Here is a 144179-nt window from a genome sequence, read left to right as displayed (position 1 = left end):
ATTTTGCCAAATGGACACCGCCCAAGTCATGCGTACGTCCTTTATAAGAAGAGGGTTAAATAATAAATGATGAGGAGTCGGGGGGTTGCCCTCCAACCTCCCAACATGATGCTTCACAATTAAGGTAATGTAATAAAGGTTTACTATGAGGATAGAGGGGCTGGTGAGTCAAAGGTCATCAGTGGGTGTAAGGTGAGAACATTGGAAAGCCTAAGGCGTTTAGGGAGATAATGAGGCTTTGCGCATCTCCCAAGTGCCCAACATTAAGAGTCATTACTTCCTCTCCTGCAAGCACCTTGTTTCATTCACATGCGTGGCACGACTGCTCTATACACAAATACACGTGTGTACATTCAAACGTACACATGTATAGGCAACCTGCGGTTCACACCTTAATACTTATGACAAATATGACAGTGTAGTAAAACCCCTAACTTAAAGTGCTCATATTATGCTTTTTGGCCTTTTCCCTTTCCTTTATTGTGTTATATATCTTTTTTGTGAACGTTATAGGTTTACAAAGTGAAAAAGTCCAAAAAGTCAAAGTCCACCCCAAAGGGACTTACCATCTTCCCAACACATTCTCACTCCCATCTCGTAAAATACGGACACTTGGTCAGGTGTCTTTGTCGTTGTTATTGACACTAAAAGTCTCCGTTAGCGTCATATAACGTGCTTTAACTAAACACGTTTGGTCGGGACTATTGGAGTCCCTTTTGACGCAGTTAGGTTAAGGAAAAGCTTGTGGGTGGGCTTACGTTTCCGTGACTCACGGGAACGGGACGGTTGAGTTTAGGGAAAGGTCGTGGGTGGCCTCACGCTTCCGCGGGAATAACAGGCCGGTTAAAGAAGAAAGCGGCTTCCGTTGCACGCGGAAATAACGGGACGGTTAAAGACAAACGCGGGACACGAACCCCGGTAGTCCAGTAACCGAGAAACGGTGACTTTCACTGGGTATGGAGGTTGCCATTTTCTCGTCAGACTGTGTGGAGCTCCTAAAGTCCGACACATCTTACCAAATTTGCAATTAGCCATCAATTTTCGTAAAACGGCCCATATTTGAGCTTTATATAGTTGATTTCTCGCTTAAAAAAGTCTCAGAAGTGAATTTAATAACGAAATAGCCCGACAAACAATGTATAACTTTGCAGTGTCTGAAATATGAGACCTGCTGTCTCGTCTCCAATGTGTTTCTATGGGGTTCGCTCAAACCAATCAGCACGCAGCTCATCTAAATATTCATGAGCATACCATACACGGTAGTTAAGGGCCTAATAAAATAGCATTCGGGCAATTTTCAGCCCAACCAATGTTACATACCCTATTAGGAGACCTTAAGGAACAGTGTGAAATACCCTATATAATCATTCTATCACCCCTTTAAAGGTGTCAGTGCACCCACTATTGCTCTGTTTCTGCAGCTGCTCATATTATATTTCATAAATCCCACCTTCATTTATTAGTTTAATTTCATTCAGAAAACTGTGTGATTGTTAGTCATCATTACACAGCCTCCTAAAAAGTATTGTTTTAAATTTCTCTTTTAAATGTTAACAGTGATTTTAATGTTTGTAACCTTGTGAATCATTTTTTTGTATAAAGAAAGAAAATGTAAAGATTAGCTTAATTGTAGGATTATAGAACATAAACAAATGTGGATTAGCATCACACATTTATAAATCATTTCTTGACTGCTTGTTTGTGCACCTTTGCTGTCAGCTTTGTTCAACATGGACACACAGTATGGATTTTCATAAAGCTGCTAATGTAAATGTAAAGTGCACCTATTGTATACTGGCTTTACTGCAGAAAATTAGGAATAGCTGAAAAAAAAACAGCACAGAAGCAATACGAGCAGCATTCACAAAGGACTTATGGTAATGAGTAATGAGTAATCTGAGCAGGAAATAATTCTCCAGGTCTTACAGGTCTGAAATTGTTGAGAGTACACCAGGATGTTTTGAAGTTCTAGGACAAGCATACAGTAAGAGGAGGGGTGTGCACATATCTGCTATTCATTCCGGCTTGCTTGTGAAAGAAGTTATCGGAAAAAGTTAACAAGACTTACTGAACCTACTGCTTTATTGAAGTCGGTTAAATACTCTAGTGATGATGCTGTTGTGAGATATTTATGTGAGACTCATTCAGAAACATGTTGCTCACAGCTAAAATATGTAAACTGCCATTTGCTAGCTGGCTTTGACTCCTGCTCCCACAGCAGTTCCTGACAAGTTTCAATATTTACATTTTTCTGTGGCATCAAAATCCAGCAGACTTAACCAAAGAGGGATTAAAAAGGAGCAGAGCTATTGCTTTGTTCTTCAAAACAAAACAGTTCCTCAACCTCAAAATATCTGAAGTGCTGTCACTTGGACTCCCTCCATGGAATTTGAAGCATTTACAGGCTTTGTCTTGTAACTGTCAAAACGCTAAGTGTTGAGGGTCATTGTCGTTTTACAGTTTTAGAATACCTGTTCTCAGCAGGAGATTTGAGGGGGATGAGGTAGGATGCTATTACCCTTGTTAACAAAATGACCAAAAAGCACCCCCCATTGTTAACCTGCAATCACCACTATTCATTGCCTTTTAGAGAGTGCAAGGGCAGAGGGGTTGTTTAGCTGAATGTGTTAGTCTAGTCTCCCTGACTTATTGATCCTTTATCTGACTAAGATTTGTGCAAGTTAGAATATATGGCCCTGACCATTTCTCTGTAATATCAGTAGCCTAAGTATGCTGTGTGTTGATAAATCCATTGCGCTGTCCATGGTGCTAGCAGTAGCAGACGGATTTGTAATTGCCCGCCCTTCTGTCAGTTTTGTCTTGGATCTATAATATTCTCTAAACTATATATCTGGGGGCAGGGGTGTCAGACTAGGGGTGGAAAGGGGACTGAGTACCCAGGGCCCTCATGTGAGGAGGGCCCAAAAAGATGCTAGAATGAATAGCTGTGGATGTGGGGAGGGGCCCATGGAGAATGCCTTTCTACGGGGCCCAAAATGTTGTGCTACAGCCCTGGCTTGGGGGGAGGGTAGAAACAAAATAGACCAAAATAGTTGTTCATGGGGTAGTTCACTAGTCAGGGGTGAACTAAAGGTACCGAGTCTGTTCAACCTGTTAAAAATTAAATAAACAAATCAAATGAAACCTACTGCCTGTTCTTTTTATTGTGTACTGTAGATGTATTCTATGTTAGGGTAGCAATGAAGGATTATTTTCCTGATCATTTAGTCTGTGAAATGTCTGTAATTTTTTTTTAATTTCCTAGATTCCAAGGTGACAACATCAACTTGTTTTGTCCAACCAACAGCACAAACCCAAATTCATTCCATTTACAGTGATATAAAACTAAAGATACTACTACTACTAAAAGATACTCACCTTTACGAAGCTAAATAACTCAAAGTGATTGAAAATGATTCATTGATTCAGATTCAGATTCCTTTTATTGTCATTGTAAGAGAATACAACGAAATTCCTTTGCACCAAGTGAGGACAGATCTCAAGCAATAAATAAGTAAACAAAAATAAAACAATAAAATTATATAAATAACATTACTACATTCCACTTCCACGCACACACCAACACTCACACTATCAGCAGGTACATGGCCAACATATTCTGTAAACATAAATAGATACAATTTATTGGACAATCCCAGTTTGCTCGATGATTTCATGGTAGTGTTCAGTGTACTGATGGCCTTTGGGTAAAAACTGTTCAACAATCTAGTGGTGCGTGTTTTAAGTTTTTCTTTACTGTCTGCCTGAGGGCAGAAGGTAGGCAGCGGAAGGTGAAGATGTCTTCCAAAGCAGGTAGGTGTGGAATATTTAAAATATATATAAATATAAAATAAAATATTCATTAAATTATAAAATATTTGCAGATAAATTTGATCTTAATTGATTAAAGGAATACTTCACCCTCAAAATGACAATTGTTATACCAATTACTCATCCAGTACTTTTTCTTGAAGAAATATGTGTTGTTTTTGGATTCTTCATTTACTGTGAAGGCATGCGAGAGAAACACATTTTCCTTCAAGAATTCAAGGTAATACAGATTGAGTAACTGATATACAAATTATTATCTTGAGGGTGAAGTATTCCTTTCATTGATTAAATGCTAAAATAGAAGATTGGCACTAGTGAAAATGTTATTAGAGTTCTTTCTAAAATTCAAAAAACGATAGAAGAGATGGCATCATTGATTTAACGCACTGGAATTTGAAAGGTTTTTTCAAATTTTGTAGTGTTCCTCTTAGATAATTCTGATGCAAGTTAGACAGTTTCCCAAAAATTAAGATGGCCTTTTTGTTTCAAGTCTAAAAAGTTAGCCTCCCGACCCCCAGGCTAACTTAGAGCTCAAAGCCATGTTTTCATGGTAACAACCAGTAAAATCTGCTGACCTGTGGAACCAAATGACAGAGAAGACCAAAATGTGGCTTATAATTTATAGTTTCTTAACTGTGTTGTGTGGTCACTGTGGTATAGTTGTCTGACTAGTCTGCATTATTCCATCACACCAAATCACAACTCGTGTTTAATAGTAACATTTCTGTATAAAGTAAGTGACACCTGTATTTGAAGTCATTTCGTCTGTGGTCATTTAAGTAATAAAACATTAACATTTGTATGAGCATCCTCCATCAATACTCAAGTTGAAAGTGACAGAAATTAAAGAGAGTTAAAATATTCAAGGTTTACTGCTTCCACCTTAAAGTCCTCATGATCACACTGGATGTTGCTTACAAGATTGAAGGTGTGACAGAAAATTGAGCAGCAGATCAAGAGTGGCATCAGGTCCAAAGGCTGAGGATCACCTCCTCAGTCTTCAGGGAGATTTTTTATTTTTTTTATTTTAGATCAATTTTTATTGTGTTTTTTTATATTTAGAACATACAGAACATACAAATACAATTGAACAAGAACAAAAACCCTCTCCCATCCCCCACCCTCTGCGGTCTTGAGGAAAACAAACAAAAACAAACAAAAAAACAAAAACAGAAATCACACCTTGGCTAGTCACTCTCCTCTAATTCTTGTGATGCTGAGGTCATTAGGACTGATACTTGTGCTGCTGCGTTTTTCCATAGGTCTATAGTTGATGATTTGGCTTTCTTAATCCTTGCTGTAGAGAGCTCAAGCATAACTATGTCTATACTGTAAAAAAAAGTTATTTCACTGGAATTCACTGTATAATTTTTCCGTTTTTTCTACATTAAGTGTTAATGCCATAAAAATACAGAAAAATACTTTTATTTAAAAAAAAAAACATTAAATAAAGGTTTTAGTCTGTAAGTTGATATAATGAGATAATATAGTTGTTTAACAAGATAATTCCATTGCTTTATGGTCTTGAAAGTTAAATTACATTGAATTTTATGTAAAAAGACAAAAAATAACCAATTTATTTTTAAAATACAGATATCTACTGTACATTTTCTGTATTTTCACAGTCCAACTACTGTAGAATTAAAAAGAATTGTAATCAAAAAACATATTTAGAATGTTAAACAAATGTATAAATCTGTACAAACACTGAAAGATATTGCAAAATACCTTAAAATTACATAATTTAAATGACAACTGCTGTTTTCATACGGTTTTCTTTGGTAAAGTCACAAGATTATTCAATCCATCCACAAGAACTCCCTGTTAAAGTACAGATTTCTGGATGTAAAACACACAAAAATCATGTCAAATTAATGTAAAATTACCCTATTTGACAGCCCATTAATAGTATCTTAAAAGCTTTAGGCATTTATTTTACATGATTATCCAATCAATTTACAGTAAATTCCTGTTTTCTACTGTACAAAAAACAATGTGATAACAACTTGCAGAACCATTATGTTACAGTCATTACTTTATATAAACATTATTTATCAGTAATTACAAGCAACTCTTCAATATGCCTAGGCTTTTCCCTGTAAATGTATAAGGGTTTACTTTATATAAACAATATTGCATAGTGTTAAAAAGCAACCATCTAATATACTGTATATACATACTTTAATCATTAATATATCAGGTTTACTTTATATAAACGATATTTTATAGTGATTAAAAGCAACTATTCAATATATCTACAAACTTCTCCCATTACTGTGCTGTATGTTTACTTTGTAAAAACATTTGACATTATTTACAATTAACTATCCAATATATGGATCAGAGACTCTTCAGAGGGTAAATATTGGTATAATGTAGGGTCCATTTTAGCTTATTCAATGTGGTCTCATACATACTGTGTGTTAGTGTATTAATCGTTGTCAAACTTCATCCTGGCCAGTATCTCTTAATGCAAGTCTACTAAATTCTAGCCATAGAGTAGGACTTGTATTTAGCTTTGCAGTTATTTGAAGAGGGCTTAACAGAGTTAGTGAGACAGGTAGGACCAGCCATACCCGTTTAATGCATTGAATGAGGCTGACATGAACCCTCACTGCATGGCCTCAACAACTCCACAGCCCAACCCCACAAGCAATTGTTCTCAATTATAGTTGGATCAATGTAATTATTTTTAGAAACTACACTACTGTAATACAAACAGTAATACAAACAACTTGGCAGCACACAAGCTTAAAAAAACTGCTGAAGCTGTAGTGCACCAAATCACCACTGGGGCCTATGCGGACAAAGATGCTGTATTTAGATCTGTCTTTGTAAAAATAAACATTCTTTCACCTAACTATTTGTGGAAACAAAGCCATAGCTTCAGTTAAGGGAATGCATAAGCTTCAGTTAAGGGAATGCATAAGAGACAAGATTTAACCTAAACTACAAGCCTTGAATGTACATGCTGTCTATTTTAGTCTAAGTCTGTGATATGCTCATCACTATATAATCATGTTTTGGTCGAATTAGTTGACAAAAGAATAGTGCAGCCACAGTTCACATCACATAGGCCCACAACCCTATAGGCCTACAGGATGAAGATACAGTAGCCTACACAGAGAGCCAGGCAGCCTACAGCCTGGGTAAGCCTACATCTTCACCATCCTAATATTTTAGGGGGCATCTGATGTTCTTGCCTCATTTCACTTCCGTGGAGGCCATGGGCCTATTTCAGATTCATGGCCCAACATCTTTTTCCATCGACTGCTTACTTTGCTGATGTCTACGGTGATGTCTTATACTGTGTCCACTCTGGCTTTTGATGTTTGTTCCTGTCTATGTCATGCAAACAGCTCAGAGCATGAGCTTCCCTCTTATGTGGGGTAGAATGAATATTCATGCATGTCCAGTACCTCAAATGCCTCATCAAGACCTCAGTGATCTGACCATCCCTACCTCTGAAATTACACTACAATTTCCATATACTTGCAATGGTTACACAGGCATTGATGCACATATGGCCTGGGCAATGTGTGTTTCATTTAGGTGTAACATTAATATGTTAAATGGATTAAATGTGCCACAGCTATGCTACACTTTTATAAGGGGTGGAAAACCAATCTTAATGCACACCAGTACCTCAAATACGTACCTGCTTGCCTAACTTGCACACCACCTAACCTAACTTGTTCCGCTAGTTCCAACCCTCATACAGTTTAATTCAACCCTGCGTTGATACGCAACAGACACAACAGAGCCATACGTGTAATGTCAGATGTTGCTTGATAGTGTCCTATACCTGTAAATTAATGTAACAATAAAGGAATCTTGAATTGTGTGCGGCTGCCCATTTAAAGTGTGTCCCCTCCTATGAAAGTTATGCCTACCGACAAACAGTATGGACATCTGCAACATTATGCTTATTTGAGAAATTATCTGTGATTTAATTTCAAAACTGAAGGAGTAGGCCTTTAATAAAAGGTTGTTAATCCACTTTAAAAAACGTTGAAGTCTTCCAATACAAGCTCCAAACTGTTTTAGGCAAGACTCAGTGAATGCCATGAAAATTAGCAATTCATAAATTTGGGGAAGTTTTTACTGTTTTTCCCAATTCCCCACAGTCAGAAACTAATAAATGCATAGGGACAGACCTCTTTTTTTATGTATTTGGTGTACTTCAAATAGAATATGTAGCATACATGTTCTTTTCCTTATGAAGGTGCATGATACATTTGTTAAAAACAGTTTTCTCTTAATATTAAGACCCAAAGTGAGTCACAGTGTTCAACAAAATGCAAGGTCATTGTGCAGTCTACTGCTCCCTCAAATCATTTTGCCTCTCTCCAATTTCTACAGGTCAAAGGGAACAAAGAGTTTTTCATGGGCTGAGATAATATAAGGTGAATAAAGACAGGGAGGACACAGTATGAATAAAGCTTTACATTGGTGTGCTATATATTTTTTTTTAATTTAGCAATAAATGCAATGTGTGAAAGACTGGGAAGTGATGCTAGGGCTCAACAGTTCAACCAAGGCTTCTAGCATCAACGTGAACATTGATAATCTGGGAGTGAAGCGATGTAAGAACTTAAAATGGTTGAAAAAACAGAAATGTAAACAGAAATTGTCTCTTTAGTCTCTGTGCTTCAGATATCAAGAAAGTGCGCGCAGATTCAAATAATTGAATGTTGCACAATCATTGGATGAATTATGCCGGGCAGAGACGATCTTGACCAATGATATTGTTTGACTTCATGGGGGGCTGTGCTAACGTCAAACTCATCTCGGTGCAGAGACAGTGTGGATAATAATGTAACGCAGGAGTCAGGACTTTTCCACAATGATTCACATTCAGCTTTCACTTAAGGTAAAGTAATAATTTTCTTTTATTTACATGCAGTTTCCTCACGAGATATCAACTACAATTTTAAAATGTCAGCAGGGATAACGTTAGCATTTGCCGTTTATGTGCCTTATCAAAGTGTGTCTGGCGTTAGCTAGCTAACGTTACATTAAGACTGTCCTTAGCGTAATGTTAGCCTTGAATGTGAACCATGCACCAATCGTAAAGTTAGCTAGCTAAATATATAACAGTTAACTACATTATATTTGTCAGTTGACTAACGCTGACGTTAATTTAGTAACGTCAACGTTCCATGTTTACTATGTTTAGCTAGCTACTTGTTCCTATTTCCTCGTGCAAACACGGACCTGACAAAGACAGGTGGCAGTTAGCTTAGTAACGTTAACTTGCTAAGTAAGGTAATGTTAGTAGCTAGTAGACAGTTTAGCAGGTTAGCTTAATTAGCTGGGTACTAATACTAGTAATTAAAGAAACGTTATAACGCTCCGTTGCTCCTAACGCTAGGTAGTTAACATTACTGTTAACTAACCGGTAACCCTCTGTTTAACGTTACCACCTAGGTTATGACTCAAGTTTACATAAGCTATCTCAGCTGACTAACTTTAAGTTGGTTCTACTTTATGAACAGTGAACCACACGTTGTAATTAACATTTTACATTTAAGATTTACAAGTGTAACAAGTTACAACATGACATTAAACGGAGCGTCGGCTTTGTGGACCACAACATCTTAATTTGAACTCATGATTCAGTGTGTCCAATTTAACATTACCATTCTGTCTTTCCAGAGAGAATATTTCCATTCTTGCTTTCCACATAAAAATAAATGGACAGGGAATTGAACAAATTCAGAAATAAGATATAGGCTACCTGCTCTATTTATAAGTGTTTCTCCCTCCAGACAATTGCACTCAGTCTGTAATTAATTATGTATTTTAAGTTAAATTTTTGCTGTAAATCTAAATAAATAAATACCTGGGGGTCAATGCTGGCAAGCCTCCACAAATAAATCTATGTATAGTACTGTTACAGTAATTTTCAAATCTCACCCTAATTCTTTAATCCCTGTTTAGGCAAGATGGAAGAAAGGAAGATACCAAGATAAGAAGACAATTAAAGTAAAGAGATGTTCACCATACAGTATCACACGTTATTAGCTGTACCTTACCACATCTTTCTCACCCATGTTATGGCTCTCATTCTGTGTTCAGTTTGACAAGGATCAACAGACCAGACAGTTCTCCCACAGCCAGCCTGAGAACCTGCTTTACGGTCTGAATAGCCTGGGTGAAGTTGAAGACTCGTGCATCAGATGGCTGAGAAAAGGATAGCCCAGAGCAAAAGGGAGCCCAGCAGAGGCTAAGAAGGAGGCAGCAAAGGAGTTCACAAACCCACATACAGCTGAAGGAGGTACCGAATGACATCTGGGGTCCATTTCAGAAAGCAGGTTTAGTGAAAACTCTGAGTTTGTTAACCCTGAGATGAGGGTAACCCTGGGTTTTCCGTTTCAGAAAGAGAGGTAACTTAACCTCGGTCGGCAGCAGGTTTTCTTCTTTCAGTCTCCTCCCTCTGACACAGCGCTCTTTCATTTCATCATTCATAATTGCAGTCTGTATCAGGTGAATATGAATAAAAAAACAGGGTTGGTTTATTTAACCATGTTAGGCAGACTATAAAATTTTGTTTTCTTTCTCAAAACATGCAATGTCTTTTGTCGACGATCCCGTTGATGAAGAAGCTGTATTACTTCGCAGGGTCTTAAACATACGTAGCCTACATAACCTTATCCGTCCTCATATCACTAACGTCACCCATCGTGGACATGCTCTACCTCCCAGTAGATTATTTGTGTCACATTACATTATTTTGCAAACAGCAGTTTTTTTCTTTACAACATTGGTGATGCGGAGCATATTAGTAAAACCACTGTATAGCAAAGCGCCGTCAGAAGAATGTGACTCGCTCTGAAACGTTTTTTAAATGTTTTTGTCGTGTTCCCTGGACACAAACCAGTAAGAGACATTAAAAAGGAGTTCCACAGTATTGCAGGTGAATGATGTAAACTCTTTGAAATAAAAGATTATGAATTATAATTCTGTTAATGATAGTGCTGCAGCCTCAGAATGGGATTAGTAGGCCTAGGACGTTTATAGATTATAGGTTCAATACCATTTCATGAGTAATATTATACTTATGATTAAATATGATATACACTATACCTATAAAACACTAACGCATTTACTCTAGCAGCAATTTTTCTCCCACGCAAATTCTCTCTTTTACAGCAGCCGCTGTGTTGCTTTTTTAACTAAATACATGTTCAAACTCGCTGTATGTGCAGTATTTCCGCCCACCAGTTTGTTTGTGGTTGTTACCATGGTGAATCGTAGTATCATGGCTCCATTCAGGCTGCCTGAAACCGAAAACTCAGAGTTTTCCATCTCAGGGTAAAGCAACTCAGATATCAGGGTTAGACTCAGAGTTTGTTAAACCTCCTTCCTGAAACAGGCCCCTGCAGTGTTAACGGTTGCTTTACCTGGTCTGTGCTTGTAAACAAAAATAAACCGGATGTGGATTTGTGACATTGTTACACCCCTTTTTGTTGGTACAGCCTTACTTGAGTCTAAACACAGTGACTTGGGACTTGTTCAAGATGGTGAAGGTTAAGACTTGTGACTTGCACATGTGTGACTTAAGACCGTTACACACTGGGGGCGTGACGAATAAGCGACGCCAATATGCAAAATAATCGCCTGTGAATATTTCACATCAAAACAAATTCACGACAGTTTTCAATAAAAGTTTTGGATATTCGCGCCAGCTCATCTACCATGTTGGTAGGACAGATGCTGAAGAGAGCGAGAAAGTGACGGAAGATGTGGTGTGAGCGGACGAGAAAGAGAGAGCAGTCGGAGCAGAGGAGAGTTAACATTTAGTGGTGAAGATATGAAGTGATTGTACAGCAGCTAGATTCTGCAGTTTGAGAACAAATAAATGCTGCAGCTCCTCAAAAGCACCAAAAGGTGTCCTGTCTGGTTTCCAGGCTGCTGAGTGGAGGGACAGGGGTTAGCTCTGGTTACGTCCCAGGAAAAACTGTAACACTAAGCTACTGTAAGCTATTTATTGAGTTTCCTCCAACTCTAACTGAGTATACAGTTAATACTCAATTGAATTCCCTCTGCAAAACAGTGTAGCATATGTCTAGGGCTTATTGTGAAAGGTAAAAACGGAAAGAATGTTTCTGGCATACGCTGCCTTTGTAAAGGTTGAAAGGAGTAATAAAGTAAGTTCTGTAAAATAATGTAAGGTTTTTTACTGTCATTTGACGGTAAGTGTTTGGCAACTTTGCTGCCAGACTTTTTACCGTTTTGTGACTTACAGTGTAGAAAATACGCCAACCACTGTTTTATACAAAGTGTGTGTGTGTGTGTGGGGGGCAAGCACTGAGCTATCATTTTCTTGGTTGCGGTTGAGCTGGCTAGCCAAACTTTCCTCTGTCTCCCAAGCAGGTGTAATTTAGAGTCGTCATTAAGTAACAAAACAATCGGGTCAGTAGGACGTCGTCATCCTATCACATCAGATATTATTGATGTTTTATTCCAGAACTCATGCACCTGTTCACACTCCCAGATCATATGCAGGAAAGTTCCAGTTTGTTCAGGTTGGCAGAACGTGCAATAGGGAGTGGGAATGACTTTAGAGACGTATCTCTCCTGAGGAGTCCAATATGTCCTATGACATATGTTGAAGTGAATCTGCTGGTGATTTGGGTTCTTGGAGCAATTGAAAATGTTGTCCCAAACTGTCTCCCAATTAATTGCATTCCCCTCAGGGCTTAGCTCTCACTCCCATTTCCTTGCTATTGGGAGTTCTCCTATAGATACTTGCAACAGTTTAGCATAGATCTTGGACGCTAATCCTCTCACAGGAAAATCAACAAACCATTTAATGACTGGGTGAGCCTCAAGACTGTTTCCCCATGGCACTCCATAACATTTTAGGGCTAATCTTAAGCACAGATACAAGAAGAAGGATGTCCTGGGGGAACTAGCTCTTAGGGCTTCAAAACTCAACATACCTCATTGAATAACTGGTTTACAGTATAAATGCCTATGTCACTCCACTGATTACAAGCAAAGGATTTGTTACCAGACATTAAGTGTGTATTGTGCCAAATTGGGTGTTCAAATGCCACTTGTTGATGTAACATAGTTGCTCCTCCACCTGTTTAAAGTTAGTCAATGTGTTGGTGATAATAGGTCATAGGCTAGCATACACTTTTTTGGACACCTGCAAAGGCAAGGTCTTGCAGTCTTAGACTTCCAGTGAGGTTTTGCTCTATTTCTCTCCATGTGACTGTAAATGAGAGTCTATCCACACTCTGAGGGCCTGTAGCTGAAAGGCTCTTTATACACTTAAAGTTATACACTTTAAGGTTGGGGAGGGCCAGGCCTCCCGTGTTTGAGGTACATTGCAGGTTAGAGTATTTTAGCCTAGGTTGTTTATTATTCCAAATATATTGCGGAATTAAGGTATCAAGTGTCTTCCAGAAATTTATCGGTGGGGGTAAGGGGATCATTGTACTTAAGAAATTCACACGAGGAACTATGTTCATTTTAACAACAGCAATCCTGGAGCGTAGTGATGTTGGCAGCGCAGACCAATTGGCCAGATCCCTTTGAACACTACTTAATATAGTTTCATAGTTGTCCTGGACAACTTGCTGTAGGGATGCATGTATGGTGATTTGCTTTGTTTTAATTTCAGAGCAAGCAATTTGCTTGGTTTACAGCCGTTAAAATAGTAATTTTGCCTCACTCTGTGCATTATGAACTCAGCTCTTCTTAGCAGATCATTCAGCTCTGTTTGAGTTGTGACTAGAAGAGTTTGTGTAGATTTAGTCTTAAGAGATTGCTCTAACAATTTACAGCGTTCTTCCAACTCTGCTATCCTTGCCTCTCTTTTCCTCTTCAAATTGACCGCAAAGGAGGATGTAAAATTTCTAATAAATCCTTTAGTTGCTTGCCATGTATATGCAGGGTCAGAAACTGAGTTGGTATTAATTGATATAAATTCAGCCAGTTTGGTTCTAAATTCTGTATCAAAAGCTGTGTTCTGGAGAAGGGAATTATTAAATTGCCATCTCCTAGATCTTTCTCCTAACATATCACAACGGAATGTGGTTATCAGTGCATTGTGATCAGACAGAATTACTGGTTCTATTGCTATCGTGTGAAACATTGTCTTAAGCTCACTGGAGCACAACATATAATCAATGCGGGAGTGGGTGAGGTGGTGTGTGGAGAAGAAGGTGTAATCCTTGCTAGTAGGATTGTGCATCCTCCATATATCTGTAAGATGGTGGGATTCCACAACTGCTTTAAACATGTCCGATATGCGTTTTTGGGCTTTCGTGTGATTGACCCCTGATCTATCCTGATTTAAATCAAGTACTGCATTCATGTCTCCCCCTATGATTAGTGAATATTCGTTGAGCAAGAGCAATTCATTGGTTAGGCGTGGGGAAAAAACTTTCATCATATGTAACCAGCGCATATACCGAAACAAAGGCTATTTTCCTACTCCTTATCGTTGTACATATATAAGATATCCTGCCTGATAAGTTTTTACTGCTTTTGTCTATGGTGAGTGTGTATTTCCGCGACAGCAACACGATGGAGCCCTTGGTTTTGGTGTCGTCACTAGATGAGGCAGCAACCTTAAAGTATTTATTTTGTAGACGATTTATATCTTTTTTACGTAAATGTGACTCCTGTATAAGCGCCACGTCTATGTTTTTTCTTCTTAAATAGTCCAGGAATTTAACTCGTTTGATCGGCCCGTTTAGCCCCCTGATGTTAACTGAAAGGATTAAAAGCTCAGCCATCTTCAAAATTTACACGCATACGTGTCTCGAGTACCCTACCCGATTTTGCTGACAAATCTGTAGCAGAGGGTGAACTGTTAGTTCTGAGCAAGCTGTGACAAAAACATAAAAAGTAAAATAATTCCCCTAACCCTCTGAGACGCAGACCCTCTCCCCTATTTGTAAGATGCGTGACCACATCAAATGCAGTTTGCGCAAAACTTCAGCTCAAAACTACACCTCCTGTCTGAAGTCATAGGTTAATTGAAACAGGTCTAGTGAATTCTTATGTTAAACATGAACAATATTATAAACACCTTCGAACAATTTCTGGACTAAGCTATGTGAAAAACAGACCAATCTAGTTGAAACAATAAGCAGACTATGAGCTGAACAGACCGTAACCCTCATGTTCTTTCAGTCTAGCTTAAATGTTAACAAACAGACTGTAAACTGACCAGCCAGCATTTATCATGTATTTTCAGTCTGGTTAAGTGTCCCTTTAAAGCTTAGTTACTCAGGATTCATCATGTTCCCTTTTTTTCAGCCCGATTAAGTGTCCTTAAAAGTATAGATTGTAGACTGAGTAGCCAGCATTCATCATTTCTTACAGTCTGGTTAGATGTCCCCTCAACGGTTGGTTCCAAAACTTACACACAGCATCCTCCAGTCAAACTCGGTACAGTGGCCCAAATACCGTTAGTTCACAGGTGCTGAGTCCTCCAGTTGCGACCCCGGAATCAAACACAAAGTCCCACCGCCGCCCTCCTGGTTCCTCGTGGCGCGGGGTGATCCATGCATATAGCGCATCCTCCTCCTCTTCTAATTCCAGCCACAAAACACCCGGCTCCGCGACTGCAGCAAAGGCGAACTCTCTCCCTCCGTGAGCCGCTCCCAGGGCAGCGCGGCAGATGAACACGTCCGAGTTGCGTTCAGCATGCAACTCGTGTTGTATCCCTTCAGGCATCCGATGTGTTGCTGCGAGGCATTAATTTCGGCCAGCACTCCCTTCACTGTGCTGTAGATCACTGATTTAAGCACATTTAGCTGCTTCTCCAAGACCCGGTCGATTAATTCCTCCATATTAAAGAACGTGTTCACATCAGTTGCTCCGTTAGCCACCACTCCATTAGCCGCCGACATGCTAGCAAATTTCTCTGAATGAGTAAATAGTTTAGGCGACAACGAGACCTGCTTTTTCGTGCGTGCAGGAGTTTCACCGAGTCACCGTGATAACAGACAAAACGATTTGGCGTCAAAGAAAAAGTAATAGACCTGGTTATTTAGTGAAATATGGAGGTGGGTGCCGGAGCTCAGTCTCTTGCAACCATAGCGGGTGCTGGTCACATGCTTCTCAGGGAGATTTGAGGTAATCAAAGACAATCCTCAGAGGAACTGGACAGCAGAGCTGAGATGAGGTGTAGACACACGTTTGAGTCAGTGAAGAAGTAATAGATGGAAAGTTGGATGAGAAATGTTGAATAAACTTCCTGTGGCCTTTCCAAACATTTTCATATCACTGCGATTGTTGTTTGCTGCTTCCTACACATGACAATGTGTTATGATATGTCTGTCAACGAAGACACGTTGTGCAGTTACCTTTCTACCTATATATAGTTAAAAAGCAGTCCTCGATTATTCCTCTCAAACTTATCTTTACCATGTCATGTGATGTGCTACTACAGTACACAACAAACAAATATTACTGGGACCACTACAGATGAACATTTAATATCTATATTCACATTATACAGTAGACACCACCGCTTACTATCCCTGTGACAATTTGGACAAAATTAAGCACATTGACCATACATGGTCCAGACATATACTGCAACCATATACTTTATGAAAAAAAACATAATCTGTGCAGTATAATGTTTAATTCAACATTTTATAGTATGTACTTTATGTGTATAAGCACCCTAATATTTCTTTAATTAGTCAGTTCCTAATTATTGTTCCACAGTAATTCTTTCAGTCATTGAAGATATTTGTTTTCGAGTGGTAATAAAAAGTCTGTCTGTTAATGTGCCCTCCTTCTATTCTAGACTATGACTCATATCTAAGCCTCACTGAGAGTTATATGTGATGTGAATACTTATCAAGACAACAATCCTAAACTTGTTTCTACACTTCAGCCTCGTACTAACATATCCATCTATGGGACATAATGTTTGCTTTTAATATGTACATCAACAACTTATCACAATGACCACAGAAAGGATGCAGATATGCTATTCGAAAAAGACTAAAAAAGGAAATATTTGAAATATTTTCTGGAATTGATCTTGCTTTTATTGGTTTAGGAAGAGAACAGTAATTGGTTGCCTTATAGGATCATTAATAAAAGATACATTGTCACATATTTATCCTGTGTGTTGCTTGTTTACCGTACCAAGAAACATTCTTTGTAAGGCTGAAAGTTGTTGTTTGTTATTGAGTGCATTTTGAGAAGGGGAGGGAGGAATGCTAGCTGACCAACTGAAATAACTGTTGTTTGACGTCATGACTTTATTTTTAGAAGGTAATATATGGGTGTGGAAGTGCCTTTTCATGTTAGAATCAAAATACAAACACATAACATACACACACTGATGCACCCATGTGCACATGGGCAGACAATCATGTGTGTGTGTGTGTGTGTGTAGTCAGATGAGCACTTTTCTTCTAATACCAGAAAAAATGCATATTCACACCTGCTGATGAGCTAAAATGTTTGCACATGTAATAATATGCAGTGATTGAAAGGATGTGCGTAAACTTTATAGAAACACTTCAAATCTGGATATATTTTGAGTTGCATTAGACATGGAAGGATTTCAGATATATTTTTGTCTGTAACCTGTAATATCCTCACACTAGGTGAAAGTAGTTACTGGGATTATCCTGTTGTCTCCTGGTTTTTCACTCACATCCAAATCTCTGAGCTCTCATGGAGCTGTGCAATTCTACATGCCTAAAAAACGTATTCACTTTCAAATATGTGTGAAACACTAAAAAATATATTTGGGAAAAGGTGTGGTTGGAAAGAAACATCTTTAGCACTTTTCAAAAGAACTGTTACAAATTGCATCACAGAAAATACATTCATGTAAAATTAGGGCAAGACAAAGTCAATAGATAAAAGACACTATTACAGATAGATAGGGCTGCATATTAAACAACTCTACTTTTTGGGTGCCATCTGAAATGTGTCTGTTGCACAAAGTATTGAAAACTTTCAAATACTGAAAGCATCAAGTATTTACCTCAGATTCACTCAATGTGTGATCAGTTAGTTATAGGGCTGTCAATCGATTAAAAAATGTAATCGAATTAATTACATACTCTGTGATTAATTAATCGAAATTAATCGCATACATAATTAACGGTGCCTAAACCGATACTTTTTAAGAAAGTAAAAAAAGAAAAGAAAAAAAAGGGTACTAAACAACAGTTGGTGACATTAAAGAAGGGCTTGTTTATTGCTATGGCCATATGGTCAAAATTAAATGATTTAATAATAATGTATAACAATGACTTATTTCACTAGTAAATTTCTGTTGAACGACAAAAACAACAACCAGATAGGAAAAGGACATTTACAATAACTTCAAATGCACCACGAGACTGTAGTTTACCAGTTTCATTGAACGCACCGGCTGTGTTGTTTCTCCGACTGCAGCTGCAGATTGTTACATACCGGTGTTGAATCCTCTACAGTAAAAGTCAACCTTTACACCGTTTAGCGTTAGCTGTCAGCATTTTAACCGTGTTTAATCCAGCTACTAGCTAGCGGTAGGCTAACGTTAGCTGCTGTTGAGTATAGTGTTAACTAGCCTCACATGCAGCGGGGTTTGTGTTTCCTGTAACGTCTGTTTCAGAGCATCAGAGAGAAGCGCAGACATATCAGTGGCACCAGATTTTCGTCTGTATGCAAACGTCAATATGGAATGGATTAATCTGCGTTAATTTTTTTTAACGCGTTATTTTTTCTCAGATTAATTAATCGAAATTAACGCGTTATTTTGACAGCCCTAGTTAGTTAACTTAGTTTAAATCATAATTTTGACCAAATATTTATTATATTATTTTATATTTATTGGCTTTTATGGCTGTTTGTGCAAAACCTTTATCATTTGATAAGTTTGGCCTTTTTTTTAGTAAATTATGTAACAAAAATGATTTGTAGAAAAACAATAATATTCCTGCCCCAGTATTAAACAATAAAATGATACCCATTGCCACAGACAGAAGGTATAAGCAAGCCGGAGGTTGTATTAACCATAAAATGAACATTAGTATAATTATCACTATTATAAAAGTGATGATAAATCAGTGAGGTTCTTCATACATGCTTCATTGTGCAGTTTTATAGTTAAAATTAAATTAAATGTGATAAACTCTTGTGACCCATTGGGAATTTCTCCTTTGTTTTCATGTTTTTATTGCTCAATTAAGCTGTAAAATTATATTTTGATACATTAAAGTCCTGCCTCCTAAAGGGACCACCTCCATTTTTTATTTGTCTTTAAAGCACTTCATGTACTTAATTTAAATTTTCTGAAGTCAGACACACAAAAACTCTGGAATAAAGAAATAAAAAATGGAAATGTTTTGTGTTTTTTATGTAGTAGTAGAATGCAGTATTTTGATTTATAGTGTGTGAGATTTCAACTGATCATTTAATACAATTTCAGATTTCAAAGCAATAACTATGAATCATTGTTCACTCTTCATGTTTTCTGAAACCATTTATTTCAACCCAGTCTCACGGCAGTTCGTGTAAATGTCACGTTATTTTAAAAAAGGAGAATTTCATAAAAAATACATTTTAATAAATATATTGAAACTATATTGAAACCACATTTTGGTGATCAGTATGGAAGTCTAGGACTGCCAATATTAAAATTAAATCAAATTTAAATTGAATTTGCCATTTGTGTTTTGAATGATGTACAATACATTTTACATTCAAAAGCTACACCTGTTAAAACTTTTCTACTCACAAATGTTTAAAGCCAGATCTAAATAGATTCATTGAATGATTTGAAATTATTCAAATTAAATACTGGGTTCAGGTCAGATAAGACTCCTGGAAAATTTATAAATATTTGAAAACAACCCATCTTTTATTCAAGGGCCAGATTACAAGTACAATGGTAAACTTATCTGCCAGGGACGGCAGATGAAAATTAGCCTGTATGGCTAAATCTGGCACATTTACATGTTGGACTCAAGCGCTTATGTTAATTAATGTGCATTGTCTCTTCTTAAATAAATAAACAAACAATACAGTAGTCCTGATTTAGTCAGTTTATAATACTTTATACTCTGCTGCTATACAGTAATATAATGGCACAGCAAGTTGTGCATTATTGCCAAGATATTCTCAAAATAACAAAATAATATAACATTAAAAAACTGAACTGTATTACTGAATTTAAAGTATATATATATTGTCAAGGTTCTATTGTCTGATAAAATTACAGAACACAAAAATCTTCCTTTGACCTTTGAGGTTTAAAGAAATCATAAAACAAACCTTCAATAAAATAATGGTAAATATCAATGAATGGTTGAATGAATGAATGAATGGATAAATGGATGAATTAATGAATGTGGGTCTGTGTTTACATGTGCATCTAGTGTAAAACTTCCACTGAAAATACCAGACAGCTTTTCAGTCAGTAGGGGGAGAAAACACTTCATCCCACTCTCAGTATCAGAGCTCTTGGTCTCTCTCTGTCTCCTCAGTTTCCCTCCCTCACTGAAGGCAACACCATGAGTCAGAGAATGGCACATTGACATGACCAGCCTTATACAGAGTCATAGATAAAGCCTGGACTTTATTTCACTGTCCAGATTTTGTGAATATACGTTGTTCTTGAGGAAGTCTTAGATTGAACAAACTTTTAGAACACACCGTAGCTCAAAAACATGATTGATTGTTTGCGAACACAACATGGAAGCTGCCACATTCTACAATCAGAGCTTTGAGGAACTGGTCAAGAGCGCAAAATTGAAAGATTTGAAGGACAGGAGAGTGATTTAGTTGTGATTCTTTCAGTCTTCTAGTAATTACATTCATATACTGTATTACTAATTTGAAATACATGTTGTTGAGAGAAACATGATGCCACCTAAACTATGTTTTTTATCTTCATAATTAGGAAACATTTTTAATGAACATATCTAAATGTTGACAGTGAACATATCAGTATGTTTTACAAATGAAACAATCTGCTCAGAGGACACGCATTTCCGCAACATCCCATTTAATGACCTGATAGAGTCGACATGGTGGTTGAGTACATTTAGTACCTTTCACTCAGCTCTTGCTATCCTAAGGTGCTAAGGATTTGGAGAAGCATAACTTCAATGGCATGTTTTTGTATTAGTGTTTTTACCTCTGCAGGCATCTGTTTGAGTCTTGTTCTGTCTTTGACTCAGCTTGGAGGTGACAGTGATATTGTCCTCTTTAAAATAAAGCTTACTACCAGATTCTAACCATAATAAAAACATGCTCTTAAAGCATCCAAAAGTATCTTGGGATGTACAAAGGGCAAAGACCGGGATTCAGCAACTGGCAATAACAGAGCGTAGGTCAGGTTAGGTCATAGGCAGGCCAGCGTGCAGGTCAAAGAGGGAAAACAGAGGACATGCTTGGCAAGTTAATGAAGTCAACATTCATATTGGTTTGATGGTTCAGGTTTTACACTTGTTAGAAAAGTTTAATAAGACATCACTGAAACTTATTTGTCCATTTAGTGTCTGTTTTTTGTGCGTCGTGTGTGTTGTTTTTCCACTTTGGTTTTTGTATGGAATAAGCAATCAAAAAGGTATGTTCACACTGCCCAAGTTTCAAGCGAATTGCTTGTCAATGCAAATACACAGATAGACGCAAATTTGTGTGCAGTGGGTTATTTGAGCTTTTTTGCTGAAAACATGATTGGTTAAACGGGCAAAGTGAACCAAAACAGTAAGACGGTGGGCCGTAAGACCAAAACAATAAGCTGAAAGATGCTATTGCTAGTCAAACCTGTAAAGCTTGCTACAACTCTCCCTGTAACAAGTTGTCCATCTGAGATTAAGACGTTTTGTTCAGGACTAAAGTGTCTTAAGACTTATTTACACTCTACAATGATACAAGGAATAATAAATCATGAAGCATTTAGTAGAACACCTCAAATGGATTACAAAGAATGCCACAAGGAGAAACATGTTCCTCATGAAGAGCTGATTTTAATACCGTTTACCCAAAAATAAGGATTTGTTAAGTGTGTGTATAGCATATTTTTAATATGTATGGTTATTCTTTGCTCCAATTGATGGTTTAGTTGCTAAAAGTTATTGATATGTTATTAATTTGAGCCTTACAATACGAGTTAATTTAAGAGTGATTTCAGAAAGTTGTTTGTTTTATGAATACCTGTATACAAGTGCAATTCTTTACAAAACACAGCTATCTAAAGCTGAACAGTTAAGCTGCAGTACATGTCAGTGAGCCACATACGCAAAACCCACACCAACACCCAAGCACAGCAATACATGAAATACAAATGAGGAAGTTGCCATGTCAAAGCATGATAGATGGGATAAATATGATGGCTGAATGCATCTTAAAACCAATCAGAAGGCAAGGGCAGACTAGTAGGGAAAAAAGTGAGTCACGATTTCTATGTCTGCCTTTGCCATATGTTGTGGAGTGCATCCTAAATAACATGGAAGCTATAAATAGAAAAATGTGAAAATGGCATCACACACACATACACACGTATGGACGCACGCACGCATGCACGCACGCACACACACACAAACACACGCACACGCACACACACACAACACAGACATGTTGTGCATTTTAATTGTCTCACCGTTTGAAGTAACTCAAAGTGAATATGTGATTTGTCAATTGATTCTTTTTCTCCCAGGCTATGAATAAAATGCTTTAATTATTGATGCTCTGACGTCAGATGTCCGCTTGAATGTTGTATGTGGTGCAGACCTCTTTCTCCGGGCAAGCTACTCCCCCACCTCGCTCTCAACCCAACAGCACCCCCCACCACCAGCGTCGCCGCCACCACCCCTCCCCCAGCAGACACCCTCATGCTCCCCATAGCTGAGCATATTCTACCTGGCATGAATGGAACTTGAACACGTTGCATTCAGCTTGCAGACAGGCGTCAACCAATTGGAAGGAAGTTAATATCAAAAATTAAGTCTGTTTCTCCATAACTGCCACCCCTCCCCTCAATCTACTGCAATCCTCCCCACACGAGGCTTGTCTGTGCCATGCCATCGTAGCACTGCTACCCTGTAGAACAACTGATATCTCTTGTTAAATTGCATATCAAAAGAGCTGGCTGTGTGTAGAAACTGGTAAGTCAGATTCTGACAGTTGTTGATTTTGCCAAGATTAAAATCTCTGTGTTCTCCTCTAGCAAAGCGAACATGTCTATTTTTTCTCATAGAAAAAAACAGAGTTGTAGTATTGATATTCTTTTCAGTTCAGCTCTGTACAATTAGATGTAAAGAAAGTGTCCCAACTAGGGTGGACATGAGATTGGTCTTATTGAATGAGTTTCTTCCCTTACTACCACTACTAATAAAAAAGTGTTTTTTTTGTTGGTTTGGTTATTGTGAACATTTACAATACATTATCAATTAGTCTGCTGATTATTTTACTCAATAATCATTTGGTCGATAAAATGTCAGAACATGGTGAGAAATGACCATAACAAGTTCCCAGAGGCCAAGATGGCATCTTCAAATCTGTTGTTTTGTCTGACGAACAGTTCAAAACCCAAATATGTTTAATTTTGAAGAATATATGACAATAACTGTACAGTCAAGGCAGCATATCCACAAATTAAAAAATGCTGGAGTATGTTAGAGATTTCTGCTAAAAAAATAAGCTTATTTAAAGCGATTAAGCGATTAAATAGTTTCTAATTAATTTTCTGCCAATCAACTAATTGTTTCAGCTTTACTACGACCTGAGACCTGTTCTATGTTCAAGTTTGATAGTCACTGAAATACAATAAAAGTAACCATTTGAAGATGGCATGTCTAAGACTAATGTACCACTATTTGAAAACAAAATAACAAAAAACAGAACACATTTTATTTGCTCTCATTTTGATGTCAGAGTGGCAAGAGCTTAAATATGGTCTTTGGTTAGTCTTAGATACGTTAATGATTGTGATAATAAAAGTCAGTAATTCTTGTTTGGAAGACCCAATTATCCTCTTTATTTTTCTTTCCCAATAAGTTCTGGTTGTTAGGAGAGGCCCTGAGTGGGTTAAGCGCTGAAGGTTTTCGGGGTATTTTGTGTCTGAGCGGTTCTGCAAAAAATATGTAAAGTGTTGTTCTGCTAGTGATGGGTGAATCATCACAGCTCAGATGGGCCAGCTCCGGCCCATCACTAACAGTATATTCTGCATTATGAATACCTTATCAGCATAAACCTCCACTGCTGAGATAAAGAGGCATTTGCTCTCTTAACCTGTACATGGTTAGGTCTGGAGGATATTAGAGGATGTTGGTCTGTTGTGCTGTTCTTTGTCTAATTACCAGTGTCGATGAAAGGTGTGACTCACTGCGCTTGCACCACCAAACTGTGCTGTTGTTTGTACAATATCAATACTAAACTATCGTTTTCACAATGTCAAGGTCTCTGAAAAAGCTTTTTCACCTAATGACAAACCTTCAGACCTATCTTGTATGTTACCTCTTTTTAGTATCCTTCTCCGACTACATAATAAACAAACAGAAAGCTTTCACCATCATGAGATATAAAACATTTCATGCTTGATGAGTACCCACCACACAGTGTGGAGAGACAAAATCAGACAGGCATAGCTAGGACTGGCGTATGCCATGGATGTGAAGAGATCCTCTTGAGGAGGCGGAGGGATGGAGGGAGGCAGAGGCACATTGAAGCAGATGCAGAGAAATGTGAGAGGGTGTCAGTGAGACTGGCGATGACGCGCTCATGGCTGCGGAGAGCTGGCGAGGCCGCGGCCCTGGCTCTGACTCACCTCATCCCCACGGGGCCTCCTGGTTGACGTCACTCAGCGTGCGCTGTGGCATTTCACTGCTTCAACTTCTTTGTGAGCAGCAGCCACACTTGAGCCTTTCTCACATCTGAGAGACAGTGCATTTGTATATCTATCTATCTATCTATCTATCTATCTATCTATCTATCTGTCTATATGTCTGTCTGTCTGTCTATCGATCTATCTATCTATCTATCTATCTATCTATCCATCTATATATCTATCTATCTATCTAGCTATCCATCTATATATCTATCTATCTATCTATCTATCTAGCTATCCATCTATATATCTATCTTTCTTCCTAACTATGAATCTCCCTCTGAATACACTACCAGAGCTTTGTCTATTGTGCAGTTCTCTGTCTAACTATCAGTGTCGAGCAAAGGTGTGACTCATTGCGCTTAAACCAGAAACAGAGTACACTCTGTACATTGCCAATACTAAACTATATTTCTCAAAATGTTAAGGTATCTGACAAATGTGTTTTGTCTAACATCTAATGAGCAACCTGAGGCAGGTGAATTTAATTGTGCAGATAACTCTATGTACTGCACAGTACATATTTAGCCATTATGGTATGAAACATGGAGCAGTTGCTGCTCAGAACCTTTACTTTTTTGCCATCACCGCAGCAGGGCAGTACATATTTTACTAATACAAATATGCATGCAAAACAATAAACCTTCAACTTACAGATTTCTGCCGTGACCTACAAATTGTAATTCAATCACAGACAGGGTATTTTATGCTTTAATTCCATGAGAAAAACCACAAGGATTTCAACATGATGGGTGAATGCAGCAAGTAGCATACCTTGTTCTGTTCTGCTCTTACCTTGTGGATGTACATGAAGTCCTGTTGGCAGGTAAATCACTAAGGTGCAGTCGAGAGCAGTAGGTGGAATGTTGCACTGCTCCAGCAAGTCATTAAAGTGGTCTTTACTTTATTTCTGGTCATAGTGAGAGGAAAAACATATAGAAAATGTACATTAACAGATTACCCCTACCAAAGAAAAAAAGATAAAGAAAGTTGTTTCTGGTTGCCTGGGAACCAGACAACTCTGCGATCTCATGTTTATTTGATAATGTTACCCGATGACTGTGTACAGAGGTGCACCGCTGTGGAATTTTAGAAAACAACCAAGACGACTGCAGCTGATGTGAAACTTTCTGTTGAAGTTGAAGTCGCTGTCACGTCAGTATGTAATGGAACTGGACCATGTATTTTCTATAAAAGAAGAAAAATAACATGCACTTAAATCTTTTCTTGAGAAGAAGTATGTGTTTGCTGTACTTCCGACATGATTTGTTTAAAGTTTAATATACCAACTCCTAAAATACTAGCTCATTTCTGCACGCTGTAGTCTGTTTAAATTTTTCCGTCACTCAGGTGTTATTTCTTTCACACCTGCTTTGCACCAAGTCCTTATGTGCTATGATCAACTGGTACTACTGTGCTACACCGGGCAGACCTGATCACTGGCGATGTCAGGCTATGTTTCTGGGTACAAGGCATAAAAGTATGATAAGACTAAGCCGATATCTCATTAATTAGAATAGTGCAATGAGCTGTTCTTATCTGTTGCTGCCCAGAAGCTATAGCCCTGAGCACATTGACCAAGAGGAGGATGCACCACTTCCCACCCATCCTTGCTGCTGAGGAGAAAGCGAAGGTGGGGGTGAGGGGGGAGGAGAGCAACTAATACTGGCTTCAGTGTAAAGCATTGGAAGACACACACCCACAGGTTTATTCCTAGTGTCAGGCAACCATCTAAAGGAGTCCAAAAGTTTGTCACCTGTCAAGAATTAGCCACCACACCCCAACTGCTTGTCTTTAAAGTGCACACAGCACAGACAAAAGCCAAACACCTCTTACACCCACACATTGTTTCTTAGTGCTAAGCAAAGATCCGGAGAGACCTGGTCACAAACAGACCACACACTCTAACCCATCCTTTCTGTCTGTAGGCCTATGTTAATGTTGCTGAAGCAGGATTAGAATCCTACAGGTCCCAGGGGACCCAACACAAATGTTGCAGGGACAGGATGTATTTACCCTAATGCAAGCAGAAGTGGCCGGTCAGTGTCATAATCACAGGATAAACGCAGGATGTATCAGAAAAGCAGTGAAGCAATCTATAATGTTTTTATTAAGTTTAAGTTCCTACTGCCTTGTTTTCCTTATTACATTTTGAAAAGCATTTATCAAACCTTGTCATTTCATGTTTTTAAAGATGGCTTATTATTGCATTTCTTTTGATTCAAAAATTTCTTTAGTATGAGATGGGGCAGACAGAATTTAAGTTGTAAATCATTTTCAGGGAGGAGTGAATCTTTGCAAAAGTAGTTGCGGGAGCACACTCGGCTTGCTACAGTGTACAAACTGTAGTATTTAACATTTGTGGCTAGCATTACTGTTAGCTTAGCTGCTACTGCCGATACACAGGTCACCCCTTTACATTTAGAAGGCAATAATAATATTTCAAAAGGGTTTAGGATGCTAGGATGTCATTTTGATAATACATATGCATTAGGTTTGTTGTTAGGGTTGGCATATCATTTACTTGATCACTTGAATTAAATATGTTTCATGAAAAGAACTTTCAAGCTCAATTTGATTAGTGACTTACTGTAATATTTGACATTGTCCTTTAGAGGAGCTGCTGACGCTCAAATGGCCTGCAACAGGGAGTGGAGCTAAAAGCAATACTACAGAATATATCTACACAACATGAGATTTGCTCTGCCAGAAAATCATAGAATAGACCACAGTCTCAGTCCTGTGTTTACATTGTCACGGCAAAATCCACAAGCCAACAGGGCTCACACTGATAAGATAACTATAAAAACAAGATTTAGAAGGTATCCATTTAAGACTGTAGTGAAGGTGTCCTGAGTTATAGAGTAATTTACACTCGCACAAACTCTATAATTTTAACCCCAGGGTGACTGTTCAGTGTGTGACCTTCGTTTCACTATAATTCAAGAGAGTGGTGCTTCTGTAAGAGCCAAATGGACGACTGCTGGGAATATTGCAGGCTTGAACCCAGACAGGCAATTTTCCCTACGGTTGGATAATGGCAGTAAGTGTGGGGGGGTTGGTAAGATTTAGTCATATACTGTACACCTACATGGAGGTTGGTGATTTTATTCTGCTTCCACCATCCAATATATCGCCTCATTGGTGTTGATTACAGACAGCTCCTGGTTTCAAGGTTTTGCCATTTCACCCCCTACAACCTAATTTGAAGGCAGTTGTGTGTTTGTTTTTCTTCCAGTGTAATTTTATCTCTCTGTAATTTTTTCTCTTTTTACCACCGTATAGGGAAAATGCCAGTTATTTTCCTTGGTGGAGCATTCTCCGAACTGCTATGAAATAAAAAACATATTTTGGTGACACGGCTTGAACGAAATTTCACAGAGCGCAAAGTAAACCACAAATCATCAACTTCCATTTCCAATGGAGCAGGTTCAGAGAGAATATCATGATGACATCATTGATACATTCAAGTCTTTAATCCCATTCTCTATCTTTTGGTGACAGTTAATTATATTCAAACACATTGATGATATATTTTATTTTTGTCCCTGCACATTTTCCCTGCAAATATCTTGGTATATGCTTAAATAAAAGCATTTTCAGTATTCAAAACAAAATCCTTCTATTTCGTCTATATATGTATAACTATAATATTTTTTAATGACTTATCCTGCCTTCAGGGATATAGACATCATAACATGCAGCTTGCATTCAGCTGCAGCTGAATATATATTCTAGATAACTAAATATGATATTTGTATTTACACCTGGTATGCAATAAGCATTCAGATTATCTACATTTTTTCTGCATTGTGATCAAATCACATTATGCAAATAAGCTAGGCAGAACTGACGGTCTCACGAAGGTCAAGTTGAGTGATGTAGGTTACTCTCGAGGGGCCGCTGTGACCTGCAAGGTGAGGGATATGTAACAGGAGGATAAAGTTACTTATCCTGAAAGAAGGTAACTTAAAAAATAATCTGAAATATTGCAAAACAAAGTTGGTGTATCAATGAAAACAAAATGAACAAAGTGCAAATCGTTACTTACGTGAACATTCTTTGAAACTTCTGCTCAACTGGAGAGATGAAAAATAGTGGCAGATGAAAACATCAGCTCTCAAAATAATACATGAAAGAAACATAAATGCCATATTTCCATCTGGTTGTATATTGTTTGAGGTTTGACTGGTGCTCTTTTATTTACGTCATGTTGATGCGCCCAACTCCTAATAGTCGCGCAACAGTAGTGGATGGAAACGCGCATTAGTTAGCATTATCTTTTCCTGATTTTCTGGACATTTTGTCAAAATCTGTGCTACATTTGCATGGAAATTTGCATTCTATCATTAGTGCTCGCTTGGAGACCCCTGTTGGTCACACGACCCTTGTCTTGCACTCTGTGACATGCAATATAAAGAGCTCCCAAAGCATTGCTGCTGTATGAGGAAAGCTTTTGGATGGGTTAGACAAGACAGCTTGAGATAACAGAAAGAGGTTTAAGTAAGAGTTAGGTAAGATTTTGGCCAAACTGTGCATGTTGTATTCACACTTTGCTGAGATTCACGCACAATGCAAGTCAGACCACATCTGAATGTGAATACAACTACATCCAGATGTGGTCTAGCAAATCTGATTGCAATGTTTTCTGTTTTCATGAATTTACAATAATTCAGATACTGATCACGTGTTAATGCCAGTTGTAAATGGGGTCATACGTGTATCCAATTACACTTACCCCTATCATATAAAACTATGCTAGACTATATTACACTACGTTCAGTTGGTAAAATTGAGAACATTTTCAAAAGCGTGTGTTTGCAGTATTATTTATTTATTTCCCCCTCATTCTCAGCTTCCTGAACTAACAGCATGCTTTTTACAATTTAGATGTGAGGAGTAAAAAAGATTATGATTTTCTTTTATGGGACTCCCTCTTGGCTGTGGCAGGGTTTGTTATACAGCCAGGCAGAAATAATCAGCTGCAAACATGCAATTGGGTGTTATAGAAGGCAAGGAAGCCGCTGTTGTGTTTCCTTCAGCTCGAGACTCTTGAGTAAGTGAGCTGACATCAGGTCACCCTGTCCACCAGCGGACACAGCAAGTCCTGCTCCGATGATGGGTCAGATATAACGAAGAGGCTGTGATCAGCTTAAGCTCCAGGATACACTGAACACTTTATTTTTTTGGCAGCTTAAAGGTGATGAATGTGGGTAACCTCTAAAGAGAGTATAGGACTTGCAATTAATGTTTTCAATGTCATAGTTTAATCCCTTGAACTAAGTTTCAAATTGAAATTCAACAAAACGCGGTAGTAGCCCCTGGCTGTGCACTATTGCGTTATTATCCAACATGGCTGTCTTCTTTCCCAGTTGGATCTTCTTCTGATGAGACCTGCAGGCCCTGCGTCAATCACAAAAATTATTCAAATTGCTTTGACCTCAGTGTTTTTCAGTGAGATGTCTTTTTATAGCAGGTGGAGCAGCAGAGATGGGCGGGAAGTGAGAGTAGGAGGGAGGGAAGTAAAGATGTGGATAGAATGAGCTTTCTGTTCTCCAACACAGTGAAACTCATACATTCTTCAGTCTGTCAGAGGGGGAGCCACAGGCTGACGCATGTCTCTATCCTCACACAGACAGTAAATAGTCACAGCGCCTGCCTCGCTTCTCTCCATCAGAAATGGAGACATGACAAAAAGCTACGGTCAGAGGTAGATTAATATCCAGAGGTTGTGCATAGTCATTCATTTTTGGGGAAGATGAGATTGAGTTATTGCTTCATGCTTTAGCCAACAGCACATTTTTTTACTTCTTTTTTTCAGTTGTCATATCTTGTCTTGTCTCTGTCCTGTCCAGTTTTTTATTTTGTTGGTTTTACATGCTGCTGCTGTTCAAAATCCCAATATGATCCTCCAGTATAAAAATACATGAGCTGGTCCATTAATAGCCCATAGTCATAGCCCATAGTTACTGACAGTATTTACTCATCTAACTCTTTTTTTCTTTCAATTATTAAATGCTCAGTACAAGCCTACAACTGAAGTCCGATATAAGATCAATTTTCAGTGGATAAGATGTCTCTCCACAGGTTTTTACAGAGCACTATTTGTATAAGATTCACAACTGGATTTTTTTAAATTTAGAATTCAAAGATCATGGTTTTGAATTGTTTTTTTTAACCCAACATTTACAGAATATTCTGAAACCACTGAGCATTACATGCAATAATCCAAATGAGGTCAAAAATCACTCAAATTGATGTTTTATGGGTATTCAACCTCCTACAACTCATGTTAATGTGCAGCTATTTTGCATTGACAGAATAAGGTCTGCAACTGACAGTTATTTTCATTGTTGATTAATCTGCAGATTTGTTTTTTAATAATTAATGATGGTTTAGTTCAGGAGATGTGAGAAAATACTGAGCAAATGCCCTCTCACAACTTCTTTTGTTCAACCAAAAGTCCAAAACCCAAAGATATTCCGTTTATTTATGATTTAAAGAAAAGCAGCAAATCAGTCGGTCAGCAAGTCACCGGACGCCACAATCTTGTGAACATAGCCATACTGAGAAATACAGAGAGAGTTGTGTGGAGCTGATAGTCTTAATTAGCTTTGTAGCAACTAATTTGACAATGGCTTGAATGTAACGGATGTTCATTAATATCAAAAATTACACACTAAAGCTTTAATGACGATTCAATAATGTGTAAGTAGCATTTTACTGTTGTTAAGGATAAGTTAATTTTAAAACGTACAATTTCCCTCCAAAATGTAGTGAAGTATAAAGTTGCATGAAATGGAAACACTCAAGTGAGTATGTGTACCTCATATTTGTGCATAACTACAGTACTTGATGAAATGTGCTTGGTTACATTCCAACACTGGATACATTTTAGGAAGAACTGGTTCTGATTTTCTGACTGACATTTCAAAGTGTTCACATTACATGCAGTGAAGTAAAATTGGACATCAGAAGCCTTAAAATGTGACAGTGACGTCTGTCATCCTTCCACCGGAAAAAAAGTTAATTATTTGTTTTCTTTCATTTGCGCTGAGCTTTACACTTAACTATCTCTGCTGTGATGACAAAGTGATTCCAGTCGTGAAAGTCACAAACTTTGTTTAATTACAAGGTATCTGGTCCTGTGCTGTTTGCGGTGTGCCTATTATGTTAGAGATTGGCTTGTTAAGGCAATGATAAGCATATATGATGTAAATAAAACTATTCACAATTAAATAAAAAAATGTGAGTAAGAGCCACACATGGAGGCAAAACACTGCATGCGACTTGTGAGCCACTTGTTGGCCACTCCTGGTTTTACTCATTCATAATAATTTAGTGTCATTTGAGGCAATTAGTGAGACTGTGAATGATTAAGTCTTAAATCAAACATCCTGCGCTGACATATTCACTGGATTCATTCATACCTCTGTGCTGCTGCGATTTAAACCTACTTTTGACATCAAACTCATGTGCAGTGCAAATCTCTAAAATTAAAAAAGTATTCTAAGGCAGCATTGTTGTATATTCTTTTGTTGAAATAAAGAATGTGTGTATTTTTGTATCAAGTGAAGACATTCATTCTGTCTGCAGATTTGTTCGCAGCATATTAGATGATGCTCAGTGTGTCTGCCTGCCGTTTCAGAGCCATAATTCGACAACAGAGCTATTAGTTACGTACCTGGTAGTCAATTTATGGATTGATCCAAGTCTACAATAATAGCATCGTCTTACAGTATATTTACGGTTATCTGAGGTTACTGTTTCCATGGTGATTGAGAATTTGCAGTCATAGATAACAATAATTTATAATCATTGATGCTCCTGTCTTCTCATCTTCTCCTGCATCGAAAACAAACATCAGTTGTTTTTATACTGAGAACACAGAATTTTATACAAAAGAGATTTAAAAACATATAAAGAAAAATGTAAAGAGTGTACTTTAGTATATTTACATGCTATCATCCACCCTGACACTGGTTAAACTGAAAATTGCAATCAAGTCTGTCTCTTGCCACAAATAAACCATTAAATAAAACCTCCTTGTCTCAAGTGGATGAGAATTATTTTTGATTTGTGACCCTTTGGAGCATTATATTACGATAAAACTCATAACATCGAAGGCACAAATGATACATTCATGCAAAAATATCAAAATGCCCATCCACAACATAACTTTCATAGTATCAAACACAGTAATAGTAATACCTCTTAAAAAGTACTTACAATTAAATCTTGCATTAAAAAATATATTCATTATTAGTAAGTATAAGCATTACTTTCAAACTGTAGCTACTTCTACTTAAACTATCAAAGTAAAAGTCATCACTATGCAGGATAAAGGATGTTTAACAAGATTGGTAGGTTTTGTACGTACAATCTTAGTCTGCAAATAGACTAAAAAGCTAATAAAAAGCTAAATCATCAGACGATAGGCAACAGGTTTCAAGATTGCATTTCGGCCAATGTGTTCCGCCTCTTTTGCACTTCAGATGGACTGTTTACCTACATGCAACCCAAGCCCACTCAAACGTGATTGGTGAATACTTCTCGGACCACAAATGGAAACCAGAATGCTTCCAATACCAAAATCTTGTCGGGTTGCCTACAGATTCTGCATTCATATGCAGATATCTGTTTATAGAGCTTACAGCTAATGTAGCCTTGAGCTGCTAGCCTCAAGCTGAGATGAGGAGCAGCTATAGAGGTCTCACTTCTGCTTGATTTAACACCAACAGATTTTTGTCTGATCTTTTTGACTCGTGACATCACTTGAGACAATATATCAGATTTCGTACAGCTCCCTCTGAAAACATGAAAGTCTTCAAACAACTTGATTCACATATGTAGTCGTACTCCCCAAGACCTGTAAACAGACTTTGCTGTGTAAAATCAGTGGAGTTCCACGTTGCCTACAGTACTTGACTACAGTACGTAAAATGGCGACATTACAAAAGACCACAATCTTCTCAGAAGAAATCCCATTTCCAGTGAATGTGTTCACTTAAAAAATGGACATCTCTCCCATATTGCTTTATTCTTTTCTATTTATATTAACACTTCAACGCATCAGTGTGAAATGGACTTCGTGAGTAACATTTTCTTACCATAAATGGTAAAAAGTGTGATTCAGATATAAAACCAAGAAGTATTCGAAAGATGAAATGTCACAACATATTCCACATCCACTGATGTCAAAAGGGAGGGGCATTCAAACGATATGGCATCATTTCATATTAGATTAAAACAGCATATAATTTTAGACACAGTTAAATGTATCTTGCGCTATTTAGTTTCCAAGGTAATGAGAAGGGTATATTTAGAGTGCAGTAAACTGAGACGGACGAAAAAAGTGTTAATAATCTTGATGGAGCAACTACACTTAGTCAAAGCCAAATAGTAAAGATCAAAACAACTCATCTGCTTACAGTTGAAGGTGAGAGAATGCTCAAGAACAACCACCCAGCTCATTTAGCACCACTTCTGACACTTACGTCATTCAGTATTTAGTGGCATTACTGATTCATATGGTACAGTAGAGTTTTACTTGAGCGACTCATCAAGCGAGGTTCAGGGGAAATACAGACGTCAATGAGAAAAGGTGTATTATATGTTGAGATATATTGCTGCAATAACCACCAAATATGCAGTCAAACATGGGCAATGCAAGGAAATACATTTTTTTGGAATAGCACACAAAAACAAAAGTTTAAAACAAAGGTACAATCATGAAATACATTCTACTTAGATATTATTGTAGCTGAACTTGTGCTGAATACAAAAAAAAAAAATAATGGTACTTTGAAAATACTGCTTAGAGTTGTTCAACATCAGAACATGCCAAAATCATTTGTGTGTCTGAAAACACCCTCGGACCCCAGAGGGTTAAATTCATCACTCAAACTCAAACACAGTACTGTACAGGATCATAACTGTGCTGTATCAAACTAGAGGTGTAAAAAAAAAAAAAAAAAAAAAAAACATACATACATACATATAGTATAAAAGGCAAACAACACAAAGGTCACATATTTTTCCTTGGGTATAAAAAGTTTAACTTCAAACTTTAACCAGCTTTCAATTTGTGGCTCTCACTTGAGTTTGGGCATGTTTATCAGTGCTAGGGCAAGGTGAAAGACAGACTGCTGCCCAGCAGGAGTGTGATTTTGAAGTGTAAACCTCTTAATTCAATTAGATGTTTTTCTTCTGAAAGCCAAAAATTAAGTATATATATTAAATTAAACATAATCAGCTGTTTCTAATTAGTATTGTATCTTCATTTAATTCATAATTGCAAATTAATTCTCAACCTTTGGGAACAGTTTGTATAGCAAAAACAATCTTGAATCAGAGCTCTTAACCATATCTTACAAGTCTTCATTCAGTGAATGGAGCTGAATTAGGCATCATCGTGTGAACTAAATGTGGAACAATGCAATATTACATGACCAACGGTCCTAGACGACACATGAACCAGCTTGATTCGCTCATTGAATTGACATTAAGATGCAAGTGTAAGCTTGTGATTTGGTGATTGTGTGTGTGGACCTTTGAGTTTAGATTACTTTGTTACATATATATATTAATTTGTTTGTTTTTGATGCCCGTTTTTACCCCAATTTGGAAAGTCCAGTTTTCTATGCACAATAGTCTTTGTCACTGCTAACTACTGTAGACATTTGCAAAATTTGTGACGCACGGTGCCGCCAATTATTTTTTCACCTGTCAATGAAAAAATATAGAAAATCCAACCAGAGTTCCAACCAGCGGGAATATTGTGTGGGAGATTCATTCTTTCTCTTACCCAGAGTTCCCTCTTCAATGTGCAGTGCCCAAACCAACCACTGATGCAGCGTCAAGGACGACAACCCTCATTGGCTTCCCACCAATTGTGTTCTATGGAACAAGTTAATAAGAAAAAAGAAAAATAGCATCCACAGTAGACAAATACAGTGGAGAGTTATTATGTAACTGCATCTACACCCTTTGCCAAACTTGCTTTAAGTATGAGTTACTCTGGCTGTAAAACAGCACAAATGTTTGGATGAACAGAGAGATTTTCTGTTATTTCATAATTGACGTCACATAATTAACGTCTGAGTGCCGCCCTCAGTTTAGCGGAGCGTCCTCGAGGATTCTCTTTTACGTCGTACTTTTCTGGGGTGATCACTTTTCTACGCAGAGGAAGCCAATAAACGCTTCCACCATCTCTTTTTTCATCCACCAGTTTTTCCTTCCCGGAGCCTTGCTTTCTCGGGCTGAAGTGATACTGATCTAGATTAGACAAGTCATCTCCCTGGAGGAAACGTTTGACCAGCCTGTCTTCTAGTGAATGAAAGGTGATCACGCAGAGACGTCCTCCAGGTGTCAGTGCCGCCCGGGCAGCACGCAGCCCAGCATGTAGTTCGTTCAGCTCATCATTCACAAAGATACGCAGAGCTTGGAAAGTCTTAGTGGCCACGTGTGCAGGTCGATGGAGGCGGTCCTTACGTGCATAGACGACAGCTGCAGGAAACGATCCTAGAGACAAAGACATGTCTTGTCATGACTTGTAAGTCTAATGCAATACAATATTTTGTTATTACTGTATTTTTTACAGATGTTTTATTTGCATATAAAAAGAATAAAACAGAAGGAAAAAAAAGTTTTGGAAAAATGTGAAGGAGAGGCTAAAAAAACATAATAAATGAGACCTAGACACAAGCAAGACTGCAGGAGACCAAGATGGACGGATGAATGAAGTGAGATGAGCGTGGTCACTTTAAAGTTACAACGATAATTTGATTAATCGACTAGGCAATCAACAGAAAGTTAAACTATTTAGAGAATCGATTTATCATTTCAAGGTGCTGTAGGTAAAATTGTGAAGACCTAGGACTTAGCCAAAAAAAATTAACATCGACGACTTCTCAGTCCATCCCCCCTTTCTGGATAAGCCCAAAACGGTCTCCTAAGCCACTCCCCCCACAAGGGAGAATGAATGTGTGTGCATGAGCAGTGATTGACACGTAGTTAGACACCCCCCCACCCGGCCCTGATTGGTGCATCTGAACAGGGAGCGGTGGATTTTTGCAAATCACACTACAGGCTGTAGGATTTGTTTTTTTTTTAAATGCCTGCTTCATGTAGTTCTACTCGAACACAGGGTCAGTTTCAGCAAATATGACAGAAAGTTAGTTTTATAAGTCTTACCTACTGCACCTTTAAGTAATAGTTTAAGCAAAAATGCCAAATATTTAATGGTTACAGCTTCTTATGGATTTGCTGCTTTACTTTATCTCATGTCACCATAAACTGAATGTCTTTGTAATTTTGGGCTGTTGGTCCGACAAAACAAACAATTTGATGACATTACCTTGGGCCTTAGTAAATTGCAATGAGCATTTTTTCACTATTTCCTGATATTTTACAGACCAAGCGATGATGAAAATAATCACTAGTTGCAGCCCTAGTCCCTTAGGAGTGGTGGTCTGGAGTATTTTACTAACTCTTTAGTAAAAACTGCATCTCTGTGTTTTACTAACCCAGCAACATACTGTACTAAAGGGGCAATCATATCGGATTTCGCTCCACATTAATTTCTATGATGAGCCAGACGTATTCTCGTCCAGGACAAATTCACTCATCTTTTTCACTCCGCACAGTTCAATCTGATTGAACTTTATCACACAAAATCGCAAAACTCTCCAACGTCCAATGCTAACAACCCTAACCATGCTATTTTGTGTCTCACATTGGAGTAAATTTTGACAAGTGAAATCCAGTCTGACTTCATCCTGAGACAGAAATTCAATTCAAAACCATACATCGTGACTCAGTATTGGACTTACAGCATATGTGGTTGGCAGCATTTATGACTTTTATGTTCACAACCAGTTTCAGACCAAAAATTAATGTTGGCTTTTTTTTTAACCATGATCATGTACAGTACTTTTCCTAACTGCCCATAACCTCAATCTTTCCTAAACCTTAACCATGCATAGTTGTCACATGACATCAGAAGGGCAATATAATACATACAGCACGCAGTGAGGAATGCACAGAGACAAAACAACCACTGAACAAGCTCAAGAGGTTCAACTCTTCAGGTCAGGACTACACAGTCTACACAAGTGACAGTACTGTGAGTTCAGCAACACATTTTGGACAGACGAGATATTGTCTGAAGGAGGAGTGAAGGAGGCCATCTGTGTCAAACCTAAACAACCATCCGTGAACACAGTGGGGGACTGCTACACCACTTTTGCGCTACCACACCACCAACTATGGACCTTTTTTCACAGCAGACATTTTGACTTGTCATAGTAGGAAAAGCACAGCTGAAATTGATAACCTTAAAGATGGCTCAATTCCCAGTGTCCCAGTAAGCTATTTCAGTGAGTCAGCATGCACAATACCAGGGCCTCTCCTAAGTGGAATGCAGCCATCATTAATGGTTTTGAATACACCTGTGCTTTTCCTACTATGACATGTCAACATGTCTGCCGTGAAAAAGGTCTATACCTGGATTCTTGTGACTCAAAATACTCATGTGTCCTGATGGTTCATTAATGACCTCAACAACCCACAGGTGTTATTAGTGTGTGAATAACACAAAAGAGGTTGCGATGCCTGCGATCTCCACCAGTCAGGACAATAAAAGAAGCCTCTTGAATCAACCATGCCACCGACTTATATGCTATCTTCTGGTTGACTGAGAATCATCAGACATAGTTGGCTGCCTTATATTATTAATGCAAGAGGAGTCATTACATTTAGAAAAAAAAAAGAAAAAAGTATTGACGTAACACAAAAATCTAGCTTACTGCAAAATACATACGAGCCACTGTAAGCAGTGGAGAGAGAGCTGCAGCAGGACTGAGCGGCAGGGCCATCAGAGGCTCCGTGCGAAGCAGATGGAGGGTGGAGATGGTGTTGATATGGTTGATATGGCTGATGTGTCACTAAAATACCGAGGTAAATGCAGCCAAATGCCTTTCATGATCTCTCAGTTCACTGAACGCCAAGTTCAAGTAAAATCTTACTGAGCATAACATGACTACTTGACAAGGCCATGATTTCTGTTTAAAAATAACAATTTTTTTTGTATTTATTGCCGTCTCGCTGGTGCAGTGAAAGTGATTCATGTTTATCTCCCCCACCACAAACTTCCTCTTCATTACTCCTGAACAATTTGCAACTTCCTTTTTAGGAGGTGGATAATTAAAACATATACTGCATATTAAAGTTGGGAAACAAAACATTGGCTTTTTGTCAATACATGTGAAGAGTTGATTCCACCTTGACCAACTCATAACCCCCACACAGACAACAAATTAACAATAAGACACTTATATAGACCTAAAGAGAAACTGCAATAAATAGAGAAGTGAGTGATGTGGCATTTCTCTCCGCCTGCACTAAACAGCCCAAGGTGTGACTCACACTGCAATCAATACAATGCCTGCGCTGCAAGGACCAGCCCTGCTCTGGCCTCACCAAGCCATGGGCTCTCTCTCTACTTCATCTTTCAAAAGTCCTACAGACAGATCCATGGAGAAAAGAAGAGATTAACATGTGAATATAAAGGGGAAATCAGGTGTCACTGTCAGTGTATTACATATGACAAAATTAGCATCAAAGCTGTGCTGTACCTTTGTGTTATGTTTTATCTTAATTTGCCATATTTGATGTCTCACCAACAAAGGCAAAAGCACAACTACATCCCACAATAAGATATTTGGACAACAACAGTGTTTGATGCTTTCGGTGTTACTGGCCAAACAAAAAGTAGCAGTTTGTTCACAAAACAAAAGAATAAGTGGAACAGGAGAACATTGACACAACTTTGTTTGAGGTGGCACCACAGATGAGATGATGTATTTGCTCAAGTTGACATTTTTCAATTTGAGCCAGACATCGACTGAGACACTGTTGGACTGTTGAGAAACAAATGTAAGTGCTTTTTCACACCAGAGAGTTGCACAGTCTAATTCATTTACACGTGGAGCTGGAAGCTTGGTGACGCAGTAACAAATTGTGGGGCTAGCTGCTGTGGCTAGTGAGCAAGCTGGTAACCAGTGTTGTAATGTAACGAAGTACAAATACTTTGTTACTGTACTGAAGTAGTATTTTCCCATGTCTGTACTTACTTCATTATTTATATTTCTGGAAACTTTTACTTTTACTCCACTACATTTCCTAAATAAAATGTAAACTTTTACTCCACTACATTTCCCCTAAGCATCGTCGTTACTTGTTACTACAAAATAACATCAGAAGACATTTGTTAGACTGCAAAAAGAGCTGTTTGGCGAATCATTGCTAAGTTAATGCACGCTCCATTCCAGTTGGTGACGTAATGCCTGTTTGTTGCCAAGCGCCAAAACTAAAGAAGACGAGGAGGAAGCAGAATAATGGATAGCGTCATGGAAACACCTGCTGCAGGCTCTGCCGCCAACATAACAGACAATGACCACCCCGGCAACAGTGGGGAAGATAAGGTTACACACCTGTGGTGGTATTTGCAAGAAATGTTTTCGTACGTTGGAGTGAAAGATTCTTCCTCACAAAAAAATGGAAATTCAGTTGTTGATGTCAGACTTTGAATTAGATGTTTAAGGAGTGGAAACCCTGAATATTATGCTTTACTATCAGGAAGCCACAATAAAGTTCATAATCAAAGTTTTTTTTTAGTTTTACTTCGAATACTTAAGTACATTTAATATAAGAAAATTACTTTTGATACTTAAAGTGCTCATATTATGCTTTTTGGGCTTTTTCCCTTTCCTTTATTGTGTTACATATCTTTTTTGTGCACGTTATAGGTTTACAAAGTGAAAAAGCCCAAAGTAAAGGGATTTACCATCTTCCAGAGAAAACACTGGTCACAAACTGCTCCAAACAGCTCAATTGTAGTCCAGCCTTTACTTCCGTGACGAACGTGCGTCACTTTCAGGGCTGGACTGGCCATCTGGCATACCGGGCATATTCCCGGTGGGCCGAAGGCACTTTTGGGCTGAATTGCCGATATAAATAGGCCTTTTTTTTATTTTATATATTTTTTTTATATCCCCTTCCCCACTCCGGACCGCAAATTTACAAATCCCACCGGCGCTGAGACACAAGCTGTAATAGTTATGCTGGAAGTTTAGCATTCACGTTAAAATGGACGAACAACCACCAAAGCGCAAGGGAGGTGCAGAGAAATTACGGGAGAAAAAGATTAAGAATCTACAGGCGGATTCCTCAAAATGTGCCAACATTTCTGACATGTTTGGGGCTGTAGTAGCTGCTTCAACATCAGCATTACCTGAAAATATGGTGTTTTTTGAAAATTAAACCACATAAACCTATTCTGGTACAACCTCTATATACAATTATGAACCTGAAAATGAGCATAACATGAGCATGATACTTTAAGACTTTTACTTGAGTAATATTCTAAAAGGGGACTTTAACTTCTACCAAAGTCAATTTCTGGTAGCATACTTGTACTTTTACTCAAGTATTGCTTTCAAGTACTTTATACAAGACTGCTGGTAACATGCCATCTCACTGGAAATATGTTATTGCTAGCCAGCCACAACAGTCCACTAAGCTAGTTAATCATGCAATAATTTAATGCTTTATTTAAAGGAAGTATTTGTACCATTGACTCCTGCCTCCTTACAGACTGCAAACCACACCTCTCTGTGCACTTAACACATTTCTGAACATTTAAAAACCAAAATGACATAAAAAAGTGCCAAAAACTACAAATCAGCAATCAGCCGATATTAGCTTGTCGAAGACATTTTGGTATGTTGTGCAACTTAGTCCAAAAGTAACAACATTTATATTCATCACACATTTTAGAGACAGGACTCTATTTCAAAAGACAAAACAGGGTGCTTTTTTGTGGAACTCTGCAACAGGTTGAGCTTTTCTAAATGCATTTCAAACTGGCAGTGAAAGCTGATGTACTAATGTTGAATTAATTCAAGTAGATCACCACCTGCGTTTTACTGTTGTTGCTCTGGGTCGAAATTAACGTTAAACACCTTGTTGGCGTCTCTAAATCAATGCATCCATGTCTTCCCCTCCGGCGCACGCACGCACACACGCACGCACGCACGCACGCACACACGCACACACACACACACACACACACACACACACACACACACACACACACGTGTTGAATGCATTTGGTGCTGTAATTTACCTAAATGTAGCTCACTTGACTCTTGGTGTCAGCATTTAGCAAAGTAAACTTTCAATTTACATGTTGGGTAGAATTCTACTGTATTTCCATTTCAGACTCTCTCTTAAAAAACCTTTAACAAAAAAAATGTTAATGGCTGTGGGATTTTTCTTTTACCATCACAGATGTATGACGTGCTTGTGTCACCATGGCTGCCTCTGCCATATAAATGTGTTTTTATGATAAATTTCTAGGTCACTTTTGGTGGCCGTCTTGATTCCATTAGCACGTAAAAGGAAAACACCCCTCCCACCCAGAGGCAAGACACATAACACTGTGTAGGTTGTCAACTAAAACTTGTCTGTAAAAAAACGCCATGTTTTAATCATTAAACAGGCCGCACTTACACAACGAGACCAGTACGCACAGCTGTGGCTATTGTAGAGCCGATATTATCACATTAACTTGTAAAGCATCTAGCAGTGATATCTCACTCATTATTGTTAAATGTCAGAAAAGTTATCAATGATTTATAGAGCTCATACTAAAACAGAATTTACAAAGTGCCTCACAGTATAGAACATAAAAACGCCAATGTAGACAAACACTTCAAAACACAAAAGTACAAAAGTAATAACTAGAATTAGCTTTATAAATATGATCCACCCATCCACCACCCTAACCTTCACAACATTTCCTCTAGCAATACAACATAAACGTCACACTGCAATGAACGTTGGTACTGGACGCAAATTGTGTCTTGCAGAATCGTCAATATCAACGGACCTCCTTGAGACACTGGTGTTTGCAAGATACTGGATATACAGTTGACAACAACTGTGTCAAATATACATAAATCCCAACTGGAGACAGACCGGGACTATAGGAGTTGTTGAAAGTCTACAGATACAAGAAGCTTTGGAATTAATATACGAAACATAATGGCTCATATTTTAAATTAATTTTGCTCAAAGACAAGTTATGTAATGTAACCCCAGTGCGTTTTATATGGAGTGAGCACTGTCAGGACTCCTTTTAAAAAAATATCCTTTTAAATGCTACATTGTTTTAGTTGTGTCAGCAACCGGTCATATGGTAACTTAGGAGGCAATTTGGCCTTGTGTGCTCTGATTAATTTGGCATTCAGTTAATACACCAGTCATAATTCTATTTGAATGAAAACTCAACTCCTGGCATTTGCTCCTGCTGTTAATAACGGGAGTAAATCCAGGTGAACCAGCTTTAAAATTGAGGTATTTATTTTTAAATAAGTGTTGTGCGGTTTAATTCATGCCAATGTGAAGAGTGGTTCATGTGGATTCTGAAAAGTAACTAATAGCTATTTGGAAAAGTAACTGGATATAACTCCAAAACCCCGCTCATTCACACAGCCATGCTTCTGTACACGACTAAATGCAGTATTTTTATATTCCTGTACAATTTTATTCAAATAATGAATCAAGGAAAAGGGTTATCCCAGTGGATGCTGATGCAAACAATTTAAAGGAAAAATAAAACACATTATTTGCTACACTATTTGTTATTTTCATGTGGAAAATTCTGCATTTAAATGGATGGATGGACTGCATTTATATAGCGCTTTTACATTGCACAGGCACCATTTACCGTTCAAACACACATTTATACACTGGTGGCCAAGCTGCCATACAATGTGCCACCTGCTCATCAGATAAACATGCACACACAGTTGCATGAGCAATTCTGGGTACAGTGTCTTGCCCAGGGACACTTCGACATGGTATTGCAAGGCCAGAGATCGAACCACCGACCTTCCAATTGGTAGACGACCGCTCAACCACCTGAGCCACAGCCGGCCCCGTTTAGCTGTTTACTGCTGTACAATGTTTAAGATAACTGTAAAAAGATAAAAATAATCAGGAGTAAGAGAAAGTGCGACCAAAATACCTTTCTTATATGAAATATAATTTCTGATCAAACGGCTCCCTTCCATCCTCGTCATTTCTCCTGTGACTTAAATTTGCTCCTGTCAAGATCAACAACAATTGTTCATAGAGCCCTGCTGGAACTGTCTTAAATCAAAACCTCTTGCATTGTTCCAAATAAACATTGGTGGTGACTCACTTTGCTCTTCAAAAAAGATCAAACAGCTGCTCTCACTTACACCTGTTCTCCCAGGGTGACACTGACGCACATACTACTCTGTGCAATAACTATTGAAATGACATCTCACTTGTTCGGCAGCTCAAATCTGGAGGCATACGGCTTAAAAAAAACAATCAGTGAAGACAAACAATGTAATCCCGGCTTTATGCACAAGTGTGTGAGCATATTTGTGAGCAGAGGAATTGGGGAAAAGAAGGGGAAAATAAAGCAAAACAGCAATATGGAAGGAGAGAGATGGGTTACTGGGTGTGAGCTGCTGTTTGTTTTCAAGGCATTAGCCACATTCTGTTGCAGCCACCTCCAGCACTGTCTTTGTCTCAACTCTCTCAAAGGAAGGTGCAGAAGAAAGGTACCCAAAACAAAGGCAGGATAATGACTGAGGTCACAGTACACATGATTTTCTGAGGCAAATACATCCCACCGGGAGACAGCCTTAATAACTCCACTCATGTTTTATTTTCCCTCGCAGCCTCCAGAATTCTGCGGGGAATTAATCAGGACAGTGTCTAGCTACCTGCCACCACGCTGGCCAGCTGCTGTGTCCGGGTGATGGGGCTGACACGGCGTGCCTCCACAATGGTTGAAGCTATTTTCCTGGCGTGTCTTTCTTCCCCATATGCAGTGAGGATGGATGCAAGTGCCTGTTGATCTAAGGTATTCACAACGTCAGCAGCGCAAGGCATGTCGGGGTACCTACGCACAAGAAGAGAAGCCCAATTAAGCTGCTTGACGTCACACCCTTGCTGACAGTGGCGAATCCTGACAACTCAGAGATACAGCTGAAAACCTTCATGGCTGACAGTTATGAATAGATTGATTGTGAGGGGATGAAAAGAGGAATGCAGCTTGTGCAATAGCTTATAATGGGTTATCTTAGCTGGTAGCTTTGCACATTATATATATTGTACATACACACACATACATACTGTATATATACATGCATACATACATACAGATTTAGGCTCAATAACTCCTAGAAGGGTATGCGTGACTCTGGGGTTATAATTGTTCCTATAATGCTGCCATGATTAAAATTAAAATTAGCATTTTGTTCTTCTTTAATGGCTGCAAAAAAAATAATGGTATTATTCAAATTCAATTGTGAAAGCACTTTTGTATTTTGTACACGTATTGCCAATATTAAAATTCAAAAGAAACCTTGACTAATACTGGATTATTATTTTTGTTTAGGGATTATTTTTTGGGCATTTTATGTCATAATTTGATAGTGATAGTGAGAGAGGCAGGAAAATGTGGCGAAAGAAAAAAAAAGTAGGGGAATGACCTGCAGTAAATGGTCTTGTTTTTAGCTTAAATTGATCCGTTTCCCCAATGTTAAGTCAACCATGCACCTGAAGAATTTGCGATGTAACGTTACTCTTCTTCCTTTGCTACTGAGAAAGGACAACTGTATTTACACAGCCATGAGAGGTCGTTTGTCAAGAAAACACAGGTTGTTTTAATCGTTTAAATATATTTTTCACTTGTCAAACATATCAGACATATTATTTGTCACTTTTCATTCATTAAATTGTATTAAGAACTTTAAGAGAAAAATAATAAAAAATAAAGTCTAATAGGCCCATGATATTGGTAGCCTATTTTGGCTAGGCCTTTTTTGTTCACTGCACTTTGACATTGCTCCAATGAGTACTGAAGCAATTTCAAGGCAACAGTAACTCTGATCTTCTCCGGGAACCATCACCTTATCGTGGTGGAGAGGTTTGTGTGTCCCTATGAACCTGAGGGCTGTGCTGTCTGGAGCTTTGTTCTCCTGGTAGGGTCTCCCAAGGCAAAGTGGTCACAGGTGAGGGGCCAGACAAAGAATGTTTCAAAAACCCTATGAGTGACCGAGGAAGAGATGGAGTGACCCTGCCCGGAGGAAGCCTGGGGCCCCCGTCTGGAGCCAGGCCCAGATGGAGGGCTCATCAGCGAGCGTCTGGTGGCTGGGTTTGCCACGGAGCCCGGCAGGGCACAGCCCAAAAAAGCTACGTGGCATACATCTCTCCATCCCATGGGCCCACCACCTGTGGGAGGAACCGCTGGAGTCGGGTGCGCTGCCACACGGGTGGCAGTGAAGGTCAGGGGCCTCGACGGACCAGACCCGGGCAGCAGACACTGGCTCTGGGGACGTGGAATGTCACCTCTCTGTGGGGGAAGGAGCCGGAACTTGTGCGGGAGGTGGAGCGCTACCGGTTAGATCTGGTGGGGCTTACCTCTACGCACAGTCTCGGTTCTGGAACCATACTCCTGGATAGGGGTTGGACTCTTTTCTTCTCTGGAGTTGCCCAGGGTGTGAGGCGCCGGGCGGGTGTGGGGATACTCACAAGCCCCCGGCTGAGTGCCGCTACGTTGGAGTTTAACCCGGTGGACGAGAGGGTCGCCTCCCTACGCCTGCGGGTTGTGGGGGGGAAAACTCTGACTGTTGTTTGTGCATATGCACCAAACAAGAGTTCGGAGTATTCAGCCTTCTTGGAGACCTTGAGTGGAGTCCTGCATGGGGCTCCAGTGGGGGACTCCATAGTTCTGCTGGGGGACTTCAACGCGCACGTGGGCAATGATGGAGACACATGGAGAGGCGTGATTGGGAGGAACGGCCTCTCTGATCTAAACCAGAGTGGTTGTTTGTTGTTGGACTTCTGTGCTAGTCATGGATTGTCTATAACGAACACCATGTTCGAACATAGGGATGCTCATAAGTGTACTTGGTACCAGAGCACCCTAGGCCAAAGGTCAATGATCGATTTTATAATTGTTTCATCTGATCTGAGGCCGTATGTTTTGGATACTCGGGTGAAGAGAGGGGCGGAGCTGTCAACCGATCACCATCTGGTGGTGAGTTGGGTCAAGGGGTGGGGGAAGACTCTGGACAGACCTGGTAAGCCCAAACGGGTAGTGCGGGTAAATTGGGAACGTCTGGAGGAGGCCCCTGTCCGACAGACTTTCAACTCACACCTCCGGCGGAGCTTTTCGTGCATCCCTGTGGAGGCTGGGGGCATTGAACCCGAGTGGACAATGTTCAAAGTTTCCATTGCTGAAGCTGCGGTGAGGAGCTGTGGTCTTAGGGTCTTAGGTGCCTCAAGGGGCGGTAACCCATGAATACCGTGGTGGACACCGGTGGTCAGGGAAGCCGTCTGACTGAAGAAGGAGTCTTTCCGGGATATGTTATCCCAGAGGACTACGGAGGCAGTTGCAAGGTACCGAAGGGCCCGAAGGGCTGCAGCCTCTGCCGTGAAAGAGGCAAAGCAGCGGGTGTGGGATAAGTTCGGAAAAGACAAGGTGCTTCTGGAAAACCGCTCGCCACCTCAGGAGGGGGAAGCGGGGAACCATCCAAGCTGTGTACAGTAAGGATGGGACACTGTTGACCTCAACTGAGGAGGTAATAGGGCGGTGGAAGGAGCACTTTGAGGAACTCCTAAATCCAACTAATACGCCCTCTATGGTAGAGGCAGAGCTGGAGGATGATGGGGGATTGTCGTCAATTTCCCTGGTGGAAGTTACTGAGGTAGTTAAACAACTCCACAGTAGCAAAGCCCCAGGGATTGATGAGATCCGTCTAGAAATGCTTAAAGCTCTGGGTGTGGAGGGGTTGTCTTCGTTGACACGCCTCTTCAACATTGCATGGAAGTCTGGGACGGTGCCTAAGGAGTGGCAGACCGGGGTGGTGGTTCCCCTTTTTAAAAAGGGGGACCAGAGGGTGTGTGCCAATTACAGGGGTATCACACTTCTCAGCCTCCCCGGTAAAGTCTACTCCAAGGTGCTGGAAAGGATGGTTCGGTCGATAGTCGAACCTCGGGTTGAAGAGGAACAATGCATGGTCTACATGTGTTTTGTGGATCTGGAGAAGGCGTATGACCGGGTGCCCCGGGAGATACTGTGGGAGGTGCTGCGGGAGTACGGGGTGAGGGGGTCCCTTCTCAGTACCATCCAATCTCTGTACGACCAAAGCGAGAGCTGTGTCTGAGTTCTCAGCAGTAAGTCGGACTCGTTTCAGGTGAGAGTTGGCCTCCGCCAGGGCTGCGCTTTGTCACCAATCATGTTTGTAGTATTTATGGACAGGATATCGAGGCATAGTCGGGGTGGAGAGGGGTTGCAGTTCGGTGGGCTGGGGATCTCATCGCTGCTTTTTGCAGATGATGTGGTCCTGATGGCATCATCAGCCTGTGACCTTCAGCACTCACTGGATCGGTTCGCAGCCGAGTGTGAAGCGGCTGGGATGAGGATCAGCACCTCTAAATCGGAGGCCATGGTTCTCAGCAGGAAACCGATGGAGTGCCTTCTCCAGGTAGGGAATGAGTCCTTACCCCAAGTGAAGGAGTTCAAAGAACAAGAACAAGATCCAGGGTACAAGCGGCCGAAATGGGTTTCCTCAGGAGGGTAGCTGGCGTCTCCCTTAGAGATAGGGTGAGAAGCTCAGTCATCCATGAGGAGCTCGGAGTAGAGCCGCTGCTCCTTGGCGTCGAAAGGAGCCAGTTGAGGTGGTTCGGGCATCTGGTAAGGATGCCCCCTGGGATCCTCCCTAAGGAGGTGTTCCAGGCACGTCCAGCTGGGAGGAGGCCTCGGGGAAGACCCAGGACTAGGTGGAGGGATTATATCTCCAACCTGGCCTGGGAACGCCTCGGGATCCCCCAGTCGGAGCTGGTTAATGTGGCTCGGGAAAGGGAAGTTTGGGGTCCCCTGCTGGAGCTGCTACCCCCGCGACCCGATACCGGATAAGCGGATGAAGATGGATGGATGGATGGATAGTAACTCTGATTATCCAGCACTTCCCAACATGATGTATTAGGAAAATTAAGTGTTTTTTTTATTTATTTATTTTTATTTCCAGCTTGGTTAATGCAGCATTCCTAATTAAAATTGAGATCCATCATCCAGACACACCTACTGTATGTTGCAAATCACTTACCTCTCTTCATCCATTCTCATATCCAGGGGCCCATCCTTGCTGAGGGAGAAGCCTCTCTCTGCCTGATCCATCTGCATGGAGGAACAGCCAGCATCCAACAGGACAGCATCAATGCTGCCTGGCTTAATGTTCATGTTAGACAGCAGGGCTTCAAGCTCGCTGAATCGCCCAAGCAATGGTTTCACATGACCACTGGAGAAAGGATTAGGAAAAGGAATAGCGTAATTAGACATTTGTATATTGCTGCTGTTAAAATACTAGCATTATATAGATGGATCCGGAAAAGAAATGCTACATAATTTCAGTGACATTCAGTGTTTTGAAAGGCACAGTAAAATGCCATTGTCATTCAGCTCATTGGTAAAATTCAGTGGGGTGAGAAGAACAAGATATGAAAACATTAATAAAATGAGAATATGGGCAAATACATCACTTTATCTTGTGAGTGATTGCAAGCAAGATGCTGTTATCTTTGTGTTTTAGTTAATCAGTTTATCAGTTGAATTAGATAACATGTTGATACAATGAACAGGTTGATAAAGTTAAATTGAGAGATTGTGTTGCAAAGAGATTAAAGATTATGGTTGTAACAAAAGTAAATTATTACAATTTTGACTCTGAAGTAAAAATTACTTCATCAATGTTTAAATTGTGGTGAAGAGGAAGTATCTCTAATATTGAATTGAATTACATATTTAAAAAAGATCTTTAGCCCTAATAATCATACAAAGATGATAATGGGTTGAGTTCCTGAGTGATGGCTCTGGTAACCTTGCAAAATGATTTCTTGATGAAATAATACCGTAGTTGATAATACAGAGTGGCTCCCTTTCTATTATAATACAGAGAGAGGGTTTCAGAATGTAATACACTTAACTGTGCATTTTACAGACTGGTTCAATAAGTTCTGTGATGGTAAGAGACCAATTTGGCAAGTATAACTGCATGAAGATATTATGTAAAGAAAGGTGTAAGATGTGCCCTGATCTGACTGTAAAGATATATTTTCTAGTTTCCTCGGTAAATTAAAAACATACTGCACATCCATTTTTCCAACCCTACATTAATAGTTACATGATTTTCCAATAAATAAAGCTTTAAAATCTGAAGACAGTGCATAGTTAATCACATCAACGCTTGGGTCAGGTTTTTTTTTTTTTATATTCATGTTTTTATTCATCTAATAGCTAAACATGATTATTAATATGAATGCTATATTTATTATTGTTATTATATTAGTATTATGTATCATTTTCTTCTATTTGAATTACTTTTAATACATTTAATTTCTTAATTTCACTTGACATACAATTTAACTTTTTTGTACATTTCTTCTTTGTTTACTAACAATGTAATGGATGTCGGATGTCATGTCACTCATGTTCTGTGTGACATTAAATAACATTTGAGGGAGAAAAAAAAGAACGGATATGGCTGGTTCTCATAGAAAATGACAGAGCTGACAGCTTCACCAAGCTTGCCACATTGTGTTTCTCTACTTCCAGTTACACACAACTGCTATACTGAATGGGAACGGTAAGTAAAGTCCACTCTTCAGTTTATGGGAAATGTTGACATTTACTTATTCCATAGTATCATTAAGACACTGTAGAGAAAAAGGTTTCCAGTCAACTTTAACTGAATTGGGCGCTTCCTTGGAAGCCCACTAACTGTCTTAGCTAGCCTATTGAGATCCTTTCTTGTCACTGACAGAGCAAGATCCTGTGTACACAGTCACTTCCTCATGCACGAGTAGAAAGATCCTCCAGCCACATTCATGCATTTTTCATGTGACCTTTTAACATTGTGTGAACAAAGATGATGGCAGAAAAAAGCAACAGGAGCTAGTATCTATATGCAGCCTTCTCCACCCATAGTTTCTAGTTAAGTTATTACTCTTAAAACGAAAACTTTTTTTAATTTAAGTTTACATTTTTACAACAGGTGACACATGGCCAACCCGGTCTCATGCCAGTTCGTAAATAGTCACGTTATTTTTGATTTATGTAGAGGTCACGATCTTCTCGTTTATTTTGTGTACAGGTCACGATTTTCGAACGTTACCATTTCACGAACTGCCATGACACTGGGCTGCTCTGGTGGACGCAACAACGGGGAAATTAAACGCCACAACGGGGAAAATAAATGGCACACGCCGGCGACAACAACAGGACGGACTGCCACACGCGGCCACAACGGGGAAATTAAATGCCACACGCCTGCAACAACAATGGGACCGCCACACTGGGACACGATCCCCGGGTGCAGGGACACGATCCACGGTTGAGGTTAGGAAAAGAAGAACTGGGAAAGGTACCGTCACACGCAGGACACGCCGACAACAACGGGACGGTTGTGGTTAGGAAGAGAATAACGCGGAAAGGATCTCCGGGGTGAAAGTCCTGTATTGTTTGATCCATCCATCACCCCGACCAACCTCCCTACGCGGATTTTCTGCTTTTCATACTACTCCCTACTGTTGTCGTGCTGTGATTACGAAACATGCTTCCCATTTAAATACATTAAATTAAAATTCGTAATCACCACACAAAAAAAACCCGACATAATCGTGTCCTGTTCATGAATCAATAGATTTAATAACGTAACCATTTAACGAACTGTGCGTGGTGAACAAGGTATAGTGAAAACAGTGTGTCATTTCCCTACAAGTCCCATATCCACCCTAAACAACTCATTTTATACGCTACAGACCCAACTGCAAAAGCTGAGCAGCTTCAAGTTGACTACACCACCTCATCATGTATTGTCATCAGCTTCCAATTAGCTGTTGCTTTATTTCTATTGTTTAGTGTATTTGTAGCACCAGAAATTGACTTTAATTATTGGTTGAAGTACTGTATTGATAAAAAATAAGGTGCATTGCAATTAATATAGGTATCGATAAAATAAAGGTATTGATATCCTTCCCTTAGCAGAAATGTTATTACATTTCAAACTTGCCCCTTTTATGTACACAACAAAGACTCCACCTTTCTCAAGATTAACTAGGGGCATGCAAGGAAAGAACAGAAATTGGCAGGACCTCTATTTCAAAACCCACAGAAGACAAAATGGCAAGGGAGCATCTCACCCACGCTACCAGGGCCTTCCTTTGCTTTGCTGTTGTTATTCACTATCCTGCACAGTGATTGATTTGTTGAAAAATCTATAGTAAAGGCTTTGTTGTTCTCTCCCATCACCTGCACAATCTCTTTCTGTTACTGCCTCCTCAGTAGCACTCCACCCACCTTCTCCAATTTCTAATTTTTTTTGGGTTATTCAAAGTATAAACTGTCTTTTTGGTAAAAGTTTTATCTTATTGGATTTAGAACATGTTCGCCATGCAGGATTCTTGTTGAAGCATTTTTACTAGAGGTCAAGCAGTGTTGTGCGGATGATGATTTTGTTGCCTCAAAGCTAGTCGCTAACTTTGTCTGCAGTTTGGTGCTGTAAACCAAACTGTAAATATGCAGCCATAAAAACAAAAAGAAGGAGCTTAAAGAGAGTCAAATGCTCAGAAACACGTTTCTGCAACCTATACGTAGACAAACAGGCGCACGGGTCGTTCAGAGACATTTGCATGGTTGTTTCTTTTATACTTGTACACACAACTTCTGAAAGGATGTGGAGCAACCATTAGCTTTCTTGCTGCGCAGGTCCACACTAGGCATTGTTAAGACTTGGGAGGTGTGCGCATCAGCTCCTGTGAAAGACTCAGTGGTTGTGGATAACACCCTTCTCTTCACAGAGACGTTTTGTGCATCTTCACAGAAGGTAGTTCCAAGTTATTCCAGCTTTACGTGATGGCATCACAGAAAAAACATTAATTGTAATTATCTACTTCCATCTGACTGATTGAATAGCTAAACACATGCGTATGCATTGATACAGTAAGGGCAGGGAAGTGGGTCAATAGTCAACATATGTTACTATATATTTCACAATAAATAGATTTGTTCCCTAGCAGATAAAAGGATTGCTGAATTCCTCATTTCATTAGTGTTGAGGAATAAAACGAACAAGAGTTGGTCCATGTATTGTACCTTCTCTGTGTAACTGCAGACACATTTTTTTGGTGCTGTCAGTGCCAGCATACTGACTGGCAAAAGAGGGTTAAGAGGAGCGAGTTAGGCAAGAGTGTAGCTTCAGACCGAGTGGGACCTCACAGCTTTATTTGAAAGCCGCTATGAGTTTGTGTTGCTACTCTACATAATGTAGCAGTGTTCTCAGCCCTGCCCACTGGTAAAAGGTGCAAATGAGTAGACTGATGCAACATTCTAATAGAAAAGAGACCGCTTCCTTTATATTATATTTGTACAAATCATTTTACACACAAATAACAATTTGAAGTCTATACCTTAAATATATATTTAAAGTCATGTAATAGCTAGCTATTATACAACACTGAAAGCTCAGTTATGCTAATCAAAGGCTGGTAATCATGGAATGTTTTAAACAAATTACTTTCACTTTTTAATTATTGGATATTAAAATTCTGTAGTCTGTGTCCGCCCACAGGTAGGTGATGAACATACCTTTCACTAGAAACTGCGACTTCTTTCCTAACAAGTTTTTGTAAGCCACTTAAGGATTTAAAAATATGCAAAACAATTACATAACATTTCTAAATTATTAACTTCTTTATGTGGCTTAGACACAGAGTTGGAGATATAAATGCCTTATGTAAGGTCTTATATTATTAAAGAGAACACGTTTCAGTGGTGTATGTGTGGAGGTCCAAGTGTGGGCTCATAATTGCTTAAGAGATCTGAGCTTTTTATAGTTGTAGCACCCCACATTGACATCATGCCTTCTTTTTGTTATTCTGGCATCTCACTGGATCAATCTAATACTGAATATGATCTTCCCAAAACTCACACAGAGACCGTCCAAATCTTTACAGATTGAGAGGTTAGCTGTAAGTGTGTTCAGCTCAGCCTCTGGCAGTTATTCCCCTCCAGTCCTCGCCTTTTTTCCCGTTTCTTTACGTTTATCATGTAGATTCATGAAACTATTTTTTTAAGCTCAAATTGAAACATTTTCAACTTCAACGGACATGTCTTTGCACTGTGTTGTGCAAACCCTTGCAAATCTGATCTAGATCCATTCCACTTACAATTGCACCGCCCCAAACCTTGTCTTGTTTAAATCAACATCAAGATAATTTCATGTTCCCACCTTTTGCAGGATATCTAACAATTGTAAAATTTGGGCTGTTTAATTATGCAGTCAAACGGTGTACAAAAAGAAGTGTTTTTTTTGAGACTTTGAACCTGCCAAACCACTTAATAGATAGTATAAGTTTTAAAAAGCTACAAAATAACAAGGTGTAAATAACCATAACTAAATAATCCATTATGATCGTAAATATCAATCTGACATATTTCATTATATTATCTACACTACACAGAATTTTTTTATCAAACCAGTTTGGAATTGTATCTAAACAAAATATAATATATATATAAAAAAGCAAAATATGTTATAATAGGGTATAATGCAAACTATCAATTTACAGTTTGAGTTTCCCTATTGTCAAACTTTTATTTCCAATCCATTATAAAGCATCAAGCTCAATTAAGGCATTGTCTACTTTGGTTAAAGCATAATGTTTGGCTACACTTAAGTATTTCCTCCCTTCCCTAAATAGTTCCTTGCATTCACTTGTTCTTGTCCATCTGGAATAAGAATACAGTACACTCAGTGAGGACATCAGGAACCTTCCCAGCAGGCTCAGTTTGAGCGTATCGTTCAACACGATGCTGCCTCTTCACAAATCAAGCCTGAAATATTCCCTTGTGGTGACCCGCTCAGTTCCTTAGGAAGGATATAAAAATTGTGAATTTGTTGGTGACCTTGCCATCGTATTCTTAGAAATGTCATCAATAACTGTTAAATGCTTCCCTGCTGTTTCTCCACTTTAATTTTATCATCTTTATTTTCTGGTTTAAAAGCTTGTTTCTGAATGGTGAGGAGATGGTGAGATAAGGAACGTTTACAAATATTGGAATCTACATTAGGTGTTATCTATGATGTGTGATTGATTGTTTGAAGTTGTTAATCAGCTAGTTAGTATTGAGAGGATGGCTGACTTGTGAGTTTAAGAAGAATGCAAAGAATATAACACTTGGTTGGATTGGTTTCTTTATGGTGACAAAACCAAGCCAAATAATTCTACGTGAAGAAGAGTCAAGATATTTTTATGCAGTGTGCAATTTATCGAGGACTCAAGAAAAACTAACTGGGCTGGTGAGCTCTTTTGAATAGAGTTAGTCTGTTGATTACACAGAGGGCTCTGGCAAAACAACGCAGGGTCATCTGGCAAAAAAGTTCAACCAGGGTTAAATGTTGCTGCAATGCATCCTTTAAATGCATAATCTGTTACTCCAACTGGACTGCCTGGATCACATTTTGTGTGCCTGTCCTATAACAAAACACTCCCACCAACGCAGCCCCGTGCAGGAAGAATGGCCTTGTCATCTAGCTACACAGCTAGCTACATCCATGAAAAATTACGACAAAAAATGGCAAAAAATTGTGGATAAGACTGACAATTTACAAGCTGTTGTAAATGGAGTCAGAGAAATACCTTTTAAATTGGCAGATTTCTTCAATCGTCATTAAAACATTAATTTAACTGCTCTTAGCCAGTGTTACCATAGTCAGTGATAGCATTTCTAAAAACATATGAAATTAGTTTTAAGATAGGAGAAATAAAGATTTTTAAAAAAAGATTCTACTATCCTGGTGTGAAAGCCAACATGGCACTTGTTGATGTAAAATCAACAAAGTGCATAGTTGATAGCATATCTCAGATCATATCAGTGGGTGTGACCCCATACAGTATGTACACGTCATGTCAATAATGCTTGGTGCCTTTTCAGATTCATAACATTTATTGTGGGCACAACTCCAGCGTAGCTTCAAGTGCAGGGAAGTCATAGCAACAACAAGAATGGTGAAAAGCAGAGTGAGGCTCAACATGCAGGAGACACATCCCATTAAAGACATGGGTGAATATCATTCAGGGAACAGAGGGTTACTTTCATAAGCTAACACTTTTAAATAAACATTAGGAGGTGAAATGATTTTTTGTGTACTGTAAAACTGGGTTCAGATTAAACAGTTTGCACTGAGGTAAGACTTTCCTCAAGACATGGGAGCACAGAGGAGAGAGAAAATCCTCTAACGCTGTTGTGCAGATGCACTGCGTAGGCTGCCAGGGTCTTTTACTCAGGCTTCCAATAATATTGGTTAATTGCTAGATTTCTCTAGCTTCTCTCAACTTGCATCACGAGTAGGCGTGGAAGAGTTTACAGCAGAGGTATATTGCTGCTGACAGAATACAGTGTTTTCATTCTCTCTCTCTCTCTTAATTGTCATTCCCTGCTCACAGGCACATTTCTCTGGCAGATTCCCTTGAGAGAGGTTTCCCCAGAATCTACGTAAAAGGATTCCTTCCCACGCCATGGTCTTAGGAACATCTCATTTTCATCCTCCCGCGCCTTGCTCATGCACACACACTCCCTCCCACCCTGGCATTGTGTCCTCGTGTCTCCCTGTTCTCTCACTCATGTTTTCATTTTCTTTTTCTCTCTCTCTCTCCACTTTTTAACTTCTCTGGGCTTCTTTCTACTTCCCGCCCCCCTTCATATCTTATAGATCCTCCGTGGGAGGCAGCATCTCGTTCACACTGCAGGCGTGGGCCCTTGCTCTGACAAATGACATGCCCGGGCCCACCAGCTTTGCGTGGGGGGAGAAAGCTTTAAGTTAAGAAGGAAGAATGGATTTGATTGGATGAAGAAACTCAGGGGCTGTATCTTGGTGAACAGTATTTGATCGGGCTCAGGCAACAAGTGAGAAATACAGCAAGAACTGCAATACAATATCACAACTACAGTATGTTTTCAGAAATAATGACCATAAACCAAACACTGCTCAAGATGGTCAGGCGGTCAGCTGTCAAAAAAAAATGAATAGTAAGTTACAAACATTTGCCTAGACAGCTTATAAACTTTTACTTGTGTTTTGGTCTAGTTGATGTTTTTCAATAAATCACTTACAAGTATTCCTTGGCTAACTGCTGGGCCAGAGAAATGGCTGTAGGATCTCGGTCTAAGGCCAGGACTGTGACTTCAGGAACCATATTCAGTATTGCTTTGGTATGACCACCACCTCCAAATGTCATATCCAGGACCACCTACATGCAAGAAAGCAAGAAAACAACACATTCTTCTCACACCAGGACTCCATATACACACAATTAATCATCATCATTTTACACAATGTTAATTCTTGATTTAAGGGTTTAATTCACACTTACGCATGGACAAGGGTAATTTTAAATGAATCTGTCTTATCTAAGGGTACTTAATGTCAATTCTAATGCTGGAATCAACTCAAAATTGCTGATAAGCCCATAAGTGTAAGGTAGACTTCCTCAATATTCATATACATATATTGATAAAGAAGGTTGTCTTGGGAAGTGTGATGATCATAGTTCAAGTATAAATCATAATTGCAATTTACAGCTTGGACTTGAAAGGGGATAGAGAGAGGGGAATGACCCACTGCAAAGGGCCGCAGGCCAGAGTTGAACCTGCGGCTGCTGCGTCAAGGAGTAACCTCTATACATGGGCGCCCGCTCTACCAGGTGAGCTAACCAGGCGCCCAGAGATGTGTTTTTTAAGCCTGTGGCGGAAGATGTGTAGACTTTCAGCTGTCCTTATATTCATTATATTTACTTCACTTGCCTATTGTTTCTAAACCTTTGACATTCATGTCCGGACTGATAACAAAATAGATTTTCAGCTCACCAATGCAATATTACATTTTTATCAACATATGTTATTACAATAATCTGTAGTTACACATCCTGTACGAGACGCAAACAGAAAGGTTAAATGACATAACATAAAAATAACTTTTAAAGGATTAAAAGTTATTTTCATGTTGTTATGTCCTGCCCTGTGACAGATGAAAAATGCATTGTGGGAACAGTTCATCTGACAGAAAACCCCCAGTGACAGAAGATGAACATGACACCGCTAGCCTTTGTTTAATCATTATTTAAATTAGCTATAATGTCTTGAAAGTTCTGGAAAATGTTGATTATTTACCTTGTTTTATTTTTGTCCCACAGCAGTATTACTGTAGGGCTGGAACCCTAGAACAAATGCCCAGCAATGACGGAGTAACTTCTAAAATGCAAGTAAACTATTTAAATGAATCACTCTCCAACCAGTAGAAGCGTGTATTTATTAATCATCACACCCTCTGATTTATATTCCACTTTAGCCAGACCTTTTGCACTTTACACTCAAGCACAGCTACTGCTCTGCACGGCTTGCACTTGAATGGGGAAAATAGGGCCCTGTCACTGCATTGCTGCAGTCTTTGTGGTTTTGGTGGCAGATATTTCTACGTTTTACCACAATAAAGAGAATTTTTGATACATCACCACCAAAAACAGTGTTATCATTTGTAGTGAAAACCCAAAGTCACCATATTAACAATACATTTCTTCCCAATGTGTCTTTAATTTAATTTATACAGAAAATAAGGTCTGTGGTTGATTTAAACATTTTCATTGTTTTTCTATGACTAAATAAAATAATAAATTAAACCTATTAATATTCAAAAATGAATTCAGAAAACTGATGTTCGCTGTCTACTTCTTGTGTCTCTCAAGACATGTAAACCGAAGCATTGAGAACTTTGTAAGTGTACAGACAGTTTATTAAAAAGATAGATTATAAAGACAGTAGCGTTCACGTATACAAGCAGGCGCCATCTTGGGAAAACAGTCACGACCAGTCAAACGACGAACGCTGTGCTTGAGTCATGTTACTGGTTACTGGTTGCACGGCGTTCGTCATTCGACTGGTCTACGGTTTACATGTAGGGACCCTCATTATGCTACCGTTGAAGTGTGGTGCTATTTTGAGCCTTGTTAGTAATGTCGAAATAGCGATTTCTTTTTTACTTTACCCTCTGCCCCGACGACTAGCTTTATAAGCTAATCATCGGTTTGTGCTATCTTGTTTCAAGCTAGAGACACATTCGATTAGCATGAAAACATATCCCAGAGAACGGTCCACACATACGTTATTAACCCCTAGGTTCATTTTGCGCCGGGATAGTCCTTTAATGAAGTCACATCTTTATAAACGTGTAAATAACTTCTTCAGAATGTTTTTGTATTTGCATGTTAATGTATTACAAGCATGTATAACTGTTGAACACCATTTACTAATCAGATCATGAGAGGGAGGGAGGGAGTGGGAAAATTCATTTATCAAGGAAATGTTCAATAACCTGCCAACCACTCTGCCACACCAGCTTTGCTGTTAGTCAGGTAGATGTGAACTCAGCTGTATCCATGGATTAACACTTGCAAAGCAGAAAACATCTCCTGTCCAGGCATATTTCCTGACTGCCACTGCTACAAAAAAAATCGCAGCCCTGCACTGACTGAACCGTCTGAGGTTGTTTGAATAATTGGTTGGATTTTGCTTTACTTTTTATTGTTTACATTCCTGCACTGTGATGTATTATAATGTCAGCAAATGGTGGGGAACAGATGTAAAATTACAGAAAAGGAAATGCCAGCTATTCCCCACAAAAACATTAAACATGTCGATCGATAGTGACGTTGAAGGTGGGGTGTGTGCGTGCATGTGTGAGGGAAGAAGTGATCAATGGCGGTTCCCTCTTCTTTCCAGCGCACAGCAGCAGATAGGGAGGGGGTGTGGGCTAGTGGGATGAGTCACACGCATAATGAACTTGCCTGCTGTGCTATTCAATACAAAAAAGGAAGACAAAAACACAAACAGCAAAGTAGGCTGGCTTTTATCGAAACAGTCGACACAAGCAACCAGGAGACAAACTGGTCCTCTACTGGATGGTGCAGCACTTGTCACAACAATGTTTTGTCACAACTTGAGGAAGCTGTGGCCAAAAGAACCAAGGTAAAGCCTGATACAACAGACTAGCAACTGATGCTCAATATTCTTAGAGGTGGTTGGTTAAAAATATTGTAAGTTTATTTACATTTGTATGACTGTTGCACTGAGTACGGATAGTTTCCATCTTTATGAGGTTTAATACAAGTTTTACCTCTTTTATATATACACACACACACACACACACACACACACACACACACACACACCAAATAAACTAAGCTAAGCTAAAAATGAAGTGTGTGCAACCAAAAATGGTGAATTGGATGTTTACAAGGTCATTTATGAAGTAAATTGAGAATAGTTCCCTCACCCTGAGGGAAAACAAGCTTCTTCAAAAGCCTTAAAAGCTGTTGTGAAAATCTTTTCTCTTTTTCAAAGAGGCTGCTGCTTCTGCCACCAGATGGACAAAACATCTTCTTGAAAAGATTTGGTGATAATGGGTTTGGCATTTGCGATGATGATTGACACCAAACTTGGGAGTGAGTCACTCACATTGATATTTCATACAGTGGGGTGTCAGCGAGGCTCTCACCTAGACCAGGCCTTCCTAGAGAAAGCAGCAGCTTGGAATTAAGCCAGAAAACACTGTGGGTCAGCTCAGTCTCTATATTAAAGTATAAATATAATATAAGTAATTACTGTACACAGTAAACAGTACTCTGTTTATGGTGTGTAATATTTGCCTTTCCCAGCAGAGGGAATAGGAGAGTTAGGAGTGGTCCGAGTGATGCAGTCCAACAGTGAAGCTGCAAGGTGCTATAATGCAGGACACTTCTGCAGTCAGTCCACAGAATTCTCAATGAGAGCTTTTCTTCCCAAAAATAAAAAAGGTAAACACTTTATAGACTCTCGTTAAATCAAAACCACTGATAAGACCATCTATTTTAAGAGACTTTACAAACACATGTGATGTGGGAAAAGTCAGATTTTTGCATTTATGAGAATCTGCAAACATAATACAGCTCATACAACAGTAAATAATATCCTGGCCATGTGGAAAAAGGGGCCTCATCTCAAGTCTTCTTATGGTTGAATTCATTAGGAAAAGGGGAACAGGAACCTGAGAGAAGGCTGAGTACTCACCTAAATCCTACTTGTGACTCCACAGCCCAGGTCAGTTACAGTGGGGGATCTAAAATGTCATTGAGGGGAGTTTTTACAGATCTTGTTACACTAACACACAGACCATTAGGGAGACAGATACACAGGTACAGGATCGCTTTTCTTGTCGCGTCCGTTGCCATGGCAAGAGTGGAGGTAGCCGGTTTGCATTTCTTTCTCTGTCACACAAAGTTCATGGCACAAATGTGCACAAAGTTTAGCCGGTTTGCGGCATAAGAGCATGGTATGAAGAAATGACGGTGGAGGTTATGATTATGGTAATTAAAAAAGGTTTTATCCACTGCAAAGAGTAGTGAAGCGCTTACATACCTGGTCATTGCCTTTGTGCTCTTGACTTAAATCTCACACGTAAAATTGCTGCTCTGCTCAAACTATAAAGATAATCAAATTACTTTTGAACTACCTTATGACAGCTTTTTTGATTTGTCTGATTTCAACTTTTCTTTAAAAAGGGTGTGAATACGTTTTTTCCTCTCTACTTTAATTAAACGAGTGGGATAAGTGTGTATATTAGTCTAGTAGGAGGTGGAGGTGGGGTGCACAAAACAGATGGCCAGTGAGAGCAAACAAACTCAAAAGGCATGAAAGCTTCCCACAATTACTCTGTCAAGAGATTATGTTGATAGTGAGCAGTGATGTCTGAGATGCATGCAGCCTTTTGCCTCCCCTACAGTCTATGCACCTACCTCACTTTAGAGTGCATTAAACATACTACCTGTGTCTTAGAGTAAGGGAGAGCAAGTGAACGAGTGATATGCCAAGATAATCTCTCTTTTGTCAGTGGAATGCTGCAGAGTTACAACAAATACTTTCAATCCTCATCTATTCAGTGCTGTTTGCACTCGTTTGGCACGGGTTTAAATAAAAGGCACTTGAGGAGGTATTTGAGCTAGTTAAGACAAGACACATATAGACGCAGTTAAAAAACCCACGTTTGCTTCTAAAAACATCCATCTAAAGTTTGTAGGTCAAACGAATGAACAAATCCTATCGGAGGCACTTAGAAGCCATAAAGAAAGGCCAGACTTTTTCATAGTCTGTCAGTACATATGCGAGAGACTTAAAAAATACTTTAGCTTTACTTTACTTTTTTTAGGTGTCCCCTGCTGAGTATGCTAATAAGAAACAGACATTAATTATGGGAATTTTGTGAAGGAAGAAGTGACCCAGCTGTTACAGAACTGTGTCAGAGCTCACATAAGGATCATTAAATCATCCAGTGGTATGAGCTTAAGTTTTTTTTCACCAATAAGGAAATAAAGACAGTTTTTGTGTGGGATTTTGTGTGTCAAAACTACATAATGAGAAAACTCCAACTATAAGGCTCTCTGATGTGCTTCCCTCCTATAAGTGGGTGAGGTTGTTTAGTTGTGAGAGTATACAAAGAGATCATACAAAATGTTTGTTTATGTGTAGTGAAAATTTGAGATAAATAGGCCTGTGATAAGGTGTGAAGAAAGATATATAATTTGATTTTATTTACAGCTATGCAAAACGTGGCTACAAGGATCACAATGTGTGTAATATGCTACGAACCAAACCTCTGTCCTCCTGTTGGTCCAACACATTGGTCCACAGATAAGTGTTATAAACACTAATGAATGGATTATTGCCATGAAATGTGTTGCTGATTTTCATGGTCCCCATAAGAATAAGTTCTGATTTGGTGAATGTTATCATGCTAATTGTAGGTGACATATGATTAACTGTGTTCTAGTGCTGGGCAAAAAGGAAAGTGAGTCGTAAAAGATAAAAAAATTTTTTTTATTAATTTCCTCAATTGTTTTGAAGTAGGGTTTAGCAGTGTTATTCATTTATGTGTTTGAAATTTGATTTTGATTCGTCACACTTGTTGCATCGGGACTCCTGGCCCTCAAGAATCTGCTGCTTTTAAAAGGGTTGAGAGAACATGATTTAATTAAAGTCAAAAATAAATGTACAAAGAAGAGTGACAGAAGGCACAAAGCACACACCTACAGCAGTGAGCAGAAACTGCCAACGGGCTGAAAGACTGAAAGGTACATTTCACGGCTATTCTGAGGGGTATTTCAGAAAGCAGGTTTAACAAACTGAGTTCAAACCTAAATTCTGGGTTGACTAACTCTGATCTGTCAAACTCCAGTTTCTGGTTTCAGAACAGGTGATAAGAATTAGGTCAATCAACTCTGAATTAAGTAACCCTGGGTAAAGTGTGTGCACCAGCATATAAAAAGCCCTCATCAATGGAATGCAGATAACATGATACATGATGGCAACAGGACAAAAAAAAAGGTTGAACCTCCTACTTCTCCCCAGTAGTTAGAAATATTAATAAATGCTTATGCGGAATATGTTCATATATTTAATTAAAAGAGCAATACAGTTGCAGCAGCAAAAGAAGGTGAGCTAGCGCGGCAGAAAATTGCTGATCGAGTCAATGCCCGAGTTTTAATTTTAAAAATAATTAAAGTTCTATCTCGAGTAATCCACTTATTCAACATTTGTGTGTATGTGCGTGTCTTTATATTTATTCAGGTCAAACCCCACAGGCACAAAATGCACTTGGCAGAAACTGAAGATGAAATATAAACATATACATGAAACAGGTATAATTTTATTTCAAGCAATTGTGATGTTATTTAGCCTACCCTATAGCAGTGGAATTTTTTTAAGCAAACAGTAACTTTTTCAGCCATCCCAAAATTGCCTATATTTAATATTATCTTTGAAAGTAATAATAAATGCCGTTATACATGCAAGTCTCCAAATCTGTGCTTAATGGACAAATTGGACCTCCATTATAGTCAATAGAAAAACAGGCTGAAACCCGAAAAAACCGGAGGGGGTCCACCACCAGCACTCACAGAAGCTGAAGAGATGGTCCTCAGTCAGAACAGTGACCAACCTATTGCTAAAGGCTCCTCTGGAGGAAGCTCATCTGCGGACCTAATTGAGTTATTTATTTGGGAAATTGTGATGTGGCCTGCACTGTTGTAAAAACTAAATTTGAATTCTGTTGGGCACTTATTTTCATCTTCTGTTACAGTTACAGATGGAGTAATCTGTCTGCTGGAGCCTGCTATACGAGACCATGCAGCTATAAGTACTCCACAGATGGTTCATAATGGATTAGAGAGTAGAACACAAAAACAAAATCTCACAGTAGAATGATAAAGACACATTGTCAGCTGCCACAAGGGAAGAGAGGCCCTACTGTTAGATGACCTTACATAACAGTGGAACTGATGGTGTACCATGATAAAACTTGCACCTTATTTCTTAAACAGATGCTGAGTGGGGACTACGAGGAAGAGGGGCCATCCACTTCTACAGCCCAAATTGGCTTTGTAAGATGTTCAGTATTGGCCCATGACTTACAGTGAAATTTATAAGACCTGGCACTCTGAAATTCTATGTAATTTTGAGCTCATATAGCTCCCTGTGAAACACCTATACAAGGTGTACTTAGAGAAAAATATTTTAAAAGCTGATCTAGAAATGGACCAAATGAGGCAGCAGATGAAAAAGACTGAATTCTAAATACAGTACAGGTGGATGATTTTACTTGTTTCAACAACATGATGAACAACATGACACATTCTACTAGTGTACTGCATTTGTACGTCATTAACACAAAGGCATATTGGGTTTTTTTTGGGGGTTTTTTTTACACATGGGGAGGAAAAGATGTAAAACACTTTGGATTATAAGGGGTGTGACGGCTCCTAGGCCTCAAGACCTATTAAGTCCCTTTGGTTGCTGGGATCTGGGGATTGGCTAATAAGGACTGATGATTGACACCTGGATGAACTGATTGCTCACATGTCCATAAATAGGAGTGCCTGGGCCTTTCACAAAACCCACTTTCTGAAATGGCAAAATGGCATCATGACTTTGCGTAAACATACACAGCACTTTCCTAAAGCCAAATGGTGTGTTATATGTACACATTTTGAGCTGTCCACATGTATGTCTATGCTGTATACAGCGGATGTAAACATACACACCACGTGGTGTTGCCACGTGCCGTGTTATCGTGAGAAAAAAATAAATAAATAAAAAGGTTGGGTTTAGAGAAAGAACATTGGGAAAGGCTTTATTAACACTAAAAAAACAACAAAAACACGACGGTGACCAACGTCACACGCTTAGGAAAACAATAAATAGTTGGGTTTAGGAAAAGAACATTGGGGAAGTATTTATTTAACGGTTGTTAAACGCCACACGCGGGACGCGATACCGGCTCTCCTGGGTGAAAGTCCTGTGTTTTTGGACAAATTTAAGAGATTTAAGAGATGGATGGATGGATGGATGTATTTTCATCTTTTACTGAAAGAGCTAAGAGAACTTGCGAAATGTAGCAAACTCACCGCTTACACAGGGGTGAACAAAACAACACTCATGCTATGCACATCAACGTTGGTAGCAACATTGTTTTTACATAGTAGGGAAGGGGTTATGTTAATGACATTATTTTTTTATTGTACTTTTGTCTTTTGTTTTTGTCCCAGTTGAGCCCCTTTTTTTCAGATGGCACCGTGCTGCTCCTATGGTCACCCAAATTGCAAAAGTCAGTTAGCTACAGCCATTGATTGGCCTGTGTCCAAATGCAACAACATTCAAGCCTATTGTATGAGATTAAACAAATCATTGATATTTTTTACGTATGTTGTTTGTCAGTGTCAGTCACTGCACTGTTTCTGTTCACCTTTTTTAAAATGGGAAAAGTTTGCTGGGAATGCTCCCACACCTACCAACATGTATGCACATTACAAGGCTGATCAAGATGAACACTGCTGGAGATCAAACAAAATCTAATGAAGGCATGAAACTACATACAGGACTACAATGTAAATCCAGCTGACATGTTAAAACACATTTCTGAGAAATTCACACTTAACTAGAGTTGCAACTAATGATTCATTTAACGATTCATGCTCCCAAGATGATACCCGACCCAAAGGGATGTCTTCAATTGCTTGTTTTGTCCTGCCAACTAAAGTATTCCACTTAGAATTAAATGCCACCGTTAAAAGCAATAAAAAAAATCCCATTTGAGACCATCTTGATTATTCAATTATCACATCACCATTTAATCTTTGATTAATCAGTGCCAATCTTGATCTAATTGTTCATTAAAAGCTGGTGACATGATTTTCTAAAGGAAGCAACGGCAAGCTGCAACTGCAAGTCAATAATCTTCCCCTGAGGAAGGCGTTTGACTGGGAAAGAGAGCGACCGAAGAGCCATAGACTAACAGAGACTGGCAGTAAATGTGTATCATATACTGCACAGCCATATCCACAGAGACACTGAAAAGATGGGACTGTGCAGCTTTCAATGGCAGCCATGGACATTAACGTTTTGATGTACATAACTTCTGAGGAAAATATATTCAGCTTCTAAATGTTGGGAGTTTCTTCAATAGCTTTCTTTTAAGGGGAAAACTGTTGACAAAGTCACAATGCTAATTAAGCATTCTTGAGTCTAGTATTCAGTGATTTGTCTTTTTACTGGAGACATCCCTTTTTTGGATTGGCTTCAACATGATATAGGCTATTGGTCTACAGAAGTGCGTGCTCTCAGTGTAGCACAAGGCAGAGGACATATGGGAAAACTATCTAAACAATTTCAGGAAGCTGGCGAGTCTGTTTGTCACAGTCTCACCCAACACCATATATAGCAAATTTCAGGCACAATCTGGGCTGTTATGAAACACATAGGCATGGTTAAGTGTCTTCTTAACCATGCCTATGTCGTTCCTTCTGTTGTCACCTTGCTTTAAACTCAGGAAAGATTCCTAAAGGTGCATAACTCCATGGACATAAAGCAGCGTATTATCTGTATTTGTGGAGAATCAAGGAAATCAATAGTGTATATGACATTTGTTTGAAATATTGTTTACGGTCTACGTAAGCTGCACAAAGTAACTCTGTGATGTGAAATATGTCAACAGTCAGTTACACTGCTTTATTACACGTCCTACTTGGTTATAAGAAAAAGGACTTCACAGACACAGTGAAATAGTAAACACCAGACCAATACACTATGTAACCATAATACACAATAAATTGTCCTGTTTAGACAAGACAAACCCACCCACCCATCCAAGCTGGTCCTTAGTTTATTTATCTATTATTATAAATTGCAAGGAACAGGAAATCCCCATTTATTATAATAATGGGGGCCTCCAGAAAAAATGTAAAGTCTATATGTGATACAAATCCATGAAATAAACACAGATATGAAGATACTTCAACAAGACAACTATACTAGCTCACAACCTGTCAGATAGCACTGTAATGCAAATGTATGGACCACCCTATGGCTCGACTTTAACAAATATAAAATTTCTGTTATTTTATGCCTGCACTACATGAGTGTGTGGCTAATTTACTGGTCACTGGGATGAGGGAAAATAACGAAGGGATTAAAACGGTCATGAAATGAATTTAATTTGACAAAATAGCAGCAGGATACTTGAACAAAGGCAAGAAAGAACTCTTTTAAAACATCCTGCAAATGTGAATTTCTTAAGTAAAAAATATTTTGTAATGGGTATGCAAGCAAAGCTAGCTCTCACAGGGAGCCAATATGAAACTGTAAGAGCTATGTGATTTTTTTTAAGATATGATGACCCACTTTTTTCTCCTGTGCTTTTATTTTTCCAATAGGGGCATGAACAGGGGCTCTGGTTAATGAGACTGTATCTGTCTGGAGGCTCCTGCATGACAACCAGACTTCAGTGAACTGAAAACTTAATTAATCTAAAAATAATATGATGATCAGCTGTGGTGAAGGTTCGATACTATATCATTGGATCCTCCTGCTTTCAGCTCAGGTGGATTATTTTCAACATTTGGTACCTAAGTGTGCCATGATCACTGTCCAAGGTGCTGATCCTGGGACAACAAGGGATATGGGAGCTGTCAGAGGATACTCAACATTGTCCCTTAAGTTAGGTAAACTGGCGAGGAAAAAATGTTTTTCCTGTATGTGGTAATGAGCACCACAACAGAAATAACTCACCTTCACTGTATGGGGTGGCAGCATAAATCTCAGAGAAACCTGTCAAGTACACTTAACACATCAACATCAAACTAAATGCCACTAGAGGAGGAGATACGTGTTGTCATGTTGTGGGTGACTCAATCTTAAATGTCCATTCCAAAACAATACAGCAACACAAATAGAACACATTTTACAAAACTGCTGATTCTACTAGGGATGCACTGATCTGACTTTTGCAGTCCCAATATCGATCTGATACCAGGGTTTATTAATAAGCTCTACGCCTCACTGTGTGGAAGTGACTGGGATCATTCTTTTATGTGTAAGGCAACATCAGGCTTGACTTAAACATTGCTTTCCTAACTTTGTAAAACAAAATGTAACTAAATACATAGATATGCATTTGACTGAAACTAACGTGTAATTTATTAACAATTATTTGTTATTAAAATCTTCAAAATTAACAGGAATTACAATTCAAGTGGGAGCTTTTCAGTGGTGGAATAAGTACATTTACTCAAGTACTGTACTTAAGTACAAATTTGAGGTACTTGTACTTTACTTGAGTCTTTTCTTTCCTGCCACTTTCTACTTCTACTCCACTACATGTCAGAGGAAAATATTGTACTTTTTACTCCACTACATTAATTGGACAGCTTTAGTTACTTTACAAATTAAGACTTTTGCACACAAAACACATGTAGTTTATAAATACGTTTTATTTAGTGCTGTCAAACAATTAACTCGCAATTAATCACACATTTATATCTATTCTAAATGTCCCTTGATTTCTTTTTTTCGCATTATTTTGTCTCATTTTAATGCTCTTATCAACATGGAAAAGGCAAAGGCTGCAGTAAGTTTGTTCTTAGTTGTGGTATCCATGTGCTTCTGTCTGAAGTCATCCATTGTCGCCTGGCTTTGACGAGGGGGCGGAGAATTCGCATCTAGCTGTGTGCTTGGCCATCAAGTGGTATTTCAGACTGGACATGCTGCGATGATAGCTCAGTTCACAACGACAAAACACACAGATCACTTTGGTCTTGTCAATGGAACCATTTGGCAACTTTTTAAAAGTAAACTTTCCATTCAGAATCTTATTGGCATCCATTTCGGCGTCTCGCACTCGCCATCCGCTCAAAACGTAACGTTAGCCTACTACTCTTTGGCTGGCTCGCAAGCCCAAACAAGTGTGGGTGGCGTGCCTGTGGTTTTGTTTCCGGTCTAGCTAGATCCAGTGTGGTGTTGTAGTTTTTCTAACATTACTAGTAGTTGCAACAGCATGTGAAAAAAACTACAAAGTTTGCTAGGCCAAAAAGAACGTTAATCTCGTGATAAAAAAATTTACGCTGTTAAAATGGGTTTGCATTAACGCCGTTAATAATGCGTTTAACTGACAGCACTAGTTTTATTATAAACTAAACTACCCAACAATATAGAGGCCTACAAGTACAGCTGAAATGATTAGACCATTAAACACAGTTGATTGAAAGAACTGTTTTGATCGTTTCCAGTTTCAAACGTGAGGATTTTTCTGCATTGAGTACTTTTACTTGTAATATTTTAAGTACATTTTCCTGATGATACTAACATACTTTTACTTAAGTAACATTTTCAATGCAGGACTTTTACTTGTAACAGAGTATTTTCACAGTGTGTTATTAGTACGTTTACTTAAGTAAAGGATCTGAATACTTTTCCCACCACTGGACCTTTTAAATGCAGCAAGATATTGGTCAAAACATAAACAAGAATTAAAATTCCAGTATAAAACGAGACGTTAACGTAGATCGGCCTCATTGTCTCAGATATCCAAACCAGCTATTTGAGTTAGTATTGGGTCGATATCAGTATGAGATTGGTACATCCCTAAATACTACTGCTAATATGTTTTTGCTATGAATATACTCAGTGGCCACTTTATTAGGTATACCTGGACAATCTATTGCAATTCAATAAAAAAAAAAACTATTCAATACTACATTATATTGAGGTGCAAGCCTAGGAAACATGTTGGCAGATTTGATGGTTAACCACATCTGTCCCTAATTACTCGCTGGTGTTACCAACTGAAATGTTAGTGGAATCAGTCAAGAGTTTAGAGCCCTGATTACAAATAACTTTATCACTATTTAGGGTCACAATCGCTGAAGTAGGATACCAGACCAGAAGCCCTAATGACTCCTAATTTAATGGATGGTTGGGTGGTTATTTGTCTTACTGGAGTGATTGCATTAAAAACTATTGCTTAAACTTCCTGCAAGACATAGATTGTGTAGCTTGAAGGTGGACATGAAGATAGACTGTGCAACATTATCCAAGCCCCTGGAGTTCTTCAGATGTTATCAGTGCCATCAAAAACACCAGTCACTCCCTAGCACCTTCCTTTACATAATGTGTTGCTCAATTTTGGAATGATCTTGCATTTAAAGAATCTGAATTGACGTCATCGTCAACAATGCCGATTTTGATCTGGAAGGATCTACCTATGCTTAGTATCCCCAAACACCAAATGTGCACTGTTGTAGCCAAAACATGAATGCTGTTTAGTGAAAACGATCTTGCTCTTTTACCATAAGACATTAGAATACTTATTTTTTGAGCGTCATCTTTTTGGAGCCTAAACTTGATGGATTAATAGCTTAAAGTGAGTTTTAATACTCCATGTAGGCTGTAATATTGTAATGTAACCTCCCCGCACTCTACTCACCTCAAGTCAAACACCACGACATCCTCACATTTTCTTCCTTTTCCTTCTCTTTTATGTACTCTTTTTTTTCTCAACACAACTTTCAGATAATTCTTGCCAGCTCTGCCTTTGTTCTATGATTACATTTGTTATATTTTTCAATAAATCAGCCTGCAAAGAGGAAAACCCCGGTCCCTGTCCTCCTCTACATGAAGCTCATGAAGCCCATGTCAAGCATCCGCCCACTTCAAGGAGTCCTGAGACTGGCTCTTACACCATAGTGGTGCTGAGGAGATCCCTGGAGAAACAGGGATAGTAGGCACTTGTATCGTCTCTGAAACTATGAGCCAATAACTCAATATTCACTGTATGTGGGCAATCCAAGGCAATGATTAGTCTTTCTGCCGCTTTATAGGCTGCTTGCATTCTGAAAAAGTAATCTTAAAGTATTTGCATTTAAGAAAATTATGAATTCATCTAGCTCCATAGAGAACTTTTTTGATAAAGTATCCAACTGTTTTTCTGTTAAAATTAAAACATAGTTCAATGTGGATAAAGTAGCAGCTTTAAAATCTATTCTGGAGTGTTAGAAAATGTGTTCATGCATGTTTCAGTTGAATTTGGGGCCACTGCGTGACCCTGCCTGGTCTAACCCAAAACATCATGTAAAGGTAATCATATTATCAAGCATCGATTTGTGTGTCAAAGTGATCTGAATGTGGCATTTTTATTTACCTTGCAAGTTCTAAACCTTTGCAAATAAAGTGATTTTTACAGGGGATAGTAAAGCAATGTGGGGATCTGATTTGGAGGCAATGAGTGACCAATGGAAACGAACTGATTGGACACTGAAAGAAAATGGAAATGGAGGGACCTCTACTGTGTGCATGAGTCATCGCTCTCCACCCCCCCACCCCCCCCTCCTCCCCCACACCCCACCCCCTAGCCAAACTGTCTGTTTTTGTCTTGCAGGTTGGAGATTTACTGAGATACATTTATACTGCTGAATGCACACAGCAAATTATTAGTAACATCAAGAGTTAAATTTGCAGGTGCATTACAACAAAATAATCCAGTGACTGTTAAAAAGAAATCCTAGAAATAAATATGTGTATAGTTATAACGATGTCAGTTTTAATGTTAATGTGTATTATAACACTGACATAAATCAGGGAGTTACTGAGTTGGCTAAAACATAGGCAGTAAGATACATTTTTGACATGTTCTTTTATGTCTGGCTTAAACAGTCAGGATTTAAAACCTAAAATGTGAAAAATTACCACTACCTAATCCATAAAAACAATTTTTCTGTATACTGAGCACCGTGGCTCCAGGATACACACATCTTTACATCAGCACAGACTACAGCCTCACTTCTGTGCTATGTAGCTGTGGGAGACAGTCGTTTATGAAAATCAAATTAATGTTTCCCACAGTCTAGCAGGTTAGTTTGGGGTTGAAAATAGGGGCAAGAGGGTTACGGTGTGTGAAATCCTCCTCATTACTTTTATTAGTCTAGTCAAATCACATTTGTCACAACTGAGCTGGTATGTAAATATCTAAGGAGGACTATATTTCTGCATTTTACTTGACATCCTCTTTAACAAACTCAGACATTATTGTTTCACTCTATTAGTGACAAGCCAAAGACAAGCTTTGGCAAACTTACTGCAATATTAAAGTCCTCCTCCACTCCACCTCCAAAATTCTGTTTTGCTTATCGTTTTATTCTCTTGGATATTTAAAAGTCCCTCCAGGATTTTGCGATGTTGCGATCGCGCCAATTCACGCAAATTCAACCAATCACCGCGACTTTGGTGCAACTCGCAATTTTGACCAATCACCGCAATTTTTCCGCAAATTTGACCAATAACTGGAGTTTCCCACGACTTCAACCAATCCCAATAGTCCCACGTGCCAGACTTTGCATCAGTATGTGACTCTGAGAGCCAATGACCAAGCGGGAGTGAGAATGGGTTGACGTCACACGTACGTCGCCAAATTCATTTCCTTGTAAGATGAGACGTGTGTGACTCGAACATCTCACATTTCCCAACAAAACGTACAGCGAAAGACCGTGCAAAACATTTCAGACTGTCCTGCCAACCTGTATACATTTTAACACCAATGTACGCTGTAACGTTTTTTCACTATAAAGTCGCTGAAAGCGGCTGCTGTTTCCTGTCGGCTCTCTGCAGCGGGCGGGGCTACTCAGTTTCCCCCACGACTGACAGACACACACACACACACACACACACACACACACACACACACAATCACACAAGGTGGATGCAGGAAAAACCGGAGATGAGACGTACAGGATGACCTAAATTGAGGACAACTACACTCGTTATTCTAAGGGCATTGATAAGTCCAATAAGTACTTTATCAAACCGTATGAATGTGTGTCCCAGGCCAGGATAGGAAATTAACTAACAATGTAAAGATCAACAAGCCACTGACAGATATGTTCAAATTTGATTAATTAAATTTTTTGTCTTAAATCCACCAGCCATTTTCTTATTATACCAATATTTGCAGCATCCTGAGCCTTTTTGGTAAGGTTACTGAAAACTCAGCTTAGAGTAGTTTTATTCTCCCCAAAACAAGTTTCCTTTTTATTTTTAAAGAACTATATGGAACTTTCTCCATCTCCCGCAACTTAATTGCAACAAAACATACAAAAGACATCGCAACTTTTATCGCAATTTTTTATAAAAGCTACCGCAAAATCAGGCATTTTGGGCCGCAACAATCTCAAAAAAAGGCCGCAAAATCATGGAGGGACTGATTTAAGCTTCACTGTGCAGAATGTACGTGCAGTTTGATAATAGATGGCTGCCATCATGCCATCTTTTTCAAAATATGTTTATTGATCAAACCTCAAAAAGTATTACAGGCTCTATTGGTAATGTCTAAGGGTAGCAGGTTTGACATTTTTCTTGTTTTTAAACAGTGCACATAAATTCCCACCCATTCCGCCCCTCCATCTCCCTCTTAGTCTTCCCCTTTAACCAGATACTAAACATGTATCTTCCATCGAACTAACTTAAATTTCTTCAGGGATCCTCTGACAGTATGTTTGATTTTTTTTCTAGGTGTAAAAATGACATTACCTCTTCTAACCAGGAATTTGTGCTAGGCGGCTTTGGGCTCTTCCACTGTAGTAGTATTTGACACTTGGCTATCAGAGCAGCAAATGCAATAACATCAGCTTGGTAGCTAGTAAATCTTCCCATAATAGGTGACACACCAAATATACCAATCAAGGGGCATGGGGACATAGGGATATTAAAGACTACAGAGAGGGTGTCAAAAAAGGATGTCCAAAAAGAGTGTAGCTTAGGGCAGGAGAAAAAAGTGTGTGTGGTCTGCTGGAGATTGAGAGCACCTGATGCAGAATTCATCTGTATCAGGGAATAGTTTTTTTAGTCTGGTCCTTGTATAGTGAAGTCTGAAGACCACTTTGAATTGAATGAGACTCATACGTGCAGAAATACAAGTAGTGTTAATTCTAAGTAAAACTTCTCTCCACCAGACCTCATCTAGTGTGAGACCTAGCTAATTTTCCCAAGCATCCTTAAGCCCTAAAAGAGGAGAGAGTTGAGATGAAAGAAGACCATGGCTTGAAGAGATACTATTTTGTGATACTGAGGAGGACATGATATTTTCTAACAAAGCTTTTTCAGTTAATGTAGGAAATGATGTGAATTGTGTTTTGGTGAAACTGCGCAACTGGAAATATCTGAATAGACCTAGTTTTGAAATCCCAAATTTCGTGGCAAGGTCAGCAATGTTTCCAAAGGTCTCATCTACGTAAAGGTCACTAAAAGAGACCAGGCCCATCCTCTTCCACTGTGCAAATGTTTTGTCTACACGTGAGGGTAAGAACAGGTGGTTGTTGCATATGGGAGTAAGGACGGAAGGGGATTTTAATCCATAGTGATTTCTAAACTGTTTCCAAATTTTCAGTGAGGAGAGAACAACAGGATTATTGGTGTATTGGGAGGGCTGCATGGGAAGGGGTGCAAAAAGTAATGCAGGGAGTGTGGTTGAAGTACAAGAATTAGCTTCCATGACAAACCACACAATGTCTGGGCTATGGCACCATTTCTTTAGCATCTGAATGTTAGCGGCCCAATAACACAACAACATGTTAGGTAAGGCAAAACCTCCTGCCAGTTTGGGTCTCTCCAAAATTCTTTTCTGAATCCTGGGACTCTTGCCAGCCCAGAGGAAGGACGATATAATGGTATCCAGGGATTTGAAAAAACGATTTGGGAAGAAAAAAAGAGAGTGTCTGAAAAAGAAAAAGTATTCGAGGTAGAACACTCATTTTGATGGTTTCAATTCGGCCAACAAGTGAAAGGGGTAATGTGTACCATCTTTGAAAGTCTGATTTGATATTTTCAGTCAGTTTTATGAAATTATTTTTATGAAGAGAATTTAGAGAGTGGGAGATATTAACGACTAGATACTTGAAACCGTTGGGGGAAAAGTAGAAGGGTAGAGCTCCCAGGGCGACAGATTTGGCAGACTGATTAACAGGGAAACAAAGACTCTTAGCAATATTCAGTTTGTACGCTGAAAAAGTACAGAATGTCTTCAGCAGATTCACCATTTCATCAACGCAGTTTACAGGGTCTTGTACATACAGCAATAGGTCATCGGCATACAATGACACACTGTGCTCCATGCCTCCTCGAAGTATATCTGAGAATGCTGGAAAGCCTTTGGGCTATAGACAGGGGTTCAATGGCCAGTGCAAATAGTGACGGTGACAGGGGGCATCCCTGATGTGTGCCAGGTATGAAAGGGAAGGGAGAAGAAATTTCAGAATTTGTTTTGACGCTAGCTACGGGGGCACAGTATAACAGGCAAATCCAAGAGATGAATTTGGAGCCACAACTAAATTTGGGTAGAACTGTAAATAAATATTGCCATTCTACGCGATCAAACGCCTTCTCTGCATCCAGGGAAATCACCATCTCTGGGGTTGGAGAGGCAGAGGGAGAGGGAGAAAGAACCACACTCAGAAGTCACACTACTGGACAGCTGACGGCCAAGGATAAAACCTGTTTGGTTCTCTGAAATGATACTTGGAAGACAAGTCTCAAGTCTGCGCCCTAGCACTTTTGCCAACAGCTTTACGTCATTGTTAAGCAAGCTTATGGGTAGTCCCAGCACTCGGAGGTTTTGACGTTTTGATCTTGATTCCAAATCCTCCACCTTAGCCTTGAGCGCAGCATTCTCCTGAATCACTGACTTTAGGTTGGATTGTAGCCCACCCACGTCGCGTTCTATCTGGGTTATCAGGTCGCTGTGGTCAGATAGGCTAGTTTCCCTTTCTCCGATTGTGGATGCTTGAGTCGTCAGGGTCGCCTCAATTGATTGGACTGACAAACATATAGGTTCTAGGGAGTCGTTCAGTAGAGATGTGACTTCACCAGTCATAGTTTTTCTAAGTTTTTCAAGCTCTCGAACCAGCGTGTCAGTGGTTAGTGGTGATGCAGGATTATCCGCCATGTTGTTAGCACAACCTTTAGCACTCTGATTTGGAGTTTGAGTCAACATCTTACCGCTGCTTCTCCCCACTTTGCTCATCTTCTTGTCACTTTCGAATAGCTATATTCTACGATACTCTCAAAAACTAAAGAATGGATGGCGATAGAGGGTATTTTCGTACAAATAATCTGAAAGCTATCGGAGCATAGACAACGCACGTCCTAACACCACATTGCGTAACCGTTTTCATGCCATCTGCTGAAGAGATAAAAGTTTCTTTTACATGTTCTTTTACAAATCTCAGTTTTACATGTTGATTGATTATGTGACATCACGACTAGTTTAGATGCCAATCGTTGTGATGTGGAAACACAAATCTTCCAGTGCACTAACACTGAGAATGGACTTTACAGTGAAAAAGGAAAAGTCTTGTGACCAGCAGTTAAATGTTTTAAACAAAAAACATTTTCATATTGATAGATTGTGGATTTTTTTAATGAGGGAGAAGGAATAAAAGTGATTTTAAGAATTTTGAAGTAATTGAACTTTTTTGTGTAAAAATCCTAGCAGGCAAAATATTATTCCGAATATTTTTATATGTGTTAAAACTTGTCTGGATAGGATGTTTTAGAAGACTATTACGCGCTCCCACAAATAACAAATATATTACGCTTATTGCTGGTCTGGTGCTGACCAGGAAGCTTCTCACACTATGCAATTGGACAAAAATAAGTGGAGGTGCAGAAAAGCACTCTTGTCTTAAGGACAACACACATGATCATTGGAGGAGTCTTGATGTGCGTTATTGCAGACAGACACGCACTGGGATACACCACTGTCCCATTTCCCAACGTTGAGATGCACATGCATTAACTATACAGAAAAGATTTGCTCCCCAGATGGGCACACACCTGCTATTGTCCCTTGACTTCTTCTTACCCTGTCTGTATGAAACAGTCAGTGTGCTACGAGCCTCAATAGTAGTGGTAGAAGAAGTATTCAGATCCTTTACTTAAGTAAAAGTACTACTACCACACTGTGTAAAAGTCCTGCATTAAAAATTAAAAGTATGTAAGTATAATTAGGAAAATGTACTTAAAGTTTTACAAGTAAAATGCTCTAAATACAGAAAAATCCTCACATTTTATAAAATGGAAACGATCAAAACAGTTCTGTCAATCAACTGAGTCTTTAATCGGCTAATTTTAATTTTTAATAAAACGTACTTTATAAACTACATGTGTTTTGTGTGCAAAAGCCATAATTTGTAAAGTAACTAGTAACTAAAGCGGTCCGATTAATGTAGTGGAGTAAAAAGTACAATATTTTCCTCTGACATGTAGTGGAGAAGAAATATAAAGTGGCAGGAAAGAAAACACTCAAGTAAAGTACAAGTACCTCAAATTTGTACTTCAGTACACTACTTGAGTAAATGTACTTAGTTACATTCCACCACTGCTCAATAGACACAACATGACGAGATGCACATACAAATGTATTTAGAAGCATTGCAAAAATATAAAGGCAAAGGCATGGTGAAGTTAGGGCAACTATGACAACTAGAATAAGGTTAGAGAAAGATCCCCTTCACAGTTAAAAGAAACCAACATTGAGTGTGGGTAGTAGAGGAGATGCAAACCCTGGTCTCAACTGTTAAAGGAAACGCTGTATATTGCCACTCCTCCCTATGACATTTTGCTGCCCTGTACGTCACACTACCTCTAGCTTTGGACCTGAATGTAAACATAGGGCGTTTTAAGCAGTCTGAACTACCAATGCTGTCTTTTTTTAAAAGGCCTGTCACAACTGAAAATAGAAACTTCTTGTTTTCAATCTGGTTGTCTGACATCTTATGCTGTTATTTTGACATTCCTACAAATGCGTTGTTGTTAAAATACAAAATGTACACTGCTAACTTCCAGTGGATAGGAAACACCACAAACTGTGAGAGAAATGCCAAAAGGCTATTTCTTTGTTTTAACAGGAAACAAGAATTAAGGTCAAATATGATGCAGTGGATCTATTCAAAATGATTACATGCTTCATTGCTCTTCTTCACTGCTCTGAAAGATGTCTCTTCAGTGTGACACTACTGTCAATGCAGTGTGCCAAGGAAACAATGCAAACTATATAAAGCCTGAGAGAAAGCAGAAGTGAAAATGAAAAGAGGGGGTGGAATCATCTAACTATATTCACAAAATGTAAAGAAGCATCAGGAATGATGGCTTCCTCTCCTGAAGGTGAATTTCATGGTACTAAAGGAAGACAAAAGAAGAACAGGGCCAAGTCCATTAGGGAGTGCAAAGAGGAGTCGGGCGAAATGAAGGCTTCGTGGTGGAAGGCATGGTAATAGGGAAAAGACTTCTAGAGGCATTTAAGAAGATGCTTCCAGTAGTTTGAAGACGGGGTTGACAATACAATATGAAATGAAAGGAAGTAGGGAATGGGGGGAGGAGTCTGAGGGAACCTTCGTAGTGCAGCGCTATGTACTGACTTTTGATAAAGTTGCCCTGGGCCTTTACATGACTGGTATCACTATTATTATATATTATCAGTACACCAATGTTTTGTACTTACAGTGCCTGTTAAAAACAGGTGGAGGTACTGTAAATGTACTGTAAGTGCATCACATTCAGTTAAGTTAAAGCACAAAAAAAGACTAGACATACTGTAGGCATACCAGTATGTCTTATATTGTTTTATATGTTGTTTATTGATTGCCTCAGTGTCAATGACATTCCCATTTACTCCCTACAAAGCTCCTACAAATCAGAGATGTGGGCAGTAATTCAGAGATCTACAACCAGGTTATCACGGTATTAACGTTAAAAACAATTCAACTGTCTCCGAGCCATATGGTCATATTGTCCATCCGGAGCTGACAGAACTTAGTTTTGCAAACAATCTGACAGAAAACAGTAATTGTGAAGTATACACGGGTTTCCTGTTTACAAACATTACAGGGTGCGTGCGCATACCAGGGACAGAAAGCCAGATTGGTGAGCTGGTCCGCTACTGCAACAACCTTAAGTATTGATGCTTTCCTTATTGTTTGTATATAACTGCTGACTCAATAAAACTTGATTTTAGTTGGTCTTTAATTTTGCAGTGTTACTTTAATATATATGTATGGCTATAATTATCGTTTTAGGCTAATGTAACAGCCAATGTTGGCAGCAGGGTTACCCCTGAGTGTACCCCTATGGTTGGTTTATGCCTTAAAATAATGGCCAGGATTTCCGGGAAAAGTTACGATATGTGTGTCTCCATTTCAAAACATCACTGCAGGTTGACTGTTTTTAGCAGCAGAGGTCGATTGTGGACGAGAGGGCGCCAACACTGTCGTGGTTAGCTTGCCGAAACTCTACTGCAGCTGTCTCGGCAACGTTAGCTAATGTCCGCTAGCATACGTACAGGCTAACTATAGCCAGTTAGCTTTGTGTGTAACGTAATAAAAACCCACCCATCTCGTAGGAGCGAAGCTTAAGATTTTATTCAATAAAATGATGGTACAAAAGGAGCACTAACGCCGCAGGTCTTATGTTGACAACGTGGACGCAGATATAAGAAACTCCGAAGGCAGTTGTAATATTTACCTAGCAGGCTAGGCTTACGCCGTTGCGCTAACATTAGCAAAACATCAGCGTAGCTTTAGCTAGCAGTCTAAACTTCTCTCGAGTCCGGACCTTTAACTGTCTATGGTCAGGACTCGAGTACTACAGCCCTGACTGGTAGATATCACTTACAGTGGTGTGAAAAAGTGTTTGCCCCCTTCCTCATTTCCTGTTCCTTTGCATGTTTGTCACACTTAAGTGTTTCGAACATCAAACCAATTTAAACAATAGTCAAGGACAACACAAGTAAACACAAAATGCAATTTGTAAATGAAGGTGTTAATTATTAAAGGTGAAAAAAAATCCAAACCATCATGGCCCTGTGTGAAAAAAGTGATTGCCCCCTAAACCTAATAACTGGTTGGGCCACCCTTAGCAGCAACAACTGCAACCAAGCGTTTGCGATAACGTGCAATGAGGCTTTTACAGCGTCCTGGAGGAATTTTGGCCCACTCATCTTTGCAGAATTGTCCTAATTCAGTTACATTAGAGGGTTTTCGAGCATGAACGGCCTTTTTAAGGTCATACCACAACATCTCAATAGGATTCAGGTCAGGACTTTGGCTAGGCCACTCCAAAGTCTTCATTTAGTTTTTCTTCAGCCATTCGGTGGTGGACTTGCTGGTGTGTTTAGGATCATTGTCCTGCTGCAGAACCCAAGTTCGTTTCAGCTTGAGTACACGAACAGATGGTCGGACATTCTCCTTCAGGATCTCTTGGTAGACAGCAGAATTCATAGTTCCTTTTATCACGGCAAGTCTTCCAGGTCCTGAAGCAGCAAAACAGCCCCAGACCATCACACTACCACCACCATATTTTACAGTTGGTATAATGTTCTTTTTATGAAATGCAGTGTTCCTTCTACGCCAGATATACTTGGACACACACCTTCCAAAGAGTTCCACTTTTTGTCTCATCGGTCCACAGAATGTTGTCCCAAAAGTCTTGGGGATCATCAAGATGTGTTCTGGAGAAATTGAGACAAGCTTTGATGTTCTTTTTGCTCAGCAGTGGTTTTCTCCTTGGAACTCTGCCATGCAGGCCATTTTTGCCCAGTCTTTTCCTGATGGTGGAGGCATGAACGCTGACCTTAACTGAGGCAAGTGAGGCCTGCAGTTCTTGGACGTTGTTGTGGGGTCTTTTGTGACCTCTTGATGAGTCGTCGCTGCGCTCTTGGGGTAATTTTGGGCGGCCGGCCACTCCTGGGAAGGTTCACCACTGTTCCATGTCTTCGCCATTTGTGGATAATGGCTCTCACTGTGGTTCGCTGGATTCCCAAAGCTTTGGAAATGGCTTTATAACCCTTTCCAGACTGATAGATCTCAATTACTTTCTTCTCAATTGTTCCTGAATTTCTTTGGGTCTCGGCATGATGTGTAGCTTTTAAGGATCTTCTGGTGGACCTTACTGTGTCAAGCAGCTCCTATTTAAGTGATGCCTTGATTGTGAACAGGTGTGGCAATAATCAGGCCTGGGTGTGGCTAGAGAAATTGAACTCAGGTGTGGACAACCACAGTTATAGTATGTTTTAACAAGGGGGGCAATCACTTTTTCACACAGGGCCATGATGGTTTGGATTTTTTTTCTCCTTTAATAATAAACACCTTCATTTACAAATTGCATTTTGTGTTTACTTGTGTTGTCCTTGACTTTTGTTTAAATTGGTTTGATGTTCAAACACTTAAGTGTGACAAACATGCAAAGGAACAGGAAATGAGGAAGGGGGCAAACACTTTTTTCACACCACTGTAGCTGAACAACTGAACAAGCTGCAACTTTTCTGATTGATACAATGGGAGCCTGATTCTTGCATATGACCCCAATCTGCCCTTCTTATGGCTTGAAGCCATAACCTCCACCGTTTTTTGGCAAAAGCATGCTTCCCCCTAGGTATGTTAAACATCAGGCACCCATCACTGGCTCTGTTTTACAATTAACCACGCAACAACTCCTTGGCATTTTGACTTATGCTATGCTGCTACAACTACTAGTTACACGAAACACGTCTTCTTTCTGCCCCCGTTTGCGTGCGCAAGCAGTGATGAAGTTGCCGAGAAATCCATGTATAAGGTCTACTTGTGTAAAATTGGGGGGTTAAAGAACACAACAGGACCTCACACAAATGAGCCATTTTAGTCACACTCCCACACCGCCGCACCACCCTGTGGCATATCGTCGGATCGCTGTTTCCCGGCCTGAACGCAACCTTAGGCTGCGAGAAGGGTAGAAAGGTTCGTGTGCGAGGGCTGCCTCTCAGCAGGACGCTGCTGATACAGTGAGGCTGAAATTTACTACATCTAGCACTGCTGCCAGAGTGCATATATTTCCTTTAGGTACTCATCAGCAAGAGGTGAAGGTATTGTGAGCCAAAGCACATCTGGCCTATGAAGCATTAAAGGTCCAATGTGTAGGAATTTCTCCCATCTAGCGTTGAGATCATATATCGCAATCAAGTCTCTCGCACCACGCAGTTCTAAGTACGTATTACAGCTACGGTAGCCTTCACACTTCAAAAAGCAGGTCTCTTGTTCTTTTCAATATCCTTTTTCTTTTTCTGAGCGAAGAAGAAGACTCCTGTTCCTGAAATTTGGATTTTGAATCTGTATGGTCCTCCATGTTTCCTTCTCCAAACTTGCCGGGGCTGGGAAGCTACGATACCCATTAGCAGCACCTGTGAGTTTATCATGTGACAGCGAAAACGAAAAGGCGGAGCAGTATGTCCTGTATGTCCCTTACCGGCTAACATATTTCAAGATGGCGCATGAATATAGTGCGTCTACCCCAGTTCATGTGAATGCAAATGTAAAATTTCAAGCCAAAAGGAATACTTGGCATTGATGGTGGTGGTAAATATTAATGAAAAAGGAAAAGTTTGTGAACGGGCAACACAGATTTTTGATAATGAACAACTAAACGCGTTACACACTGGGCCTTTAAGTTTAAGAGTGGTGTTCTGACCTGATGATGAGGCAAGCCTCATGGGACTTGGATGCAATGGTCCTCAGAAAGGCTTTCCCCCAATGCTTGAGAAGGGAGAAGATTGTGACCATTGTTGTTTTCAAGAAGAACCAAGAAGGTTGTTAGGACATTCATTTTATGCAATGTAGTTCATATAAAATCAGCGAGCCCCAGAAAGGACATTCCAATTCAACTTCGGAGGCAGACATGAGGTAGGAACAGTGAGAAGAAAGCAAGAAAATTTCTGCTACTGGTTTAGGTCAGTAGTGTCATGTAGTGTCGAGCAGACATGCTCTTCCCTGCCAAATTAGTCAGGAAACAAAGTAGGCAAGGAGTGGGAGCACTCCAGCTGAGAACAACAGCACTTCATCTGGATGCTGCTGGGAATATAGTTGGTTACACAAATAGTATAGTTGTTGGTTACACAAATAAGGTCACTGCAACTGACGTTTATCAGAAAAGGTGCAACAGCAGTTTAATAAACATCATTAGGATGCAGGAACACATGCTGAGAAAGATCAGTAAGAGAAATCTCACCTGTTTTAAATTATATTCATTTTAAATTGGCCACAAGACCCAAGTTTATAATACTTTTTACAACTGGAAAGTCGACGACAATCGTTTTCTCCTCAGGTAGAGTAGAATTACCCCATTTGCATGCAACTTGCATGAATTCGACTGGACAACGCAGCACCTTGTCTGATGACATTGCATTGCCTTGATCTGCATTTCAGAGCAACAATCATTTCTGAAACGAGGCGCTGCCACCATTTGCGCAAATTACTTTTGTGAAATGGGCCGCACCTTTGATAACATTGCACAAAAAGCAAGTGTGTGTTGGCTGGAGTTTGCAGATCAGGAATATTTCATCTACATCACCGCTTTCACGCACACCACCACACATTTCTAGTGTTTACAATATGGCAGCCTGAGCGCTTGTAAGTGGGGCTGGGCTTCACAGTAGACTTTAGTGGTACTGCAAATTGAGATTGCTGTTAAAACACAATTTCACGCAAGAGAGGAAGCATGTCTAACATGACAAACAATTTACTGCAGGAAGGCATAAAAATTCACATAAAAGTTACAAATTGTAAAATATTCAGCAAATATTGTATATATATTCATATATAGGCTTATATATATACACACACACATACATACTTGTACATACATAAAAAAGATAATTAAATCCTAGATCATTTGTAAGTTTGTATGTATGTATGTATGTATGTATGTGTGTGTGTGTGTGTGTGTGTGTGTGTGTGTGTGTGTGTGTGTGTGTGTGTGTGGGGGGGGGGCATAGTCTAATAGTATGGCGAGAAGTGGAACCACTTGTTAAAAACCAGATACAATCAGAAAAAGAAGAATTAAAATCACAATTCATATATATATATATATATGTATACATGAATAATAATATAATAGGTGTATATAATAGGTGTATATATCTAAACAATAACAGTGATAGAGTAACTACACTAAAATATTGTTTTCTTATATAATCACCCCGAACATATTTAAAAGAAAGATCACTGAGATAATGCGGTTGGACCTCACACAGACACCAACTGAAGATGTGTTGCAGGAATGAGTCATCTAAATCCAGCTGTCCACAGGGCATGTATCTGATTAGCATACCCACACTCACACACCAGGAACAAATGTAAATATTGCAATAAAACCTGCTGTAATAGTATCAATTCAGCATTGAGGATGGGTTTCAGTTTATTTTTACTAAGTTTAGCAATATTGGATGCATGTGAGTATAGAGTTATACAATTTCAAAAATTGTTATTAAAGCTACATGCAAATATAACTCTCAGTAACTGATGTTGTGGCAGCACTCTTCTCCAGTTATTTGATGTTATGTGCATGCATCAGTTGTAAAGAGATTTCACACACACACACACACACACACACACACACACACACTCACACACACACACACACACACACACAGACAGACACACACACACCAGTTACAGTAAATTTAATCGAACATTAATAAAGGCAACATTTGGTAAAGTATTTACATTTAGGGGAGCATTTAAGCTTTATTGGACAATATACTGTAAATTGTGAGATATAGAGCTTTGCAAGCAAGGTTCTGAAAAGGTGAGCAAATAGTGTGGAGGGTGGGAGGGAGGATTACTTGTGCTAGGCTATGATAGACACCATCTGCTCAGGTAGACGCAGGAAGGTTTGCTTTATTTGTTTAAGTTGTTGTTCAAGTGAACCTGAAGCTGAAGAATGTGTAAGACGAAAGGGCTAAAACAACTCTACAGGGCAGTGAGGTGAAGCACCCACAAAGGAGTTGTCTGCTCAGCAAGGCTGAACGATTTGGCACTGTGTAGACTGAGGCACCCCATTTGGCTAATGAAGTCCCAGACTGTCTTCACACCACACCCCCACCCACCGTTCCACTATGAAATGGTCTACTCATGAAAGTAATGAGGCAGGGAGGGAGAAAGACTCTTCTGGCCACTGATAACCTCAGACTAAACTTGCAACCTTACGAGACAAGGGCCTAATATCTGGCCGTCAATCAGCCCCAGCATCCCTGGCTGGAGTGTTTAATTACAAGGATCAATTATTTACCAGCCTCCTCTTTCACTACTCAGTGCTCCCAAAAAAGAAGTGTAAAAAAAATAATGGAAATAAATAAACATCAACGCCCCAGAAGAGGTTGTGATAGCAAACTTAGTACAAAGAAAATAATAAGTTGCTTGTTCCAGATAATAGAGATAGTGTTTATTCTGTGAATTATACACAAACAGATGAGTTTGTCTGGGCTGTTACACCTTTTTAAAAAGGTGAATACAATGCAACTTCAATGTGTTGTCAGACAAATGTAAATAAAATGCAACTCTTAAGCATTACTTTCTACAATTAAAAATCATGTTTTAGTACCTACAAATACACAACAGATTACAGTTGAAATTGAAAATAAAAGATTACTACAAACTCTTGGACATTCATAAAATGCATATGTGCATTCACAACAGTAACAAAACTAAACACTGATTGAGAAACTGTAAAATGATTTTATAGAAATAAAACTTAGTACGTAAAGCTCCTCTCTCAATAGTTTTGCACAAACAAAAAGAAAAGATACAAAGACAACATCTTCAGGGTTACTGAACTACTGCAACTCCATATACTTTATATTTACTTCTAAAGCCATTTCTTGACTTCAGATGCATGGCCCAAACAGCAACTGCAAGGCTTTTAACTAATTAGAAGAGACAAGATCATATCATATTACCCCTTTGCTTGTATTGACAACAGCACTTTACCTGGCTGATGGTGGGAATATAAGAACACAAATGTTGCTCACAAAAAAATACCTTTTTTACCTGAAATAGTGTACATTTCAAATGCTGCGGCACATGCACTGACAATCAGAAAGAGAGTATCTACAACATATATTTAAAAAATTCCCTTCAATTGTTGCTTGTCAGTCTTACAATAAAGGTTTTAGAGACTGTATATAAAGTTTCTAAATAGTCTTGCACAAAGGTACATGGTGCTCCCTGTACTGTAGACTTAGAGAGTCATCTCTTACCTCAGCTGCCCCAAAATTCTGCTGTAAGACTTCAAACTAATTTAAAGAGACAAGATCATATTAACCCTATCTATGCTCCTCTTTACAAGCTGGTACACTCAGTACCCGGTAAAAGATTATCCTCTGCTGACCTTAGCACTCTGATAGGGGACACAATTGAAGATATGCTGGATTAATTTGAATCAAACATTGATGCATTTTTTCTTCCCTAGCAACCTCCATAAGCTTAAAAACACATTTAATGTAAAAATGTAGAAATGACAGATAAAACAGATGTTAACTACTTTTTCATGTCCTACAACTGTACACTATGTTTCCTAGTTTATGTTCTATCGTCATCCAAAAAAAAAAAACCATTGAGAAGTTGCAGCTGGTGGAGTGTTTTGTGGTCATCTATCCATAGAACAGAGTGCCTCTTTATGTGTCCGAAATACAGCCAGCCAAACAACCCAAATAACAGAGGAAGTGAAAAACGCAGCACTCAACTTAGTCTGCTGTGGTTCAGGGCCTTAACAAGCTACAACACCTGTGATTTGTGGTTTGCCTGTTTTGCTGTATTTTTGTGCTAGATTTCTATTGTCTAGCCTGGTTTATGCTATTTATGGTGTGAAAGCTCCACATCGGCGACCACCTGCTTTCTACATAAGCTGGCATTAATGCTTCTGTTTGACTTTCATGATCACCCCAGACTTCAAAATGCCAGTCCCTTGGGGGTCTCAAGAAAAGTTTACACATAAAAGTTTTTTTTTATTTATTTTTTTATTGTTTACTGTTGTTGCCTTTGGATTTGCTTAGAGATAAGAGACATAAATTTAATGAGTTGAATTAAATTATATAGACTAATCATTTCATCCTAATGTCCATTTACACTAATCTATCTATACAAGAGTTAAGCAGAAACTAGGATGACAGGATGACATGTGTATCTGGAAATTCCTAATCGACTGACATGATGCCTTGGGTATTGTTTGCATTTTTAGCAACATAATTATATGAATGCCAAAATAAATCACAGTTTAACCCAAATTATTAACTATAAAACTACATAATTCACTCAACATCAATACTAACATACTTCAAGGCTCCTCTCACATCATTATCACATGTAACTGTCCAACCAATAGTTATTATTTGCCTAATCCTGCGTAATTGATTATTGTTGAAAGACTGATATTGATCCAAAAAATTAGTTTAACACTTATGGCCTCATTAATTCCACAAGGGGGAGTGTGTTGGGACTCAAATGTAAGAGTAGGCAGCTCATTTCTCCTTCTACAGCAGCACAGGGTTTTTCCCCTGGACTCTCAGCTGATGGCTCATTAATCTATTCTAGAGGAGGTCCCCTACGCAAGCAGCCTGCACCAGTGGAGGACTCCTGAGGCTTCGTCCTTTTCAGTCCAACTCTTTTACTTGACCATGAGTATTAACGAGTTGAGAACTATATGATATGGAACACCCCTACTCTATGTGGCAACATGGTCCCCCAACAGGAGAAGAAAGATGAGTGATCAGATGATCATACAGGTTGACAACCTTTTTCACGATAAAAACGAGATAAAACCCCAATAAAAAGAAACCATTGAAAATAAGAACTATGATATAATGTATAGCTTGGTCAACCATCTAAATCTTCCTCTAGATGTTCGGTAAATAAATATTACTACATTATGCAACGTTTAAGCCTCTTCTTTCGAGCTAAACCCAGACAATGAACTGTAATTTAGTGAACAAGCGAGTGAATCCAGCTTCTGAATGACTCGCTGCTCTGCAGTGGAGAGCACAGGTAGCTGTGGTAATGATAGGCGAGTAGGAATGACAGAGAGAGCGGTTCTGCCAGAGTTTGGAAATGACAGCTGGATTTACTGAGGAGAGTCGGTCTGTTGTATTACTGCAGAGCACAGTGACATGGACACTGTGTGTGTGAACAAGTAAACAATGCCTTTACAACTAACCTTGCTTTAGAAGAGAACACTTGTAACCATGGTAACTGTAAACAACAAAGATGGTGACAGCTGTAGCCTCAAAATGCTTCGAAAACATAAAAATGAAATCCTCTGCCATCCCAAAAACTGTCAAAACCAATAAAAGCATTTCCAATTTTGTAACGTTTTGTCAATGGGTGTGCTGTTTCACTCTCTTTCTGTGTGCTCAATATGTTTTAAAAAATGTATTTACTAGTTAATCAAAACAAAATCCTGCCTTTCTCATTTCCTTTTCACTAAAGTATTTTCCACAATGGAGTACATCAAAAATCTTTTATTAGTTTTGATGTACTCCATTGTGGAAAATACTTTAGAGAGTTTTAGATTCACATAAAAATCTATTGGCCAAGAGTCACCCTTCAGCTAACTAAAACTAGTAGCAGTAATGTGTATGCTGTGTATTTTAGTGTCAGTTGTTCCTTTTTCCACTGCCAAAGACTCAAACATGCAGTGCAAACATGCATGGGATAAAAACACATTCATCCTCTTTGTCTTGTTGAGAGAAAAGTTATTGTCCATTTTGCAGCACTTGTCCAAACTACTTTTAACAACACTAAGGCTGCATTCACATAGCACCTGCTGGCGCCGTCGGATTCGCTGCAGGTTGTGAGGCGGTGGGAGTGTCACTTAAATAGTCCATTTGTGTGATGTCCTGTTGTGTTCTTTAATCCAATAGTAGCAAAAGTACACTTTATATTTTTCCTTAGAACGTTTTTATCTCGAGATTTCCGACACTGCACATGAAGGGAGCTTCATTTAATGGAGAAAGAGAGAAAAACAACTGTGCTTTGCGCTGGAGCTTGTTGCAAAAAATCCTGGGCAGTTAAGTGCCTGTGTTTCATTTTTTACCCTTATTATCATTTTTAAAAACTTTCTTAAAAAGGCAGGAATGTTTACTGTTTGGGACGCTCACACCGCCTCAAAACGGACTGGCAAGTCTGTATGCCAGTTACATGAATGCACCGCAGGGTGACGACGTTTTCTCCAAAAGTTGAATCTGTCTCAACTTTTCGCTACAGGCCTCTGCTATATCTTTTCCGGCACTCCCCTGCGGCCCCCACCGCCTCAGCCTAAACGCACATCCCCCATTAAAAGTGAATGGAAAACTTGTGTTTTCGCCAGACAGCAGGAGGACCGCCTGACGCTATGTGAAACTGGCCTATAAGATATTCTATATAATAAGTATAAAAAAAATATTCGAGCAGCTCTGTGAGGCTGTACTTAGGTACTGCAGTGATGTGAGCGAAATGCTAACGTCAGCATGCTGACATGCTCACATACATCCAACAAATGTCGCAACATTTCACTCAAAATCCCAAATATCTCCCCATGGAGGCACTAGAACAAAAAGTCAGAGGATCACGAAAGTCATTACGATACATCGTCTGGGAACCATAGATGTCTGTACAAAGTTGTGTGCCAATTAGTCTTGCATTGCCAGACCTCCACAGCGCTGGTGTATGGTCTGGCTACACTGCCTATTTATTCTGGGATAGGGTGAAAAAACGCTCCAGCTTGTTTGTATTTCTTTGAACCAATCACAACTGTCCTGGGCAGTACTAAGCCCAGATAACGGAGATAGCAAAGAGGAGGGGCAACCGGCGCATGAAAAACCAGCCGGTTGTCAGGCTTTATCCCAGCAATGTACATCCGTTGAGCCAGACTATGAGCCAATCAATCTGGTTGATGTTGAGATATTTCACAGGAAAAGCAAAAACCTTTAACTGCTGGTGGCACTAAATGAAAAGTTGAGGGATCCTCAAAGTCATTAGGAATCATTATGGGGGGAACATGAATGTCTGTACAAAATGTCTTGGCAATCCATCCAATAGTTGTTGAAATAATTCAGTCAGGACCAAAGTGATGGACCAACTGATTGACATTATCATCTCTAGAGCCATGTAGCTAGTGTGGCTAAAAATCATTCCCCACCTTACGTTTAAAGTCTTGTTCCAGTATGCTGCTTTGTACAAAAGCACATCAAACAAATAAAGAAAACTGTCTCAAAGAAGCCATCGCATGGGAACTTTAAGTGAATTGGTGGTGAGTTGTGTACTTCCTTGTTAAGTAAACGTACAGTATGCTTTCAATGAAGAAATATGGCAAACTACAGGGCACTGAAAGGCTCCATTTACACACTTTGGTTTGACTGCATGTCTACAGTATTTTCTCTGTCACCCATCATCGCTTAAGTACTCCATTCATACATACACTGCTTCAGCTGACAAGATCAATTACATTTTGGTGATTATTTTACATTAGCCATTCAATGATTGAATGATTTCAGTGGACACTTGTCTGATGTCAGGTTTTCCTCCTCACAGCAACTGATCTGTTAATGACACCATCACTTAACCACCACAAATTTGACTGCTTAAATGACAGCTCTGTCAGAGAATCATGTCAGAACCTGACTGAGACTGACAGACCATGAGGCTGTCTCTACAGAGTTATAATTTAGCTATATGAATGTGTAATATGGCAATGTGTCAGCAGCCTAATAAGGTTGTAATGTTGCTGTGGTTATGGAACCAGTGAAACTGCAACATTACATTTGTGTCATCAAATAAATAAATAAATTAGCAGACATCTGCAGTAAAGCAACATTTAAAACACAACTTCTGAATGTAACCATCCAACATTTCCACAGAACATCACAGTAAGTGAGGTCTACAGCATGTACTGTACAAAAAAACAAAATATATCAAACTGTTTTTAATAGCATCTGATTGGCAAGCTGTCTTATGACAGTTGACAGCGGCAGCGGAGGAGTTTAGAGGTGCTAAAGTTCAGGCAGGAGCGACGCAGCACCCTGTGTCCTGCCAACAGCCTTACAGTAGCGCAGTTCCTGACTAAGTTGTTGACCCATGGCCCCCACCTGTCTTGACCATGCACTTCCCCTCTTATGCTGCCTGCCACACCAGAAGGCTTTTGACTCATGCCCATCTGTCCTGGTAGTACATACATTAAGTAAAAGCCAAGCTGCTGGCTCACTGTCCAATGTGTCTTTATAACAGCAACTTGTTATATAGAGTGTGAACAGAATTTTTACCTTAGCAACAAACATCTCGGTTAGGAGAATAACTATCAGTAAAGATGTTTGAATCGTTATCTTCAGATTGCAATGAGATACTATGAGGTGTTTTGATGCACACATTTGGAAAAGAATTTCTTAACACAGGTGTTATTTAATTTTTAATCCAATTAAAAACCAAATAATGTATTTGTTACTAAACTAATACAACAGACCTGCAATACATTTTACAATGTGCATTGCTATTGATGCTGTAAGGGAGGTGTTGATTAAGCTCATCAGTCATTTATGAGACTGTAGTTAGTGGTGGTGTTGTATCAAAGTGTATGACATTGATGGTGTTTCAAATGTTCTGACACACATTAGAGGGACATGATATAAGAAACACCTCTCAGTATGAGTTTACATGTACCACAACAACCAAGGCAGACTGTATAACAATGCCTGAAAATACAAATACGATCTAATCACTTGCTATTATCAGTGAGGGCAGTCAGTCCTTCAATTTATTCAATTGATTCAATTTAGACACACATCAGATTTGCCTACAGTCTGAACACATTCTAGGAGCTTTTTAATGTGGAAATACATCAGTGGGTGAATACATTCTATTGACAATACTGGCTATAAGAAAGAAGTAAAATTACACAATTGCTTTTGTTTGAATACTTTTACATAGCACTCATTTTGTCTGAACGAGTCTTTGACTTATGAAAAAAGAACATTTAGAGAAACAGACATTACCTTTATTTCAAAAAGCTTGCAAAAATAACAAAGATGCAAACGTACCTGACCTGGCTTGATGTCTAAGTAATGAAGCACCTCTTTAAGCATCACAGGCGTGTGAGGAGGCTTTTCAGCTGATACAGAAGACAGCTCTTCAGCTCTGTCCAGGGGACCAGGACCAGAACATGCACAAACTGTAGAAGAGTGCAGGCTTAACTTCCATGACCTCCATGCTCCCCAAACAGCCAGATTTGTTTTCCGTAACATTGGGTTGGAGCGCGGGATGTGAAAAGTCATGATACTTATAATGATCTATGGAGAAAACAAGAACAGAGTCATGTCATGATATAAGCAGAAATATAACCAAGTGTTTAAGCCAATTAAGAGCAGCAGGGTTTGTAATACTATTGAATATGGGTGAGTATTTTAAAAGTAAAAGTAAGATGGTGATGGAGTTATGGACTTCAAGTGGTGACTACTGATTTGAAACTATGCTATTACTTGGAATAGTTATCAAGTATAATAATTTGTAACACAAATATTAGAACCTACATCATAACAGCAACATTGACAAATATGTTATGGTGAAGAATTACAAAGTAGCGTTGACATTTCCAAACGGGAATCAGAATTTATAACTGACTTAAGCAGCTGGTATCCAACCAAAACAAGAGGGCATCACAGTTTTAACATTTCAAGCCGTTTGAGATCACTCTGAAGGTTGAATTCTTCCAACAGCACACATCTGTGGCACATACACTGTAGCACCACCACAGCCAAGTGCATCTTTGGCTACTTAGTTCAACATTTTGGTATTCTACATAAACAACACTGCATGCAGTGAGCCACATGGTTCAAATTGTATTCAGGTGTTCGTGGCAACAAGAATTAGAGCTCAGTTAGTAATGCATGATTCTAATGACATAGAAATATGTGCAGGAGCTATAGGAATTCAACAAGTGTACACATAGCATTGATGAACGCAAACCAAATGTTCAATGGCAGCAAATAATTACACAGTATTTGAAGAGATGGCAATAAAATATTGAGTGACGACACGATTGCTGTCAGATTGTGGGCCATACCTGCTGTACCTTTACAGGAATCAAAATCAACTTTTTATACACATTATTATTATCACATTACTGGTGTGTGCATCTAGATGCAAATCAAAAATAGTACATGTTTCTGGTAAGGTAAGATATCATTTAACAGAAGAGCCGAGAAGAGAATAAAGGACTGACCTTTTTGAGCATGCTGTACATTTATTATCACTTATTAATCATTTTGTAAATATTTTCATCCGGGCCATCATCACAAATTAATAGTACCTTTGTCTCATTACATATAGGTTTATTAAACAGTCCGTCCCCTGTGTTGTTTCCTCCCCAGTACCATAAATTGGGTGAAAGGTAGGGAATAATTCTAAGGATAATAGGGATATTATTATTTAAGGAGGTATTTATTCAAAGGTCCATGATTTTAACCACACCCACTTCCAGCCATTAAGCTAGGGGAGGGTAAAAGGTCACAATAGCATAACTTCACAAAACATGGATGTTGATAGCTGTTAACAATGTGGTTTCATTCAACCAAACGTGAAATCAAGTTTACATTGCTATTTTGTTGAACCGTTAACGTTACCACACAAGAGCAGTTTTTGTGAGAAGCAGGTTAGCTTAACGTTAACTATCTTGCTAAAAACACCAGAGCTAACGTGGAGAAAACGTGCATAAGTGGAGGTACACATGCACATTCTAACACAAGTGTTAAATATGTTTGGCGTAGCTATATCTTGGTAACGTTTAGTACATTATTCGTTGCCCTTTCTCACGTGTGTGAGGGTGTGACGTTAAAAGCTGTAACGTTATTAGCATATCAGGAGTGGCTTTGCGTTTTACACCTGACGATAGAGCGATGCACTAGATATTGTTGCTATGCTACAGCAATTAGCTACACGAACTGCCGAACGTGTTCAAGAATAAGGACATTCAGTTACATTTAAAAACGTTTAACTAAGGTGAGCTTCGACGGAGAAAGTTGCCTTCACCTCAGGAAGTTAACAGTAGCTTACCGTAGGCCAAATTTTACTCGACGCCTGCTCTGGTTGGGTTGGTTAGGTTTAAGCAAAATGAGTGGGATTGGTTAGGGTTAGGGTAAGAATTTCAAGGTAACCAATCAGAGGCAGAGAAAGGCAACGTAGGGCGGGACATGCCTGGGGGGGGGAAAAATCTCGTTTACCAGAGAGTAGCTCCCATGGATGTATTAAGATAACGGTAGCTCCGCCTTCAGCAGCAAGCATGTCCGACGCGTCACTCCGGCCCGCCCAATGACCAGCGAATCACATCCAATCTGCTGCGACAGATGAAGAGGGCTTGTTTTTGAAAATATTGGCGCTATGACCGGCTATCTAGCTAGCTTTCCTAGCGAATTTATTATTCCAATACGAGCTACTTGTGTCTCATTAGAAAACGTTACCGTGGTGAAATAAAAGATAACCGTCACTGACATAAGGTAAGACATAATCGCACACAGTGCATTCGACATAAAGAAAACAGCGCTAACCTAACGTTACCGTTGAAAGTTGTGCGAGAGCTAACGTTAGCTAGCAGGAGCCAACCCCTGCCAAGTTAACGTTAACAGGTTGGCTTTTAATCGTTTCGTATTATGTGTGCTTTAATTCCAATAGTTATGTTAACATGTTTAGTAACTTACAGTAACAATACTATCTCGTATCTTTTACCGTGACTTGTTTGTGAGTTGAGATAAGTTTCTAGTCATTAACTGTTAGAAAAGGTTCGAATGTAATGTTAACGTTAACATTATTACCCCTTTATTAAGTCTCATTGTGGCAATGTAACGCTACCGGTAGATTTAACGATAACGTTAGCTACGTCTTGATTTTTTCTCTTACCACCTAACGTTAGAGTCTATAACGTTAGTCTATTCGTTTCTTTGTAATGCCTAGCAATGGCGCATGATAATACTATTGTTACATGTGCAATGGCAGGCAGTGTGCATAAAGGTAACGGTAACTTTATACATACGCACTGCACACCCAGTCTTAAATAACAGTGTGAATTTGCACATGCAAAGTTAACGTTATACCCTTAAAGTTTATTAGGAAACGTAATTTCTGGCTAAAACCAATGTATTTATACAACAGATATTTTATTATGTGCGAACCCTATTTATATCAATGAGGACGGGCTAAATATTAGATCATGTTAGATAGAAATTGTTTTACTTCACAGTTAGTTACAAAGCAATGCAATTCCACAGCACTATAAACAACAACCTCCAAAATGACCACCATTTTGAAACATCCATCATTTAACCATAGTAATGTAATGTTGCCCTGTATTGGCATAAATGTTGAAATCACGCTCTATACCACCTGTACCATCCAAGTTTTGCATACCTGGTTATGTGAAAAATTTTATCCACTCTGATTAGCAAACATATCAATTATTAAGCCATCAAGGATAAGCTGAGGATAAGTTTCATGGCCTTCTGTCCACGTTTCTTTCTCAATTTGTGTGATTTATTGATCTTAAAATGTATAATTACACTGGTGTTTGCAATGTAGAAAATGTAGTTAACCCTTTGTTTTTTGTTTTGCAGCAACACTTGCTCAGGGTCACAGCAGAGGGACCACAATGGCAAGTGACGTGTGCAGCCACGTTAAAGTGGTTGTTCGGGTGAGGCCAACCAGCGACAGTGAGAAACTTGAAAACAGAAATGTGGTCCAGGTTGTTGATAACCACATGCTCATATTTGACCCAAAGGAAGAGGACATATCATGTTTTGGGTCACAAAGAGTACAAAGAAGAAACATCAACAAGAGGGCTAACAAAGACCTTAAGTTTGTATTTGACCATGTCTTCGGTGAGAACTCTACTCAAGTTGACATCTTTGAGAGCACCACTAAAGGAGTGTTGGACGGTTTGATGAATGGATTTAACTGCACAGGTAACAAATGCATATGTACAAGCTTTGTGTTAACATATTGGCATCCTCAAATGGCAAAAAGAAACAACTGAACCTCCATAGCTGTGGACATAGTTATTGCTCAGACTATGGCTGCATCTGTGGTTGTATCGATGGTTGTACGGATACTGTAATGGCTATGGCAGCTGTATTGTGATTACTCTTTACTGTTTAACATTAGCCAAAAAATCATTGTTCAGCCACACAGGATTTGAACTTGCAAGAACCTCAAGAATACAGTAGCTTTACTACAATGCTCAGCCAGCACAACCATGTCGGTTCACTGCACGAAAGCAACCCCTGCGTGTAGTCAGTGTTACAGCCCTTAAAAACTAATGTGTGACAGCCATAATCATACTAAAACACAGCCATGGCTATAGCCACAATCAACAACAGTCAAAACTATGGCTATAGTCAAACTCACAGCCTCAGACACAGCAGCAGTTGGTTATAATAATACAGTGTAGAGAGGTTGCCAGCTTGCCGATTGTAGTCAGAAAGCACAGGAGACCCTTTGTTTCTCCGTCGCCACCACTGCAGTCTGTACTTATTCTGAAGCTAATCCCTGTCACACTCGCTCTACCACATACTCCCCACACATACACACATACCGACGGCTCTGCTATTCCCTTACTGTACGTACACACTGCTACCGACTTGAGCTGCAAAGAAGCTCTTGCCGCCCTGTCAAGGACGCTTGTCAAAAAGAACGGGGAAGCTTTTTGACGCTGTGGCAGCATGTTCGATCATGTTCAACACATGATTGAAGAAAAAGCACAAGCAGCCACTGCACGGCCAATACATTGACACTAGAAACCTTTTATAAATGACATATATAATGACAGAATTTGTATTGTTTGTTGGTCGTAGTGTTGTCTGTTAGCAGTTAGCTCGCTTGTTAGCCGCTGAACCGCAGCAGCATGCAGGCAGAGCGAGCAGCCGCCAGCTGTTGATCCGTGCAGGACTTCACTGTGAATGGACTGTTTTAGAGACGATGTGACCAGCAGGTAACGTTAAAGGGGTGGTTCAGAATTTTGGACATAGGACCTCATTTCCAAGTTAGCCAGTGTGTTATTTATCAGTGGAGACAGTTTTCAACACTTTTCACCCAGTCCTTCCAGTTGTAGAGTTCGCTGGTGCTAGGCTAGCGCAAGTCAACAGTATCTGCTAGCCTGCCACTAAAAACCGTCTTACCCACTCCACAGTACACCTGAGGCAAATAAATTCTAACCCCAGACTATCGATGTAAATGTCTGTTGATAGAATAATGTTAGGAATAAAACTACCCTTGCATCGCATTGCAATAGTTATACTTTGTTCCCTGTAGTTGGTAGTATAGGCTACAGCAGCAGCGGAGTGATATTACCTAGGCTACTGAGAAAGCCAGTTTCCATGACAATCACAAGTTTATTTACCTGCCGCTGCAATTTGCATGTAAACTGTCCGAGCTTACATGACTTTTCTGTCAGCAATTACCTAAAGTTAGCGGTTAGCCCAGCCAGGTATCTACCAAGAGTGTAGCTATACCGTTAGTTAACGTTGTCACTCTCCACAATGCATTGAACTGTAACGTCATCTCCACTAACGTTGTCAGTCTCAATCTATCAGTAGCAGCTAGGCTAACGCTATGAAAGGGGCTAGCTTTAATAGCTAGAGTAGCCTACCACAAGTTATTACCTGTTCATCAGTAGCTGTTGGTGCATCTGGAAAGATGGATGGAACCGCATTCGTTGTCAGTGACTTGTGGTCCTTTAGATTGCGGGGTTTTTAAAGTCGTCTGTTCTAAAATGATCACTACACATTCGCCACTTGAGTAAAGTCTCCGCCTTGATGTCCAAGCCAGCAGCAAGAAGCCACAGTTGGCTCCTTTCTGGATCTCGCAATGGAAATTTGTGGAAACTTTGTGGTGCCCATCTGTTTGGTTTATTTTTACAATTTCTAAATGCACACTGAATCACCATGTTGCCTAGTCCTTAGTTTCCAATCCAATGCTTCAATACCAATGTACTAAGCTACTACTAGCTAGGTTTCCCGACTGGAGTGCGCTTCTCCGTTTACTTTTCGGCGCAGTACTACTAACCGGAGCAAAGTAAAATTCCACTGCTGCTGAAAAACTAGTCCCTCAAAATGTAATGCGATCATTGAGATGCAAGGGTAGTTTTATTTCTAACATTATTTTATCAACACAGACCTTTACATCGATAGTCTGGCGTTATAATTTATTTCCCTTTGGTGTACTGTGGAGTGGGTAAGTTTTTAATGGCAGGCTAGCAGATACTGTTGACTTGAGCTAGCCTAGCACCAGCTTGTGCTTGTGCTTGACCTACTTTCAACTTTCTGATTGACGCTCTGGTTGCTCTAAATGCAACTCCTTGCAGCTGAGAGAAGCCAGCTTCCATTGAAAATGAGTGACTTCCGATAACTTTAGAAGCTAAAGTCGGCGGCAGTGTGTACGTACAGTTAAAGAGATACGCTAAAACGATGCAGCACACACACGTACAAGTATAAATCCTCACAACGGCATAGGCCACTCATGTAGGCGTACATAGGCTCTGCGTAGAGCCTGCGTATAACCATAAATCCGCCTTAAGTCAGCCACAGCTGAGGGTGCCTAGACTCGTGCTGTTATCAGAACCAAAGGCGGTTTATCTAATAAATAATACTGTTTCATAATACAGCTCACCTTCCTCTATGGATTAGAAGGGATGCAAAATATACACAAAAGTATTGTGAGGAAGGCCAAAGTAATCAGTAAATAAAGTCCCACTATAACTCTTTGGGGCTATGTATTCATAGCCCCAAAGGGTTATAGTGGGACTTGACAGGGACAATGAGCTAATCTCCTGTTGTAGTAAACTTTTGGGATTTTTGACTCTCTCTTTAACCCGAGCATGACCAAATACTGTAGTTCAAATGCAGTTATGAGCCACACCAGCACCACTTTAGAGCCGTTTTTTTAATTAATAATTCTTTCTCAAGATGGCTCGCTGACTCATGCTGCCGTATCATTAATTGAAACTTCTGGCTGCTGTTAATTTACTTTGTCTGCTCCAGGGTTCACTCTCTGGTCACTAGCTCACAACGCTGTGCAGTGCTAGTGTTTTAAATCAGCACAAATGGGAAATTTCGACAGCTAGTGTACCCGCTGTAAACAGGGCCTGAAACAAACTTGGCTTTAGAGAGTCATCTTTGATCCATTGAAAGATGCCTGGATCAGCTGACAATATTCATCCTGCTGAACAATATTTACTTAGTTGACAATTTATTAGGTACACCTATGTAGTCGATGTAGATGTGGTGCTGTTGGACTGTATTGCATTATGCAGAGAGGTGTTTCTGTCAGCCTAAACTCATTGATAGAGCTGCAAACATCAATTGATTAGTTGTCAACCATTAAAGTTAGAAATTCTCTAAATTCCAGCTTCTTAGATGTGACTATTTTCTGGTTTCTTTACTCTATGACCGTAAACTGAATAACCAAGACATCTGAGGACGTCATCCTGGGCTTTAGGAAACACCAATCAACATTTTTCACCATTTTCTGACATTTTATGGACAAAACAACTAATCAATAAATTAAGAATATATATATATATATATATATATATATATATATATATATATATATATATATATATATATATATATATATATATATATATATATATATATATATATAAAACATTAAGATATAAGTGAGGTGGATACAATAATAGAAACACCTGTCAGTAAACCGCAATACAATTCTACAGCACAACTGCAGCCTCCAAAATGATCATACACCTCTCTAAAACAGTTTCAACAAAAACTGAACATCACAACCATTTATGATGGTAGAATGTATTGCAGAACTTGTGTATTACACTGAATTAGTTTGAGCTAGGCATACCTGATAAACTGGCAACTGAGTGTGAAGTGGAACACAGAATGCTAACATTTACCACCTAGCTTGTCACAATTGAACTGCACTATGTCAAGAATTGTATTTGGTTCAGTTATGTGAGTTTAAAGCTTTTCATTTGGTGTTGTGATAGTATTACATACTGTAGGCCCACTTTCAAATATAGGCTGATTATAACATCCTAATTTTTTATTAGGCACCTACGCCAGTCTTTTCACAATAAGCACAGCGTTTTGAAATATAACATGTTTGATGCTTCCATTTTTCACATTACAGTTTGTAGTTTTTCTTTATCCAAAGTAGTATGATGTTGTATCTGTTGCGATAAGCATTGTTATTTTATTTATTATATATATCATTTCAATTGCAGTGTTCGCGTACGGTGCTACTGGAGCCGGCAAGACACATACTATGCTAGGCTCGCAAAATGACCCTGGGGTCATGTACCGCACCATGACAGAGCTGTTCAAACGCATGGATGATGCCAAGGAGGAGAAAGAGTTTGCTGTTGCATTCTCATATCTTGAGGTGAATATTTGAATCTTTATTGTTTTTCTCTTTGTTTTGTTCATGTTCATCCATTTGTTCAGGGCATGTTAATCTTTTGTGTCCAAGTGGTTCTCAGATTTTGACTCTTATCCCTTACAGAGCCTTAACCTATTCATACATCTTTTTGATGGATTTGCAGCTATTTGCAGTTATATTTGGTTTTTTTTGTTTACAGGTTTACAATGAACAGATCAGAGACTTGTTGGCTAATGCAGGCCCCCTTGCAGTCAGAGAAGACAGCTCTAAAGGAGTGGTTGTTCAGGGCCTCACACTTCATCAGGTTAGTAGCAACATGCATCATAGAGCCTATTAAAGGTAAATACTGTTGTCATTGTAATATCAATTTATTACAGCCTAATTTAGGTTTCCCTCAGTCATAATGTATGTATGTAATGCAATGTAATGTAATGCTTTTTAATTAGAAAATGATATTTACCAAGTCTGGAGATGTTATACAAGAGTAGATAACAAAAATTGGGCTCCCCTGCAGCCACTGATATTTAAAAATGTACGTCCGGGTTATAGGCATTACTAAAAGATAGTGTGAAGATGAGAGAGAGCCCTCAAAACAGTCGCCTCTAACTATGACAAGTGTAAATGGTAAAATTCGGGGACTTTTTTTTTCTCTAGCAGCTTCCTCTCTCTTAATAAGTGGAGGTAGGGTGGAAGAAAACATTTTGAATGAAACTTAAACTTTGTAACTGAGAAAAAGCAAATAACAACAAATAAAGCTATTACTTTTATTAACAATACTGTCCATATATTGTTATTATTCTATAAAACTAGGCAACGTATACAAACAATATAATGTTGAGCATCCTCACTGTTCTGTTGCTGTGGTTTGCAAATACACTGTGATGGTTCCAAATGGGGCCTTTTAATGGGTCACACACAATCTTTGACATTGTCTTTTCTTTTTGCTTTACAGCCCAAATCTGCAGAGCACATTCTTGAGGCTTTGGATTCTGGCAATCGCAATAGGACACAGCACCCCACTGACATGAATGCCACCTCTTCCCGGTCCCATGCTGTATTTCAGGTATTTCAAACCAGTGTTCCAGAAATTCCAAGACATACATAGGCTCTAGCATGATGTCATAACATAAGAACATAAAAAGACAATAATTCACAAAAGAAGAAATGCGAAATACAAAAGCTTAACAGCAAACTGTTCTCACACCTTAATTTCAAGTGGGCAGTTACTAATGTCTTCAGTTACTAAGATAATAAGTATTTGAAGTATCTTGTTTTACTATGAACATCTAACAATGCATTACCATTTGCTTCTTGATACTCTTAAATTGAAAGTTGTGTATTCTTTTTTTTCAGATATTTTTAAGACAGCAGGACAAAATCGCCAGCCTCAATCCTAATGTCTGTGTCGCCAAAATGAGCCTGATTGATCTGGCAGGCTCAGAGAGAGCCAGCGCCACAAACGCCAAAGGGGCACGTTTGCGGGAAGGTGCTAACATCAATCGCTCACTCCTTGCCCTAGGAAATGTTATCAATGCTCTTGCTGACCCAAAGGTAAACTCATACCCTACATTTACTATAGATAACACACAAAGGTTTGAAAAAATACATACAAAATTATCCAGAGTAGTATTTATTCATATTGTTGTGAATGGTGATCATATCCATGTAATTGTAATGAACGTTCTGGTCATAAAATAGTCATGGGATGTATGGCAACATTTTACAGGACCAATCTATGTTGCAAACACTGTTTGACATTTTTGAAGATCATTATGCCCCAGTACCAGAATGCCCACTCATTCCTTGAAATACTTTGATTTTCTTGTGGACTCTTTCTAGTAGTACAGAAATCAGGGAAAAAGAGAAACTGGTAAATGTGGTCTTCTTTCAAATATTTAACAGTGTTTCACATTTTTGGTTTTGCTGGGAGCAGTCTGTCAGATGTCTCAGTGACAGCTGGAAGTTAAGATTAGTGATCTGTTCTCAAAAGAGTAAACATTCAAACTGTGTTGTGTGCTTGGTGTTGTTTTCTCACTCACATAACTCAGAATGCACCGAAGACACCTCTTGGTTAGCGAAGACAGCTGCGCACAGCAGCATCTGTCAGACTGTAGAAACTGAACAAAGTGTTTGGTTAGCTTGGTAACAAATAATTTACTACTGTGTTGTGATTCACTGCCTTTAGAAAAAGTTAGAATAATGAGTTATTTAGAAACTTTTGAAATAATGTTACATGGCTAAATAAGGTAAAATCAAGCAAGATTCAACAGTTTAAACCAATAAAAGTAATAAAAACATTAAACAAATTAACAAGTAAACCGACTTCAAAAGAAAATGGCAAAGAGCAAAACACAAGATACAGTCCGTTTGTGGATAATTTAGATATAGTGGGATTTTAGGTTCTGAGTAATCTGTATTGATATATTGTATACCGTATTTTCCGGACTATAACTCGCACTTTTTTTCATACTTTGGCTGGTCCTGCGATTTATAGTCAGGTGCGACTTATATATCAAAATATATATAATTTAACATGTTTTTATATGTTATTTCATGCTGAAAACATTACCATCTACAGCCGCGAGAGGCGCTCTAGGCTTGTGACAACTATATGCTGCTCCTAAAGACAACTGAGAAAGAAAAGAAACTGCAGGTAGTAAAATACGCAGCCGAAAACGGTAATCGAGCAGCAGAACGAAAGTTTGGAGTGAGTGAGAAACTTGTGAGGGACTGGCGAAAAGGTTAGTCTTACTGCAATGAAGAAAACAAAGAAAGCTAGTCGCGCGCTGAAATCCAGATGGCCAGAGCTGGAGGAAGGAGTCCACAGATGGGTGCTTGAACAACGTGCTGCTGGGAGAGGCTCGTCAACAGTGCAGTTATGTTACGTTAACATACCGGACACCTACCGTATTCAGCTCCTTGTTCTGTGTGCTATTGTGTAGTTTAATAACTTGCCTTTCCAGATTAAATGTCTGTTCTTGGTCTTGGATTTTGTGAAATAAATTTCTAAATAAATGCGACTTATAGTCCAGTGCGACTTCTATATGTTTTTTTCCTCTTCATGACGCATTTTTTGACTGATGCGACTTATACTCTGGAGCGACTTATAGTCCGGAAAATACGGTCGTTTGGATGTGGTATTACTAGGTATTCACTCTATCACCAACTACAGATGTTAATGTCATGTTTACAGACAATATGACAAAAAATTCACACACATTCACAACACATTTTTAAAATGTATTCCATGTAGATTTGTCCAGACAGTTCATTGCAGGCAGTGTACAAATATAGTGAATGTGCAGAGTTTTTTTTAATTATGTTTTGTATTTAGAATAGTTTTTATGCTTGTATTTGGTCAACAAATCATATAGTGCATATGGAAATTTTGCGTCACGTTCTTAAGATTATAATGGCTATAGGTATATGAAGTTTAGCACTAGCCTCCGAAACGGAGAGCCCGGGAAGTGGAGAGTCAACTGAGTATTATTTCATTCCAGTTGCATACATTAACCTGTCAAGCAGTCTTCTCATTTTACACACCAGTCTCAAGGAACACAAGCGGGCCACATGCATTTAGGAAATGCTGTGCAAATGTACCTCGGCCATGTTGAAATGTGATCCTTCTTCAACGGGTTACTTTATTCTTGCATTAAAACTGTCGAGTTAGTATTATACCCTGCCCTGTTGAGGTCATGGACTCATATTTTGATCTACTCAACCTACAACGCCCACCACAAGTCCCCACTCCTTCCCCACCCTATCCCCATGGTTATTGGTGCTGCAGTGTTTACTGTTGGCAGACAAGGAATTCATGTTGCGGCCATTGTTTACAGGAAAGAATGTCCCCACTTGTGTCTGGGCTGACATGCCATTCGTTTGAGTGAAGGAGAATGTCTGCTACTTCTGTTTGGGCTGTTCAGTATGTCATCCTAATGCTATGCCGCACAGAGGTTTTTGTTGTAAGTTGTTTGCCTTAGGCGATGTCCAAACCATTGCGAATACATTTGACGCAGCATCCTTTTTCTCCATTTTGGCCTTCCATGCACACAAGGCCAGTGTTTCTCACCCACCAAAAAGGGGCTTTCTGAAAATGTTGTCCAGAGTGGACGGATTTGATTGTGCCAGTCTTGCTTAATGGTGCATTCAGAGAAAGCTAAGCTTTTTGAAAATATTTGTGTGTGTGTGTGTGTGTAGGGCTGGGCGATATGGAGAAAATCAAACAATATTTTTGACCAAATACCTCGATATCGATACCGCAATGATATTGTAGGGTTGACTATTGGTGCTTTCACAAAATATTTACACAATGAGATTTTTCATAAATAATCATCAGTAATGTGGATATAATGACTAAATTGGTAAAGGCAAATAATAAAACAGTTACAACAGTCTGGTAAGTTCAGAAAATGACATCACTTTACTGTAATGCAGCATTTAAAACCAGGAAAAGACAACACTTTCGTGCCATATTACGATATCCAAAATCTAAGACGATATCTAGTAGTAGATAGTCTATCAATATATTGCCCAGGCAGCTCTATGTGGTTGTCAGCATTTTAAGGGCGCTGACACACAGATGATTATCGGCCGTCGGACCGTCTGGCGAGGTCGGTGACTCGAGTCTGTTTGGTGTGTTCCATGCCGTCGTCCGTTCGAGGAGCCGTCGGCCTTCATTTTGGCCGATCCGACATGTTCAGTCGGAGACAGGGCAGTCGGGACTCACCCGGAAATGGCGAGTGGATGAGCCTCTCAAAAAAACAAAAATCTTTTAAACTAACCTTTATCGATCTGAAATGAAGACAGATTCAGCAACTGCATGGCCTATTTCTCTCTTAAAATGTTTTCAGAAACACGTTTCGGTGAACTATTTCAGTACAATATGAGATCGTATTCTGAACAAGCCGCCATGACAGTCTGGCTGTTAATTTCCGGAGAAAAGAGAACCACGTGACGCGTTCGTCCAATCAGCTGCCGGTTTAAATTTTTTGGGAAACAATCAGACTGGTAATGGAAACAATACAGAGCAGCGCCGCTTGCTGCTATGGAGACGTATTACGTTTCGCGCACGCGCAAAGCGTATGCTCAAGTCGGCGTCTCTTCGGTGTGTTCTGAGGCATTTTTTGGACCTCGGGGATCCGACTGATCAGTCCGACTGCCTTTTCTGCCGACGGTCGGCCGTCTGGTTGGTGTGTAACTACCTTTAGACGTTAGGTTCCTTGCAGCAATGTTAAAAAGTTGAAAAAGAGCTGATAAGCTAAATGGGATATAGAAACGCCTTTGCCAAATAAGTTCTGACGTACCAAACATTTAACTAAACTCACATGACTGATCAGCTGTTTCTGCTGTCGATGTCTTCCTGGATAATTCAATAGCGTATCTTTGCCTCCGGACAGTAGGAACATAGCCATTACTAACTCGCATGAAAGGAAAATTAAAACTTGCTGACCCAGATTCCTAAAGACCTCTCCATTATAGTGCCAACTATAGCGTTGAAACTATGCTGTAGCCTAGTTTATTCGCTCCAAACCAGTTGATGGAAACGCCTAAGTTGCATTTCTTTTTGCGACATTTCAAAGGTTTGCTTAAAATTCGCTTGACAATCCCTCCATTCCCATGGCGCGTTTCCACTAAACAGTCCAGTTCGGTCCGATTCAGTTTGTTACACATTAGAACAGTTATTTTTGCGTTTCCATTGTCATACTGAATGTATACTGAAAGTGTTGATGGACACCTGGCTGAAATCGCAGGGGGTCATTTTACACTGAACGTTTCAGAATCAGAAAGGGTTTTATTGCCTAGTACGTTTTTTTTAACACAAGGAATTTGTTTTGGTGTTGTTGGTGCACGTCACACATTCTTTAGATTGAATATTAAACAATATGAGTACAGGTACAAACAATATAAGTATATTTACACAGTATGTATTAAGTTAAAAATAAAGGATATATGAATAAAAAATAAAGAGCAAAGAGCATTACAGCAGTTTGATAGAGTCCCCTTGATTGACCAGACTAATGGAGTCAAAACATTTGAGTTTATTTTTAGGTACTGACTTTGCTAAAAGAATACGTTGGAATGCCTGCTCTTATTAAAAGGAGATTTTCCAAATTAGCACGGCTATCCTGAAACTCCCTGGACCTGAAAACTAAGGTCTTTCAATCCAGATGTAGGGTTAGTCATTTTTCCAGTAAGAAGTGCACAGCTGCTAACCCCAAAAGAGATCATTTTACACTCCATTGTTACTTAACTTTAATGTGACTTTCTGCAATCCCAATACCCACAAGATTGTGACTCACCTAAGCAGCTGTAGTCGATCTAATGCCATTATTCCAACCTGAGCTGTGTTCACAGACCAGCTGCAGAAAGACTTCAGACCAGTGTTGTGGATGGCCGTTCCCTGTTTTAACTCTAAAATGAACACTCCATACTGAATTGTGTTACCAGAGTTTATCGGTCCCCACCAAATAGTGTAATATGACGGTTCTCTTGTGGAGCTTGTCCAGATGAGGAATGCATAGTAAGGCGCACCTCACATTTGTGCTCTTCTGCATACCACAAAAAAAATGCACTTTTTCTTTATTTAATTTTGTTTCGTGTCACCTCTGAGGTATTGAATTCTGTATTGATTCTGTATTTGTTCATTTCAAACATTTATTTTATGCGTTTTCTAAGTAAACTCAAAGAAACCACGAGTATTTCAGATTTTCTGAGCTGCTTGTTTGCGTACACTTAAAGTAAATCCAAACGTCAAAAATTGTCTTATTTCTTTGGCGAATGTTATCTTTTCTCATTTGTTTCAGAGTAAGAAGACTCATATACCATACAGGGACAGCAAGCTGACGCGACTACTTAAAGACTCCTTGGGGGGCAACTGCAGGACGGTTATGATTGCCAATGTTAGCCCATCATCCAAGTCATATGATGACACCCACAACACACTGAAGTATGCCAACAGGGCCAAGGAGATTAAGTCCTCGGTTAGTATTAAATGTATTGTTTTTCATTGTTAATGGTTCTATAACTGATGTGTTTCTTCGGCAATAGCAAGAATTCCTTTTAAATCATTACATTTTTCTCTCTACACTTACCTATCAGCTGAAGAGCAATGTTGTAAGCCTGGACAGTCACATTGGCCAGTATGCAGTGATATGCGAGAAGCAACGGCAAGAGGTAAAATGAAAACTAACACTACCATGTTCATTTTTTCTTAAATCCAGAAAATCTCCATATATTTATCTGAGACTTAAAATTTCTCATTTCAACAGTCGCCATAATAACTGCTACTGTATTTCTTTTTTTGTCTTTTTTTCTCTTTTTTTTGGTCTTTTTTTACAGATTCAACAGTTGAAGAACAAACTAAAAGAATATGAGGAGAAGAACAGGGTGCCTGGGGCTTCTAACATGATCACTTCCCAAAATCAAGCAGAGTTTAAAAGGTAAGCATGTACATAAGTGGGATTCAGAGTGTAAGCTGAGACATATAAGTAGTTGTTTCTTTACATGTCAAACTCTTTTATTATAAACATTAGAGCTGCAAAAATGTGTCGATTAGTTGTCAACTATTAAATTAATCGCCAACTAATTTAATAAGCGATTTATCAGTTTGAGTCATTTGTTATGGGGGGGGGGAATCCAAATTCTCAGATTTCAGCTTCTTAGATGTAAATATGTTCTAGTTTTTTTACTCCTATAACAGTAAACTAAACTGGGGGTGTCTTTTGGTAAATTGATTGGATGGTCTCACTATTCCGCTTCCTGCCTGGCTGTTCAAAAGCCCTGCAGCTCAAGTGAAAATAGACCTGGCGCATATCTTTAGCGGAGATAGAGCTAGGGCTGCACAATTAATCGCAATTGTATCGAAATCGCAATATGGACTAGTGCAATATCCAAATCGCGGGGGGGGGGCGTAATAATTTGTTAATGGCAAAATATGTATGAAATCATTCTGAATGAAGTATTGTGGTGCTGCAGAGACGTCCTGGCCTACAAATCATATCCTACAGACTAAAGAAAAAAATATTTGTTTGGTACAGATCCTTGCAAAAATCACACTATAATCATTTTAATGTCTTTCAAAGTTTATAATTTTCAATGAAAATGAGAATAATAATACAAAAATGATCATTCCCTCCAATATCGTGAATCATATCGCAATATCAGTCAAAAAAATCGCCGCTTCACGCACGCTTCTGGGACATGCCGTGACGTGGCTGGTGGAATATCAATCATTGACTTAAATGGCCGCAATTGCTCGCGGGGGTTGTGGCACCTCCGGAACGCGCCTGGTGGAAAATAGGGGTAAGGTGTTATTAGGCATGATGGTCCAGGTTGTAGAATCAAGAATGGTATTCCAATTGACTATTTTTTTTTAATGTTGTTTCTTTATTTATCTATTTATGTATTGTAATTTATAGTACAATACATGTTCCAAAGTGGAATGATGAGTCTTTTATTGTATTACCTCAATTAGTAAACAATTGCTTACTTACAGTTTACATGCTGACAGTGGAAGCCAACACTTTTATATGGCAGGTTGAAGGGAGGGTTTGTAAATCCACCATACAGGACATTGTACCAACATTTACTAAAAGCGGTTGAAAAACTCACAGTGCGGGAGTCTGGGGTGTTGATTCTCAGTCAGTGGGATCAGTAAAACTAGCATCACTTTTGCGATTTTTATATTAAAAATATCGCTTAATGGAATAATATGAGGTGATAACACTACAGAATGCCTGTATCACAGGTTCCCTTCAACAGTTGTGGCTGGAAAGTATTTGGATAGTCTTCACTAGGGATGGGCGATATGGCCTAAAATCCATATTGCGATATACATTGCAGCCTCTTGCGATAACGATATATATCACGATATATAAATTATAATAGAACCATTTCAGAACAGGTTACATAGACCCTAAGGAAAGCGAAACTGCTAAATGTATTTTATTTTTTTTAAAGAGAAAGAAACGTAGTATGTAGTTTTGAGAACATTTATTGTGCCAAACTGTAATTATACAGCATAACGTTACAGATACATCAACTAAAGAAAATGTTTCAAGTATAAAAGTTTCTTTACAGTAGTGCCATGCCATAGACAGTAAAAAGTTAAAAACCGTGACAGAGCACACTTGTATATACACACACACACACACACACACACACAGTGGTATGTTCTACGTGATACGTAGACACGCAGTATACCCACTAAGAACGCTCCAGGATTTCCATATACCCACTTAAAAATGCGCAATGACACGTAACAACATATTTTCCATTATATGTTTAATATATTTTGAATTGCCATCTGTGTTTTCCTTTGCATAAGCTAAATAAAGCTATTTCCACTGTAAATCGGTGCATTAAACTGTATGAAAATGAAGGAAATTAAGTCTTTGACGCTCAAAATTTCCCAGGGGGAGGACACCCAGACGCCCCACTTTAATATGTCCATTCTGGTCTATATATTTTTACAGTACAGTATACCCGCTAAAATACATTAGACTACACCACTGCACACACACACACACACACACACACACACACACACACACATACGGCCCTATGTTCAGTGGGAAAGTACGACATCTGCAAACACTGCCTGCCAAGATTCTAATCGTCCGTTATATAGTAAATGGTCAGGCTGATGAAAGGCTCCATGGTACGGCTCGACCACAGGTCCGTTGTAGCGGCTTAAATCCGAACCAAGTCCAAATAATGGATGTTGCACCGGTCTTTTTCACCAGCTCCTCCGTTTCACTTTCAGCCATGTTTACTCAAGATGACGATGATGCGTTGCAGCCGGTTGCAGCTCGTGGCTCTAAAAATCTTGGGTAGATTGCATCAACATGAATTATCGCAATAGTGCTATATAATTAAAATCTCTATCGTAGGCCAATTTTTTATTGTTTATATTGCATATCGTTTATATCGCCCATCCCTAGTCTTCACCCTTTACGTAAACAAAATCTCAAAGTGCAAATGTGGTTTTCAACCAGATGCAGCACTTTCAAGGTGTGGTGCACCAGCAAAATGTTGCTAAAATAGAAGCAAAGCAATTTTTTTTTTACACAAAGCAGTTCTACTTGCTTTAATCGGTAACTCACAAGTCAGAGTGGATATCGTTAGTTAAAAAATGCCAGCTGCTGTTCATTTATTTGTTTGTGCTGCCATGCACACACACTCACATGCAATGCATTAGTGGTGTTTTTGACAGCTGACCTACCCAGAGTGTACTGGAAACAAGGTGTCAGAATTGATGATCCAATGCCACGTATTAGGGGTGTGATGAGACACTTGAGATTTTAACACTATTTTAAAGAAAATTTCAATTAAGAAATATGACTGGAAAAATAGTCTTTACTCAGAGAACCAAGGTTACAACGTAACCAAGTGTTTCATTGCAGCAGTAAACAAGGTAGTAGGCTGCTCTTGTATTGATTTATGACCATTTTAAGACAAGGGGAGAACATTTCTCTTTGTTAAATATCATTAAAAGTAAAGTTAGGTTTTGTTTTCTGCTTCCGACTCATTTCGGAAAAAAAAAGAGAGAGAAAGAGAGCGATCTGCGTGAGTTAGAGCGGCCGTACCCTGTAACGTTCTAACGCTGGGTTTTACAGGCAGCTTTTTACAATTGCAACTCCGCTACTGCTCTGCAAAAGTGAACTCGGAGTCAACTTTGGGGCAGGGGATCATCAATGCTCCAAGCCAGACTCCTCTTCAAAGCCAAATGTATTATAAGACCAACAAGGTTAGACTGGCTGCTGCTCTGCACCTGTGACCGATATCCTAAGACAATTTTTACCTTGACGTCACATTTTTGTGGGGACGAGATCTCGTCACACCTTTACCACTTATGCTAAATTGCTGATAAAAGCCTTGCTCATTTCCCATACCCTGTCTTGATCAGCTCATAACACTCCTAACTTTTTTTAAAAAAACTTTTTAAACAACTTGTTTGTTTTACTCCTATGAAATGCTTTCCCGTGTAATGGGCACTTGAACCTCCTGGAAAACTGTTACTTCCTGGAAAACTAACAGTCTAATGTCCCTGTGTAAAATTGTCTTTCAAAAGGAACTAGTACTAATACTGTTTCATGGAGAGACATTCAAAGAAAGGAAATATTTCTTTTTTTATTTTATATCTTTTGGTGTTATTGTTTTGGAATTAAAACTGCAATATTGTGCCAGCACCTAAGTAAAAATTTTAGCTCTGCAGCATACCAATATTTCAGCATACCAATATTTCAATACTGAAAAACCTCTAATTAATTGAGCTTTCAGACAAAAGAGAGAGTACCTGCCACAAATATACACTATCTACCACTGTGTAAAGTATACTAGTGTTTGTTATAACTGGTATAATCATCGTTAGTTTAACTTTCTTTTCTATCTTTTTTATTTTATTTTTTAACATAAATCAGATTAACCACATCCCATCTAGTCATCTTGTCGGGGTATTTGGGGCGGGGGACAAGGAAAAGCTGAATGAGTCTCACTCCCACACATTTCATTCACTGGCATCAGAATTCACAACTCGCACAGTGAGAGGCTCTGAATAGAGGCTGCACGCTTCTCACGCTATTAAAAATTCAGCAGTCTAGCAAGGCCACGATGTCTCCTACGTCACTGGAGTTACATTGAAGAGTGCAGTCACATTTCAGTGACAGCTCTCCAGTCTTATTTACCTGCATGCCTGTCCTGTCTCTTCTCCTGCTTTAACTCAACCAGACGGCCACTTCAGTATCACCTCAACTCTGTTCCAGGAATACATATACACATCATATAGCTAAGAATATCTTTGTGGCTCAGTCCGAACAGAACAGGCATCTTGTGAAAGCTCTAGATTATATGAAAAGGTTGATGTAATTGATTTATTAAGTATATAATAACTCAAGCCTTAACACATTATTAATTATTTGTGGGGAATAGCGATATTTGTCATGCAAACTTTGATGTAAAAAAGTTATGTATTTTTACATTATCATTATTGGCTGTATTTTTGTATTTAAACTGGGTTCAGTGTGTTGATAAAACTATTAAATATCTCATGGCTTTAGTAGGATACATTAATGCACGAACACGTGGTTTGTAAGAGCTCTTGGCACATCAATTCATATAAATTTGCTCCTTAGGCCGGCTTCACACTGGGTGCGTGGCGTGAGCGTGTCAGCTGCGCGGCGTGTCCGTTTTTATTTCGGCTCCCATGTTAACCGGTTAGAGCTTGCACACTGCCTGCGTGAAAACGCATTTATGCTAGAAATAGAACCGAGGCCTATTTTTCACGTGACACAAATTTGGTTGAATAAATGCCTCTCTGACAGTACCAGCTAAAAGTGAGCCTTACTGCTGAATAAATGAAACAGCTTATTAAGGCTATTATAAGGTAACCATTTCCATTCCACATGTGCCTATTTATCTACTTTAAGAGGCCAATTCATACATTTTAACTGTGAATTACAAATATGTTTACGTTATTGTAGTGTGACCCTTTTGTTGTTGCATTTGAATCACAGATTGTTCCTTTAATTAACCTGCTCTCTTGTTTTAATGAAATGAGATGGCCAATGTGGTTTTAGACGATTTTTTCAAAGTTTGACATTCATTGACATTCATTCAAATTACCTAAAGAGCCCTTTTAATGCAAAGCTTGTAACATTTGATCATCACTCTTTTCTCTCTCTAGGGTGTCGGAAGCTCTGCAGCAAATTTTCTCGCACCGTGCCCAAATCAGGAAGGAACAGCTGGATCTGGAGAGACAACTGAAGGAGAATGAGCTGCGCCAGCGGTACAGTGAGGAGGACAACCTGCAGGTCCAATATTTCTGTGCCAAAGAAAAGACTGAGAAGGTATCTGATGCTTACGCTGCTATCCACAGATTCCATCATCCCCTACAGAAAAACAGCTGCTGAGTCATCATTTCACTTCTCTGTTCTCTATAGTTGTCTTGGCCTCTCATTTACGCCACTACAGGACAGGGTCACTGTTCCCAGCTCCTAGCTCCTCTCCGCCTTTTGAGTCCTATTGTTAATCCCAGCTGTAAATGCCATATTAAGTATAAAAAGAAATTTCCTGATATTTTGGTACCAAACTTTGTAGAATGGTTCACTGTCATCCAAAAAAAACTAAACTGTGGGAACAAATTGGTGCTAAACCATCTGACTGCATTTAAAAACTTTTATTAAAAAATAAAAATACATAGCGTTAGATTAACCTCTCCAACCTCTTAATATTTTAGATTCATCTGAATTAAAGACCACATACACAGTTAATAGTGTATCATACTAATACTAGCGCAAACAATGGGCGATTCATAACATGATTTAAATGACGTTTGTTGTCGCTTTTGATAGGCCACATGTAAGCACGAGCGGAAGATTGCTGCCTTACGCACTCAGCAGCAACACATTCGCAAACGTTTAAAGGAGGCAGAAACACGTTTCCTGGACAATGACGGCTGGCTTCATCGTGCCGAGAATGATATTAAGCTGCTGAAGTCGAGTGATCAGACCTCAGAGGTAAGTAGAACTAATTGGCCCATTTACTGGTGCTTAAAAACAGTGTTGAGTGCAGAGTGATTGACTGGCAAATTTGTGTTTTTGTTGTGACTTACAAATTCTGTAAATTGATAAGTATATAGACTTTTCACACTGTGTCACACAGTGTTTTCTTTTATCATTTATATTTTTTTCACTATTAAAAAAAATTGAACCTTCAATTTTGTAATATTGCTGAATGTGATTTGTAAGTGCTAATTGTTGAAAATCCAATCATCGGATTTAAAAAGTGAATTGCCTAAAGGTTTAGTATAACCTTTATCTTTTTTTATTACAACAAATGTGTAACCACAGTGCTTGTAGCCACTGACATTGGTGAGGGAGTATATCAATTCTTGCCAGACTTTGGACAATAGATCAGTAGAGGCGAATAGTGGGTAAAACTAGAAACTAAATAACATTATGGACAAAACTTGACAGGATGAAATAGTTTGTCATTGTAAGAACACAAATGAGCCTGATTAGATATAGTGAAAAACTTCACAATGTGGGTTACATCCTTCAAAACTAATCGCTTGGTGTTTTTTGTTTGTTTATTTTGGAAGGTAGGCTGTGTCTCTACTGGTGTCGTGACTGTCTTTGTTTTCTTCCCATCTGTTCTCCAGTAATTAGAACCGTGCTCATTTTATTTCTCCAGCTCACTCGTGGATCACTGAAGAGAATAAATCAATACCCTTTACTCATCCCTCACACAGCAGCCAGTTACCTAAAACCATGCCCATGTTATTTTTTTTCTTCTTTATCCTTTTTTCCAGGAACTGACCCAGAACCATGACGCACCCACTGGTCAAATGTTCTCTCTGCTGTTGATTCGTAGTTTCTTTACGTCAGAGTCCCTTTTTTTTTTTTCCTCCTCTCCCTTACCCTGAACAGACAGCTTTTCTGATGAAACATGGATGAAAACAGAACTTTGCATCTTCTCTCTAGTATCCTGACCCCCCAACCACCTTTTGTTTCTTTAATTCTGCCCACCCGAGTGCTAAATGAATATGCTATTATGTTAGAATTGATATTGCCTTATCATTTCTGCTCTCTGAACTCACTTCTCCCTTTTGTTAAGGTGTTAGATAAGGACCTACATTGCCACAGACTGGAGCTGCAGGTTAATGATCTCAAACAACACATCAAGCAGATGGTCGAGCTCACTGCACTGCAGGATCGGGAGAACAGGCGTATGCAGAAGTAGGTTGATAATACCTAGAACCAATTCTTATTGAATTAACTATTACTCAGTGCAGCTGAAGAAATTGCTTTCCACCTCACTGTATCTCAGGTTTTTCTTGGAAGAAATGTCTCAATAATATTTTTCCATTGCATTTCAGAATGGTGAACCTCTTGCTGCCAGCTTATAGCCGGCACTACTCTGCGTTGCAGGCGGCTGGGCAGGTCACAGCTGCAGATGAGATGGAGAACTATGAACTAGAGCACCTTGTGTTGAGGGAGAGAGGTGTGGTCTGGGCAGACCAGGAAGGGGTGGGGCAACAGCTGAAAGGTGAATGGATCGGAAAGGAGTCACAGGAGACAAATGAGGTGGGCCGCAGCGAGTTGGCACCTGTCTTGTCTTTCTCACATCTGCTATACCACCAGAGTAGCCCCTGCAGTAAGTCATCATACTTTTATCATCATAGTAGGGTAAATTATAAGTATTTACTAATAAATGTAAATTTTCTTTGATTTGTTTAGTCTAGAAAATATTTTATAAAAGTGAAAAACGGCCATTAAATCACCCGAAGTGATTTCTTGAAATTGCCTGAAAGTATTGAATAAATAATGATTTTATTTGTTAAGAGAAAAGCAGGAAATCCTTACATTTGAGAAGCTAGAACCAGTGAAGGGCATTTTTCCTACATAAATTAAATAAAAGATAGAATTGTCTGTTAATTCTCTCTCGATCGATTAAGCCACAAATTATTTCAGTGTTACAATGTACTACCATGTAGCCTGAAGGGTTGGGTACCTTTCGCATCTGAACCAATATCAGTACCGATACCGGTACCTGAAATTCGGTTCCCGGTACCCAACTGTACTTTTTTCAGTACTTTCAATTCAATTTATTTATAGTATCAAATCTCGAGACACTTTACAGATAGAGTAGGGCTAGACCACACTCTATAATTTACAAAGCCCCAACAATTCTAGTAATTTCCCTCTTTAATTAAATTTTTTTTTTATTTCAGTTAAAAAAAAAAAAGTTAAAATAATTCCAAACCTATTTATCCCATTTACTTAGAACATTATGTTATTTATTTAGAATAGTTTACACTGACAGAAATTAAATTAAATAAACCCTCTCCCTCTCTCCTCCCAAACCCGTCCCTGTAACCTATTAAATTGAATAATTATTCAACTATTATTCTTGTATTCGTATATTATTTTTATCCTGTTTTATTTTCATCATGACCGTTTTTAATTGCTCTTTAATGTTTCATGTAAAGCACTTTGAATTGTCTTGTTGCTGAAAGGTGCTATAGAAATGCCTGTGCTTGCTTGTCTCACAGGAAGTGTAGCGTCAACAGCACCGCGACTGCTTTCGGCCATTAATATCATATCACAGTGAATGGTGTCTGCGTGAAGTTTTGGAAACCTTTAACCACACTTGAAACCACTTTACCGGCATTGCCGTGACTCACTGTGACTTCAACAAAACTGCAGAGCCGACGGTGTGTGTGTGCGCGTGTCCCGGAGCTCCGCTCTCTGTCAACATGCAGAGAGGACAGATAAGCTTACGCGCTCTCAGGTACCGAAATTTGGCACCGTTTGATTTTACGTAAACCAATACTCGGTAATACCGACGTGATTCGGTCGGTACCGGTAAAAGTACAGGGTTCAGTACCCAACCCTAGTAGCCTGACTGGTAAGATTTTGTGTTCATTTTGTCACTTATTTTTAATTTAGTCTTAGTCTTAGCCAAATGTCCTTGTTAGTTTTAGTCATATTTAGTCATTCACATATCTTTTTTTGTTAGTCAAGTTTTAGTTGACTAAAAGTCTCATCATTTTAGTCTAGTTTTAGTCAAAAGAGAACTCAAGGTATCTTAGTCAAGTTGTCAAAACATTTTAGTCTTTTTTTAAATAAATTATTTCTGATAACCATTTCAGTCAAATAGTTACATAAAAATAAATGATATAAAGTTATATAAATATCAAGCCTTCTCCTTATTTCACTAGTAAATTCCTGTTAAACGACAAAAACAACCACTGGATGGGAAAAGGGTATTTTACAATAACTTTGAATCCAGCACGAGGCTGGCGAGGCGAGTTTCAAGTGAATGCAACATATGTGTTGTTTTTCAGACGACAACAACAGCAGCAGACTGTCGTACGTCTCGGTGTTGCAATCCTACACAGTGAAATACAGACAAACTTTTACACCGTTTAGCTGTCAGCATTTTAACAGTGTTTAATCCAGCTGCTAGCTAACGGTAGGCTAACATTCCCTGCTGCCAAGTGTAGTGTTAACTAGCGTCCCGTGCAGCGATGTTTCAGTTGCCTCTAACATCTGTGTAGGAGCATCAGAGAGAAGCGCAGGCATTTAAGTGGCACCTAAATAAGGCACCGAAATCCGCGTTGCTATTCGGTCCGGTAGATAACGGTCGTTAAGGCACCAGTCGGTGCCGTATTAGCACCGGGTCTCGGTACCCAACCCTAGTAACAGCTGAATATTCTATCTCATGATGAAAAAGTAGAGACGATTGTAAACGAAAATGAAGAGAAATTTTATCTTAGTTTTTATTTTATGCGAAACATTTTAGTCTCGTCTTTTTTCGTCAACAATAATGCATGTTAATTTAGGCTTAGTCAGCGTTTTTGGACATTGGCGCAGTCTCGTCTCGTCTTAGTCATGGAAAAAAAGGTCGTTGACGAACATATTTAGTCTCGTTTGACAAAATGAACACTAGTAAGATTTCACTTTGGTTGATGAATACAGGAAGACCTGACCACAAAATGCTTGACAAAAACATCAGATGTTGCAGTAATGGGTGCTTATAATGAAGACATTTACAGTGGGGCAAAAGTATTTAGTCAGCCACCAATTGTGCAAGTTCTCCCACTTAAAAAGAGGAGAGAGGCCTGTAATTTTCATCATAGGTACACTTCAACTATGAGAGACAAAATGAGAAAAAAAAATCCAGAAAATCACATTGTAGGATTTTTAATGAATTTATTTGCACATTCCTCGGGAAAATAAGTATTTCATCACCTACAAACAAGCAAGATTTCTGGCTCTCACAGACCTGTAACTTCTTCGTTAAGAGGCTCCTCTGTCCTCCACTCGTTACCTGTATTAATGGCACCTGTTTGAACTTGAACTTGATCAGTATAAAAGACACCTGTCCACAACCTCAAACAGTCACACTCCAAACTCCACTATGGCCAAGACCAAAGAGCTGTCAAAGGACACCAGAAACAAAATTGTAGACCTGCACCAGGCTGGGAAGACTGAATCTGCAATAGGTAACCAGCTTGGTGTGAAGAAATCAACTGTGGGGGCAATTATAAGAAAATGGAAGACATACAAGACCACTAATAATCTCCCTCGATGTGGGACTCCACGCAAGATCTCACCCCGTGGGGTCAAAATTATCACAAGAACGGTGTGCAAAAATCCCAGAACCACACGGGGGGACCTAGTGAATGACCTGCAGATAGCTGGGACCAAAGTAACAAAGGCTACCATCAGTAACAGACTATGCCGCCAGGGACTCAAATCCTGCAGTGCCAGACGTGTCCCCCTGCTTAAGCCAGTACATGTCCAAGCCCGTCTGGAGTTTGCTAGAGAGCATTTGGATGATCCAGAAGAGGATTGGGTGAATGTCATATGGTCAGATGAAACCAAAATAGAACGTTTTGGTAAAAACTCAACTCGTCGTGTTTGGAGGGGAAAGAATGCTGAGTTGCATCCAAAGAACACCATACCTACTGTGAAGCATGGGGGTGGAAACATCATGCTTTGGGGCTGTTTTTCTGCAAAGGGACCAGGACGACTGATCCGTGTAAAGGAAAGAATGAATGGGGCCATGTATCGTGAGATTTTGAGTGAAAACCTCCTTCCATCAGCAAGGGCATTGAAGATGAAACGTGGCTGGGTCTTTCAGCATGACAATGATCCCAAACACACCGCCCGGGCAACGAAGGAGTGGCTTCGAAAGAAGCATTTCAAGGTCCTGGAGTGGCCTAGCCAGTCTCCAGATCTCAACCCCATAGAAAATCTTTGGAGGGAGTTGAAAGTCCGTGTTGCCCAGCGACAGCCCCAAAACATCGCTGCTCTAGAGTAGATCTGCATGGAGGAATGGGCCAAAATACCAGCAACAGTGTGTGAAAACCTTGTGAAGACTTACAGAAAACGTTTGACCTCTGTCATTGCCAACAAAGGGTATATAACAAAGTATTGACATGAACTTTTGTTATTGACCAAATACTTATTTTCCACCATAATTTGCAAATAAATTCATTAAAAATCCTACAATGTGATTTTCTGGATTTTTTTTTCTCATTTTGTCTCTCCTTTTGTGTACCTATGATGAAAATTACAGGCCTCTCTCATCTTTTTAAGTGGGAGAACTTGCACAATTGGTGGCTGACTAAATACTTTTTTGCCCCACTGTACTTAGAAAATGTCCATTCAATGTTATGTTATAAATAGCAATTAAAATGATGCACCACAGCTCCTAAATAAATTGAGAATCACCAGACCAAAAAAAAAGATGTACATTCATTATCTTGTGCTAGTAGGGGAGAGGAAATATAGAGGTGTCATTGTATGAGGAGGCAGGTTGCCCCAATAATTACATATAAATGATTTGTCTCCCTCAATGAACTTCATGATGTGCATGCGACATTGTCACCCCTCCGCCTCCCAGAATGTATGACAGGGAGAGAGTGAGGCCTCGCAGTGACTTAAGGCCCTGACACACCAAGCAGACAGCCAAGAACTAGTGGCAACGAAAGGCAGATTTTTCCGTCTCCTCACGTTGCCGCACAGCGCCTTTGTCTTGGCCAAAAAAATGCACTTGAACACACCTCAAAGACTACAGCCGATGGCCAAGTACCACATACATTCCAGGGCTCCAGACTAACTTTTTTCACTAGGAGCACAGTGGCCCCCAACTGAAAATTTTAGGGGCACAACCAAAAAATTTAGGGGCACACACCGTAAATCAACATGCTAACCAAATATTCACATTTCTACTAATTTCCACTGTATTACTAATAAATACTTTGATAATAGATGCAGAAATTACAATGTGCTGTTTCAAATTCAGTGTCACTTTTGAAGATGCAACATAGAAGGTTAACTGACAGCACTATCGGTGCCGTGACACACTTCAACAAAACCTGCAGCCGACGTAGTTTGCACTGTCCGCAGCTATGCGTGTGTGTGTTTGTTTGTTTGTATCAGAGCTCCGCTCTCTGTCAATTTTCAGAGAGGACAGATAAGCTTGAGCTTACGCGCTCTCAGGTACCGAAATTTCGACGTTTAACTTGTAAAAAAGGGGGCAAATTGATTGGTCGCACATGTGCGACTGGATGTAAAATTCAGTCGCACACTCTCAAATTTTGGTCGCAAAATGCGACCATTTGGTCGCAGTCTGGAGCCCTGCGTTCTGCGCCTGTGTGAGAGGAAACAACTCTCCATCCTACCAGGCAGCGATAATTCGTCTTTAAAAAGAGGGAAACCGGATACAAATGCTGAACCTGCTTCACTCCCCGCCGGGAAGACAGCGAGCACCGGGAGACGGCTAACCACACTGTCCATCTTCCGAGCTGTCATCCATTCTCTCTGCATAGAAGTCTCACTGCGGCGGGGAACGGGGGGCCGCTGCGCCCTCTGGCTAGTTAGCTAACGTTAGCTTTTTAATTCCACCCTTGCCTTCATGCAACACTGGTTACAGAAAATGTGCTGAGCAAAGTTGTCACTCATCTGGCAATAGCAAAATCAGATAGATTCCTTGCACTGAAGGACGCCATTTTTTTTTATTAAAATATTGAGTTCAGGCATGATGCACTGTAAATCAACACTAATCTGTCAAACAGCTAATTTCAGAGTGTTTTGACTTGACTGTGCAACCAACTATGTTTCATGTAAGTGGTGCTGGTCATTATTGCGAATTGAACCCCTGAAGGGGTTCAATTCGCAATAATGACCGGTTCGCTCTACATTATCCTGCTTATTACACGGCTACTCATACAGAGGGTTACCCACTGATTACGCCTGCATCCCGCTCTGAACGGTTAACTTTACCCTGATGAGCACTGCTCTCCGGCGGAAGCCAGGTCATCCTGGCGAGTGAGCTATCCATGGAGCTAAGTAATACTCTGTTCATGCACTGTTGCCAGTAGCGCTGACTGCAATCCACATTTCCTCCATCCTCTCTCCCTTTTTGATCCACTGATCAGAGTTTTGAGCTCTGTATAAGCAAAAATATTGATTTAAAAACTATTTTATTAATTTAAAAATTGTCCGCCAAAGTCTATGATAAAAATTCCGTCAATAGCAACGATCTGTTATACATAGCAACGGTTATAAAGAAATAGCAGACCGCACAATGCCATGATTGACCAATCAGAGTCAAGTATTCAACCAAGCCGTGTTTTTAACATAATGTACGTAACCTCTTTTTAATACAAAGGACCACCTTTGTTAAAATAATAATTAAAGCTAACATGCTCCTTTTACAATACACTGTTTACAATACAATACACAGGTCGGGATGAGAACATTTGGCCGTAGTAGCTACAAGGAGCGTGTTTCACATATGGATGGTTCTGTAATTTGGGAGGCCTAAAATGTAACACATGTGACACATGTATTAAAATCATGTGTCACCTGAATGCAAAATAATGTTAAATATATTAGTAAGGTGTACGGTAGTTGAGGTCTACTGTATTTGGCATTAGTCCAGGCCTAGTGTGTATTGAAGGACTTATGAGATTGCACCATTCATTTTTAACATCATCGTCATCTCAGCACGACCTTGCAGCACCGGGCCCTCATGACATACGTATAAGACACGATGGATGGTGGAGCATGAACCAAAGCTGCCTAACAATACTCAATTACTATGATAAAGTCTGTCATTTGTGAGGCAGTAAACTCTGCACCTCTTCCTCTGTTCCACTGCTGGCTTGTTTCAAATTGTACTACATCCAGTACTTCTGTTTTTGGTTGAATTCTAATTAAAATATTGTCAGTAATACAAAGAATTTAAAAACTGCTGAATACATATATTAGTTTCAGCCTCCTGTGGATCATCGATGAAAGATTATTAAGATGTTTGTTTAAGACGCAAAACACTCCAGGTTGACGTGATCTTTGTGCAGTTCATTATAAATGACAACCGTTTCATGACTTCACGCCTGAGCCACATTGCACTGTGCATCATGCGCAGGCTTTTGTGTGAGATTTGATTTTCTTGAACTTTGTACAATAGCCAGATTGACTTGATCGAATCACAGTTTGTTTAGCTAGTTGAATGCCTGGTACAGTCTGCACAATAATAACTCCTTGAATCATAGCTCTTTAATATGTTAAAGTTTCACCTTGGTAAATTTTTACATTTTTATGTCAGAAAGCAACGTTGCATTAATATTTTCAGTGCATACTTTTGACTGACTTTCAAACTCCAATCTAATAAGTACAAGTAAGCTAGTACTTTAGCTAGCACTAGCGCAAGAAAACTACAAAAACCTGCAAACGTTTTCAAGCTTTTTGTGTTGTGATGTGTTGATGTTGCTTCTCCTTGAATCTCTTTTATATTTTTTTATTATCAGGTGCAGAGGGGCGCACAAAAAGAACATCACTGTGCAATGCTGCTCCATCTACAAAAGGTAAATCTACTCCTCTCTCCTCAGTCATGCAACATACTGTAGTCATTAATCTAAATCCCCTGCATGCCTGTTAATCCCCCCTCCCCCTCAATCATTCACTTCTCTCCTTGTCACCTCTCACTCAATCCATCACACTTGCCCAAACACACTTTAAGATATGATGCTATGTTTTATTAAAGCAGAAAAACACACGTGTCATAAAGTTGTTTTTAATGTGCCATATAAATGTTCAATTGTTTTGCTTACGCTGAAATTTCCACTTTGCAGTGTGGCTTTTTATTTGTTGAACATTTCTTTAGCAGTTTAAGTAAAAGGACTTGTTCAGAGTAGTAAAATAAACAATAAAAGTCAGGCATGTAATATAATTTGATTTATACTTGAGCTGCAGACATTCTGCCCTGGCCAAAACATGAATAATGAAATGATGTGAATACTCACAACCAGTTTTATAGAAGGAAAACTGTACATATGGAATCTTTGGGGAAATGTAACACAAAAACCTTTGTGAAATATTGCAGTTCAAATTGGCTGTAATGATATTTACTGCAGGTGGTCTACATTTCTTTGAAACATATTGTGGGAAATTTAACTTTTGAAATAAAATACTGCTGCCAGATGACCAGTGTTCCTTGAATGTGAATGAAACATGGATGCACCAGGGAGTTTGTCACTACTGCTATTACATTTCCCTGCAACGTATAAGTCCTGTCTGACCCTTCTTTCTACATGTCATACCAGTTGTTTTATTGTTCCTTTCCCATTTGGTCATTTATTGTTATTTGCTCATAAATTTATTTTTCTTTGCCAAAACATCTTTGGTAGTCTTTCCAAGTGTTGACACCTCCACTCAGTCTAATTGTATTACTATGGTGAGCTTTTATATTTTAGCAAAAAAAAAACTTAAATGGCCAAACTTTAACTTAATTCAGCATTTGCCACACCCACAATAAAACTTTGGGTGGATTTGATATTTGAGAAACACTTTTTTACCTTCTAAAATACTGGAATATTAGAATCATACTTAATAAATCCCTTAACAACTAAATTAATCAGGAGCATACAAACAATATATTATATATATATTTTATACTGTACAGTATTACCGTATTATACAGTATTATAGCTAAATGTACCAGACATGAAGACTTTAACATTAGGTCAATAATATCATCATGCATACATCAGCACTTTATGAAATAATTAACTGTTTAGATATGCATTCCATTTTAACACAACATACATGCATGCCTTTTTGAGGCTTAACAATAGCTTTATAATAGTGAATTATCATATAGTACGATCAGTGTTATTTATTCAAATATGTGTCTTTGCATCACTATGTTCCCATTATTTGAATCATGTAGCCACAGTCTAATAAAATCATAACTGTGCATCCTCCTCAATTATGCATTCACTTGTTCACACTTGCATCTTTGAAAGCACCATGTCCATCTTAATTTCAGAGCTACCACTCATACATGCATGCAGTATACACACAATAAGTTCAGCTTTATACATGTGCAGCATTATCAGCTATGTTAAATGACCGTACAATTACTGACAAATTCTAAATGATATGCAGTTGAAATAACACAGATGTTTTAATAAAAAAGGCATTTATTTAGCATTCAGACAAACTGCTCTGATCTTATCCTGATGCTGTTTGGCAGTCCCTTACTGCTTCCTCAGCTCTTAATGGTAGTTACTGCAGCATGTTATGAGAAATAACTCCACCCTGCAGCTTGCAAAGCCAATCAAATTTAATCGGTTTTAGAGAGTGTTAGGGTTTTGAAAGAGCATTAACTCTTTGTGGGCTGCTTAATAATAGCAAATCACACAAAAGGGATCTCTTTGAAGGAACACAATTTAGTGTTGATTTAAAGCATGTCCAGACATGCATTTATTAATAGCTTCAAGATTTTTCATTCAGCTACCTCCCACTGACCCGTTTATGCTGTTCTTTTTATATTTCCAGTCGATTCTCTACCTCTCACTTCTCTCTTATCTATTTTTTCCTCCTTAGATTTTTGCTGTCCCTTTTGCTTCAAACGTCTGTTAGTCTGGCTTTTTCCTCTATTCTACCTCTCTTTCCCTCCTACCGTCAAATGTTTTCTCTGTCTGTCTAGCAGCTAACCCTCCCAATCCCTCTTGAGCTTCATTCATGAAAATGCAGATCCACAGCAGGGCAGGAAAAAACGTCAACAGACGTAAACTCCCCTGCTCCACCAACCAGAAAAGGCGCACTATAAAAAACAGAAAGCAGCAACCAGGCGACCCTAATTCAGTGCAGCTTCCACCAGAAATAGCAACTCATGCATGTATTAATCCCCTACAAGCCAAAAATATGTGATTGAAGGAACTCTGCTGCCATTTATTGCTAGGGACAACTCCTCTGCCACAGAAAAGGGCTATTTATCATCATCTCCTCACTCGGTGTGCTGTCTGAGGTCTGACTCACATTTGCTAAATATTGCATTTTGGTATTTAAGGCAATGTCTAAATCATTCACCTTTGCATTTACTTCCTTCATGTGCTGGCATGTTTCCCTTAAGCCTGTCCCTAACCCCACCACACTCCTGCAGGAAATGCCATGAGTGTAATGGTATTCATAATGTGATGCAAATGTTGGTATAGTATGAAAAAGGCTGGTGGATTTAAGACAAATTGAATGAATCAAATTTGTCAGTGGCTTGTTGATCTTTACGTTGTTAGTTAGATTTTTATCCTGGGCTGGGACACACATTCATACGGTTTGATAAAGTAACATTACTTATCGGACTTTAACTTATCAATGCACTTATAATAATAACGACCGTAGCTGTCCTCAATTAAGGTCATCGTGTACATCTCATCTCCGGTTTTTCCTGCATCCATCGTGTGTGTGTTTCTGTGTGTGCGCGCGTCAGTCGCGTGGGGAACTGAGCAGCAGCCCCACCCGCTGCAGATAGCCGACAGGATTGAAACAGCACCAGCTTTCCGCGACTTTAGAGTGAAAAATCGTTACAGCGTACATTGATGTTACAACATGGCATCATGACTTTGCGTAAACATACACGCCACTTTCCTAAATCCAAATGGCGTGTTATCTGTACGCATTTTGAGCTATCCACGTGTATGTCTAAACATGTCTAAGTATGTCATAAACATACACACCACGTGGCATTGCCAGGTGCCGTGCTATCACGAGAACGTCACACGCGTGTTTAAAAAAAAAAAAAAAAAAAAGGTTGGGTTTAGGGAAAGAACATTGGGAAAGGCTTTAGTAACACGGTGACCAACGTCACACGCTTAGGGAAACAAACGGTTGGGTTTAGGAAAAGAACATTTGGGGAAGGCTTTATCTAAAAAATAAGGTTGACAAACGCCACACAAGAGACGCGAACCGGGCCCTCCTGGGTGAAAGTCCTGTGTTTTCACGTGATTGGTTGAATTTGCGTGAATTGTTGCGATCGCGACATTGCGAATTCCTGGAGGGACTGCATGATGTACTACATGTTCACATTAGAGAGATACAGATGGATGCGGAGTGGGACTCTAAACAGTTGGTGACTCACCTAACGCACAACATACAGAAATCTCTAATGTGAAATAACCAAAATTGTACTAACTTCATGTAAGACCACTAGACTTGTTTTCAGGGCCTTTACTCTGTCAAAGTGCTAAGATAAGCTTTCTTCAAACACTCTTTGTGACTAGGGCTGGGTTTAAAAAATTGATTTCTGATTTTAAATCGATTTTCATTTGAATGATCCAAAATCGATTAATAAAATCCTATAATCGATTTTTGTATGATCTAGGGGTGGTGCGGTTCATGAAAAAACATCCGAACCGCTCGGTTCGCTTGTCTCGGTTCGGAGCGTGTGTGTGTGTCGCACGGTTCGTCAGTACACTGTTAATGTGCACTAATCACTTACTGCCGTAGTGCCCACTTTCGATAACTATGTTAAAACACTTAATGGAAACAACGAGGGGGATGAGCGTGACGAACGCAACACATGGCAGCTGATTGGACGAACATGTCACGTGGTTCTTGCTGCTCCCGAAATTTCAAAACAGACTCTAATGGCATCTCGTTCTGAATACGATCTCGTATTTTACGAAAATAGTTCAACGAAAAGTGTTTCTGAAAACATTTTAAGCGAGAAATAGACCATATAGTTACTGAATCTGTCTTCTTTTTTGATCGACGAAGGTCAGTTTAAAAGATTGTCAGATTTTGAGAGGCGCCGAGCCGACCGCTCCTCAAGCGGAGTGCTGCTGCTGCAGGTCATGTCACATGCAGAAATGTCAAGTGGGAGAGATGAGGAAGGCTGCCCGGAGTTGTAGGATGCGCTAGCGTCGTATATAGTCTGGTGTGTGGGATCATTTTGGATTTCATGTTACCTATGATGGTGGAAATAAAACAATAGATAGAACTGCCACTGTGTGCATGTATTGTGCAACATGCATTCAATATGCTAATTTTAGCTATATATCATATGCTGAAGTATATTTCTGGAGTGTTAAAGATTAAAAGAAAAAATAACAAGAACCGTACAGAACTGAAAACTGTGACCCTAAAACCGTGATACGAACCGTGGATTTTGTGAACCGTACCACCCCTAGTATGAGAAGACCTAAGGAATCCATTGCTACGAACTATGACATGCTAGCTTGTCAGGAAGGGGGTTTAATAACGCTCCAAAGTTAGGCTACATTTTGGTGGGGGGGAAAACTGGCATTGCCATTTTTAAAGGTCTGGGGAGTTCATACAGCATTCTGCGATAGTAGAAAAACGTGCTCTGGTTTATTGGAATTTCTTTAAACCAATCACAATTGTCTTGGGCGGCGCTTAGCAACGGTGCCTCTGCAAAATAGCCTCGGGAAGGAACTTGTTTTGGTGGAACATGTGCAGATTCAAAGGTTGTTTTAGTCATGCAACAGAAAACTCCGATTGGACAGATAGTCTAGCTAGCTGTCTCGATATACCCCGCAGAGATCTGAGGAGCAGTTAACCACAGTCCTCATAAATCGACCAGACTTTAAAATGCCAACGCAAAGAAAGCGGAAGGTGACGGACATCTGACCGAAATGAAGGGCGTCCGGCGGAATTTCCGGCGGCACCTAAACAATCCCGGAAATGAAACGTTGACGATATAGACTACCAGATATCTAAATGAAATGTCTCTCAACACTACTGACTGTAGAGTCTGTAGAGCTGCACTTCATTATGTGTTCATGTTTAGTAAAAAAAAAAGTACAGTAATGTAGCTGCTTTGGGGTCAGTTCTTAATGTAAACTTTGTAGAATCTTTTTCATATCCAAGCTAAATTTGTATTGTAACTGAAATGTTCCCAACCTAATTGATATCGAAAATAAAATCAATTCGGGATCTTGTGAATCTGAATCAAATCATTTGTTTAATTTCGATTAACGATCTTGTTTTTTTTTTTGTTTTTAGGTGGAGGTAAACAGACAGATGTGAAACTGGAACCACTGTGCAGAATGCCCATCAGGAGAAATCTGTCTGCATCATTGCCACCGCAAAGCCCCCTGACCGCCGCCAAGGTGTGCAAAGTGTTCGAGGAAGGGATGTTCCCACTCCAGTGCACACCAGAACCTTCTCAAAAAACTGTTCATGCCCTGCCACAAAGCTCCTCCAGCACCATGGATCCCAACGTGACATTTGAAGTTCTGGACAATGAAGATCAAACTGCAAGCAATGCAACCATTATAATAAGTAGTGATAGTCCCTGTCGAGCATCAACGTCAACAGACTTCTCAGTTCCCAGCCAACTACTCCATCCTCCCAAGGCCAGTGACGGGAACAAGATTCCTACCAAAAGGTGAGCAAGTATTCATGTCTTAACTTTTCTTTTGACTTTAAGATGTTTGACAGTGTATGTGATTATTTAGACACACTTCACATGATTTCACAAGATATTTTCTCCCTTCTAAAAGTCAGTTTGATAATATAACAAGTCAGTTTTCAGGCTGGCTTGTAATGTGGATTACAGTTCTCTTGACTCTATACATGTATTATATTGATTCTGTTGACAGTCCATATGGTGCAGACTTTGAACACATTGAAGTAATTGTGTAAACAAATGCATTGATACACCCACAATACCACCTACTGCACTCCTATGTTGTCTCTAAATGTAATGTACTGTTACAATAGTGTACACTTATCTTAAACATAAACAGGAAACATTGTAAGACTTTAGGAAAAACTTCTCTTCATGGGAACTGAGACACAAAGTTAAATAAATACTGCTGTCACAGCAGAAACCAAAACTGAAGTATCACAATCTAACAGTAGACATACATTTTTATAAATCAAGTTCAGAGGGAAAAACTGCAGCAGCTGCCACAATGTATCAGAGCTATTTGTCACACTTTCTTTCATCCTGTTCACCAAACAATTTATCTCAACATGCACTGTTCAACAATGGACAGTTTGCCAGGGAGTGTTCTCAGCTGGCCCCCTTGTTAAAGCAGAATTATACCAGCAATATTGGCATCATTAAATTAACCTCTATGATATATGGAGCAGTTAGTTGGTCTTGTACAGGACATATGCCATTAATTATGTCTCAATTCTAAACCTTTTTTTCCTAGCCTTAACTGCTATCTGATGTCACACATGTGCCATTGTATTTCTCAGTTTTTCATCTACTTTTCTCTTGGCTGCACTCACAATCCAGGTGTCTCATGCATCAAAGGTTGATGCATTAGACACAAATAATGAATGTTATTAACTCTTTCTCTCTCTCGTTGGGTTGAAAACGTCAGGGCCATCCCCACTTATAATTTTTTTTGGCGTTTAAGAAATTGGTACAGATGGAAAACAACCCTTATGTCACCTTTGTCAATATTGGTAAAATACCTAACTCTTTAAAAAAAACAAAAACATAATTCAATGTTTGTTCATTATTCATGCCTTGTAAACCCAGACAGTTCTTGTACCACACATTTTGATTTAAACATTACTCCCCGAAAGCATAAAATAAAATTTTAAGCAAGCCTCAGTGAAGAAGAATTACATTTTTAAAATAAAAAAATAACAAATCTATTGCATTTAAAAGAAAAAAATGGTTCAGAGGGAATGAACACAGGCATCTCTCAAATCAGTTCATAAAATGCTTAAAAACAATCTGAAAACATCCCTCTGGCTCCCCACTGAAAGTTTCAAAGCAATTGAAGGATTTTGTGTAGTAGATGCTCAGTCTGGATAGCAACTAAACCATTCAGAAGTGGTAAATCCCCTAAACCTTATTCAAAACAAGACAGAGACTAGAGTGCAAACAGTATAAGTATTCTCACCAGCAGTACGTTTCCAGACTGGAACTTTGGGCCAAGAGGCTTAAGTCAGCTGAAAAGTGGCAAACACAATAGGAAACATTTCCAGCCATAGCAGCAGACAGGGTTTGTGTCAGTGAATGATGCTCCAAGCAGATGAGCCCTCACATTAACACATTGAGCGTGTATCAGTTTATTTGTTCCTTAGTGACCTCAAAATCAAAAGGCATCGCCTCAATTAAGGAAATGCCAATTGCTTGGGAACATTTGTTCTTTTCCAAAATCATACTGTATCATGAGGAGTTATTTTTCCTAACATAATAAAGACAGGGCTAATCCAGACTTTATGAGCGCACTTAGCACTTGGTTACTAAGTTGTCCTGCAAAGACTATTGTAGATGGTGTTAACCGTGTAAATGATGATCGCAAATCTAGAGTAAAGGACTTCAAGAAACTTTTATATATTTAATTGTGATTAATCCCATGATTGTCCATAATTAACTCTCGATTAATCGCACATTTTTTATCTGTTCTAAATGTACTTTAAAAAAAAATATATATATATATTTTTTTTTAATGTTTTTAATGCTCTTATCAACATGGCGGCAGACAAATAGGCTTGCTTAATGTAAATGTTTATTATTATTGCAACAATCTAAAACAATGACAAATACTTTCTGGAATATTCTCCAGAATAACCTCAAATGTACTGTTTGCTTAAAAAATATGCTAAAAGCATAATATGGCAAACTCAAGCCCATAACGCAGACAGATAAGCATATTGATCTGAAGGAGAAAAATCTCTCAGATGGTGTCCAAGAGGCCTGTACACACAGGAAGGAGTTTGAAAGGGCAGACAATTTGGGGAGGCTGTCCCGCTTCCCCCACCACCAGGCTACAGGGTCGGCAGAGCAAGTGTAATATGTTTACTAGCAATCACGTGCAGTGAATGGTTAATATGCCTTTACGTCCGTTTTGGTGAGCCCAGAGGGAAAATATGGCAATTTAAAAGTAGCCTACATTTACGATAGCTAGCTAACGGTAGACTACAGAGAAAGTGTGATATTTTTACGTCCGTTTTGGAGTGTGTACAAAAAGCCGTCTACCAGCAGTGATTGCATGTCCGAGAATAGCGCGGACATGCGCTTCACACTGCGAGTGGGCACGTGCGCCACTCGGCGGAAAAGGGAGAAAGAAAAAAGAGTTTGCCGCTGTCCGGAGCGACAGAGGGAAAACATTTCAGTCGGAACCGAAATGAGGAACCAAAATTTGCGTTCTAATCCGGTCCAAATACTACCGTTTGTGTAGGAATCAGTTCCATAGTGGAACTGGGTTTCGGTACCCAACCCTAGTTTTTAAGCCAGCTACTAGCTAACGGTAGGCTAACATTAGGGCTGCAGCTATCGATTATTTTAGTAATTGAGTATTCTACCAATTATTACATTGATTAATCTAGTAATCAGATAATAAATACTTTTGTTTTATTGAAGAGCAATAATATACAATAGTTTGGTTTAATTTTCGGAAAAAGCTAAATTTTTATTTTTAAAGGAAACATTTCTGAAATGCAACAACAACCTCAAACTAAGGCATACATTAAACATGCATAAACATTACCTTAAATTGTGCAACTTAACTTTCATAACCAGAAGTTTCAACGTGAGACTGATCTGTAAATAGGCCTATATGTAAATATTAGTTATACTCAACCTATTTTCATTTATATATTTGATTACAATGTCACACAGCTCTGTTACACTTATGCTAGTAGATCGTTGATCAGCTGTTTCTCCGTAAAGAGAGAGTGGAAGAAAATGGTGCGCAACAATCAGCTGTTTTTCCGAAGGGATAGTCAACAAGTCAGCTCTTTAGATCAAATTGTCACCACTACGTATTTTCTTGTCTTTGTTTTTGATAGTTGTGTTTGGTGTAGTTTCATCGTCCATACAACTCTGTGATTTACTTTTGTCGGGTCCGCTTCGTGGAATGGATATTTAATGAATTTAATTTGAATCATGCTATTTTGCCTTTGCAATTATGGAGCTGCTAGAGGATTTTGAGCCGCAAACTGATGATATGGGGTTAAAAGATGTCTAATATAACTTATGGATAGTTGATATAAAGATATTGAAATCAGGGTGATGTGATCTTGTAAACTAAACACCCAACCCTTAAACATTGATCTACTCTTTTTGTACCTGGAGGTGCCATGAGGCCCACTGAGAGCCCACAAATTTTTCATATCCAAATTTCTGAATGCAGGTACATCGAAACAAAGGATCAAATATCAAAACTTCAGATTTGTATACACATAGCTTTTGCAATACAACACGAACAGAATTATTAGTTAGAAGCATTATGATTTTGAATGCAAATGTTTCTTATGTGAAGTCCAAACAGCAAAGATGTCATGGTAACGTGAACCTCTGCTCTGTAGACAACAGATTCCGTCTTTACATGGCTTAAGGCGAGCCAACCCGACTTACATGCACATGACGTCTGCTGCACAAGGAAAGCGTAAAGTTAACTGGTAATGTGCCTCTGACTTCTTCTCTTACGTTCATGTAAATCATCTTATTTTATACCGGCAGTGGATTAAACACTGCTTTGACATATTATTTGTGGCCAGACTAAAGCTCGCCAAAATGAATAGCCAGTTCTTAATGTTATTAGGAGGGAGTCCAGTCTTTGATTAGTTTTTTTTAAATATTTTCTCTGTCCGTTTTTTTCATTTTAGCAGCATCCAAGAAGAGTTAACACAGGGTTTCTCTGCAGCGAAGCGCATAAAGAAAGACGCCTCAGTGGCCCGTGCACCACTCAGAGTGCATCGTTTTGCTGGTAAGTGTCAACCCAGAAAAACACAGTTGAAGAAGACATCCAGACACTTAAGACAAACTATACATACAGTCATAATAATTCACACTACAGACTGTCATGACCAAGAGTGCAAACATACTCGCAATATGATATTTTTTCAATGAAATTTCTATTTTACCAAACCAAAATGTTTTTTTCAGTAGTGAGTGGCTGTAAGCAATCAGACAGATTTTGTCTTTCATAACTCTAAACTGTACCTGCTGTCATGATTCTTATTTCTGCACATTATGTAGTTATTAATTCTTGATACTATTCCTTGTTTGGTGTCTGTCCCAAGTTTCAGAGGAGAACAAGCCTCGAAGAGTTGTGAGGAGTGTTTCTGAAGGAAATCTGCTTGAACCTCAGAAATCCAAGTCCATTTTCTATAAAACGTCCCAACAGTTCAAACGAGTGACCAAACGGATGTAATATTGTGCAACATGGTGTTTGAATCATGCTATTTTGCCTTTATGAACATTTTCACACTCCATCCTTTTCCAACTAAATTCATCTTTTCAAAATACTGTATATAATATTAAAATATACATTAAATCGCTCATACTAACAGCAAATAAATAAAACATGTCCTGTGGATGTTCATTTGACGAATGCGTGTACTTTGTTTTTGAATGATTCTCTAAACAATTGGTCAAGTAGGTGACCATATTTTCCCAGGCAGCTAATATCAGAGGAAGATTATACATGACCTCAAACAGAGGTCCAGCTGCACACAAAAACTGACACTGCTCTACACTGTTTGTTTTATCCTTTTTTTTATCTTGTACAGTTCATAACATTGGGTTATAGATATTTTATAATAAAAGTGCTTGTAATATAATCTGTCTGTTTTCGAATAATTAAATCCATTTCTAAGATGTAATATCTGCTTTTCTGTGCTGAATTTGTTTTTCAATGAAGTTTGGGTCACAAGATATTCTAACGATATACAGTTGTGTTCAGAATAATAGCAGTGTGTTTAAAAAAGTGAATAATGCTCAAAAGCCTTAGAATAGCTTCAATTCAACTGCACATTCAATTCCAAATCAAAACATGACCAAAATTGATCAAGTTTGTGTTATACCTATACAGAAAATGTAGAAAAAGGAATATTAGGCTGTTCAAAAAAAATAGCAGTATTTGCATTTTTCTTTACAAACTCAAACATTTACTGTATAAACTGAAAAATGTCTCAAGGGTGTGCTTTACTTTGAATCACTGCACTAATATTTAGTTGCATAACCATTATTTCTGAGAACTGCTTCACATCTGTGTTGCATGGAGTCGACCAACTTCTGGCACCTGTGAACAGGTATTCCAGCCCAGGACGATTGAACTACATTCCACAATTCCTCTGCATTACTGGGTTTTGCCTCAGAAACAGCATTTTTGATGTCACCCCACAAGTTTTCTATGGGATTGAGGTCTGGGGATTGGGCTGGGCCACTCCATAACATCAATCTTGTTCATCTGGAACCAAGACTTTGCTCGCTTACTGGTGTGTTTTGGGTTATTGTCTTGTTGAAAGACCCATTTCAAAGGTATTTCCTCTTCAGCATAAGGCAGCATGACCTCTTCAAGTATTTTGATGTATTGAAACTGATCCATGATCCCTGGTATGCGATAAATAGGCCCAACACCACAGTCGCCGGACAAACTGTCTGTGGCCCCTAGACCCAAAAAGAACCATTTTGCTCTCATCAGTCCACAGAATGTTGCCCCATTTCTCCTTTGGCCAGTCAATGTGTCCTTTGGCAAATTTCAACCTATTCAGTACATGTCTTTTTTCAGCAATGCGACTTTGCGGGGGCTTCTAGCTGATAGCTTTGCTTTACATAGCCGCCTTCTGATCGTAACAGTACTCACAGGTAACTTTAAGTCTTCTTTGATTTTCCTGGAGCTGATCATTGGTTGAGCCTTTGCCATTTTGACTATTCTTCGATCCATTCCAATGGTAGTTGACCGTTTTTTCCCACGTCATTCAGGCTTTGGATGCCAATTCAAGGCATTTAAAATCATTTTGGCTGAGCAGCCTATACTTTTCTGCACTTTATGTTTTCCCCTCTCCAATCAACTTTTTAATCAAAGTCCGCTGTTCCTCAGAACAATGTCTGGAACGACCCATTTTGCTGAGTATTTCAGTGTGAAATGCACTATAACCAGCATGCACAACATTTGCTTCCTTCCTTCCTTAAATATGGGCCATAATTGACACCTGTTTCTTCACAGAATCAATCACCTCACTAATTGAACACAACACTGCTATTATTTTGAACATGCCCCTTTCAATTACAGATTAAATTACACAGAATGAGCAGCATGCATGTCATGACTGTTGGGTCTGTTGGTTTTCCATGACTCTACAACACTTACTAGTGAATTATTTGCCATGTAGAAATATCACTTCTACCAAAAAATGTGATTTATGAGGTTAGTGATGTTGGACTGCTATTATTTTGAACACAACTGTATAAGTGACGACCAGGCTCAGGAAAGGTGAAAAAGAAAATTGAACTGACCTAGGAGTGACTCACAAAGGTAACTTTCTCATTGTCTTCCTGTTAAAAAAAGAAACTGTTTCCCATGTATTTAGAAAAAAAACCTGAGTGCAGTGATTGATAGGATGGTATTTTTCTCTACCAATGGCTCATAGGGGTTCAGGATGATGAGTGTATTTCGCCATTTAACGGAGCACAGACTCAACATTCAGTCTTGAAAGAGGTGTTAACACTAACTCAAACACTGTTTCAAAACTTCAGTTAAGATTTACATTTTTAAAAATGCTTGTAATCGCCAGGGCATTCATGAAAAGATGGTGGAGTAGTTCAGTTAATTTGAAAAAAATAAATAGCTGTGAACTTGTTTTTGGGTGTTGTCTGTGTTTTCATTTTTGGACTTTGTTCATGAAAGTAAATTGTAACATTTTGGACACCTAAAAATGTCTTGTTCAGCGTTCGGTTGTACTACACTGTAAGGAGTCGGCTGTTCATTTAGTCCAGTAAGTACACATTGCCACACCCGTCCACACAACACGGAAAGAAGGAATAAGGTTCGGGCCGGGCTTGGTCACATCAGCGCGATAAGGCATTGAACATTTTAAATTTAAAACAGCTTATTATATAGGTAGCCAATGGGCCTGTTTCACTTGATGCAAAGGCTCGTTTTTGTGATTAAAATAAATTTAAAATATTACCCTAACATCAGTCTTCCTTGTTGCCCCGTGTGCACTGATGCGCTCATCTGTTGACATTTCCGAATGCCTTCCTAGAGTCTTTCCACCCTAACAAACGTACATGTGTCATTACTGAACTGTGTCGGGCTCGGACATAAATATCTTAATGCCTGTCGGGCTCGGGTCGTGTTCGGTTACTGCTTTGTCGGATGCGGGCCGGGCTCGGACAGAAAAATGCGGCCCGATCCGCACTCTAGTGCCCATATATAGAGGTTTACTCCTCAACGCAGCAGGCCAGAGTTCGACTCCAACCTGCAGCCCTTTGCTGAATGTCATTCCCCCTCTCTCTCCCCTTACATGTCTTCAGTTGTCTTGTCAAAAATAAAGGCCGATAATGACCCCCCAAAAAATAAAAAGAATAAACAGTGGAATTAGTTAGCTAAAAGTAACCATTGAAAAGGCTAAAAATAAAGGAAAACATTGAAATTTCCAGCTTCTGACACTTCAAGTTATAGTTATACTATCAAGTTATAGTATGAATGCAAACTCGATGAAACCAACCTAAGAACTGATTTTGAATAAGTACTGGCAGCCTCAACTGATTAAATTGTAAGAAAAGAAAAATTGTGTAACCATATCCACTTTTATGTTAAATAACATCCACGCTAAAGAACTTGTACTTGTAATACTAGTATTGTGGATGAAGGGGTAGAGCTCATCTGGTAGGGCTGTGGGGAAAAAAGGTTGGGAACCACGGCTAAATACCACTTTTGAATTGTATTTCGAAGATATTTTAGGCTTTCCTATGTTGCATTTTTAGCCTGATCAAATGTGAAGAATCGCCAGGACCAAGCTTTTATTAGAATTCTATACTAAATACCCAAAAAGTACCTCCTGGATCTATGATGAGGGTGATACCTCATTGTTCTGTCTGGAGAGACTTGTCACTTTGAATTCAGTCTTGCAACTTTCAGTGGCACAGCATTCAGTGTGATCTTTATTTTTAGCTCAGGAGCTCAATGCACATATCAGCACTGTACTGCGCAAGCACTGACACTCTCATGCTCTCATTCACAAGAATCTCTTCATCGTGTGTGAGAGAGAGAGAGAGAGAGAGGAGAGAGTGTGTGCGCACACAAGGAGGCAGGTCTTGGCTAAAGTTTATTAACTTTCTCTTAGCCAATGGGGCTTCATGTGCGTTTTTCCTGCTGACCAATGGGACAGATTGAGAGGCAGGAGGTGGGTGTTGCTTAGCAACTGCAGGTAGAATCTCAGATCATGTCGGACCCGTTGTTTTATCTTGCCTCCCTGAGAGACATTACATGCCATGTGTTGTGATTTGTTAGTAAAAAAAACACCTCTGTGCACATGCGTCACAAAGTCGTTAACTCTATTTTTGTATCGTTAAACAAAGATTGCAGTGACTTTAATAGCATTACACCCTTAAGTCAGAGCACTTTTAATTGATTCTTATTATGTTACAACATGTAGCCATCTTATTTTCATCACCAAATCACTTCAGCACATACAAGTGAATTTTGATTTTATTGTTTTATTTTTTTTGCTCTTGATTGCAGAGATAATAACCTTTATTGAACCTCATGCATACTCGGAGATGAGTGGTTATAAACACAACAGACGGGGCTGATAAAAACAACGATTTTACATGTAGATGAAACATCAGCGTTTGCTTTTGAAGCAACATTTAACCTGCCACACCCCCAGATACCATCACGCTAACACACAAAGCACTGATGCAAATAATTATGATTCTTTATTATAATTGTGATTCAAGAAACATTGAGTGTTGACCTAAATGTAATTGGGAGCATGTTTTGGTAATGTCAGTGTTTGAAAAGAACCGGTTATGCTTTACTTGAAGGTATCTACATAAGAATGACATGACACTGTCATGAATGTATCATAAACATTATAAACAAGTCATAAATGTTTATGACATAACGCTTCTGTCATTACGTGTCATGTTTTTGTCATGACAAGTTAGGGTTAGAGTTAGAGTTAGGGTTAGGGTTCATGTGTTCATGACAGTGTCATGTCACTCTTATGTAGCTACCTTCAAGTAAAGTGTTACCAAAGAGCCTTTATATTTGTGAATGGTCATGAATAGAGACTACCACAAACAAATTTAAGCATATAATTCCTTATACAATGTTCCTGACTCCCACAAGGCAGCACATCACAGCTGTGAACTTTTCGCCCCGTCTACATTTGTAGATGACCTGATACTTTAAAGCAGTATGTTACAGTGGAACAACTTGTGGAGAGCTGACCACCAGTACTGTATGTCCTCTTACCACTAATAGTGTTGCTTGTTGTCTTTGCTTTTACCTGTAAGCCTAAAAGTATATGTAAATGTCACCTACGTCGTCAGCTTACTGTGTCTCATGTTGATGTGCAAACGCTTTAAATATTTTTTATTTAAATAATTCAATTTTTTTTATGTTCCTCTGCTCTTCTTTTTGGGGGAACACTGATGCATTTGTGGATTGTTCAATTGAATAAAAAAAGATTAAAAAGAAAAATCTGAAAATTCAACGTGTTTTGATTTTCAGTCGAAAAATACAGCATCATCAACAAGGCAAAGAGTTGCTTTTGCTCATAGTCCCGTCCTGTGATGCTTGATGCAAATATTTAAATGGTGGTTATGGAAATTCCTGGGATGCACCCTGGATTTGGCATGTAAAGCAGTGCTGAGAAGATTGTTGTTTACACCATGTACGTTTTGTGTCCAGTGCATCTGACAGTGGGAAGCAAATGATTTGACATACTATAAGTATAAAATAAAATTAGCTTTATGGTCCATAAAATTGGAGCATATTTTTGGGAGATACTTCGACTCGAAAGACAGTCAGACATAGTAATTCTGGATAAGGTAAGCCTTGATAAGTTACACTTTTACAGAGATATAAACTAGTGCTGAACCGATCTAATCCAATCAATCTGCAACAATTTTGATTATCAGTATCATTTTAGTTGTTTATCATCTGGGGTTTTGGACAGGACATTTGAAGAGGTCATCTTGGGCTTTTTGTGAGAGCCCAAGATGATTGTGATATTTTTTTTTTAAAGATTAGTTTTTTTGGGGCTTTTCCCTTTATTACATAGAGACAGCAGATAGGCATGAAAGGGGGAGCGAGAGTAGTTGTAGTATACAATGTGTCTGCTGCATGATTGTGTAACTCACACTATGTAGTTCTTTTAAAAATTATACTTGGATTATCTTTTTAGAAAGGCTTGACCAGGGACTGGGATTGAAAAATTAGCCAATTGAGTAGAAACCTTTTATGCAACACATCTACACATATTGTTTAGGTCTGACTGTGATAATGATGTATGTAATAATGTGCGCTGCATTGTCCCTGACAAATAAACTACTAATAAAAAAAAAAAAAGATGGGGGATGACACGCAGCAAAGGGCAGCAGGTCAGATTTTAACCTGCGCCGCTGCAGCACTCAGCCAACATGGGGAAAACGCTCTTACTGGGTGAGCTAGAGGCCACCCCATGATGGGCATTTTTTAACTATTAAATTGAACAGATTAACAGATTAATTGACACTGAAAATAATCGCTAGTCCAGGAGCAGGTTTTGAATAAGTACTGGCAGCCTCAGGTGATTTAGCCATTTTTAAAATGAGTGCCTGCTGTGGCTGTGGAAATAAAAAGATTACAAAGAAGTTTGTTGTTGGTTGGTTGACTTTGAAAAAATTAGACCCTGTTAATCTGACAACAAACAAAAAAACATCCATCCTCAAAGGACATTATGTGTATACTGTCTGTCACATACAGAAAGGATGAGACATCAGAGAAAACTAGATGGCACACTGTTTTTTATTCTCAGTTGAAAGTTACCAAACAGATTATTTTGCAGAAAGGTATCTGATTGATTGATCGGTTTGTTTGACATCCTCGCATTTTGTTTTCAGGAATGTTTCATATTAGAATCTCCCTCTTTATTTTACTCAGCAAGCAAATTTTGTGAGGAAACATTGTGACAGCAAATACCTGGTTCCCTTTATCAATACACAGCAGACTGTTGACAGGACCTTGAGCAGTGGTTATAGTGGGAGGATGGGTGAGATTTACAGTTTCCTTTACCAGGTAATGTCTCCTGTTGTGAAACAATGTGACAGAAAATCAGTACAGCTGTGATGGCTCAGCAGTGTTCTTTGCCCCTCTACATTCTCCTCCAGGAGCTTATCCGATGCCCACCTCAAATGTACTGTATGTAGCCTGTGGATGACTCATCCTCAGGAGAATGAGCTGTATGGTGCAGGTAGCCTTGCAAATAAACATTTCACGATTTGCAGAGTCTACTGGAGTACTTTGCTCACTTAGACTCTGAACCCACCAACCCTGTTAAACCAATTCTTTTTTATACTGTCTGTAAGGAAACAGGGTGTAAAATATCCTCCTGTGTTAATGTGTCCCTTCTGTGTAATGTAATGACTATATTGCTTAAACACACAGCAATGAGACATCACTTAATGCTTTAGTCATTTTGTTTATTGAAACGGCAAATTTGTCATCATTGCAGCAATTGCCATGGAGACAGGGTTGAGTCCCAAACCTACTGGTATTAAACAGTGCATGAGTGTATGCTCATTACCCTTTACCGCAACTTCCAGGAAACACTGCACACTGAGTATATGGGTGACTCCACCTCTTGAGGATGGTTAGGGAATATGCAGACATTCAAATGATATTTGTTTCCCGGCAGACTTTCACACCTCTTCCCCGTAAATCCTCCTTTGTTCTTTATTCAGTTTGCAGCATCCTGTAGTTCTTTCGGCTTTGCTTATGCTGTTTATATCATAAAGTTTGTCACTAATGGGGGGGATTTCTCCACCCGATGACAATGTAGCTGAAGTGGTGCTTGTATGTATAAGAGCTATGTCTTAAATTAGACTTTTTTAATCCCTGTGACAGTGGGCCTGGGGACGAACTCTATACCCAGCATGCACATCTTCGGAGGCAAGTAATATGAGTAGTTTTCTGTCACAGATTGCATATGTCTACGGGTTATGACCATGGAAGGGTGGTTGCTACCTTTAAACTTCTAAAATTATTTCATTACTTTTAGAGACAGGTGGTACAATCATCCAGTAATGCTCAATAAAAGAAAATATGAGAAGAAGAATAATGTTTTGTGTAGTAGCAAAAATGTTTTCATCTGCTTTCCTATGCTACTATCTCGTGACCCTCAGCTTTATCCTGCGACCCCTTTGAAGGGTTTTCGACCCGCAGGCTGTTTTGACTGAGTACCTACTCTCTGTAGGGCAACAGTGCTAAACACCAAGCAACCAGGCTGTCCACTTAGTAAAACATGTAAAGCTCGCACAGAGGGCGGTGTAGGCGACTGCCTGCTTGCGCGCTGGGGTGTGGCAAAGTTTATGTGTCAGTAGCAAGCAGTCCACCTGCAGGGGAAAGTGTAACCACAACACAGCACCTCAGGCCCCTTATCCATCCTGACATCCTTTTTATTTTCCAATTGAACAACTTTGTATTCAGGCCTAGTCTGTCTGTTTCAAATAAAGTTAGAGCCACTACACATCTATGTTACGCCCACACAGGTGTTTTCACTTGTTTTGCCTGATTAGACCTCCTCTCAGGACTGTGAGGGTGTGAACAGGCTGTGCTTGATTCACATCTGCATCACTTTCCTGTTAGTTGTGTTGCACCTGTTAGGGTACATCAACTTAAAGAGCCCCTATTATACTCCTTTTCAGCGTCATATTTGTACTCTTGGGGTCTACTAGAATAGGTTTACATGCTTTGATGTTCAAAAAACATATTATATTTCTCATACTGCCCATTGCTGCAGCTCCTCTGCCTGAAACACTCTGGGCCAGATGTACTAACGCTTTTGCGCCCACTTCAGGCGTATTTGTTTCACAACGTGCACGTAAAAGCATGGCGAGGTATGTACAAACAGGCCACACTGAGGTAAAAACGCAGACTGCCTGTCTGCCTGTCATGCATATGCATTCATGGGAGGTTCAAGGGGAAAGTGGGAGTTTCCCATAAGAGATGGGAGGGGAAGCATAAAGTGTGCCTAATTATGTATTCCGCGGCATGTACAAAAACCGCCCGTGAAAGCACGGCTCTATTTTGCGGTGAAAATTCTCTGCCTCTTAAAAGCAGGTGTAAACCAGGATGCGGGTTTCCTCGCATATGCCTCCTGGTGAAATGGCAGCAGTAATCCAAGCAAGACGAAGACATAGGCCAGGGAGACGAGCTCAGTGTTCACATTCCATTCCAGCAGTTGTTAAACTCCTCGCTACATTACAAATATTGGCATCAGGATCATTTCAAACAGTCATAGCATCAGCAGTGGGAATATCGCAGTCTGCACTCAGCCGTATCATAGCACCAGTACTTAACGCTTTGTTACAGCGCAATTTACGGTATAGTGGGCGAAGAAAGGCACTGATTACCCGATGAACTGCAGGTTTGGTAAATACGACATGAGCTGAAGTATCACAGCGTGCACTTTCTGCGGGTTGGCCATGGCGCTGAGAACTCTACATTCGCAAATGTACATACATCTGGCCCTCTGTCTTAGCTCTTGACCCACCTTCCCGAAAAGCCCAGTCTGCACTGATTGGTCAGCTGGCCAACTCTGTTGTGATTGGTCAACCAAATTCAAACAAGCCACTGAGTGGGCTGTGCTTGCTCAGGCAGCACCTATGAGCAGAAAATATGAAAAACTGGGCTGGCATTCTCAATCAGTGACATAACTGAGGAATTTCAAACATGAATGTGCGCAAGGCTTTTTTAGGCATTTGAGAAGAAGTGCTGTCTGTGGGAGAGAAAGCGCCATTTGGAATAAAATGTGTTTTTCTTTGTACTTTTACTATACATCTATTAAATACACAAAAAACTATATAACACACTAAAAGACATGAAAAACACCTTTATCATTCTTATTAGTACTGTATGTCTAAATAGTTAGGCTTTTATAAGTTGTATGTATAGCATTTTACAATCAATAAATCCATCTGAATGACCCTTTAATTAGGTATTGGTAACTTTGAAAATGGAAATTTTCTGTTAGCTCTGATAGCTCCTAGTTCATAGCTGACATAAAAAAAGAAGTCCAAACCTATTTTAGTTATTTATTTTTTTAAATGTGTTACAAGTTTTTGTTGACTAGGGTTTTGTTGTTCATAAACATGGTAAAATGCAAAGCGTGCTTTGTGGTGCCAGCTAGCTTGCCGCTTCTGGAACCGCCAATAATCGCCAAAAACAACCAAATTGTCAGTTTCTAGTGTTAACAAGAAATATTTTTCTTCTGCAAAGTAGTTGCATGTAAAAAGAACTAGTTATTATTATTATTATTATTATTATTATTATTATTATTATTATTATTTTAATTTGTAGTGTTCTGTGTGGGTTTATTTATATATGTTTATACATATCTTCTTGTATGCTTATTTAGCGTGGAAAAATATGAAAACCAATACAGTAAAGATATTATTAAACTTTTGAATGCCCTTCAATGACAGTTTTGTAAGTCCTTTAATGGTATAATAAAAATGTAATAATAGTGATATTACACTGCTGAAAGCATTTGACAGCGTCTTCTCAGAATTTGGCAACACCTTTGGCATTACTATTGATTAAATGACACTTAATCACAACAATCAAACAATCATAAAGTTAAATTTATGATCATGTCAATTTTCATGAGTTTCCAACTTATGCACACCCTTTTAAATAAAGTGTTACCATGGATATTATAGTAACAATATATGGGCTGGATTTCTGCAGTTCAAACTTAATTACATTTTCTCCTGCCCACCATTGCCTTTAATTTTAAAAACCTGCAAAAAAAAACATTGCACCTGCTTTGTAGAGATGAAAAAAGTTCCACTTAAAACCAGCCTTCACAGAGTGTGTGAACTTTAAGAAATCAGGCGCAACCAACCACACTTTTCATATCTCCTCCCACCTTCTGTGTGTTCCTCCCTCAAATGAATGTGGGAGGGAGGGAGGGAGGCTGACACAGGGCTTCTCCATAAGATGACAGGA

At 39.1% G+C, this 144179-nt stretch overlaps 2 protein-coding genes across 4 annotated transcripts; one reads left to right on the top strand and one right to left on the bottom strand.

Annotated features, from left to right (window-relative positions):
• Positions 1–33621: 33621 nt before the first annotated feature.
• Positions 33622–94167, bottom strand: mettl15 (methyltransferase 15, mitochondrial 12S rRNA N4-cytidine). Of its 2 annotated transcripts, none has more exons than XM_078247347.1 (6): positions 94097–94167; positions 92086–92334; positions 56934–57070; positions 48871–49062; positions 44479–44657; positions 33622–36175 (listed from the first exon to the last, which is right to left on the bottom strand). In XM_078247347.1, the coding sequence occupies exons 2-6, from the start codon at positions 92317–92319 to the stop codon at positions 35745–35747; spliced, it is 1173 nt and encodes a 390-aa protein (XP_078103473.1). In that variant the 5' UTR covers positions 92320–92334; positions 94097–94167; the 3' UTR covers positions 33622–35744. The 2 variants fall into 2 exon arrangements, with proteins under 2 accessions (XP_078103473.1, XP_078103478.1); XM_078247352.1 differs by having other exon boundaries at positions 94073–94136.
• A 107-nt stretch (positions 94168–94274) lies between these two features.
• Positions 94275–133836, top strand: kif18a (kinesin family member 18A). Of its 2 annotated transcripts, none has more exons than XM_078247341.1 (18): positions 94275–94536; positions 95647–95994; positions 100284–100441; positions 100638–100742; positions 101391–101501; positions 101792–101989; positions 107242–107418; positions 107537–107611; positions 107777–107877; positions 113121–113283; positions 113788–113952; positions 115052–115173; positions 115314–115591; positions 122763–122819; positions 128260–128644; positions 132538–132630; positions 132841–132938; positions 133255–133836. In XM_078247341.1, the coding sequence occupies exons 2-18, from the start codon at positions 95682–95684 to the stop codon at positions 133383–133385; spliced, it is 2730 nt and encodes a 909-aa protein (XP_078103467.1). In that variant the 5' UTR covers positions 94275–94536; positions 95647–95681; the 3' UTR covers positions 133386–133836. The 2 variants fall into 2 exon arrangements, with proteins under 2 accessions (XP_078103467.1, XP_078103461.1); XM_078247335.1 differs by having other exon boundaries at positions 94276–94536; positions 132838–132938.
• The last annotated feature ends 10343 nt before the right edge of the window (positions 133837–144179 follow it).

Source organism: Sander vitreus, chromosome 1 (genome assembly GCF_031162955.1).
Source record: "Sander vitreus isolate 19-12246 chromosome 1, sanVit1, whole genome shotgun sequence".
Taxonomy (NCBI): Eukaryota; Metazoa; Chordata; class Actinopteri; order Perciformes; family Percidae; genus Sander; species Sander vitreus.
The sequence above is the reverse complement of the archived record's forward strand: the minus strand, read 5'-3'. Positions and strand labels throughout refer to the sequence as shown.

Excerpts from the sequence above, each read along its gene's own strand:
- mettl15 (XM_078247347.1), bottom strand. The coding sequence starts at position 92,319 with ATGACTTTTCACATCCCGCGCTCCAACCCAATGTTACGGAAAACAAAT. Across the intron at positions 57,071-92,085 it reads TAGACATCAAGCCAGGTCAG|GTGGTCCTGGATATGACATT; the intron begins GTACGTTTGCAT and ends TCTTGCATGTAG. Across the intron at positions 36,176-44,478 it reads GCTGGCCAGCGTGGTGGCAG|GATCGTTTCCTGCAGCTGTC; the intron begins GTAGCTAGACAC and ends CTTTGTCTCTAG.
- kif18a (XM_078247335.1), top strand. The coding sequence starts at position 95,682 with ATGGCAAGTGACGTGTGCAGCCACGTTAAAGTGGTTGTTCGGGTGAGG. Across the intron at positions 107,612-107,776 it reads GCGAGAAGCAACGGCAAGAG|ATTCAACAGTTGAAGAACAA; the intron begins GTAAAATGAAAA and ends CTTTTTTTACAG. Across the intron at positions 115,174-115,313 it reads GAGAACAGGCGTATGCAGAA|AATGGTGAACCTCTTGCTGC; the intron begins GTAGGTTGATAA and ends ATTGCATTTCAG.